The 116,012-nt window shown below is 40.4% G+C and overlaps 2 protein-coding genes and 1 pseudogene across 11 annotated transcripts; 1 reads left to right on the top strand and 2 right to left on the bottom strand.

Moving 5' to 3' along the window:
- The first annotated feature begins 19,524 nt into the window (after positions 1-19,524).
- On the top strand, positions 19,525-28,287 carry TP53INP2 (tumor protein p53 inducible nuclear protein 2). Of its 3 annotated transcripts, none has more exons than XM_019733653.3 (4): positions 19,525-19,761; positions 23,445-23,620; positions 24,147-24,315; positions 24,883-28,287. In XM_019733653.3, exons 2-4 carry the CDS (start codon positions 23,497-23,499, stop codon positions 25,133-25,135), a joined length of 546 nt encoding a protein of 181 aa, XP_019589212.1. In that variant the 5' UTR covers positions 19,525-19,761; positions 23,445-23,496; the 3' UTR covers positions 25,136-28,287. The 3 variants fall into 3 exon arrangements, with proteins under 3 accessions (XP_019589212.1, XP_074174115.1, XP_074174116.1); XM_074318014.2 differs by having other exon boundaries at positions 24,027-24,315; XM_074318015.2 differs by lacking the exon at positions 19,525-19,761 and adding an exon at positions 19,992-20,161 and having other exon boundaries at positions 24,027-24,315.
- A 1,260-nt stretch (positions 28,288-29,547) lies between these two features.
- Positions 29,548-115,208, bottom strand: NCOA6 (nuclear receptor coactivator 6). Of its 8 annotated transcripts, XM_019733598.3 has the most exons (17): positions 114,975-115,165; positions 100,861-100,938; positions 84,985-85,090; positions 78,168-78,449; positions 75,110-75,265; positions 69,293-69,415; positions 62,679-62,807; positions 61,345-61,769; positions 60,912-61,044; positions 58,706-58,852; positions 55,151-56,267; positions 52,520-52,641; positions 46,420-49,440; positions 43,420-43,488; positions 40,701-40,737; positions 37,335-37,483; positions 29,548-30,096 (listed from the first exon to the last, which is right to left on the bottom strand). In XM_019733598.3, the coding sequence occupies exons 4-17, from the start codon at positions 78,400-78,402 to the stop codon at positions 30,053-30,055; spliced, it is 5,907 nt and encodes a 1,968-aa protein (XP_019589157.3). In that variant the 5' UTR covers positions 78,403-78,449; positions 84,985-85,090; positions 100,861-100,938; positions 114,975-115,165; the 3' UTR covers positions 29,548-30,052. The 8 variants fall into 8 exon arrangements, with proteins under 8 accessions (XP_019589157.3, XP_019589097.3, XP_019589126.3 ...); XM_019733538.3 differs by having other exon boundaries at positions 60,912-61,769; XM_019733567.3 differs by having other exon boundaries at positions 37,335-37,480; positions 60,912-61,769.
- Positions 104,677-104,763, bottom strand: LOC141568416 (U2 spliceosomal RNA; annotated as a pseudogene).
- Positions 115,209-116,012: the final 804 nt, after the last annotated feature.

The raw sequence follows: 116,012 nt of genomic DNA, 5'->3' as shown, positions 1-116,012 counted from the left end.
AATCCTTTGAGCCCTGCTCTGCCAAACATTGTGCCATACTTTTAACACACGTGAGCTTATTTAGTCTGCACAACGTTCCTTCCTACAGATGTAAGTATGTAGTGTAAACCCTGACATTTGGGTTTTTTTTGGGGGGGTTTGTAGTGCAAGTACCTGACTTAAGCTTTGATTTCTGAGGCATCTACTTCAAAGATGGTTATTTCAAATAAACACATAGCCACACAACTAGATACAGGGCCAGACTGACTCCCCTCACTGAGTCTCTTTTGTTTTAGAGCTCTTGGTTGATTTCAGTAACTTACCATTTGGGCTACTTGTTTTTTTTTTCTCTTCCCATGCTTTAAATTCCTGCTGTTTTGTTTTGAATTCACCAATAAAGACTGACTCCTCGAAACCCTAGGCCCCCACCCTTGACCCCAATAAAAGCAGAACCTAAGGTCTGTGTACTCGCTTTCTCTCTCTCTATATATATATATGCCCTCAACCTTGCTGTGTGGCCCCAGGTATGCCATGTAATTTCCCCGTCTTATAAGTAATAGACCTGTATCTTTTCAAAGTTTCCTGATGGCTATTGCTGAAGGGCGTCTTATGTTCATAATAAGAACCACAAGGGCTAGTCCAGCCATACTATTAATTATTGATAGGCTGAGACCAGCACAAAGCAAAGTGTTGGTATCCCTTTTTACATAAAAGGAAGAGATTTATGTATTACATTATCTTAGAATGAAATATATTACATCATGAAAAGTGGAGGTGATTATAACACAAACCTCATAGTGAGGGTTGTACATAATTACATAATGTTAAATGCTTAGCACATACGAAGTACTCAATATACATTGTTAGCTGTTTTATTATTATTTGCATCATCCTAACAAATGACTTAAAAATTCTTAGGGTGAGGATTCTCTTTGGGAAAAACAGTGATTAGCCATTATAGGTAGAAGATGTAATCCAAACCGGTGGTTCTTAAGTATGAGTGTACATGGATAATAGACCTAAATATAAGAGCTAAAACTATGAAACTCCTAGAAGAAAACAGGAGTAAATCTCCATGACCTTGAGTTAGGCATGGTTTCTTAGTTATAACACCAAAAGCACAGGCAGCAAAAGAAGAAATAAATAAATTGGACTTCATCAAAATTAAAAACTTGTTCTTCAAGGACAACGTCAAGAAATGAAAACACAAATCACAATGGGAGAATATATCTGATTAGGGACTTTTATCCAGAATACATAAATAACTTACAACTCAATAATAAAATGACAACGCAATTAAAAAATGTGCAAAGAATTTGAATAGACATATCTCCAAAGGAGACACACAAATGGCCAATAAACATATGAAAAGATGCACAACACCATTAGTTATTAGGGAAATATAATCAAAACTACAATGAGATATCACTTCACACCCACTAGGATAGCTATAGTAAAAGACATACAATAATAGGTATTGACAAGGAAGGGGAGAAATTGGAACCCTCATACATTGCTGGTGGGAATGTAAAATGCTGTAGCCAATTTGGGAAACAGTTTAATAGTTCGTCAAAATATTAAACAGAGTTGCCATATGACCCAGCAATTCAAGTCCTAGCTATATATTCAAGAGAAATGAAACATGTCCACACAAAAACTTGTACACTAAAAAAAAAAAAAAAAAAAAAAAAAAAAAAAAACTTGTACACTAATATTCACAGCCTATTCATAGCTATTCATAATACACTTGTACACTAATATTCATAGCTTATTCATCGCTAGCCAAAAAGTGGAAACGACGCAAATATCCATTTTATTTGCCAAGGATGGATCAACAAAATATGGTATATCTATACAATGGGCTATAACTGGGCAATAAAAAAGAATGAAGTATTGATACATGCTACAATATGGATAAACCTTGAACACATGCTAAGTGAAATAAGCCAGTCACAAAAGACGACATATTGTATATTTCCATTTATATAAAATATCCTGAACAGGCAAATCTATAGAGACAGAAAGTAGATTAGTGATTGGCTAGGGCTAGGTGTGTGTGTGGGGGGAGGGCAGTGTATGGGATGGGAAATGACCACTACAGGATTTTTTTTGTATGTGATTTTTTTGGGGGGATGATGAAAATGTTCTAAAATTAGATTGTGGTGATGGTTGTACAACTCTATGAATATACCAAAACCACTGAACTATACACTTTAAATAGATGAAATTTATGGTATGTGTATTATGTCTCAATATCTTTTAAAAAAGACTGAACATCAGAAACACTTGGGAGATGTATTTTTAAATGTAAATTCATAGCTCTGCCTGACAGACTGTGGTTCACTGGGTCTGGGATGGAGCCTAGGAACCTGCATTCTTAATTTCTTTGATTTATTCAGATGCTGGTGGTTCAGGGGCCATAATTTGGAAAATATTACCTTGAAGGCATAACTATCCAGTAGCTTATGCAACAAAAAGATGAAAATATTCACAATAGCTAGCAAGTACTGAGTGCTTACTGTGTGCTAAGAATTATTTTAAGCATTTTTACATGTTTTATCTCATTTACTATATATATTATTACAGGTACTATAATTAATTTCCCCATCACCACCTGTACATGAGGAAACTGAGGCACAAAGAGATTTAGGAATTTGTCTAAAGTCACCTAGCTCATAAATGGCATAACCAGGCTCTGAATGCTGCCAGACGTGGTTAAGCTGCTCTGCCTGAGAAAATGAGGGGACCTGGGGTTGTGTTGAGTTGAGTTGGGTTGGGTGGTTTGTTGTTGTAGCTGAGAAGGAAGGGTAGAGAACTGAAAGGAGTGAGATAATAAAGGAGTAAGCAAGGAGATTTCTCTCCTGAGAAACCAGAGATCCCAGGTGATATGTGGGTTACCCAGGAGGAAGAAATTGAGTCTAAATCACACACCTGGGTAGTTTTTCCTTTGGCAGTTACTGAACACCTATCATTGCCAGGTCCTGTGCCAGGCTGTGGACATACAGTCCATCTAGTACATTTCTTTTATTCCAAATAGCAAACTGATTATGGCCACAAAAATTAACTAGGAAGCTATGAGGGAGTTCACAGGGCCAAAGAGAAGATTGAGAACCAGACTTGGAATAGTCAGGACCCAGGGAGGCAGCACCACAGGGCTGGGTAGCAGGGATCATCTGTTGGGCCCATCAGGTACCACCACTGGAATGAATGAACTCCAACCAGTTTTTAATGGTCTTCCATCATGCCATTCAAGAGTCAAATTCCTTGGAAAGAACATGAGATCAATTGAGATTAGGTCCTATATATCTGCCATATCTGCTGTGTGGAGGGCAGAAAGAAAAAAGGATCTGTGAGAAGTCAGATGATGAATTTACTATTCTTAGGACAACACACCCTGTAGTCAATTGGGAACCAGACTTTTGAGTGAAGGCAAAGGGTGATTGGATGCTGGATGGAGGGCGGGGAAAGGGAAATAACCACTAATGATGGGGAGAAAGATAGACATAGTCCCTCCCATATTGGAGTTTATAGTATAGCAGGGAGTCATACAGAATAGAAATAATCAGACAAATGAAATAGTTGCAGGTTGTGATTAGACCCATGAGGGCAATAGATCAGGAGCAATGATAATGAATAATGGAGGACCTATTATAGACTGGATTGGGTGGTCAAGGAAAGCCCACCTGAGGTGGTGATATTTAAGCTGAGACCTAAAGGACGAGAAGGAGCCACTGATGTAAAGAACTGGCAGTGGTGAATGGTGTGCGTGGGGAGAAGCACTTGCAATGAGGGAGGCCAGTGTGGAGTGAAGTGAGCAAGAGATGAGACTGGAGAAGTAGGCAAGGGTCAAATGGCCGTTGAGGACCATCATGCTGAGTTGTACTCTTATTCTAAGCGGAATGGGAAGGCCACTAAAGGGTTTCAAGTAGAGTTGGAATGTGATCACAATTTAGATTTTTAAAATATCCCTCTGGCTACCGAACGAACAACGAATCGGAAGAAGCATGGGTGGCAGCAGGGAAACCAGTGAGGAAACTACTGCAGTCAACCAGGTAAAAGATGATGGTGGCTGGGACCAGCATGGCAGAGAGAAGTGGGAAGACTCAAGAGATATTTTGCCAGTAGCATTGATCAGCTGTTTCCCAAATCTCCCCATATTGTATCCCCAGCATTCAGACCTTGACTCCTCTACAGGTCTGAGGAACAGTTCTCTGAGACTCTCATTAACAAAAATTTGAGAGGCAGAAAGTTAGAGCAACAATCTCAGATTGATCAGTATACAAAATCTTTAAACACAACTGAAGGCTTTTTTCCTCCCTGGCTGCCTGATGACCAGCTACCATTATGAGTGACGTAAGTAACAAGCCAGGCGAGAAAGTTCATGACATATTAATTTTTTCCACAGAAGCAAATGGTCATAGAGGTCCTTTACCCTGAGAAGGCAATAGTACCTAAACTAGAAATTCAAGAAAAACTAACCAAAATGTATGAGAACACACCAGATAATTATCTTTGTCTTCAAATTTGAACCCATTTTGGCAAAACAACAGACTTTGATCAACTTTACAATTTCTTGCATTATGCAAGTCAACCCACACATAGATTTGCAGGATACGGCCTGGATAAGAAAAGAACTCAAAATAATCAGCAAAAGAATCCTAACAGCAGAGTGAAAAAAGTCAGGGGTTGCTATGAAAGCAAAAGGAAGGATTAAAGAGGCTGTATTGGCTTAATCTGTGATGGTATTTTTTATTTTTTTTTTACCAGAAGAAATAAACTATACAAAAACTTAAAAACAATAACAACCAATGGGAGTGAGTAGATGGCAGTGGCACGTAGGGAAAAATAATGAAAGGCAACCTTAAGATTGAAAAAGGAAGAAAGGCCTGATCTAGTTCATTGTACAGACTGGGAAACTAAGGCCTAAAGAGGAGCAGTGTGGGGCCTAGGATTACACAGCAGGTCAGTGGTGGCACTGGGCCTGGAAACCAGAGTTCTCACCATCTGACTCCTACCCTAGCTGCCTCTTGTTCCTGGGCTAGGTCTCTGGTGAGGCCCACTGGGAGACCCAAACCAGTTCCCTCCTCAAAGCCTTGGGCCCAAGTATTGTAAGGGCCCAAAAGGAACCAGAGACCTGGCTTTACATAATACCCTGAGGACAGGTGCCTTGGCAGAGCCATTCCCATGTGATCACAAAGAAAGGGCCTGTCAAGAATTAGGCCAATTCCTAGGAAGTGTTTTGGAGAAATTAGAAAAGACTAGATCTTCGTTCCATTATTTGCACCACTGAATCAAGCCTTGCCTGAAGACATTATTGATGAACCTTTCAACCAAATTCCTTTTCTAGTTTAATCCAGTTTGAGTTGGGTCTTTGGTTGCTTGCAACCAAAAGTTCTTAATCAGGCTCCCAAAGGACTCACATACTTCCCTGGCTTCACTTAGCATTTGTATGTTGATGACTCTCAGTTCTTTGCTTCCAGCCCAGATTTCTCTTGTTGAGATTCAGACACGTGTATCAAAGTCCCTCTTAGAATTGCAACCTGGATATCCCAAAGTCACTTTAAATTCCAAATATCTAAAACGAAGCTCATGATCTTCCTTCCAGCAACTCACTCACTCTTCCTCCTTAATTCCTTATCTCTGGGAAGGGCACCATCAGTCAAATCCACCTACTCCTTTCCATCTTTACTGCCACCACCTTGGTCTAAGGAACCAGCATTTCTCACCTAGGTGTCGACTATACTCTCCTGACTGGTCTGTTGCTACTTTCCATTCTCCAACCCATTCTCCATGCCCGACATCCATTGTTGAATGAATGAACAAATGAATATCACTGACCCCTCACTTAAAATCCTTCACAGGCTTTCCTTTGCATTTAGTTTAAGAACCAAAGTCCTGGAGTGGCTTGTTGGCTCAGTTGGTTAGAGCGCAGTGCTCATAACACCAGGGTCGCTGGTTCGATTCCCACATGGGCCAGTGAGCTGCGCCCTCCACGAATAGATTGAAAAAAACAACCACTTGACTTGGAGCTGATGGGTCCTGGAAAAACACACTGTTCCCTGTTCCCCAATATTCCCCAATAAAAATTAAAAAAGAACCGGAGTCCTTAAGACGACTTGCAAGGGCCAACATGATCTATCCCTCTACCTATTTCCCTCTCCTCTCCCCCAACTTTTCTGCCCTATTTACACCCAAGAAAATAAACTATTAATAGTCATTCCCTCAGTACATTCTACTTTGCACACTCCACTGCCTACTCTCAAGAGCACCCGTCATCACTCGGCAAAGTCCTACTTATCCTTTAAGACCCATTCTTAAAGTTTCCTTCTCTGTGAAGACTTTGATTCCATCGAGGAGTCAGTTCTCTTATGCCCCCAAAGCACTTAGCAGCTGTCTCTTACCTGCACTTCATGATCACGCTCCAGTAATACTGTTATCGGAAGTTCTTGGGAGTCTGATTCTTCTGTTTGTTATGTCTACTGAATGTTACTCATGGTGGATTATTTCCTTGTGTATTTCATCAGTTGGCTCCTTGTGGATTAGCTCATGTTTGGATGGGCCTCATGTGGGGGAACTCTGTATAGCCTGCAATGGTGAGATGGGTGGGGATCAACAGGATTTGCATTTGTTTCTGCTAAACATCTAACAGATAGTTTTGGAGTAGGTCTCCTTTCATGTTGATTTCTCAGCCTCAGGGATTCCCAGCCATGCAGGTGATGTAAATATGAACCCCAGACTCAAGGAGGGCAGGCGTGGGGTTTCATATTCTCAGGAAATAGTTTCTTTCCCCCACCTAAAGACCAGGTCAAAGAGAAACATAGGACATAAGGCTTTGTCTCCTTTCTAGTAGTCAGATTTTTTGTTGTTGTTTTTTTTCCCCTAGCCTACTCTTTCACTGTGGGTGTAGCCCCTCAAGGGTCCTTGATTTATCAAGGGTCTCACTTCCCACCCCAAACTTCATGTAAGCCCAAGACTTCAACTCCCCAATTGTCTGATAAAAGCCAAACTATTGCAGGTTCCACTGTGCATTTAAAAAGATGTTTGTTGTTTTCATTTCTAGCATTTCCATGTGTTATATAGCAGGAAGTTCCAGATATTTTTAGAAAAGGAAGTCAAACTCAATACTTACTAGACACAATTGTCCTTGTCTATTTACTTACCTATTTTCTCCATGAATATTAGCACTAGAAGGGCAGGGACTGGGTCTGACTCATCTCTGGGTCGAAACACCCAGCCCAAGACCTGGCACAGAGTAAATGCTCAGTGCATTTGTTGATACCAAACCTCCCCTCAGACACCTCTAGTGATGGAGAGCTCACTTTCTCCCAAAGTAGACTTTCCTTTGGAGAGGGTTGGCTACCTGGGTGACCACCTGGCTAATGGGGGATACCTGCCCCTCCCAACATTCAACTTGTCCACTCAAATTCTACAGAAGGGGCACTCAGGGCCTGGATGATTCTAGTGCTACCTGAGACTTTGAGCTTTGATTCAGGATGAATCACATGGGCCAGTTCTAAATGTAAATCTAAAGCTCTCACGCACCATTGGTAGATGTCTAAACTGGCACAACATTTTTGGAGAGCAATTCAACAACATCTATGGAAATTTGAAATACGTATACCTATCAACCTTGTAATTCACTTTTTTGAATCTATTCTATTAATATAAGAATAGTCACGGTAGCATTGTTTGTAGCAGGAAAAAAATTGAAAACCACCCAAATGTCCCTCAATAAGTGATCAACTAAATAAGCTATCTACAGTGATACAATGGGAAACTATAAGACAGTGGGTTCTTGGTTGTTTTTTTTTTTAAATTGGGGAATATTGGGGAACAGTGTATTTCTCCAGAGCCCATTAGCTCCAAGTTGTTCTTCAATCTAGTTGTGGAGGGTGCAGCTCAGCTCCAAATCCAGTTGTTTTCAATCTTTAGTTGCAGGGGGCGCAGCCCACCATTCCATGGGGGAATTGAACCAGCAACCTTGTTGTTGAGAGTTCACGCTCTAACCAACTGAGCCATCCGACCGCTCCCCCCTTTTTTGAGTGAGTTAGATTTATATGTGTTAACATAGATTGAACTCCAAGTCATATTGCTGAGTGAAAAATGTGAGGCCACAGGACACTCTGAGTATACCAGGTCTGACAATTAAGTTTGCGAACTTGTTGCAACAATATTGCTAACCTTTTCTGATATCAGAGGGATTATTCATTATGAATTTGTACAAAATGGACAGTTAACCAAGTTTACTGTTTGGAAGTACTGAAAAGGCTGCATGAAAAAGACAACCTGAACTTTTCGCCAGCAATTCATGTCTCTTGCATCAGGACAATGCACCAGCTCACACGGCACTGTCTGTGAGGGAGTTTTTAGCCAGTAAACAAATAAACACCCTCCATACTCACCTGATCTGGCCCCCAATGACTTCTTTCTTTACCTGAAGATAAAGGAAACATTGAAAAGAAGACATTTTTGATGTAATACAGAATTGTACACCTGAAATCTATGTAATTTTGCTGGCAATTGTCACCCCAATAAATTTAATGAAAAAAAAAAAAAATCCAGTAAGACAAAAATGATATAAAGAAGTAAGGGAAATATGCCTCCACTATAGTCTGACTCAGAACCTCCATTTCAGAAGAGCACTGAACCTGACTGACATTAAGGTGGTTAAAGAGCATTAATAGTTCTCAGAGTAACAAAAACTCTTATGATTTTGCAATACTTACATTATTAGGCTTTTTCAATGCTTACTGAATAGTTCCAAATTCATCTTTCACCCGAGAACTGTAATTAAAAAAAAAATCAGTTGTTCAGTTTCTCAAAAATTGAGCTTATATACTTACAATATGGGTACTGCATTATTTTTCCATATGTATATTATACTTCAAAAGTTGTTTTTTTAAAAAAGTCAACTACTCCACTCATAGAATACACAGAGATTAAGTATTTTAAAGCTTCATAATTTTTGCATTTCAACACAAATTTCCATTGCACCCTTCCAGTTGCACAAGGAAACATTCCAGAACATGTATGTTGCATCTCAACAAACAGCATAGATTTGCTACTACAACATAGCTCAAACTTGAGATATTTGGAGCTGTTTTCTAAGATAGTCTAGAGAATTCTCAGGAATTCTATGCATCTGAAACCAGAATGTGTATGTATGTGTGTATTTATATATAAAATCTTTCAAATAGAAATGTGATCAAAATTACCTTATTATGTCTCTGGGACTGTTTCTGGTTAGTTCATTCATTTATTCTTTTCTTTAGATTCCACATATAAGTGAGATCATATGGTATTTGTCTTTCTCTGACTTATTTCACTTAGCAATGTACACCTGAAGCTGAAGCTGAACAATAATGAATGTCAACTATAATTTTATATAAATATATATATATATGAAGTGGAGTATAGCATTAGGAATAGAGTGGAAATGTAATGGCTGTATGCGATGTCAGAGGGGTAGTAGATGGGGAGAAGGGGGTTATCATTGTGTGAGGGATATAAATGATAAACGTTTAACTATTACATTGTTTTGTACACCTGAAACTAATAAAAAAATCATAAAAAAGAGGAGATAATAAAGGTAAAAAAATGTTTTAATTACCTTATTATAGAGTCAAAGGTTTGCTTTTCAACGTTTACTGATATTAAAATCTTCCTTTAACATTTCTAGGGTTAAAAACACAAAAGCATGAAGAAAAATCAGAAGGACATTGGTATGCACAAAAATGGAAATACAATTCAGAATGGTCAAAAAAGATTGCTAATTCCAGAATACCAGGAATTCAATGTTAAGTTTAGACTCTCCAATGTTCAGTAAATTTTTCTATGATGATTATCTCATACATCAATATATATTTTTGTAACCATTTCAATATAATCAACTATTTAATTCTCATTTATGATATTTTCACGTGGGGGGCCCTGGAATGTTTTATAACTGATTTTTTTGTTTTTAATAGGTTTATTAAAGTATAGTTTACATGCCATAAAACCACTTATGTGTATAAGTTAATGACTTTTCTAAGTTTACAGAGTTATGCAACCATCACATAATCTGATTCCAGAGCATTGCAACATCCCCCCAAAATTCCTCACGCTCACTTACAGTCACTCCGTTTCCACATCCAGTATTCTATTTTCTGTCTCTACAGGTTTCCTTTTTTTGGACATTTCATGAGAATGAAATCAAGCAATAAATGATCATTTACATTTGAAAAAAAAAAAAAAAAAAGAAGACATTTTGATGACATTCAGGACATCAAGGGTAATAAGACGACAGCTCTGATGGCCATTCCAGAGAAAAGTTTCCAAAATTGCTTTGAAGGGTGGACTAGGTGCTGGCATCGGTGCATAGCTTCCCAAGGGGAGTACTTCGAAGGTGACCATAGTGATATTCAGCAATAAGGTATATAGCACTTTTTCTAGGATGAGTTCGCAAACTTAATTGTCCGACCCTGTATAATATGATATATTTATGTAGAAACAAACAAACAAACCTACAAGTAGCATAAATTGTTACATCCTGAAAACTATTTGGCAATATCTATCAACTTTTACATTGCTATTTAAACATTTTAGATAACTTCAACTGACTAATCCCCACTGATACATATTCATCTAACAAATAAATATGTAAAATAATGGATACAAGTATTAATTGCATTATTGTTTGTAATAATAAAATGTAGGAAACAACCTTTCTTTCCATAGAGGACTGGTAAATATCGTGCAGACATACAATAGGATACTATGCAGGTGTGAAAAAGAATGAGGCTGTTCTCCATGCTCATAAGGAAAGGTCTGTAAGATACGCTGTAAAAGTGAAACAACAAACAAACAAGGGGCAAAACAGTTTCTATGTGTGAAAAATACATATATGTATATATATGCATTGGATTTGAAATGCGTAGAATATCTCTATTGAACCTTCGGAATTTTGAACTATATCCTTGTAACTAAGTCAGTAAATAAAACATTTGAAAGCATAATTCTAAACTCAGAAGCAAAACAAGCCCCATGAAACAAAACATTTCCTATATGTATGTTGTGTAGAAAAAGGAAAGAAAGATACACCCCGGGATTGAACGAAGGGTGGTCAAAGGTGACCTTGACTTTATCTTGATTGTTTGAGTTTTCTGTTTATAATTTTTCTTAGAAATTACAAGTTTGCTTGGATTTTATACAATACTTGCGTAAATTGTTGCATTTTAGTTTTTAAAAATAGACTTCAGGTGACAACCATCCTCAGGCAAAGGAGAGAGACTGACGCTTTTCCTTCTGAGAGAAAGATTCATGTCATGCCCTTTGTCCCACCTGCCTTCTCCAAGGACACCCTGGCTCAAAGGAGGCACCTGGACCACTCCTGGCATCATTCCAAAGAGCCTCTTCGTCACCTCTCACCCACTTGGCTCCCTGTCCCCAGTGTTCTGGGCTGAGAAACAGAGCCAACTGATTGTAGGGTTGTATTTCTAGAGGTCCCCATCGACACAAGGTTGAGCAAGGCCAGCCTAGGAAAACTGGGACATGTGGCTCTGACCTCTTACCTCTCTGTTCATCCCTTTTAATGCCTGCCACCTTTTTCCCCACTTCCCAACCTGTGTTTCTCTCTCAGTCCATTCAGTGAAGAGAGGGTATCTGAAGAACTCATCTAACTAGATGTGTAGGAATTTAGTCTTCTCCCATCTTGACTGATTGTATTTTAGGAAGCATCTAGAGAGGGCAATACTTAACTGTGTAGGAGGACACAATAAAGGTGGAACTTCTGGCACCAGTAAGTTAGGGATCCTGAGGCAAAAGGGCTTTGCGGTCACTCTTAAGGCACGTTGATATGCAATGCCATATAGTGCTTAAGAGCTATACGGGCTCTGAAGCCAGGCTGACAGGATTCATAACCCAGTCTATCACTTAGTAGCCGTCAATCCTTGGGCAGTTAATCCAAACTCTCTGTGTCTCAGTTTCCAAACCCGCAAGATAGGGATAATAAGAATAGCTCTCACAGGATCATTGTGAAGCTGTAATAAGATACTACATGAAAAACCTTGAGAATACCTCCTGGAACATAGAAAGCAATCAATAGGTATTAGCCATGATTATTATTACTTGTACAAATACTTTTTTTTAAGGACAATTAAAAAGCTTTGAAGTCCCCTGCAGAAGAAAATTTAAGTCTGGCAAGTCAATATATCACCTGGATATAGAGCAAAGAGGTATTAGTCACTAGTTTTCTATTCCAACCCAAGTCAGGAACACTTACCATGACAGAGGAAGTTCTTAAATAAAAAATTTAAAGAAAATGATGTTCTGACCAACATCTGGGACAACTTTATTTCAAAGATGGAAAACAGCTGACGTGGGAGTTATGAACTACTGCACTTGTCCTTCTCAAATGAGTAGGTCGATGCTGATTTTGTACACAAAGGTCAGTGGTCATATTGTATTTCCTTAACTAAATCGAGTAAGTATATTTCAATTCTGACCCATTCTCTGGACCAAGCTACAGAGAATGGATAAGAATCTTTAAAAGATGCCATTAAGCCCAAATAAAGTCCACAACCCAGATAAATCCCAGGGTCCCACATGACTCAGGTTTAGCATCTTCAATGTCACATTCAAGAACAGCAGTGTAAGGGCAAATTGTTGAAAATTAAATGTTCAGCTACAGGGGACTGATTCAATAACGTCAATCCAACCTTATTATGACACAATGAAATACCATGTGGCTGTAGCACAGAATGAGGCAGCTCTGTATGTATTATCAGGGCTTGCTCTCCAAGTTGTATTGTTAAGTATAAAAAAAAAAAGCAAGTTTCAGAACAGAGTGCATAGTATGCTATCATTTGTGTTCAAAACAGGGAGATCATATATGCATATACATATGCATATGCATATACATATACATATGCATATATGCATGGAATATTTCTGGCAATTCACACAAGAAACTGGTAACAGTAGTTGCCCCTGGGGAGTGAAAATTGATTGGAGGGTGCTGGAGGTGGAAATGGGATGGAAACCTATATATATCCTTTGTTCTGGGATTTTGAATCATGTGCATTTTAACCTATTCAAAGATGAATAAAAGATGTATTAAATCCAAGAACAACAGTCCAACTCCCAAATGTAATTTTAAAAAGACTCTCACATTTGTTTACTCTCAAAAGACATCAAAGGGTCTCCAATCCATGTCAACACTCTTTACAATCTCCTTTGTTCTCACGAATCCTCTGATGCCTCACTGCTCCCTCTCAGTGTCCCTCACTCACCAAACCTTATCATTTTCCATCAAAACTGCCCCCTACGCCCTTTCCCACAAGTTTTGCTTTTCTCTTTCCTTTCCTCTTCCCTCTCATCTCTCCTTCCCGTTTCTGTCACCGTTCCCCCAGTTCTGTATCTCAAAAGCCTAGAAATCAGTAAGACAAGACAAAACTCTCCTTAGAAAGCCATGGGCAGAAAAAAAGTGAGCAGGCAAAGGAATTTCTCGTTAAGCTCTCATTAAATGGAGAAACAGAGGCCCATAGAGAGTCACCCAAAACTACACAGCAAGTCAGAAGCAGAACCAAGACAAGGATGCGGGGCTCCTTTAAAACTATATTCCAGGCCATTGAACCCATTTGCCCCAGGCTTCCACTCATCCTTCAAAGCCTGGCTCAGATGGCCTCTCTTCCTGGAAGGCTTCTTTGCATCCCATTTTTTTTATTCCCCTAGGACCTTGGCCTAGCCTCTGTCCTCGCCCTTATTTCCCTGTATTATAACGTCTGTGATTATGTTTCTGTTTACACTGAGTGAGATTCTAAAGGACAGAAAAGATATTTGTCTCCCAGGAAGTAACTAGGCACTCCTGAGTGTGTGGTGAACTGACAGTGTGCAGTGCTCGAAGAGACAGGCAGACAGTGTGTTCTGGATACTCGGAGGAGGGAGAGGTTAATTCCTCCCAGAGAGATCTTGGAGAGCTTCCTGGAGAAAGTGCCATTTGGCTAACAGATACCCTAGAGTCGCATACCACATATTCAAATTACTCAATTTCAACTATATGACTTTGGCAAAAGAAACTAGAAAAAATGATTTTTCTCAATTATGACACTATTATGAGTTTCACAAAAATATTGGTGCTGAGACAAAATGTACCAGATAGAATACGATTAGTAACTCAAGCTGCCTCTTAATTTTCATGCAAAAAACTTTTTCAACATATGTGTTGCCATTTTCTATTGTTGTGTAACAAAACTCCACAAACTTAGGGGCTCAAGACAACACCCATTTAATAAGGGTGATCACATTGTAAGTTATATAAATGCCTAATCACTATGTTGTACACCTGAAACTAATATAATACTGTATATCAATTGTAACTTAATAATTAATTAATTAATTAATTATTTTTTGGTATTTAGTGTCACACTAAAAAAAAAAGGACAACCCCTATTTCTTAGTTCACAGTTCTATAAGTCACAAGTCCCAGCAAGGCTCGGCTGGGTTCTCTGCTCAAGGCTGAAATCAAGATATTCACCAGCTGTGTCCTCATCTGGAGACTCAACTAGGGAAAGTTTGGCTTCCAGGTTCCCTCAGGTTGTTGACAGGATTCATTTTCTTGTGGCCCTTTCTATCCATTAGCTAGGGACCACTCTGGGCTTCTAGAGATCCCTCTGGGGTCCTTGCTATGTGGCCATCTTCACAACATGACAGTCTATCCCTTCAAGAACAACATGGGAGTATCTGCTGCTTGAGAAAATAATTTTATGTTAGGTACAAATACTGTACATTTTTCACACAAATGCTATTTGTCATTGTACACACATGCACATACAATATTTCTATAGACAGCTGAATACACAGAAACATGCACTGACACTTATTACTAGCAGGAAAGCTGGTGGTGGTTTGGAGTGTGATCATTTGTACAGGATGTGAGAGAGAGAGAGAGAGAGAGAGAGAGAGAGGCAGTGTGTGTGTGTGTGTGTGTGTGTGTGTGTGTGTGTGTGTGTGTGTGTGTGACAGGCTAAACAGAGTGGGTGGGGGCAGCTTCACTCAGCCTTCTGTCTGTACTTATTGAATGCTTACTGTGTACCAGGTACCATGAGAGGATGCCTGGCCAATAGCGCGAATTGCAGTCTGGAGGTGGCAGGGAGGCAGGGAATAGCTGTGAGCAGAAAAGAGCAGTGGTCTGAGCTTTAGGGAATCCATCTGCTCCTAAATGAGTGGCTGGTTCAGCAGGAGGGAACCCTGTTGTCCATTCTCTCCTTCCCAGTTTCAAATGTGGAGGGGTGCAACCATTTCCTGTCAAAAGGTCTAAATGTGAGAATTCCTGCAGGTCACTCCCATCAGAGCAGTTCACTCAGGTACTTGTCCACACTTACAAAGTCACCACCCCACCCTCACACCATGGGCAGATGAATTAAAACTCAGCCAAGCCGTTGGCTTCCTGCCACCTCTTCCTGAAATGAATCCTGTCCCGACCCTCACCTCATCATCATCAGGGACTTACACACAGTTCATACAAACAAACGTGGGTGCATGGAGGTTGGGGCTGGAGGACTGTTTAGAAAGCCTGGAGCCAGCCAGTTTGTGATGGGAAAACTGAGGCTCAGACAAAGAAAGTGACTCAATTTCAACTCAGGGCCCAGGGCCAGGCGGTGAACCCAGGATTGATAGAACTAGGAGTGAAACCCGGATTTACTGACAATCAGACCAAGGTCTTTTTCATGATGTACACACACACACACACACACACACACACACACACACACACACACACGCACACACCACTGTTACCCTCAATTCAGACATCTCTGGGTTGAATAACAAAGCTTTTTGAATAGGAATTCAGGGGATATGGCCCCTTGTTAAAGTATAGGCTTATCTGTTGGGGGAATTGGGGGATTATGTCTACCTTAGGTGGCTTTACCAATTAAATTTTTTCCCCTCTCTGTCTCAGTTTCTTCATCAGTAAAATGGGAAGAATAATATTACCTATGTTAGGGGACTGTTGTGAAGATTAAAGGAGTTAATCAACATAGGTAAGGACTTACCATCGTACCTGGCACATAGAAATCCCTGTAGTGTCATCATTAATATGACTTGTTTAACTCTGTAGCCCTAGTGGGAGGGAGAGGGAGGATTCTGTTTCTAAAGTGATTGGGCCTTGCCGGTTTTGACTCAGATTCCAAGCTATCCACTGGGCTTCATCTCAGCCTTACCCTCTATCTGAAAGGGGGAAGTGGGGAGGAGGGAGTGATGAGCCAGTTCTTCAGCGGGCTCATCATACCTTTGAGTAAATACGCTCAAGGTCCTGTGAGGACACTCCCAGGCTGACACATCTCTGCCCTTTGAAGTGGGGGGCCCTAGGCCATCAAGGAGTCCTCAGGGTTTGGTGAGGGCAAGCCAAAGCCCCAGACAGGAAAAGAAGGGTGGCCTTGTGACCTCCAATCCTGGGGCCCATAAAAGTGGGCAAGTGCTTAGATCTACACAGGGATTGGATGGGCATGTATTAACCCTGAGGGGGTGAGCTCATGTGTACCTGTATGTTTGCACATGGATACCTTCATTGTGTAGGCATAGGTGCCCATGTCTATTCATGTGTGTACACAGGAGTGGCATCCTACATCAGATTGGAAGTGAGACTCCAGGTCTACCCCAAGCATGGCGCTTACTGCCTCTTTTTACAGCCCCCAAGCCCAGGCCAGGATCCCAGAATACTAAGCCCACTCCCCGGGCCCAGGGTCTGTAGATGGCTCTGCTGTTCTATTATTCTAAGCGAGTAACTTAACCTCTCTGTGCCTCGGTTTCTCCACCTATCAAATGAGGTGTTTGATTGAATTGAGGTCTGAGATAATAAATCTCTGCAGTGGAGATGGATGGATCCCTGGAGTTTCAGGATGGGATGCCACTAGGCTCCAGCCCCCTACTTCCATAGGTGCCCCTGATTCTACAGAGAAACAGAAGACTGGAGTCGGCCCTCGTAGCCCGTACATGGGGTTCAGCTAAGACTAGGAGCAGAATCCAGGTCATTTAGAATACCAGAGTGTTCCACCATTTAGAACACCAGGAGACCCCTTTCCTGGGCTTGGGGAACCAGAACTGTGCCCAACAGAATGTTTCCTGTACTCGGGTAGAGGGTTCAGGTATAGACTCCTGTATCAGCCACTCTTCTTGAGCTGTAAGTGCTGACCTTTTGATTAGAGTCTACTCTGCCCAGCCCAGCACAGGCCAGGTCGGGGGAGTATATGGACAGAGATTTTTGCCCTTGGGATGCCAACCATCCACTTGGGAAAGCGCGCGCGCGCGCGCACACACACACACACACACACACACACACACACACACTTAGTCATCATTATTTACTGTTGTTTTTTTTTTAATTAAAGTTTATTGGGGTGACAATGGTTAGTAAAGTTACATAGGTTTTAGGTATATAATTCTGTAATACATCATCTATATATCACATTGTGTGTTCATCGCCCAGAGTCAGTTCTCTTTCCATAACCATATATTTGATCCCTTTTACCCTGATCTACCATCCCCTCCATCCCTTATAATCATTTACTGTTTAATGAAAAAAATACATACCCATCAAGGTAGCTCTGGACACATGGGTAAGGACAGGGAAGGCTACTTAGGGGAAGAAGGGGTAAGTAGAATCTTGAAGCCAAGAAAGATCTGAATTCGTAAAGGCCTAAAAAAGGTATTCCAGGAAGGGGGAAGAACTTGAGCCAAAGTGTGGTTGTTGAAGAGTGTTGAAGGGACAGTGAGGAGTTCAACCTTAGGGGGATGAAGCTGGAGCAAACTGGGGCTGGATCACAGAAGGCCACACACGTTGTGTTAAGGAGTGTGGTACTTTGGGAGCCACAGGTTTTAGAACAGGCAAGTGGTGTGACAGGAGAGCCCCATTAGGGCTCATTTAGTTTAAGTCAATAAGGAGGTCAAGAGAGGATATGAAGTTAACAGGAAGTAGATGTGATGGGCAGTGGCTCAGCGTTGCACAGAACGAGGACACTTTGGGAACAATAGACCAGGGGCCAAACAACTGCTTTCTCCTCCCCAAAGAAACCTCTGGGTAGTATTTCCTGGCTCCTTCTCCTAGTTGCTAAGGGCTGAGAAGTCCCTATGGGGTTTCAGACTAGGCTGGGACAGGATTTTCTCATCAGAGCATGAAGCTCTGAACTAGTTCATCCTCATGCCTCAGACCCACCCCACCAGCCCTGCTTTACTGAGAGAGGACCCAGAGCCTCTGGCCCTGGAAATTCTGAGGATGTATATTTGTGGTCTCTCCCCAGGCATTTCCCAGGCCATTGGGGGCCTAAATAATGGGATTGGCAGAATCCTGAGAGTGGGGAGTTTGAAAGACTCACTAGAGGGAAGCATAGACATGTTAGGCTTGACAGAAAAAAACTGAAGCCCAGAGAGTTAACATGACTTGCGTGAGTCACACAGCAAGTTTGGGGCAGTCAGGACTGGGCCCAGATCTCCCTGGGGAGGCTGAAGCACTCTGGGGTTTAGCTAATTTGGTGCATATATAGAGAGGAAAGGGTTGGGGCCAGGAACTGTGGGTTCAAATCCTAGCTCTGCTATTTACATTAGCTTTGTGACCTCGGGAAGTCACTTGGGCTGAGTCTGTTTCCTCAACTGGAAAATGGGGGTAACAATGAAGTTGTTGTGAAGATCAAAACACATTTTAAAGTGCAATAGCACAGTGCCTGGCACTCGGTGAGTGTTCATAAATGTCAGCTAATAGTCTGGCAGTGGTAATAGTAGGTATTCAATTAATGTTTTGAAAGCATTATTGAATATGAATTCACATACTAACAGCGAGATTTGTGAACTTTGGTTTTCTTTCGGTGTTGTAAATCGGGACTAATAATAATAAATCCCTGTCCTGTCACTTTTCGTCCAGCCCCAGTAGCAACGTAGATTAAATAAGGTGTGGTGTGTAAACTTCCATAACAGAGTAGTCTCTAGGTCAACGTTTATTAGCCCAGAGCAGTTCTTTTCCAAGTCCTACTCTTTAAAATTTCCCTTCAGTGGAACCAACTCCTCTACATTCCTTGGTGCTGTCCCGGAACCAGGGAAGGGGGAAGTCCCCTACCTCTCAAACATGCCCTGCTGAGGAAATGTGGGGTGGAAAAGCAGAGAATATGTAGGGGTGAGGAGGTAAGACAGAAAAGTGAAGGAGAGCAGGGAGAAGAGTGGTGGGGAGAATGGACGTCGTGTGGAGTTGAGAAAAGGGTACAGATTGGGGGACTTGGATATAGGATGCAGGTGAAAAGGGTGAAGGCGCTGGGATATGTGGAGGGAGTGCCGGAAGACAGGGATCCCGTAGGAAGGAGTGGAATCTTTTTCATCGAGAGGTCTGCGGGTCACCCTGGTAGGGATCCAAGCTTCCAGCAGTCGCCTCGCTGGACGGCAGCCCGCGGCTCGGAGTGGGGCTTCCAGGCAGGAGCCACTAGCCACAAAACCCTGGAGGCGGGGAGGGGGGATCCGCAGCCTGGGATTGGTCACCGCTCCGCCTGCCGTGACGCGAGGCGGGCGGGCCCCTTTGTGACGTCACAATCAGCTGTTTGAACGTTCCAATTTGTGCTGCGAGCCCAAGAGCAGCGGCGGCACAGACTCAAAGCCCCGCGGGCCAGCGCAGCAGCCACGAGCGTCCCACGCGTAGCCCGGCTGCCTCTCCACCCAACCCCCGCGATGAGGCCCAGCCTGTGATCAGCCGCAGACCCTCGGCCGTCCCGCCGCACAACTACCTCAGCGCCACCCCGCCCGCCGCACCACTCCGGCTCCCAGGTGAGTTCCGACCAGCTTTAGCCAGGGGGCTCCGGGCGCCCGGGGACACGCCCCGCGCCCCCCGCTCCGGGTCTTTGTCTATCTCCGCCGGCGGCGGCCGGGGCTGTATTCGCGTCTCCCGATTGGCTGCCTCACGCCCGGTAGACCATGACGTCTCTCTATTTGCATTTGACATTGAGACGTCACCAAGGCCGGCACCGCCTCCCGTCCTCCTCCCCACCCCCCACTCTGGTCGGTTGTCCTCCCATGACCTGGTGGGAGCTTGGTCAGGGGCTGGGCCCATAGGTGAGGGATGCTGAAAGGCAGCGGGGACCGAAGGGGCCTTGGCAGTTTCCTGGGTTAATCCAGGAGCTGGGATCAGGCCTGTGATCTCCTGCTTTCTCCCTGCGACTTGAGAGAGGTTCGGACTGCACTGCTGGGTCTAGGTTGGGGGCTGGGGGTGGTCTTCAGGAGTTGAGGGGAGGCCTAGAGCTCCAGCTCCAGATCATTGGGACAGCGCCAGATGGTGGTGGAACCCCCTCCCTTCAGCTCCAGGCTCTGCACCCCTGGGACTAACATAATAATATCCTCCTAATCCCTGACATGTGTGCGGCGCCTTAGCTGAAGTCACTCCCAGGCCCATAACTAGGAGTCTTAGATCCCATTTCACAGAGGGGAAACTGAGGTCCAGTGAGGGGAAGTGGCTTACTCCTGGTCATGTAGCCAATTAGAGTCATGCCTACTAAGTGAGTGACAGATGCATTAGCCATGGGCACATGCCTACTAGGAACTCAATACAAGTAACAAGTTACACACCTTCCTGCTACTGAGGACTCTCCTTGGGCTCAGCACCATCCAAATTTGATAGGGCTCCTAGGTCGCCTCACTGCTGGATCATTTTCCAGGAGGTCTTTGGAGATTGGGTCCCCTTTTGTGGCCCTGACCCTCACTCTGTACCTTGGGGTCCTAGAGGCCAATAAAATTGCTGCCTCTCAGGTGTTTTGACCACAGAAAGGTGAGTCACTGGCTCCATCAGGGTGTCTCCAGGGCTCATGTTGGGGTGGGGTGGGGAGTGAGAGTTCCCTTTGTTTGGCCCTTCATCCCCTCCTCAGAGTTGTCAGTTAGAAGGACATGACCTGGCCTAGTGCTGGTGATTACAAGACTTGTGCTGCCCTTCTCTCTGGTCACAGAGAGGCAGGAGAAGGGATAGGACAAGAGAGCGCCTGACTTTCCAAGTGGATGGGCCTTAAGGCTGGATGGGCTTTGCTCAAGGATGGGCTGGAGCAGAGGTGGCTTGGGGCTCAAGTGCTATTCTGGGCACAGCTGCTGCAGTTATTAAAGGGAATGGTTCTCCCTGGAGCAGGGCTGGGAATGTGAGAACCAGGAAGCTGGCAAGTCTGGGAAAGAAAATCCGGGAGACTCCCTGGTGGTCATGACAGGGGCGGGCACTGGCTGGCTGTTGCTGCTGTTACTCTTGGCTCTGTCACTGACTTGCTGTGTGACCTCAGGCAGGCAGCTCTGCCTTCACCCCCAGTCTCCCTTACCTCAGTCTGTCTAAAGTTTGAGGAGGCCCAGAGCAGGCCCTGGTACACAGTGGGGGCTCTGGTCAATACCTGATGAATGAATCTGGTGTCCAGAACCCCAGACCCTTTTATAGCCGGGCAGAGGGGCTCTGCGGAGAGCAGTGACTCCATCAGTGTCTGACTCCTAGCTGACCCCCCTGTCTCCCCTGCATCATTATATTTTGGGGGATTGTTTGCTGAGGCTTTTGTGACTGGATGCTCAGTGACCTGGGGCTAGGCCTGCCCCACCACCATCTAGCTATGTTTTTTTTGGATAGACTTCTACCCTCTATTCTCTGGTTGTAACATGGACTGGGTGAATATGATGGTCCTTAAAACAGCTCTTAATTTCTTTATCTCCTCAATGAAGTAAAAGGTCCTTGGAAGGAGGGTGCTCCTCATCAATGCCCCAATCTTCCCTTCCTTCAGGAGGGGCCAAACTTTCTGGATTTTTGGTAACTGAGTCACTAACTCCTCCCTAGGGCTACGTTGAGACATGTGGCTTGTGCTGGGCAGGCACTAATTGGGGTGGCCCAACCTTTCATAATCCCTGTAGATCTCCCACCAGGGAAGCCAGCATCTAGGGAGCACTTCTGGAGACCACTTTGGGTCTGCAAATGTGGCAATATTCTCAGGGTTTGGAGGTTAGCGGATTCTGGGGCAAGTGTGAAAACAGTCCCAGGGAATGGAAGAGGTAGCTACAAGCATAGAAATACCCCAGGTGGGTTAGCATTAAGAGTAGAATGCCTCTAGGGAATGGAAGTATGGACATGCTGCCAGGGAGTTTTATAGTTAGTGTGGAAACCACCCTTCGAGGAAAGTGACAGATGGCTCAATAACAAACTGTTGACCATCTTCAGGAGACATATATGGAGTGTCAAACTTTAGGGACATCCAGGGAGCCCCTAGCCTAGGTCTAGTCCTGAGGTAAGCTGAGGTGGGGAGAGGAGCAGATCTATAGCCACTCCTTGGTGTCTGCATTCCTGGAGCAAGGGGTCTCCTTCCTTATCTTCACCTAGGGAAGGGCTGATTGAGGCCTTGAGTCCTGGTCCAACACTCGGTGCTTAGCCTTAAGGGCTCCTGGGGTCTGATTGCTCTCTCCCTCCATCACCTCCTACTGACCTGTTGTCTCCCTGGGGCCAGACAACCTGATCTTCCTCCTAGCCAGGGATGCTGTCCTTGAGCAGGAGCTTGGGAACAGGGGATAAATGGGGGAGGGACTGTGGGAATAGGATCTTCCAAGTTCATCTGACATACACAAGTGAGGCCTGTGCTGAGATGGTAGCTGTTCTGTGGGATTTTTGCTAGTGAACACTTTTCAAGACACACAGACTCGAGTAGTGGTTCTTAATCTCTGGACCCAAGAAGTGCTGTTTGGGAAATCATGATGAAAACCAAGGTCCTTCTTCCCAGAAAACAACACATGGACCATGGCCCCTGGACACCAAGTTGAAAATGCCTAATCCAGATAGACACCCAGCAAAGGCAGTGGAGTATAGTGATTATGGGTGCCGCCTCTGGCATCTGACTGCATGGGTTCAAATCCTACCTCTATATTTTACAAGCTGTGAAACTTTGGGCAAGTTACCTTCCTTCTCTGAGCCTCAATTTCTTCATCTTTAAAAGAGGGATAATAATTATACACACTTCCTAGAGTTGTATTACATGAGGTGCTTCGTATAGTACCTGACACATGGATGTTAGCAATATGATGATGGTAAATAATCACAACATTGGGCAATTTCTTCTTTGCTTGGAGAACTCCTATTTACCCTTCAAGGTCCAGCTTGGAGGTCTAATCCTCTGGAGACCTTCTTTGAATGTTTACTCTGTGCCCAGATACTGTTCTAAGCTTTTTGTGTAGCTCATTTAAATCTTAAAAGGGCCCAGAGGAGGGTCCTATTATCATTGCCATTTGACAGATGAGAAAACTAAAGCACAGAAAGTTAAATAACTTTCTAAAGTCACACAGAAAATAGAAAAGCCTGAAGACAGGTTGACCTACCAGAAAGCACACACACGGCAAAGCTTCCCTGTTGTACTCTTACCTGGTCTCGGGGCTGGGGTTGCTATCCCCAGCCAGGAGTTGGGGTAGACTTAATTCAGTCAGTGGTGGCTCTGACTCCTCTCTACTCCTCCCAGGTTTTTTGCACTGCAATAGGGCGCCCCACTGAGGCCACTTCACTCCCCCACCATGTTCCAACGCCTCACCAGCTTATTCTTCAGCACACCCCCGCCCCCCGAGGACCCTGACTGCCCCCGAGCCTTCGTCTCCGAAGAGGATGAAGTGGACGGCTGGCTCATCATTGACCTGCCGGGTGAGGCCTAAATCGGGGGCCAGGACTCTGACTCCGGGGCCTGTGAAGGTCAGGTGGCCAAGTAGCGGAGGGGAAGGGAGCTGCCAGGGGACCGGGGAGTCACCCCAGGCCTACTGGGCAAACTGGGACTGAGGCAGTGACACTGGAGGTGGGGTAACAGGGCCCCATCCCATGCAAGCCCGGGACATCTCCTGGCGGTGCAGTGTTGGGGCCCACACCTCACGTGCCCTAGGGCAGCGGGTCGAGCGAGACTCCTGCCCCTTGGGTGCCCCGTGGACGCGGCGGGCGGGGCTGCGGGTCTGACTAACGATGCCCTTTCTCTCCCCGCCCCCCTGTGTCTGGTATGCGTGTGTCCCTTCCCGCTGCGCCCCCTCCCCCGCATGGCTCCCCCTACCGCGCCCCGTAGACAGCTACGCGGCTCCACCCAGCCCCGGGGCTCCCCCCGCCCCCGCAGGCCGCCCTCCGCCCGCGCCCTCCTTGATGGACGAGAGCTGGTTTGTTACCCCTCCCGCCTGTTTTACTGCAGAGGGGCCCGGACTCGGGCCCGCCCGCCTCCAGAGCAGTCCCCTGGAGGACCTCCTCATCGAGCACCCCAGCATGTCCGTTTACGTCACCGGCAGCACCATAGTGCTGGAGCCGGGGCCCCCTTCCCCGAACCCCGACGCTGACCTGCCTGACGGCGACCTTAGCGATGGGTGAGCAGGCCAGGGCGGGGCGTGGAATCCTAGAGGGACTTATCTTGGAGGCAAGGGTCCCCTCCTGGAGGTTGGGGCACAGAGCTCGGGTGCCCGCCGGGCACTGATGGGGCGGGGCCTTTAGAGGCGTGTCTTCGAGGCAAAGGGCAGGGCCTGTGGGCGGGGGATAAGGCTTAGGAACCGGCCTGAGGGTAAAGGGCCGGGGCTTTGAGATAGGAGAGGCGTGGCTAAGTCTTGCGGTGGGTTTAGAGGCTGGAGGCGCAAGGCCAGAACGCCGAGCGGGTGGGGCTTATAGAGGCTTGTGAGAAGGGCAAGACTGAATAAGAGGTTGGAGCCTAACCTTCCCAAGGGTCCGGTTTACGTGTCACATGGGCTGAAACCGAGGAGGTATCTCCAGGTTGGCTTGGTAGAAGGGCTTGTACCCCCAAGAAGGGCGTTGGGTGCCCCCAGTGAGTAGAGAAAGCACTGCGCGAGGGCGATGATGCCGGGACACGGTGGGAGGTGCCAGCGCCGCCCTTCGCCCCCCGACTCGTTCGGCCCTGACCGAGCCCTGATCTGTCCTCGCAGAGAGCTGGCGCCCGTCCGCCGCGAGCCCCAGGCCCTGCACCACGCCGCCGCCCCTCTGCAGGGGCGGGCAGCACTGATGGAGAAGGCGGGCCAGGTGCGGCGGCTGCAGCGGTCCCGGCAGCGGGCGGAGCGCCACGCGCTGAGCGCCAAGGGGCTGCAACGGCAGAACCGCGCCCGCGAGACCTGTACGCGCCGGCCCAAGCACCAGGGCAACTTCATCTACCAGCCGTGCCAGCGCCAGTTCAACTACTGAGCGTCAGCCGGCCGCACCACCAACCCCTCACCGACCCCCGCGACCCCTGTCGGAGGCCCTCCGGCGCAGCCAGTGTGCTGTTCGAGGGGCGCCCGCAGCCTGCCCGGGGCTGGACACCACAACCACCCTCATGTGTCTGAGGTGGGGTAATAGCCCCCTCTTCCACCCACTCAATTTCCTTATTTCTGATCCTCTAATCCACCTCTGAACCCCTTCCCTCCCTTCACCTTCCCTCCTTCTGGCCCCCATGCCCTGCATCTAGCCCTCCATCTCCCCTACCTGACACTCCACCCTTCCTTCTCTTGTCCCTGTCCCATCACTACCCTTACATTCCCCTTCACCCTTGCCCTCCAGTCCTCTACCTCTGGCCCACTCCTATTTCCGAGAGTCTCCTCTTCCAGTCCGAGATCTGGCTCTTTCCTCACCTTACAAGCCTCACCCTATCTCATGTTTGGCACTACACTTGCTCCTGCTCCCTTATTATTCATTCCCAACAATTCCCTCCCAAATGGATGGGGGTGGGACTGAGACTTAAAGTTTCTGTCTTTAGTCTGGCCCTTCCCTTTCCCCCAGGGGCTGGGCTCCTTTAGTTGCCTAGGCCTGGAAAGGTAAAGTATGTGGAAGAGGACTGTGAGATGTGAGTTAGAGGGAGAAGGTGGAGGGAATCATGGGAAAGAGGCAGCCTATTAGAAATGTAGACAGGACAGACTGGTTAGGAAGCTGTAGGAAGCAGGGCATCATGGGAGCTGGTACTGTGTTTGCTCAGAGGCCAAGCCCTGCTCAGGCTGAAGCCTGGAGTCGGCCCCCACTTCCCTTTCCTATAATCCTACCTCCCAAATCTCTTCCTGAAACCTACCCCTCTGCAGCCCCTAAGTCTGAAGGGCTTAGTTAGTACCTTGCTGCCCTACCCCCAACATGTCACTCCAGGAGTAGAGGCTGGGCAAGGCCCTGCCATCCTGGCCATCTGTTCACATGCCCAAGGTGCTAGAACTAGCTTAGAAGAGATACAGGACAGAGGGTTTCTAGGCAGGGAAAGTGCACACCCCAGTGTAAGAATGTAAGGGAATGATGCTGGGGAAGACAAGCTGTGGGGTGAAGCCATCTCAAGAATGACAGCTCAGCCTTCATCTTGCCTCTGGCTTTGTATTTCACACCCTGCCCAGGATGCCTACTAAACACTCCTGGGTAGGAGGCCAGGAACTTCACTGTTCCAATCCCCAAATAGTCCCTATCCAGGTTCAGGGCTTTCAAGGGGACTCTCCTCATTTTCTGCCCCAGTGCTCTTCATTTCTAGGCTGCTGGGGAGAAACAGGTGCCCTATGGTTGGTTCCCCCGCTTCTCCTCTAGTAAGTACCTGGAGGAGGGAACCTGAATCTCTGGGTGAGACAGAGGGGACGGGGGTAGCCAGTTTTCCCCTTCTCTTGGTGGGACTGAATTTTGGGCTCAGACACCAGCAACAGCCTCTTGGGATACCCCGAGTTGCTTCCCTTTTCCTCTTTCTAACTATCCGTTTCTAGTGCGTGCTCTTTCTTCCTTGAAACTTTTAAGATTTCCTGTTATATTCTAACATAGGTCTTCCCCCTCACCCCAATTCCAGGTTTCCAGGCCTCACAGCCAAGCTGAGGCTTGGAGAAAACTCTGCAATCCCATGAGGGCAAGGCAGCTGCCCTCCCTGACCCTGTCACCCCAAGCCTCATGTGGGATGTGTGGGTAAGGGAGGGGGTAGCCCCATGGATGCTGGGATGGGGACAGAGGAATCCCTGTTGGGGTCTCTTATCCAAGGGAGTAAGCCAAATCTACACTAAAAACAGATCAAAGTCCTGCTGTCCACTAGGGCCTCAGTAGTTGACAACCTTGCTCCTCTCCCCAAAGTTCTCCTTCAGTTATGACCTAGTGACTTTTATTCTTCCAGCTACCCCGTGGTCGGTCACTTCACAGCCAGCTTAGGGTCTTCAGCACTTGCAAGGGCTGAAACTCCCTCCAACTCTTCTGGCCTACTCCTTTGATGCCAGCTGGGGCCTAGGCTCAGTCCTGGGCATGACCATTCTGGTGAGGGAAGAGTGAGTAACAGGGCATTTGGCTCAAATTTCAAAAGGCCCCTCCCTTACCCATAGTTCTAGAGCTCCTATAGTTCTAGAACCCTCCACTCTCATCACCTGGCTGGTTGTAAGGCTCATAGGTTTTTGTACTTTCCTATAGACTCTGTAGCATTTGAGTGTGGCAATATTTTGTGTATAGATTTCTAAGAACCAACACTACTCAGTCTCCTGCTAGTCTCACTCCTGAAGCATCAGACCTCGTCATACTGTATTGACTGTGTATGTGCCTTTCACCTTGAGCATGCTTCAGGATTTTTTTTTTTAAACCACAGAACTTGAATACATGAGGGAACCAGAATTCATAAAGTCCTATGCAACCTTAAGACAGGAGGGGGTTAGAGAGTCTGTCTTGACTGATGTTTTCAGAGACCCTGGAGAAGTTTGTTCCAGTTTGTATTACTTAATGTCAATACTACCAGCACTTTGCCAAAACTGAGTATGTCAGAGGGACCCGTTTCTAGAGAGAGTCCCAACTACATCAAAGGGCGACTCACAGTAATTCCCCGATATGTCTGAGTGCTCTCTTCAAGCTGGGTGTCCCTTTCCAGCCTTTGCCAGTCTGGCCCCAGCAGGGTATCACATGTGTATGAATGCAGTTTGCTGTTTTGGAGTATGCCTGCTCCCCGGCCCCTGCCTGGAACCCTGATCAATTTGCTCTTACCTGTAATATCTTAGGTGCAATAAGGACCCCACTAGAGCTCTTGGATGCCTCCTCAGATCCATGTGGCTTTATGTGAGGGGACCGAATGCAGACACACTATAACCCCTTCTACCTTCCCAAATTTGCCCTGCCACCCAGTTCCAAATGGAGCCAAGTTGAGTGCATCCCTCTTGGGTGTTTTGTGTTTAGACTGGCTGAAATGAGGAGACTCTGGTTGACCATGTTGTGACATGTCGACAGACTCAAGGACACAACCACCTCAACCCGGTCATGTGGCATGCCTGTGTACGTGTGTAACAGGATTCTGATTGTTAGACTGTAATGTTATTCCTCTATGGGAGAGAAAAAAAATTAATATAAAGAAAAACAAATAAAAATCTATTTAAAGCACATTATGCTTTCTGCCTGAGTACAGCTGAAGTAGGAGAGAAGCATTTTACAACCTCTAGCACAGTACTGGCAGGGGGTATTATTATTAGGCTGGCTTTGATTCTGGTTGTGTATGTCAAAAGGGAAGGAAGAGCATAGATTAGCTTGCTGGAAACAGAGCCAGACAATGTAGCGTCTGACTCATAAATAACTACTTTTAGGGGATCCTTACAACATAAGACATATATAGTAGTAAGACAGTTGAAATAGAGATGAGAATGATAGAGAATCACAGACTCCTTTTGGTCTCAGCCTTGGGTTATGGCAAGGGGAAGGAGCTCCTGCAGGGGACGGTACGGAGTATACTCCTATGTCTAGCTATAGGAGACACAGCGGAAGGCTGAGGCCCAGATCAAGACAAGGACAGGGCCCCAAGTATTTGAGTCCCCTGAAGGTAGATAGGTGGGTAGGGTGGGAGCAGAAGCAGCTGGTTTTGGAGACTACAAATTTTTAGGTAAGAACTGAGCAGGAAAGGGAAACACCTGAGCATGTTGATACTAAGTCATGCCTGAGCCTGATGCCGATGAGGAACAGGGCAGCCAGAGTGGAATGCAGTGGACGTGTGACATAACACAAAATGACTGCTTTAATACGGGACTGCCCCATCTAACCACAGAACTGGACTGAAGGTGGAAAGCTGACTTAAACTGGGCTGGATTCTTGATGCTGTTACAAAGAATCTTACTGGTCAGTCTGGGCTTATCTCTTGAATGGAAGAGGTATAAACCCAGTTGTTGTGGAGCAATCCATCATGTGCACGGAAAACCAGATGTTCTGAGGTAGAGAAAAAGTGCCATTTGGGTTGCTGATGACGTCCTGTCCCTAGTAAATCCTGGGTGGCCTTTGATCCTAAGTTGATTCAGTTATTTGCAATCAAAGAAATTTGACCAACATATATAAAAGTACCTGGTACAGTGCGACGCTACAAGCAAATGAGTAAATTGTGCCAAAGTGCAAGAAAACCAGCCTCTGGATTCCTTCTGGAGCCCAGCCATTATTGTGCAGTAAGGAATTCTTTTTGCCAAAGGGCTAGTTTCTTCAAAGACAAGAATGAGTTGAGTGGGCAAGAAGGTGCATTTTCCTCAACTTGCCAGGTGCATCTCAGATGCAATGAAGACAAGATGGGATTCTAATTCACAAAGAAGGCTGTTCCTATTCTTTTATGGTCCAAAGAAGAGCTTGCTCATCCAACAGTTCCTTACCAATAACATACATTTATGTTCTAGGACAATGACATTTATTTAACACATTCAGTATTTCACATTGTACAAACCCTTAGATTCTCTTTATTCACTGGTCCATTTCTACAACAAATACATCCAAAACACTATATAATAAAATTATTTACAACATTTCCAAATGAGATTTCTTTTGCCCCCACTACTGCTATTCACACAGTACTTCCACAGCACAATACATCATTAGAAGATCTAAAAATGCTCACCCTGTACTCTAGGCTGCTTAGGAAATGTGAAAACTAATAACATAATCGCATTAGTTCCTCTCAATACATGGCATAGAAACCTTGAACTTCATCAACACCAAAAGGGTTCAACAACTCTGCTTTCCCCATTGCACTTTACAAAACAGGTTGCAGGGACTAGGAAAAGGGCCACGTTATTAAAATGACTAGCTGTACAGAAATGGATTTTAAAAAGTCACAGCTCAAAATTGCTTTTTTATAAAATTCACATACATTTACAAGTATTAAGTCGCCGTCCAGCTTGTTTACTTGGATTTTCTTCGCTTGGATTGCACCACACTGGTTATGTCTGTGGGGGAGAAAGGACAGACATGTTCAGTGGAGGCAATTCTTTATAGCAGTGACTTTTAGGCAGTCCACAAGAACCAGGACTGACCTAAGTGGAGCTCTATTGGCTCTGAACCAGTTTAAGGGCTTCAAAAGGGGCACTCGGTGTGAAGAGGGTCTCAGGCTTCTGTGGGAGGAAGGTATGGTGCTATGTACTAGAGCGTGTCAATTGGGGAAATGTGATGGGAGATGGTGCACACGTATCTGGTTGGAAAAAACGGCAGGGTGGAAAGATCTTTAGCTGGTCAATAACCCACAATCTCTATCACCAGTTCCCATCACCCAAAGAAATGATGGATAGAATGACAATGCTTTTGATAAGAAATCAATGAGTGATGCTACAAGCAAATGAGTAAATTGTGCCAAAGTGCAAAAAAACAAGCCTCTGGATTCCTTTTGGAGCCAAGCCATTGTTGTGCAGTAAGGAACTCTTTTTGCCATGCTATAGTCAAAGTCTCTAAATAACATGACCATGACCCTTGGTCAGCAAGTGTCTACTGTGGCCTAGCCCGGTATATCAAGGAAGCAATTCAGAGCAAGCCACAACCTACTTTCTGCGCCTAGGTGAGCCTGAGGGCTTCATGGAAGAGGTGGGAACTGAGTGATTTATACACAGGATAACAGTGACATAAAGGGGAATGAGTGTATTTTAATTCCTTTAATTCCTCTTGCATTGTCATAGTGTCTTAACTCAATCTTTTCCTATATTTAAACCATGTTTCTAAAGAACTTTTCCACACACAAGATTTTTTACAGCAATGAATAGAGTACAATGAATAGTTTACAGCAATGAATAGTTTGAAGCTCTCCAAATGTAGACGTTTAAAATCTCATATTGATCTTAACAAAAATTCACCCTCATTCTTAATGCTGCTCCATAATAGATATTTTAGTTTTAATATGAAAACAGTGTTTCAAAATTACTTCCTATCAAGGAGAAAAAAGTTTTCTTTCTAACACATTAATATATAAAATGAATCCGATTTATACCTTCCTGGAAACTAGGCTGAATTTTCTGATCTTGCATGTTAGATTCAGTGTTTTAAGCAATTTTTCTTCTCTCTTTTAGATCATATTTTGATAATCCAGACTTAAAAAGTAGGTGCAAAAACCAAAAATTTTACTGTTCTGTTAGCCATAGTAATTGCTAAGAAGTGATGACTTTCCAAGAAGTGACCTGGGCAATATTTTCAGGCTTCTGTTGGAAATTTCAATGTCACATATTATTTTCTTGCTGGGATGTCATATTGCTTGTGCCATGGCATAGAATCGGTCTCTCATTAGTCTTCTGCTAATCAGAAGACAGTTAATCTGACAGGGTATTGCTAATGGTGTCATTTTAATTCCATGTAAATAAACTAAGAGTCGCTCACACAATCCACAACTTCCCATAATCAACACTTTACATCCAATCCAACTCTCAAGCTTCATTTTCACTGTAGCACATTTGTCATTTATAGTAAAAATATCGTTTTGTCTTGACTGAGTGTTCATCCTTAGAAAACTATCTGTTTATGAGGCCAACTTTGGGAGCTTCTCCTTTGTTGTGCTATTTAGGATCAAGTGTGTCTGAGAAACACACATGTGGCTGGAAAGGGGTGAGGAATTAGGGGCGATAAACAACCTCAGGCTCTCCCTCCCCCCCACTTCCATCTGTTTCTGCTCCAGTGTACCCAAAGATCTGGCAGGCTGCCTGTGCTTCTGAGGACGAATCAATGAGCAGGGCCCTGAGTAAACAAGTGATTTGTGCTAGAAGCTACCAAAAAAAAACCAAAAAAACAAAACAACCTTTTAGATATTAGGCTGGGGGATGGGAGTGGTGGTGTATGGTATACTTTTATACTTCCATGATATAAAAAAAAACCCATATCAACCTGATTTTGAAGTCTCTTATCACCTTCTCTGGATAAATCTAGCCAATCTGGGTCATAGCAGAAAGTCACTTTTAATTAATCTCTTTATAAATCTCTCTGAAAAGATGAGTTTTTTTATGATTCAATTTTATACTCCCTCCAAAATGTTGTACTTTACTACCCTACTGAACACAATTCAGAGAATCTCGAGGCAAACTCTTTAAGAAGGAGTGCTAGGGAAGTAATATGGTGGCTGATGGTACCTTCAGGGTGTGATAAGGCCTGTTCCTCAGGCTGCCCAGCTCATCTGACTGTGCATAATCCCATTCCCAAGCCCCCACAATCAGTACCATTCTGGCAAAAACCCCCATCACATATATTGTTGAAAATTCTCAGTTTTTTAAACCACCAAGGATTTTACAAATGCATGTCTTTACATATATCAAACAGTTCAAGAGTAAGTGGAGTTATATCATTTATATATTCATATTTTAGAACCAACTATATGGTAAAAAAATTGGGTCAATAACAGTCTTTCAGATGGTTGTCCACCATATGTTCCTTTGGGAACATTTAAATTTATAATTTGATAAAGGAATTCAGCCTAGTAGCCCTGTTTTTTGACCTTAAGCAAATGTGGTACAAGGCTCTATTAAATCTTCTAGTTTATGGGCTTTACCTTCCGAGGAGTTTTAGAAATTAACGTTGACCTTGCTCACTTCATTGTGCTTTATATTGTATGATTTTGAGCCAAAATTTCTATTTAATTGTAAAAAAAAAATTCTGGAAATGTACTTTCAAAATTTGCATGGCTGGTTTCTAAATGATGCTACAAGGCGTGCAGTTTCAGGCAGTTATTGCTCAGGGTTTTCTCCCCTAGGATGTACCTAATTATGTTTGTCATTTGCCATTTCCACAATAATAACAAACACTTCTGTTTGAAGTATCGCTGTATACCCTGTGATTTTAGATCATTGCTTCTCAAGTCACTGACTGTGGGTAGGGTAGGGCTTTCACCCTACTTTGTTGTGAGAGGCATCTTAGGGTCCCCCAGGCATACTCACAGCTGCTGCTGATTACAGGTTGCTCTGAACTTCCCTCCTATCAGCCTGTTTCCCCTGGTTTCTAACTTATGCATTGAACTTCATGTTTTTAACTACTGATCCTTTTCCCCAGTTGAAAATATAACACAAAATCATACACAAAAGAGTAAATAAAGAATGTTAGGGGAAACTAAAAAAATCATTTCTGTGTTAATGGGGAACGCATCATGCCAGGAAGCAGAACTACCCATTTGCATATTTGTAAACAACACTTCTGATTAAGCACAATTTTAAAAAGAAGTTCACTCATTCGTGGGAGCTAATTTCTGTGTTTGTAATTAAAAGTGTGCATGTTTCAGCAACCCAACCAACCAAAACCAAAACAGATTGGAGCATGTCCTATCAACCATGTGGCCCTCCCTGGACCTGCCCAGAAATTATCCACCCCACCTGCTCCAACCTGGCAGTCTAGGAGGCCTTGGCCAGCGTGACATAAGCAACAGCGTGACGTAAACAAACTCCAGTCTCACAGCAGGAGCATGATTAATGTCACTGGTTCCCTGACAATCAAAAGTTCTCATTATAAGCTACTCATAATATTTCTTAGCTTTCAAGATTCTCATGAAAAACACACACAATTTCTAATTTTCTTTGTGTATATAAAACCAAAATCTTAGGAGTGCACAAAGACAAAACCCTTTTTTCCTTCAAAACTTTAAGAAGTACTGATGCTACAGGAAGATGTTTCAGGTTCCTAGCACTACATATGTCTCCAAATTTGAGGTGCATACATTTTAGAAACCAGCTTGATATTTTATGATCACTCCCTGGGTATGGGTTCAAATACAATCACAGAAAAGTTGTTTTATGGCTTTGGTTCACATTTTTAGATACATAGTAGGCCAATAATATATTTTTTCCTTTAATTTGGATCCAAGAGCTCTAACATTTAAAAACCAAAAGATCTACAGCACTGATTTCTGACTTAAATGGTAACTTACCCTAGGACAGTTAAGGATTTATAGCCTGAGGGCTTGAGGCTGATGAGAAGATCTACACAGGACTGTGATTCCTGGGGTCTGGCCAGAGCTCAGCCATCCTCTAGGGAGACACTTACACAGCACCCCTCTGTGCAAGATCACAAAGCCTGTGAGTCATTATGGCCTCTCCCAAGCCAGTTGCTAAACCTCACATCATGGACGGGGCAGGCATTCCAACATGACTATCACCACTTTGGGATAATGTCCAGTTTAAGTGTACACCGGCCTATTCCCCACCCCCTTTCTGAAACAGGTTCTGACTTTCCATCTTTTCCTGGCTGGCAGTTCTCTAGAGTGGCTCTAATTTGGGCATCTCCTAACTGTCCCAGCTGCTCCTTAACTTTTCCTGGTGTACTGTAAATGACACCTTTAGTATCTTGTGGCTCTGGGCTCAGATCAAGTCTCCAAAAATGTGGTATGTGTCATCTCTAAAGGCCAACACTTTTTTCCTACTTTAAAGCTAATTATATACCATACTCTACAGCCTACAAGACCTTGATCCTTTGGGAAAGTGAGGAGCTAAAAGAATACACAGAATGGAGGGGAAGATGATTTTCCCACAGAACTCCAGGACTCTTCCATTTAGTGCTCTAACTTTAGTACTTACATACTCTAAGATGTGCTTCCTTCTGAACAAGTTTCTGCTGAGCAGATGATTCCCAGGGAGGAGGAAGATAGTTGTTGGTTGCATTTCTATATCTAAAGTGGGGATACGTAGAGTACCTGCCTCTGGTGTATGTGATATTCCTGGAGAGGAAAGAAGGCCCCTCCCCACTTCTCCCCTGGCTTTCTGGCAGGCTGAGGTGAAGTGACTTCTATGCCTCTGCTTTACATGTATATGATCTGTAGACCCGTGGCCTATTCCTGGGAGCTCTTGTGAGGCATCATGAAATTCTTGCCCAGAAACCTGACCTGTAATGACAGTTGAGCTCTCAGGTCAGCGCCTGGTGTGGGTGCACCACAACCTGTGCTGGTCTTCAGGCTGGCATCCCAATGGTACTTGACTGTTTCTCAGCAGCCCTGCTGATATCAGGCACTTGGCCAGGATCCCAACCTGAGCTACTCAAGCTCAGTGCATTTCCAGAGAGGGGCAAGTATCATTCCCTCCCTCAGATCTGGGCATTTGCACACATTGTACCTTTGGCCTAGAATACTCCATTGAACCCTCATAGCTTGGATAATGCCTCCTCATTCTTCAGATCTCAGCTTAAACATCATTTTCTCCAGAAAGCCTTCTCTGACTTGGCAGAGGAGCAAAGCATCCCAGCTATGTGCTCCTACAGTACCATGCAATTTTGCTATCACAGCATTTAACGTTTAACACACTGTATCAGAGCCTATCTTTCTGGCTAGCATATATAGTTGACCCTCGAACAACATGAGGGTTAGGACGGCCAACCCCCACACAGTGAAAAATCATATAACTTAAGTTGGCCCTCTGCATCTGCGGATTCCTAGCTGCACATCAAAAATACTGTTTTTAATCCTCAGTTGGCTGAACCCACAGATGTGAAACCGGGAGTACAGAGGGCCAACTGTATAAAAAAATCCGTGTATAGTGGTACCCACGTAGTTCAAACCCGTGTTGCTCAAGGGCCAATTGTAATTAATATGATGAAGACAGAGATTCTGTCTTTTCAATATTATATCCCCAGAGCCTGGCATGTAGTAAGTACTTGATGTATATTTGATAGATGGTTATTCATTTAATAATTACTGATTGTATACCTCTGTGTATTAGGCACCATGCTAGGCAGCAGAGATACAGTGGTGAGCAAAACCAGACTTCTGCCCTAGCAGAGAGAGAGAGAGAGAGTGTGTGTGTGTGTGTGTAAATTACCTATCACATAAACAGACATAAAGTTACAACTGTGGTGTTATGAAGGAGAACATGGTGCTGATTCCTTATAGCAGTGACAACTGAGCTAAGGTAAGTGGGAAGAGTAGGATGTTAATGAGGAAAAGAGAAGAAGAACACTCCGTGCAATAGGTGTAACAATACGCATAGGCTTGTGAAGACAGGGATGAGGAGGGTATGTCTGAGTTGCTGAGGGAAGTCAGATGAGGCTGAGAGAGGCGGACGGGTCTGACCACATAGGAACCTGTGGTCCATGCTGACACTTTTAGACTCTGATCCTAATTATAAGGGTAAATCATTGAAAGGTTTTAAGCTAGGAGAACAGTGAAGACGGGGGAAATAGAATTGGGCTACTTAAGATAAAATGAGCAGCTTTTTGTGATGGATGTGAGGGTGACTGGAGAGAGGTGCCCAGGAAGACTTGCCTAATGGACAGATGGTGGTGCCATTCACTGAGATGGGGAACAATGGCAGAGGACCTGCGCTTGGAGGTAACAATCACAAGTCTAGTTTCAGACATATTGAGTTTGAGGTCCTGTTAAGGATGTACATGCAGTTGTCTAAGATCTATAGAGATCTGTAATAGAAATACAAATTCATGAGTCATCTGTGAAAGGCTGTAACTAAAGAAGTGGGGCATGAATGAGATCAATTGGGGGAAAATATAAGTTGAAGAAAAAAGTCAACTCAGGATTGAAGTTTGAGAAAATCCAATATCTAATGTCTGGGCACAGAGATTGAGAAGGAGCAGCCAAAATGAGTAGACAGAAAACTATTGATCTGGGTCACAGAAGTCAAGGGCAGAGTCAAAAAGGAGAGAGCAGTCAACAGAGAAGAGAAAACTGGTAGTGACCTTGAGAAAGTCAGAGAAGATGGGATCAAAGGCACAAGTGGAAAAATTGGCCTTACACTCAAAGAGGGACAGATGCTCTATTATAGGAGGAGCAAAGGCGACAGGCACTGGTAGATTTATGTCTTTGTAGTGAGAGTTGAGGGAATTCTATTTTCTCTGTGAAGAAGTGAGTCTCTGCTGAGAGAGAGGGGAGAAAGTAGGGGCCAGATTTTTCTAAACAGTAGAGAGTGGGAAAAGAGAGTTGACTACTGAAACATAGAAAAATGACTGGGACATATTATTGAGGACCTATCTGAAGGGGTGAAAATGAATCAAACTGCCCTGTTATGTTCTTTTTTCTAACAGTGCTTGCTGCTCTTGTGTACATACACAGAAAGCGCATAGTTAAGTGAACTAACAAATTAAGGAAGGACCAAACAAGCAGCAGAAGTCAGGGTAACTTGACAAAGTTAAGGAACAGAAACAAAGATAAAGGACAAAGTCCTCTGCTGCTGTGATACTGACTCTGTTCTTCTATTTGACCTACAAGTAGCACCCACAGCCCACTGCTAACCTTTAGTAGAGCTGGAGGCTGAAGCAGGCCGAGAGGATCGCTTCCGATGTCCGTTTTCCACACTTTCAGAAGCCACAGCTGGCTCTTCAGTTCGGGAGTTTCTCCGGCTTGGAGTTTTGGACTTTTCAATGATCTCTTTGGGCTCACTGCTGACAGATGGAAGCACAAAGTTTCCAAGGAGGTGAGGGAATCAACTCACACAAAAAGGGGCTCTTCAGATAGAGTTTCATTCATAAGGCAGGAGAACTACATAGGCATTCTGGAGAAAAAATATTCCATTCTGGGACAATGAGCAAAATTACCTTTTGTATTACTGACAATTTAAAAGTGAGTCTAGCTTGTTACATTAGTAAAAATAAAGTACTAAGGCATAAAGCTAGTGAATTTGTGGAAAAACAGGTAAAAGACATTAAGAATTTCACATAAAAAAACCCCCCAACTTCCTCATCAATTTTCCTAACATAACAATATTCCCCTTCAAAATTTAATAGTACCTAAAATCTAAGAAATTACTAACATACTGGCATTTACTATGAACCTGGTGTAGTCAGATAATGGCTTATTACAAGTCACATTACAGAAGAATATACACGGGAATATCACAATACACTGATGGTATATTGATTGCCCCTACTTCAATCCCCTTTTTTAGTACACAAAGATTTAAAATTGATAATATCCAGTATTACTGAGAGTATATGGACAAAAACGGATGGAGTGTAAACTGTAACCCAGTGGTTCTCAACAGGGGACAGTTTTACCTCCTAGGGGACGTTTAGCAACGTCTGGAGACATTTTTAATTTGTCATGACTTGGGGGAAAAGGGGGAATGGGGAGATGCTACTAGCGTCTTTTAGTGCCACCAACCAAGGATGCCATTAAACATCCTATAATGCATAAGACACCCCCCCCCCAAAATTTATCTCATCTAAACTGTCAATAATGCTGAGGCTGAGAAACCCTGGTATAATCCTCTGACTCAGCAATTGCATTTCTAGGTGCCCAAGGAAATAAATCTTTTTACAGAGCTCTAATTACACAAGGATGTCAAAGCATTTTATTCATACTAATGAAAAGAGAAGACCTAAATGCTTAACAATAGACTAAATCATAGCACATCATATGCAGTCAAAAAATTCATGTTATAAAGGTCATTTAATAATACAAACTGTTCATATCACGGTGAGAAAAAAATGTTACCACCATTATGAATAGTATAATCCCATTTTCATTATAATTATATTGAGTATATATGCAACCACATATGAATGAATGGGTGTGAGATATACGTGTTGTGTGTGTGTGTGTACAATATATAGCATTTATATGTAAACATTATATATTAGATGTAACACAATATGTTAGTTCTACATAAACAGTGTTTATATAATATATGAAACACTATCTGTACATATGTTCTGTGAAGAGGACTAGAAGAAGATGAACTAAAATACGCAACGAATATTGTTCAGTTGTAGGAATACTGGTTTACTGGTGAGTAATTTTCTTCTTCGTAATTCTCTGATCTGATTTGAATTTCAAGTTTTCTTTAATAAACTTTTTACTTTCATGGTATAAAAAAATGCATGTTAAAAGCATGAGAAAAGAAGCTGATTAAATTTGCTTGTAAGACATAGAACTAAAACAAAAGTAATGCAACAACAACAAAAACTGGTCAAAGAGATGCCTCCTCTGGGAAGTCTTCTGTGTTTTGGGTTCACAGTCCGTATTTGGCATTCGAGAGTAGCCATCAGACTAACTTGTTTTATTTTAATGTCTTCTGCCTTCCACCAGCTTATGAGCTCCTTAAAGGCATAAATTATGGCCTGTCAACTATGGCTACCCCTCTGCTGCTCACTCCTGCCAGAGGACCCTTCACTGGCAGCACTATGGCTCAGAATTTGGCTACACTGTTCACTACCCTAGTTTTATATGTAACAACTGCCCCACAAGCCAAGGCAAGTCAAGGAGAGGTGAGGCTGGAGCTGGTGTGGAATTACAAGTCAGGGGGATTTACACATTCTTTTAGAGGTGGTGAGGATGGCTTTCTGGCTGGGAGCCCAGAAAATGGTCAAAGCCTCTGAGGAAGGAAGATTCCTAATGGAGGTGCCTCTTTTTCCTGGCAAAACAAATGTCACAGCAACACTGTCCTGGTGTTTATATAATGTTATGAACATTATGTAGTCAATGTGCAGGGAGCTCTAGAAACAAACACCCACAGGGTCTTTTTGGTCTGATTACCTTCTTTCGCTAGCCACATAGTTGGTGTATGCTTGAGAAATGCAAATGAATTCCATTATTAGCCCAATCCAAATAAAACTAGACAGGCAGAGTGGTGTAGTAGAAATAGCAAAGAATTTGGAGTCAGAAGGACAGGGGTCAAGTTTTAGTTTGCATTTATTGGCGATATTTAATTCTCTCTAAGCTTCAGATTCTTGATCTATAACAGAAATCCCCATCTTGCCTGCTGCAATACGTTAGTGAAGTGTGAGGGCTCTGGAGTCTGAAGGTCTGGGTTTGAATTTCAGCTTCACTATTTACTAAAACTGTGACCTTGGGCAATTTAGTTAACCTCTCTGAGTTTTAGGTTCCTTATCTCCAAGGGAGAATTTACTTTCCTAATACATACCGTGAAAATTAAATGGATAATACATCCAGGGAGCTTGTAGCCCAGTGCATGGCATGGAACAGTATTCAAATAAATGCTGGCTATTATTACTACCTCACAGGGTTAATATGAGGATTAAACGAAAAAATGATTGTGAATGTGTTTTACAAGCTAAGATGATGTACAAATAGGAGAAATTCTTTAAAATGTTATCTACTACATTCCTACACTAAAAAAGGAGTGACTGTTGGAAAACAATACTCCTCTCCAGGGGGCAGAGGTTGAAGCCACAGTTATATTTTATGTTGTTAGGTTATGTGGGGCAGCATCGTACAACAGAAAAAACACGGGTTTTGGGGTCAGGCCCCACCTGGCTTTCTCCTTCTTCCACCTTGAGGATCAAACAGCTCTACTTCAGGGGTTGCAAGGACTTTTTTAATGAGAATGATGGCAATAGCTCAGACATAGTGAACATTTACTATGTACTCACCACCCTGAGTGCTGAACATGTTACCTCAGTTAGTATTTAAAACAATCATGAAAGGTAGACACTTAGCCACCAAGTTTTATTAAGAGAAATACAATCTCTGAGGGTTTAGGACTCATGACAACTCCTTACTTTAGCAGGAAGAAGAGACTGGTGCAAAGAGGGAGGGAACAGGACAAGGTGACGAGAGGTTTAAAAGCTGAGAAAGCGGATACCCTTCAAAGAGGCTTATGCCATATTCATGCTAAGTCTGCAGAAATGATCATCTTACCTTTGCCCAGAGACTATGGCAGCATTTGCCTCGAGTTCTGTAAAAAATACAAAGGACAGAAATGAGATGTGGAAGTGTCTGGCATATACGTGCCCAGGGAGAAGCTAGATGTCTAAGAGAATTCTGAATGCCCTGTTTAGGCTGACATGTCTCTGCCCAGTAGTAGCCTCATCCTACATGGTACAGAGACAGAGCTGGCAGAGACACAACTCGGATGTCTGGGGCATACGACACTTACTTGGTCTATTTTTATTTCTACTCCACAACACAATCCTATTTGGATCAACAGAACTAAATTCACACTGCGTGGTTCGTATTTCACCCTGCTATAACTAGGTTAGTAAAATAAGCCTCTTTTCTCTCATGTAGAAGAGATTGTTTTCATTCTTAAAATATCCCCACCCTCCTGACACTGTTTTTTTTTTTTAAAGACAGTAATCTTCCAATATGTCTTACACATCTATGAAGAACGCACTCCTCCAAAGAACTTGCTTATTGAGTTTTAGAGGGCAGACCACTTTGAGGTATCACCTACAGACCCCATTATGTTCCTCTCTTCCTCAACCTCCCAGCAAATACCCTCCAAGAAAAGAAAAGCTCAGTAATTTGTCTAGCAGGTTTTGCTTAAATGAGCCTCCTATAGGTTTGCCAGGCACTTCTTTCTTAGCACCAGCAGACAAACATCTTCTTCCTCCATTTTATGCCTTTAGGAAAGTTCCATCTTTACTAAAAGACTTCCCTGATGCACTTGATAGCAATGAACTTTCCTGCCTCTGGTCTACCACAGCTCTGTACCTATACCTGGCCCTGCTTTTCGGGACCTCAGCACCTCAGGCTTAGTACCATACCCTACTGATTACCTGGTAACCTCCTTGAAGGCAATGAAGCTCGAGTCCCTGGGTTGGATTCTGACATCATGGCTTACTAGCCATGTGACCGTGAGCACATTACTTGACCTCTCTGTGCTCAATGCTTCATCTGATAACCACTTTACCCACTTCAAAGTTAAGATTAAATAACACATATAAAAGTTTAGTACAGCACCTGGTGCGTAGTAGTAACTCAATATTAGCTATTATTATTGTTGCTATGGTGCTCATGTTGACGCAGCCTTCATGTGAGGAGGCTGGAGAACTCTGCCTTTAATGCACAATGCTGGCAGAAGAGAATCCTTGCTTCTCATCTGCTGTTAAGCTCCCCATATCTAAACCATAAAACCCCTCTCCAAGAAATAGACACCAACTCAGAGAATCTCTGCTGCCTTGCTGGCTCTGGTGGAGCAAAGAAACTCAGGTAATGTGTACTCAGAAATGAAAACGGCTAAGTCAAAGAAGGTGATTACAAAGAAATCTTGATTAGCTTGCTCTTTTGGAGTAAAATTCAAAGCTTTTGAGACTTAACACTATCACAGTTAATTCATGTAAGTCGAGATCAGAGGGGTTTGGTGAAAGCAATGAGTGGCTTTGGGGTATTTTAAGATTCATTTAAGTCAAACTTTTAAAAGGAACAGGATTCTTCGGCCAACAGTCTGAGGAAGACATATGACATGATATGGTTAAGGCCCGTTTTCTGGAGTAAAGAGCTGGGACAGGAAATGGAATTCCCTTCCCCTTTCTAGTTGCTCCTTTTCTCACCAAAAAGGAATTTTATTATCTACCCCTTCTCTGAATAACCTGCTCCATCTCTCCCAATGTCAGATATCATGTAGGCAGTTCACAGCTAAGGAAGAATCTGGGTGGCTGAATGCTTTTTGCTCGTTCATTCTTTTCAAAGGCCTGATTTTACCCAAAGAGTGTGCAGTAGAAAGTCCTATCCATCATCACACAGGACACAACATCCCGAAGCAGGTTTAAACATAATCACAAGTTATACCTTACTTTTACTGGCTTAGACCGACTCACAGTATTAAACATGGCTGTATTGTTTTCTGCTTACAAATTTTGTCAAGTGTGTGAACTGTACTGTAAATGAGATTCTAACATCCTTGTGGAAAGCAGTCATACTTCATTTTTTTGTGCTCCTCCAATGACCTATAGTGACAATGACCCCGGCAAGAAGCAACTGTAACATACATGACATTTAGGTGCTTTGGCAGTCCAATCTATTGCTGTTATGGCCATCAAGACCCTCATGTGCTCAGAGCTGACCCAGCAACCCACAGAAATTATCTGTCAGATTACCGTGGACTCCACCTTCCACCTTCCAGAAACACCACCCCTAGTGCTATTTACAATATCTTGGTCATGGAAAGAAACCCAATGCCATCCAGAGATGACTGAAATGACTGTCTCTCTGGAGGAATGGCTACCTCACCATAGCAGAGGTTCTCGGAACAAGCCTCCACTCCTGTCACAATCATGCAATCACTATCTTAGTGCAGTAACACTTGCTACTCCAGTGAGTTACTATATACCAGTCAGTCATCTGCCAGGGTTATGGAACAGGGCAAACTCTGCAATGGAAACCACCCACAGACAACGGGTACTGAGATGCCCTTCTTGAATTCCCTGGCTGACACCAGGAATGCGTAAGAGAGCAAGCTGGTCAGGGGGGAAAATAACCTCAAAGAGTACTGCACAAGCTCTGCCATTCAATCGAAGTCTGTTCTGAAGCAAACAGATAAGAAAGTTTCAGGTACTTCCTGGCACTCTGAGTACAGCAGTGGTGCCTTCACATGTAACTCATTCCATTCCAAGAGTTTTTCCAAAGTGTGCCTTACCTGGTCTGGTAACAGACCCCTGCAGTGCCGTGGCTGGAGTTTCCTTTGGGACTAAACTCTGTGAAGGAGCTAAGGCAAGACAAAAAACATACAGGCCTTTTACTTTCTTTTCTAAACAAAACAGAAGGCATCGACTGAATCAAGGGCTAAGTAACTGTTGAAGTACACATTCTCTTAGAGGGCAGTACTAGAAGTTGGCTTTGAAAGTACATTTCAAAACTTACTTAAAAAATTAACTACTATAACACTCAGTAATAAAGACTACCTCTAATGGTATTTGGCTTTCCTTTCTTGTGTGTACAAAGATCAAGGACGGAGGTGGCCATGAGGGTAATAGCACTCATAGTTTTTACTTCTTGGGGTCAAGTTCTGTCCAGTTTCTAAAAAACCCCAGAGCATACTTTAGTCAGCCCTCCAAACCACTTTCAGGGGCACAATTACCCGATTCACCTTACCATTTAAAAAATTCTGTCTCATTCCTCTAAAGACTACCCTCCTTAATACCCAAAATGAATCATACAATTTGTTTTGTACTTTTCTACAGCACCTGGTAAGAGCGATGCGCATAAAGCAGGTATTCAATTCATACTTAATACATCAATTTGATATGTCATTTACTTATCTAATAGGTACGAAGAACTTACTAGGGGCAAGGCCAAGCACCCTTAGAGACCAAATTACATCCTCCCTGTTCATCAGGAACTCAATCTAGTATTGAAGGTAAGGTACACACATGAGGTACGTTGAACTGCACTGTGATGTTATATAAAGGAGGTTCATAAGTATAAAGTGCTATAGGTGTCCAAAGCATGGGAGATTGATTCTAGATTGAAAAATGTGCAAGTACTTTAAAGGGAGAAACGTACATGTGTGAAAGTACATTAAAGGCTTTGAAGGACAGAGAGAACCTAGGTGCTTGCAGAGAAATGAAATAGAATATACAATATACCCTAGAATGGAAACTTCTTGGATCATAAAGATTAAGGGCATAGATATGCCAGTCATTCAAGAGTATGTCCTCCCATCTTGACACTTAAGTCTTACATTATAGAGAAATTTGGCAACAGTAAGTTTTATGCTCTTCTGGAAATTATGAATTTTGCAGCTCTCTCTTCCTACTAGTAAAGAGTCAATACTGTATTTGTGGTAAGAACTGATTTTGGATGCTTATCTGATAAAGCTTAAATCTATACCTTAACTCCTACTTTTAACTCCAGTATTGATTTCTCGCATTTTCAAGGTAAAAGCACAGTAGCCCCTTGAAAAAGAATGGAAACAATCTTAACTAAAATTGAGAATTTTTCCCAACTGCTGGTTTATCTCCCCAAGGCTCACATATTTCTCTAGGATTATATATGATCCAGATAAAAATATTTTCTAATCACTTCATCATTATTCTCTTGGTACCTGAGGGGAAAGTGCCCTGAAAGAAAATGGGAACATTTAATAGCAGAGAATGTATTCGTCACACCAAATTATTTTTAATTCTTAGGGCTGACCTCCATGAACAGAACTAGGACCAGAAACCGACAGAGCCAGCTCTGTGAACTCTGTCTCCTGCAAGGGCAGTGAACTCCTTCAAGCCCTTCTCCTTCCCTGTATCTCTGGCACTGAAGAGGCAGAAAGAAGGTTAAGTAACCTTTCCAGAGCTCTGTGTGAGGCAATGTGCTGGCCACTTTGTGCTAAGTTCTCTCATTCGATTTTTGTATAAATTCTGGGAGGTAGCAATTACAATCTACGTTTTATAGGTGAAGTACATGGCTTATAAGAGGTTAAGGAATTTCTCCAACTGCAATTGGTAACCAGTGGAGCTAGAATTTGAACTCTGATCTTACCCTGAAGCTCGTGTTCTTTCTGCCCCTTCTCATGGGTGCTTACCACTCAGGAGTAGGCACTCGAAGCATTTTAACTGCATAAACAAGACAGGGACTATTAGCTGGCCTAGGATATAGCAAAGGTCCTTCCTAGCTTTGGCAGCGTGTGACTGATTCCGCTCGGAAACAGAGCTTCTGCACCACTTAAGCCTCAAAGGAGGAGGAATGTGTGCATGTGGGAGGAAGGGTGCAAAGAGAAGGAGGGGAGAAGTACACCTATGCATCCAGCATTAGGCCACTTTAACCGTACATGGTAAATAATCTGAACTAGATATACATGAATGGAATGGTCTAACTGACAAAGAGAGTGAATCAAAAAGAAACTGGTATTTTTTTTTAATTTTTTTTTTACCATTTATTACTATATTCTAGTCTTGTGCTAAACATGTTATACACGCTATCTCCTTGAATTCTTGTAACTACTATTGTCTCTATACCACAAAGGAAGAAACTGAAGTTTGGAGTGGTCACGTAACTTGCCTCAGCCCACACAGCTGGTAAATACTGGTGTTGATATACCAACCTAAGCCTACCTGTCTCTCAACCACTTTGCTCCTTCCATGACTATTATCATGAAACCTGATTTTCTGGCAAGCCCTCCTCTGGAGCAGTCAATCAGGAGGAAATAGGCCCTGGGACAGAGGACAGTGAGGAAGGGGCTATGACAACCACCACTGACCTGTTGCGAGCAAGTCTTTATTACGGTAAGGGGAGCTTGCTGAAGCTGCGGTTCACATTTAAGGGACAATGTCAAGCCGGAGGTTCACCGTACAACTTTGAACAAATACTGCACTTCTCTGAGCTTCAACCTACTCACCCACAGAAGGGGGTTAGGGCTACCTAACATGGTTTCGTATGAAGATGAGATAACACATGTAAAAAGGCTTCCTTGTAAAACGAAAAACTACATAAATGAAAGGTATATTTCATTTCAGCACCATGTTAATCAATGTAAACTTCACATGGGATTTTAAAAGTCTATTTCCCAAAGTACTTCCAATAAACGAAATACCACTACTGCCATGTAGCCCATTCTTCTTCCTCCAAGTAGAAAAGGAGTCATGCTCTCTCGTGGGATAGGCCATCAAAAAACAGACAGGAGATGATGCCAGGCCCGAGTACATACCTATGCTGGGCAGAAGCTCTGGGTGGGATCCCACCTTCTCCTCCATTAGGCCACCTGCAAGGGGCTCAGATGCTAGGCCGACATGATTGTTTTTTGTGGTCGGCGCCGTGGAGATGAGCTCAGAGGGTACCAGAGTGGTTACAATCGAGCGTACACTGGTGGGGAGAGTACCGCCAGGTAAGTTGGGTCCAGCTGAGGCGGAGCCCGAGCCCACGGGGCTAGAGGTCATTTTTAGCAGAGTGGGTGCTGGGGGAGTTGGGGTTTTACTGTCCAGCTCTGTGGGTAACTGCTCTGTTCCCACGAGCCCTGGAGCTGTGGTCTCCAGCCCGTGGCCTTCAGTCTCTCCATCTGCACCATATTGCTCTTCCCCTTTCTCGAGAGAGCCTGTAACCTTCTTACAAGCCTTGGTCAGTAAAATCTGGCCGATTTTGTCCACTTTTCCTTTGCCCTTACTAGATGAAACTGGGCTTCGCCGGTTGACAGAGGAGCCTGGACTGTTGGTCAAAAGGGGAGAAACCATTGCAGTTGACTGTGAAGAGGGCAGAGTGTTTTGATCTGCTGAGGTGCTCATCTGAGGACTAGCCTCATCTGGATTTAATTCTTTTACTTGCTGGACAGGGGGATGGGGAGGGACAACTGGAGAAGTTGTACAAGGCGGGGAAGGCAGCTGAACAGGGGTGGCCCGTGAGTTAAGGACCAAGGGTCGACCTGTCTGTATGTTTGGAGAAGGACTACTGGAGGGGGCATTAGGTGGTACAGGAGCAGAGAATTTTATGTTCTGAGGTATGTGTAAAGGGCCAACGACTGCAACAGAGGGGGGCATCAAGCCCGAGTTGGTTGTCAGTGGGGCTGCAGGAATTGTGCTTGGCTGCGAGCCTTTCATAACCTGAATGATTGAGGATGAATTGATAAAGACAGGTGTAATGAACTGAGGCCGGGCATTCGACTGCGCAGCTGACTGGCCCTCAGACACCATAACCTTGCTTCCCACATTGGGCATTGTGACGACTGTTGACATTAAGGCAGACTGCAGGTGAGTTGGCAGAGCTGCTGATGTGTTAGCTGAAGTTGTGATGGGATTGGAAGTTACAAAAACAGTTATCTGATTTGGGGGCAAGGGAGTGGAAATGGAGGAAGAGCTGACAGGTCTTGAGATTACTGGAGGGATGCTTGGTGCAACATTAGAACTGACCTCACTCAATTCTGGATGCACAAGGGTTGAACACGGCTCATTACTGTGAGGTAAATTTAGAGAGTTAGAGGGTTCTTTAGAAGAAGACGGATCCTGCAGTGTGGGAATGACAGATGCTTTTTTCAGGTCCTCCCCAGAAACTACTGGAGGTGTTACTTCCACATCTGTAAGCCCAGGGGGTTTAATGGTCACATTAGGAGCTCCAGAATTGTCGAGAAGTTGACTTAACGATGTTGGTGCTTCCCTCATAGCAGGAGACACCAAACTTTTGTTCTCTTCAACACTGGGAAGTTTGTTAGGATCCAAAGGTTGCCCGTCTTTTTTGGATTGATCTTCAGAGACAACCATTTTAACTTCTTGGGCAGGTCCTGCTTTTAACTCAACATTAGCCTGCTCCTTCCTACCCTGGGAGTTCTGGCAGTCGCTGTCTTGAGGCACATTCAAGCTCTCCTTGTTATCCTCAAGAACGCCCCCCACAGCACCAACAGGCATGGCTGGAGTCTGAGGATTCAACCCGCTGTTGTTAGGAAAGCTCCCGGGTACAGGGGGATTGGCCAAAGGAGTGGGACTAACCAATACATTTCTTGGCAACTCCACGTTCTGCAACAGGGCTGCATTTGGTTGAGAGGCCAGAGTAAGTTTAGGGGCTTTTGCATTTTGCCTCCCAGGACTTGGGGTGGTTTTCCTACTGGACCCAGGACTAGACCTGCGACTGTTGCTTGGACTTGCCCGTTTTGTTGTTCCAGCATTAGATTGCTTTCCAGAATTCACCACCACAGAGTCTAATTTGTGAGTTTGTGGGGCAGCAAAATTGGAAGGATTATTCATGGTCAGATTTGAAGGTGCTTGCCCGATGGCCTTCAGAGTTGTTGGATTTAGGCCCTGTTGATCAAAGCCCCTGTTTAAATTTGGCCTAGGAGGTAAAGGAATATTAATCTGTGGGGGGAAGAGTCCTGCTATGGAGGCATTGAGTCTTTCTGGTGATAGACTGATTTCTGAAGGTTCTGTGCTGGGAGGGCGGTTGTTGGGTGTCTGCGGATAATAGGGTCTGGGGCTGGCTCTGTTTGGTGTTTTAGGCCTAGATGTTTGGGTTGGAGCAGCCACATTCGGAAAATGGTGGCCATGAGAGCTGGGCAGGGAATTTATAGGGGGCTGCTGAGGAGCTGCACCTTGAGTTACTGAAAGGGGTGATGGTCCAGGTTTGGGCCCTGTCATCATCAACTGATTCTGGGAAACTACTAAATGTGAAGGCATGTTATTTGGGCCTCCCGAGACAGATGGTACTTCACCGCTACTCGCTTCAGGGAGTGAGGACATCTCTCCCAGTGGTGAGCTGGAAGGATTTTGTGGGTTTTCTTGGTATACCACTTTCCTTGAATTGCTTCCCAAAGGCGTATTCACAGGCATTGGCATTCTCTGTTTATCAGGTGACGGTGGCACAGAGGCAGGTCCTTGCAAACTGACCATGACAGGCATACTGCCACTCTGTTGCATGGGCATTCTCTGGGAATCCGGGTTGAGGGGGCCTCTTGGGGGATGGACATTTTGGGAGACTGGGAGCCTAACTGATTTGGGGTCCTGCTGCATCATGAGCATCATCATCATTTGTTGCTGCTGTTGCTGCTGCTGCTGCTGCTGCTGCTGCTGCTGCTGCTGCTGTTGCTGCGACTGTGGCTGAGTGGGAGGTGGCGGCTGCTGCTGCTGTGGTGGCGGTGGCAATTGTGGCTGTGGCTGCTGCTGTGGTGGCTGTGGTGGGGGTGCCACATGCTGCATGAGCTGAGGAGGCATCTGCTGAAGTGGCCTCTGTTCAACTGGTTGAGAAGGATAACCTAAAACAAGCCCCCAAAATCAGGGAAGTTAGATTTTCAGCAAGAAAAGCATTGCTACTTCTAGAGTATAGCCAAGCAATACTCATCAAGTGGCACAGATTGTGCCAACAGCTCAGGCATGCCTGCTCCCAGGCGGGCAGGGGCAGCCCCTCATTATTTGACATAAGCAAAGGGTACGCTGCTTAAGGAAGCAAAAAGCAAAGCATCATGAACCTGGAGCTCCTCAGTCTTCAGCGTCTGAATGAAGCAGTACTGTACTAAGACTCTCTGATACACAGACACTCCATGCTATGCCATGCAAGTGGCCCAGTCTATACCAGGCGAACATTCAGATGAAATGAGAAACACTCCACCAACAGCAAGGAGCTGACCACCCCACTCTGAGGTCTCATGCAGGCATAAGTATTTCACTGTACTTGTGAATGAAGTAAAGCATTTAGGATTAATTTTTTTTTTTTAGCACAGATTAATTTTTTTAAGACTTGATTTTGGTGAAAACGCCAGCACTGAAGAGAGCCTTTTTATTCTTCCAACAGAAGTAAAATATAAAATTAGAATTCAATTCCTTAAGAAAGAGGGATATAAAATTACTCCAATCCATTGGCTCCACACACCATGCTGCATCCCTCAGTATCAATCCTTTGGGGAAACTTGACTGAATTAAACCACCCTTCCAACGTAAATCAGTTTAGCAAACAGTAGGAGCTAACAGAAGCTGATATACACACTGAAAATAATATGAAGGCACTGAAGTTTTTTTATGGGTATACAGATTTTAATTTCCATTTACTTTCTTTCATGTAAAACTCTGTTTGGAGCAACATTTTCTATGAATCCACAATTGGAAAATAAGTAAGCCAGAAGCACAGCCCTCAGGAATAAGAAATAATTTCAAGAAAAGAACTCTGAGGGACAATGCCTTATAGATTTGCGGAAGGCAACATCTCAAATGATTCTTTTTTTTGTGAAGATTTTACTCGGCATTTAGAACCCAAACCTTACACAATTAGAAGAAGGGATGAAAAGATCAATAGCCAAGAATTAAGGTGGTTCAGTGGGAAAAAATGGGCATGTAGCTGGGATACAATTTCAACACAAATTATGTTCCATTGTTGCGTGAAAAATATATTAGTTTTAAGAAGCTGCAGGGTAAGAACGGTTGGCTCCAGCAGTTGGAGGAAATGCTGCTCAAGATTCTCACAGAGCAGTGACCAAATGCTGCTGATCCACAGGGTCAGTCAGACCCTGTGCTCAAGACCGAATGAGTTAATGTCTTCTGGCCAAAGATTTCCATGGCAACAATGAGTGCAATGTGTAGAATCCAGTTCTGAAAATTTCTTTAAAAAAATCCTTTTTTGTTTTAGGCCCAAGTAACTTCTTTATATTTATAATGCCAATAACATATGGCATTTCCATAGCTTTAACTCAGGTTCCCATTTTAAGAAATTGTAATTTCTGTAGAAGCCCCTTGATGTCAGGACTGTGACATAAATGCCTTTTATTTTTAAAATTCGGCCACCAGACAGCACAGTAAATACCAAAGACTGCAGCATCTCAAAAGTAATGCTTAAGGGCATGGCTGCTAAAAAATTCCAGAAGCCAGAGGCAGCAGTCCAAAGAGACTGGGGTTGCTGTGATAGAATGGTGGGGGGAGGGAAAGCCAGGACACATGTAGTGCATATAACATAACCAAAAAATCAAATTTATTAATCAAGGGATGCAAACTCATATGCTTTTAGGGGCCAGGCTGACAGTGAAGAAGACAAGTGGGCTGGTATAAGACATAGCAGTCCTATGGACAGAGCCCAACTGTAGAGTAAAGGCTCTGTTTAAAAGCATTTAAATTCAGCAGGTTTTTGTTTGGTTTAAGACACTGCATTGACAATCGGAACACTTTACAGGCCAAATTCAGCCTGTAGGCCCCCAGTTTGCAAACTGTAGAAATGAAGCAATGATGTGTGTGAGGACCCCTGAGATTCATATAAGAATTCAGATGTGTCTGAGAGAAGAAGGTATCTTCCTGTTCCTAATGCCTTCTAGACGTATTTGCCAAAGACTGACCTCCCAGTCTCAATTGTGTTGCTGCCACTCATGGATGGAACTGTGCTATGGCCAAATAATTTGTAACAACACAAAGTATTGACATCATGATGGACTTACTTTTGTTTTTGGATTCACTTTTAAAATACATAAATTAAGGGTAAAGTTTATCCCTAAAATAACACCACTCTCACTTATATGCCAAAAAGAAAGTGAAATAACTTGTGAGGAAGAAACAAAACATAATCCTTTGTACACACAGAGAAGAGTGGCCTAAATGTAACAGGCCTATGTGTCTTTAACTGTGTCACAGGAGAATAAGGTTATATTATAAATCACCACTCAGACCAAGAGTAACCAGGTATAGAGATACCGTGGCAGCTGGCCTCGATTCTGTAATACCTAAGTAGGAATAATGAATTTTGAGGGCTTTTTCCTTTTCAACGTAATTTTTCAACATTTAGAAAGTAAATTATTTTATAATCAGAGAGGGGTACAACACGGGGACTTCAACAATATTGGTCCTATTTATTTTTAATTAAGCTAGGTGGTAGGTACACCGTGTCTTTTACTCTTTACATTTTCTTGTGTTTAAAGATTCATAATAAAACTTCTATTTAAAAAAAATCTTATTTTAAACCCTGGTAGTTCGCTGCTTTGAGAAAGCCCCAGTAGGAAAGGTTGCAGGAAAGACAGGCAAGCAGGATTAGAGTGAAAATATCTTTTCATTTAATCTTATTCCACTTTGATGCCAACTAGAACCTTGATATTGACCAGAATAAAGAGGCACTTGACATTTCAGTCTGACCTTACAAGGACTTAAAATGACAAAGACTAATTTGAGCAGAATCTATAGCCTTCAGAAGTCATATTTGAAATTTTTACTTACTATCAAAGCAAAGTTTACAAACACTAGACACATTAAATTGGTAAAGTAGCCTAGCTAGGAGACAAAATAATATACTATTGTTTCCTTGAAAAGAAGCCTTGTAAGGCTGTATAAATGATGACAAGTATACAATCTTTGATATTTGATCACCTGGTGGTCGGCTTGAAAATTCTGGCAGTTTAGGGCCTGAGTTGTCCATGTTAATTCCTTGATCTCCAGGCAGTGGCTGCTGATCGGCCTCCTCCAAACCCGCTGGACGAGTGTCTGGGGTGCTAAAAGATACATTACACATTTGAGAGTAAGTTGTACAGCTCAAACATGAAACTAGCTTAACCTTTCTCCTATTTCTAAAGAACTAAAATCTGTTTGCATTATCAGTCTTACCATATTTACATCTCTCTAGTCTGATAAAATATTCAATATTTGTCATAAAAATAATCTGGCAATTTCATTAAATTTTAAAATCAACTTAATCTAATAGCATGGCGATAAACTCAAAGTGCTTTCTACAAATTTCAGTTATAATGCTTTTCATGTAATCATCCATCTTTTAGATGTTTTAAGACTTGACTATAGTTTGGACTATCAATATTATAAAGTACTGTTCCTGTGAAACCACATTATCACTGGTGTAGCTATCAAATTCACCCAGAGTCCAGAATGTTACTTTTTTGTGGATATTACAGTGGTGGCTCCAACAACTCGTAACACCTGGCAAGAAGTTGTAGGTTGGCTGGCAAAAATGGTATTCAAAACAAAGAAAGATGGAGTATACCAGAACATAGCTAATTAATTTTGTTGCAGCATGAGTATTTGCAGACATCCCCAATTGGCTTTGAAATCCTTTCATTTTTATCTGGGTATAGCTTAGAATCTTTAGTAGGGAAGAAATGAAGAAAACATTATCTACTACCACTCATATTTCCAAAGAGCCAGAGTGCTCACATCCCTCATTTTGTTTATAATCTTACTCTTAGCTGCACCTTTCTTTCCTACCTTTAGCTTCCCTTTACCTTGATCTTGATCACCCACTTAACAGTGAGTATTTCATCTCAATGAATTCTGTGTAGTTTCAGAAACCTTACCTTTAATCCATTTTAAAAGACCCACCACATGGAAATTCAGAATCTGAAGCAGATCTCTAGTATACTCAGGTGCCTGTATCAATTTGTTCCTATGACTTCTCTCTCACTTCAAACTACAGGCCAGGATTCTATAATATTCTTCCCTTTCAAAGAATTGTAATGCTAAAAAAAACTCAGGTATCTGGTCCAGACCCCTCATGTGATGGATGAGAAAACAAAGGCCCAGAGAGGTGTAAGAGACAAGCCCAAGATTCCACAGTGAGCTAACGGAAGAGCTGGGAGCAGGTGTTCTTCCTGTTAAACCTACTGTCTTCCTTTCCTAGGAGCAATGCTGTATAAGGAAGGCCCTTTTCACAATCTGGAGCCCAGAAAGGAAGCAATCTCCTTTAGGGCTGGTGAAGACAGCAAAAACACATACTAATAGCAACTTGTAATTTTACTCCTAGACTACTGGGAGGAATAAATATCACCACACAAAAAAATGTTATTCCCATAGGTTGATAGCAATAAAGAATATAACTTAGAAAAAGCTATTGGAAAAATTAGATAATTAAAGGGCTTACTAAATCTGAATTCAGGGAAATATAGGTAGTTAATATACAATTATTGACTTTTAATTTATAAAATTCAAGCAGCAGCAAATGAGTGCGATATAATACTAGAGTACAACCAAAGAAATACTGTGGGGAGGCTGGGGAAAAGGTAGTAGCAGTTGGTCTCATTTTGAACATTTAGGCTTGTTTAACTAAAGCGCCCCTATTATTTTCTACAGTTCTAGCAATTTACTTCAATTAACCCGTTTATCATTCATTAATCACTATTCCCTGTTAATAAACGTCTCTGAATTCCAGTTTTATAATTAAGGGCAGAAAATCCAGTTCAATCAATATTCTCTCTGAAAACATTTTATCAAAGCCAAAAACTCAACTTAAATGAACACTTAGCTTCAGGAAACGAAATATAAGTTAACTGCCCTTGCTGCTGAGATCTTGCAAAAGAACTCACATGGAGAACCTTTACCAAAAGGGTAACTGATTTAAAAGGTACAATCATCTTAACATGAGGTTTTGAGCTTCCAGGGATGATAATGAGCCTTTAAAGGAAAAGCACCTGTACGAAAAACCATTTCTATTTGAGAGACAGCAGTTTCAATTCCAAAACACATTTTGGCCTCTCTGGTTCCCCAACAGCCATTATACGCCTGAAATGCTTTGAGGAGTTGTAGTGTGGTAGCACTGGTTACTTTTCAGGCTCTGAGGTGCCACAACCCTACTGAGACTATAAACATAAGAAACATTTATCAGTCAATGGCAATGTCTGAGTCTTGTTTGGACCCTTATTTGAACAAACTGTAAAAAAAAATTAATTGGGGAAATATGAACACTGTCTGGATACCTCAGAACATGAAGGAAGTGTTAGTTTTTCTAGGTGTGTTAATGGTATTTGTATGGTCTTAAAAAACTGTCCTTATTTTTCAGAGGTACACACTGAAATACTTAAACTGAATTTGCTTTAAAATAATCAAGAGGGTAATGGCGAGAGCACGGATGAAGGCAAGCTAGGCTATGAGCTGATAATTGCTGAAACGGGGATTTCATTCTACTAATTTTATGTATGTTTAAAGTTTTCCATCAAAAAAAGCTGTTTACATAGAAATAAATGAATGAAATTTGAGACAAAACTTATCACAACCTACTTTATATCTTGCTGACTATTTTTCTTCTTCCGAGGAGGTTTCTTCTTCTTCGGTTTATTTGCGTTGGTATTATTTTGCTTATTGTTTACCCCAAAATGGCCTGCTGAGATGTCACTCTGCAGTAAGTTGACCAACAACGGGCTTGTTAGCGTGACATCCTTATTGACCGGAAAGCCTGGATTCTGACCACAGGACATCTGATTTCCATTGGGTGCTCCACTGAAAGGTGCATTGAAAGGCATCCCATGGCCTGAGAAGTGGTTTCCCGCGGCACTGTTTCCCTGCATGGCCTGCACGTGGGGGGGGACCATGTTGGTTTGTTGCATGCTAACATCAGGCATCATTTGAGACAAGCTGACATCGTTATTTGCTGTAGTAGCAGGATCACCATGCTGCTGGGCCATGTGTGGGCTGGGCCCTGGTGTCCGCAAGACCTGCCCCTGAATCCCCATAACTTGAGAAGGACTATTGTTCACAGGCCCTTGCTGGGGTAGCATCTGTCCTGACATCTGTCCCGTAAACTGCACCATGTTTCCTTGCATGTTTGGAGTTGGTCCCCTCATTATCTGTGCTGGTCCCGGCATGACACTGGATTGGTTCTGAGTGTTAAACTGTTGCTTATTCCCCTGCATCTGATTGGTCATGATTTGCTCTATCATTGGGTTCTGCTGGAGCAAAACTTGCCCCTGAGGCCCCATCATCTGGTTATGCGGCGCCATCATTTGTGGGCCCTGCTGGGGAAGCATTTGCTTGGGTGGGGTCATCCTTTGGGGCGAGGGCCCAAGATTTTGGCTCTGAGGATTCACCATCATCTGGCCCTGTGGCATAAGTGGGGCCCTTGAAAGGATCATAGGGTTCTGAGGGTTCAAGCTTCCTTGTTGCTGGACCATCTGACCCTGGGAGGGCACGATCTGCTGGTGCATGCTCATCAGCTGAGACGGCGGGCCCTGCTGGGGCTGGCCTTGCATGTTGCCCAGGTTCACCTGAGGAACCCCAGAACTACCAGCCTGCTGGTTGTTCATGTTGCCATGAATTCCCATGAGGCTGGTCTGCATCATATTTGGTGGCCCGTGGGACACCTGCATCTGGTTTTGAGGAGGACCAGCTCCTTGACCACCTTAAAGAAAAAAGAACACAGCTTCAGAAAGTAACACTATTATCTTATTGGTATTAAGATACTCAAATTACCTTAATTAGAAAAACACCCATCACCCATGTGTCCACTGACCAACATAAACACATGTATGGTGCTTGACATACATTCTGTGGGTTTTCTAAAATACGGAGATTTGACTGTGGGATAATTGTTACATTCTCAATAACCATACAATAGAGAAGGAGAACCTGTTTCTTTACTCATTGGTAACTTAAAATAACATTTCAAAGATCAATAAGGTTTACTTTCTTTCAGATTAAATAAAGAGCAAGGCAGCATCTCACTGTTTAAAAATGACTTGTAGCTACCTTAAAATGAAGAAAATTAATGAAAAGCACTGTAGGCTAGTGAAATAAATTCTGCTTTAGATGAGTCAAGGAAACAAAGAACATGATGCATCCTGTTAGGAAAACCTCAACAGTGCTGAGAAGATATTCAAAAATGCTTCTTGGGCAACTAATAAAGACTCTCCAAGGTTATATGTGTAATATCTGGATGCTGCACTTTAAAGAACACCGAATACTTCCTAAGGACAGGTCTCCTCTGCCTCAATGTGGTAAAAATTATTTAATCCTTAGCTGAAAGCTGAGCCTCTGGCAGGAGTCAACTGACTGATGACCTAGAAGCTGCAGATAGAGGATAGTTAACAAGGGATATTAAAACTTCAGTGACCCTCCTCATGGGACATGTTCTATTCTTCTCAGTTATTTCTAATGTAGACAAAGGACACTGCCTGGCTTGCGACAGTGTTTACTTATTTTGGGTCTTTGGGATTTTCCTATAGCTACTTTCATTCTCTCTCCCTTTTTACTGAATAACCTTCTAGCTTATTTTACCTCCCTTTTATTTTTCACTTTTAAATGGGAACTAGAAAGTGGCAGCCACAACAAAATTATGAGGCCAGTCCATGCTCCAGCCAGGGAGGCAGGGGACAAACTGTCCCTTGTTCACACTATCCAGAGTTTTCTTGAAACTCAAGGAAGATTTGCTAAACCAGTCTTACACACTCTTAACTTGAACTCCATGCTCACTGTACATACTGATATACATTGAATATGCCAGTGTATATTCATTCAATTAACAATTATTTATTGAGTACCTATATGTATGAGGCACTTTTGATGCTGAGGTATTATCAATAAACAAGATAGATCAAATCCTTGACCTCTTGGACCTCTAGTTGGCAAGAGACAATAACAAATAGGCAAGTAAGTATTTTTACAGGAAGAAGAAAAAGCTAACAAGAGAAATAAAGTACGTAAGAGAATAGAAAATAACAGGAAGAGTAGGCATATCTTAGATGGGACAAATGAAGAAATGAAAACAACATATGCATGTGGAAGCCACCATATAAAAATACAAAATAGCAGTGTTTGGGTGGAGGAATTATGAATGATTTTACCACTGTTTTAAAACATAAATTTACATAGCTCAGGAATGCAATTTTGCACTAGCAGATAGAGAAAGGCAAACAATTTGCCCTACCCTTCTTTCACCCTTTAAGAGGTAGTATGAACTATGTAAGTTAGGACTTTTCTCATTCTCAGTGATTTACAATTAAAACTAGAATCACAGAACTAAATTAACTCCAAGTAGGGATGGGAGTTCAGAAAATACTTGGCCTACCTCAGTCCTAACTGCCTGAATGAGAAAAGGTAACGGGATTAGTCATGTGGTACCCAAGCCACCAGAAACACGAAGTCTGGGCTTATACAATACTGCTTTACAAATACTTTTCAGCCATTCTACTCCACCCTATTTCTCCTCCGAAAGTTCTTATGTATAATACACTGTACAATCTGTACTGACTGAAGTCTGGTCTTCAAACACCACAGTGTAAACCAGAATTCAGACACTCAGCATAAACAAAGCTATACGTACTATTTTTAAAGTTGCAGTTGTCCAAAATGCCATGTGCCTCCATGCTTTTGTACCTACAGTTTTCTCTGCCACAAACACCTTTTACTAACTCAGGGACAGGCGAACAATGGCCCATGGGCCCAGCCAGGACCACTGCCAGTTTGTAAGTAAACAATGTTTGCAAAACTGCCATGCTCATTCATTTATATATTGTCTCTGCTACTTTTGCACTACAGCAGAATTAAAGTAGTTGCAAAGCCTGAAATATTTACTATCTGGTTCTCTTCAGGAAAAAAAAAATTGCTGACCCTGCTCTAACTCAAGTTTCATCTCCTTGCCTTAGGTATTTCCAGGTTCTTAAGACATTTTACCTATTTTCGATATACTCATATCTATTACGGCCTTGAAAGAATAGTTCGTATTTATGGGTTTGAAATTAAGGGGAGGAACCAGGATTTATGTTTATCCTTGTTGCTTATCACAGTATCTACCACACAATACTCATTAAATGTTTGCTGAATAAATCACAGAAAACAAACCTGCATGCTGGACATTTTGATTTGCCTGCAGCTGAGGGGCTCCTGAATTCCCAGGGGTGGCGGTTGTGGTCGAAGGCACCTGACCTTGCATAAAGTTCGGATTGGCCTGTCCTGCTGAGAAGCCAGGTGGGAGGCGTTTAGGCATTCCTTAATAGAAAACAACGAGTAAGGCAGTTACCTAGCAAATTTATACTCTTGCTTAGATGTGGAATGAATAAGGAAGGATGAGCTGCATGAAGCCTCCACTGGCTTAGCTCTCTGTCACACTGGTAGGATCTTTAATAAGGTTGGGAAAGATGGTTAAAAAAATCAACACAATCTCTTACATGAGCATTGTCAAAATGAAAAATAAATACTGAAAAATTTACACTTAGAACATGCCAAGGAGAAGATGGCAATCTGCTCCCTAAGTGTGATCTGAGGCCACGTCACAGCAGGGTGTAGAGCTCACTTTCCTCTGTAATACAGCGGACCCCAAATTTTACATACTTTAACACAGGTACCAATGGAATGCACTAAATTCCCTCATATTACGGACAAATTGGTAAGAAATACTATAAAACAAAAAGCTGGTTGGGTCCTGATATTAAGCATAGATAGGTGGGTTTTTTTTTTTTCCATTGAGAGAAATGGATGACAATCTCCTTTGCAGAAAATTTTCCCCCAATATCGTGCTTGTCTCCTTGGAAGACAGTAGATTAGAAACAATTTATAGGAGCTTCAAAGTGAGGCTATATAAAATTTATCATTACGCCTTCCCCTCACAAAGTTTGCTGCAATTCTGACAGCTATGGTACCAAAAGCCATCCTCTAATGGAATCTCACTAAAGTATTACTTCCTTTTATAGGAAGGTTTAATTTCAGAAAACAAATCTGTAATAAGGAGACTCTCAGGACCCACTCATTGTTTATAACGTAGGCCTGGATGTGGCCAGATCACCTAGGTGAGCACATCATCTGCTCTATGAAAGCATCAAGACCTAAAGCTCACTTAAAATTTTTTGCATTAGTCCATTTTTTTTTAAGGGCCAAATTTTCAATGTCCTGAAAAACACTTTGTAGACAAATATGCATTTGTCCTTTCTTTAGCAGCGACAAGTCCCCATTTGCATGCTTCCGTTGTAATTAAATCAGTAATCACATTTGCAGGAGGGACTACTCAGCTTCCACTGATCAGGACTAGAGGCCCAGAACAGGGAAGTTTGGAGCTGAAACATTCTTGCATTTCTAAAAACTTCTTAGGATTCAAATATTAGAGCCTGCATGTCAGTAAAATTAATTACAAGAGAGTGAAAAGACTGATGAGCAACTTAATTTCACCAGAAACCATGGGAACATGCCTTTGCTATGTTGCACTAAAGATGCAAGGGTTTTTTTCTGGGTAGGCAATGGGTGTCTTTTGGTGGGGGGGGTGTTTATCAGATGACAGCATTACTGACACTCTTTACACCTGACTGAAAAGCTCCAAGCACATTCATGTGCACTAGATCAATGATTAATAAGAATAAATAATAAACATGGAGATGAATAAGTTTTACTGTAATCGTTTTACCTCTCACACATTAAGCTCCATTGCTTTTTCTTCATACAAGAGGCACCTTACAAAATAAATAAATAAATCTCCTTTAGGTATAACTGGTGGAATTCCCTCTCTAAGGAGCAGGCATTGGCATTATAAAACTATAAAAGTCAATGATTTCTGAACTTATTCCCCTTTAATACTTTAATAAAATTTAACAAATACCATGCTATTTTACTAGGATTATCAAAACTGAAAACTCGAAGGGCCTTTTCCCCAATAAAACCCTGTACTTATCTTTTCATTTTTGCTCTATTGCGTAAGCTTTTTCCAACAGCTGAGCAGTTTAGGTTGTTAATAAAATGCATGTTTCTTCTGGACATTTTAATTTACTAGTACAAGATCAGGCAGAAATAATTTGAAAAACAAAATGAGCATCTCTATATTGAATTTTACCTGCGTTTTTATCCAGAGGGCTAGCTTAAATGTAACCAGTAAGATACTGTATAATGTATCAAGTTAATAATTTATCAAGTTTACTAATTTATATCAAATGTCACCACTATATCCACAAAACCAAATAATTACATCCTTATTTCACTCCCTCCATTAAGTTTAAAAATTGAAGTTCTACTAAGATCTATCTCCAGTAAATTTACCAACACAAATAGCTTCAGTGTTCCTCACCTCCTAGGCCTGGATGTAAACTCTGTGGCCCCTGGTTTGGTGGTTGCTGCTGCATCACCATGAAGTTAGGTGGCCCGTTTCCCTGTTGAACCATAGGATTCCGACCTGGAGAGCTGACGGGCTGCTGAAATCCCTGGGGAAGTGGGTTATTTTGAGGTGGCCTTGGTCCCATCTGCTGCTGAGTTTGGTTAACCGTTGGGGAAGATGCAGGGGATCCCTGCTGGAAGGAGGAGGGTGAGGAGGCAGGAGACTTGTTGGTGAGGTGGGGCTGCTGCAGGGGGGTTGGAACCCTGGAGGGCCCTCCCTGCAAGCTCTTCATCTGAGGAGCTGTGAACTGGCCTGGGTTGCTCATCTGAGGAAAGTTTGTATGGGCTTGTGAGGCTTGCTGGCTGCCAAAGGGATATGGAGGGGGAGGGTGGGAAGGTGTCTGTACCGTGGCTAAGGATGGTCTTGCCTGGAGTTGCTGTTGCATTGGGCCAGGCAAGGGAGCCTTCTTCCACCCTTGGTTTGCAGTCATTGTGCCCAGAGAAGCCTGGGCTGGAGGAGGCTGAAGGGCTCCGGAAGGCAGCTGGTTCCAGCCTGGAGGAACAGGCACCTGAGTTGGGGCAGTAAACTGGGGTCGAATTCCCTGTGGCTGTTGCTGCTGATGTTGCTGTGGGGGTCTTGCCTGCAACTGTTGCTGCTGCTGCTGCTGCTGCTGCTGCTGTTGATGCTGCTGCTGCAGCTGGGGAAAATTAGCGGGGTTCATTTGTCTGTTCACAGGGACAGGCTGCATTGGGTGGTGCGGGGGAGCTAAAGATCCTGAGGGATGACTTTGTTGCTGTATATGGAGCCCAGAGAGGAGTGGATCCATTGCATCTGTTTAAAGACAGTAAACAAGGCCATGATTTACTTATTGCAACCTAGATCCTAGAGCAGTAGTACTCTTGGTGATTCTGCAAATATGGAGTAAAATCCACTGGTACCATTCAATGAAATGTTTATGAGCATCTTCTATATGCAAAGCAATGTACCAAGATGACAGAAAGATAAATCTCGTCTAAAAAGAGTCTATGATTCAAAACTGGATATAAGAGCCAAAAAAAATGTGGACAGTGGTATTTTTGAAAAACTCACAGACATAGACAATAGTTTAGGGGTTACCAGAGGGCATGGGGAGAGGGGGGCTCTAGAAGAGGGTAAACAGGGTCTAATATATGGTGATGGAAAGAGAACTGACTCTGGGTGGTGAACATACAATGTGAGACATACATAATGTATTGAAGAACTGTACACCTGAAATCTATGTAACTTTACTAACAATTGTCACCCCAATAAACTTTAATTAAAAAAAAAAAAAGAAAGAAAGCAACAACATAAAACAGAGTCAGTTAGGTTTGGGAAACACTGGACCTAACGACTTTAGACAGGTTTCTTCACCATAAAACTTCTCCAATATGTTAATTTTGAATCTCCAGGAGGGAGGGTAAAGTATGATGCATCTACCAAATTTACTTCACCATTTAGAATTCCGTCATGGAGTATCTTGCAAGATTTAGCAGACCAAGGAATGCATTTTTAGGAATGCTGGGATATAACTGGTAAGAGAATAATGAGAAATTCTGAGAAGGAAACAATGACTTTTAGCTTGAAGAAATTAGGGCAGATTTTAAAGAAGGTAGCATTTAAGTTGGGCAGTTAGGAATTGCATCAGAGGCAGCTAAATTTTGTAATAATCTGTGCAGGGAGTTCCAGCCTCTTTGATTCTAAAAAACTGGAAGTCTTTACCTGACTGAGAAGCAGGACGAGGAGTTCTGGGCTGTAGCTCTGAATTGGGGCCTGGTGCCATCATGGAAGATGACACATTTCCACCCTCGGGTATCATAACGGTGGCAGGGCTGGTCATTCTTATTAATCCTAGAGGGGAAAAAAAAAATCCCTAGAATAGAGTACTGAAATTGGCACAATGTTTGTTTTTAATGAAATATTTCAAGAATATAAAAAAGTATGGAAAATTTCTGTACTGTATCTATCTTGTATATACCCAAGCATCTGCCCTATCTCCGTCAGATACTTATGTATATACATCAGAAGCCCCCTACTCCTTCCCAGTCTCATTCCATTCCCTTCTTAGAATTGGGGTTAACAGGTCCATCCATGTTTTAGTTATCTTTTCCACATATGTAGGTAAACTACATAGCATTTTCTAAATGCTTTTACTCTTTATAAAAGTGGCACCACACTGTATGTATTCTTCAGTTTCCTTTCTCACTATTTTGGGGGATTTATCCATCTTGACTGCTGTAACAGTGCTCCATTTTATGGAACCCACATCATTCTCCTGTTGATGAATACTACGTCCCTCCATCCCTGCCCCACCATAACTTTTCATTCTTAGAATTTTGCAATGTCATGTGTTCTTTTGGACATGTGACAGTGTCTTTAGACTACATAACTGCTAGGTGTTAAAGTACAAACATCTTCAGTTTTACTGGATATTGGTAAACTGCTCTCAAAAATGGTTATACCAATTTATACTCCAACGAGCAGTTTCAGAACTCTTCTTGCTAGATAACTTTCTAATTTCTGATACTGTCAGACTTTTTAGGATTTTAGCATCTATGTTCATAAGTAAAAATTGCCTATAATTATCCCCTCTTTCTGTCCCACTTTAATTTTGGCATCAAGATTAAAATAACTTCAAAATAAGCTGGAAAGCATCTTTTCCTCTTTTTCTATGCTCTGGAAGAATATGTACATCTGTTCTTTAAATATTTAGTAAAACTCACCTGTAAAATCAGCTGGGCCTATGGGTTGTACTGATTTATAGGGAGGTAGATTTTTAATTATTTTAATTTCTCAAGTAGTTATACATTTTCAAGTTTTCTGTCTTATTAAGTCAGTTTTAGCTAAATTATATTTTAACCAAAGAAAACTGTTAATTTGTCAATACTTTAAAATTTATTAGCATAAAGTTATTTATGGGATACCCTTTTTTCCATTCTTTCTAAAAATTAAAATATAATTCACTTACTTTAAAATACACTCTTTTAAAGTGTACATTTTTTCCCCATTCTTTACATTGCCTGTGTGCTTCTCTTGTTTGTCTTTGTTTTCACCAGGTTCATCAATTTTAGTTATCTTTTCAAAGAAACAGCTTTTGTTTTTTGTTTTTAATTCATTGGGGAAGTGTGTTTTTCCAGGACCCATCAGCTCCATATCAAGTCATTGTTTTCAATTTAGTTGTGGAGGGCGCAGCTCACTGGCCCATGTGGGAATCGAACCGGCAACGTTGGTGTTATGAGCACTGCTCTCTGACCAACTGGGCAAACTGGCTGCCCCTCAAAGAAACATCTTTTGGTTTTGCTGCTTCATTCTACTGGCTTTTAAAAATTCATACTTAACTTATCTTTGCTCTTATCTTTATTATTTCCTTCCGCCTAAATTATTACTCTGTTCTTTTTCTCTTGTTTTCTGAAGTCTTCCTTTAAGTCTTTCCTCTTAATTCTTAAGTCAGACATATAGTTTGTTAATTTTCAGTTGATGTTCTGCTTTAATATAAGTATCTGAGGGCTTCAATTTTCTTCTAACTGCTGTATTGGCCATAAATTTTGCTATGTGCTAGTCTCATTCCATTCTAAATATTTTTTATCCCTCATGATTGATTTTTTAAAAATCATTGGGTATTTAGCATGTAATTTTTAATTTCTAAAAATGTGGAATATCTTAGCTTTTTTTTTTTGGTCACTGACGACTTATTACATTATGGGTCAAAGAACATGATTTATGTGATATCAATATTTGGTATTTACTGAAACTTGCTTTTGGAATAACACATGGTCAATTTATATAAATGTTTCATTTATGCTTGAAAAGATTAAGAATCCTTGAATTATTAGTGCAGCTCTATATAATTTTGTCCATTTTGCCTCATATATTTTGAGGCTAAGTTATTAAGAACATAAAAGTTTAATTATTCTTCCTGGTGAATTATTCCTTTGACATCATACAGTGTGGCCCTATTTATCCTCTGTAAAGCCTCTTATCTTAAAGTCTGTTTTATCTGATAAAAAGTTATAACCCCTTTTCTTGGTTAATATTCACTTGGATTATTTTTTTTTCTATTCTTTAACTATGAACTGAGTCCTTGTAGTTTATGTTTCCTGTAAGTGCACACAGCTAAATCTGATTTTATTACTGAATTTAATTACTTTCTTTTTATCAGTGCTCATTTGCCTTTATTGTTAATTACTGGTATATTTTGGTTTATCATTTTATGATACCACTAGTTTTTACCCATTTTTTTCTATGCTGTTTTCCTAGTTTTCCTGAATTTTATTGGATTGATTTTTTTCATTATGCCCTTCCCTATTACCCCTCCACTACTAGTTTGGAAGTTACACATTCTATTTCTATTATTTTAGTGATATCTTTAAAATGTCAACAGACATCTGATTTTAAGTCTAAAGATAATATATATCATCATTATACTAAATAAGTCAATGCTTATTTAGAAATATTTACCCATGTTTGCCAATTATTTAGCTCACCATTCCTTCTTAGCTCTTATTTCTTCCATCTTAGGTTCAATTTCCTTCTTCCTGAAGTACATCCTTGAGTAGTTCAATTAGCAAGGGTCTGTTAATGGTAAATTCTCTTAGTGTCTTTGAAAAGGTCTTTATTTCATACTATTCGATAGTACAGCTAGGTTTAAAATTCTAGGCTGTCAAAAATTTTCTCATCACTTTGAAAATATTATTCTAATGTTTCCTGGCTTCCTTCCAGTGCTGCTGTTGAGATATTAGCTAAGGGTCTGATAGTCTTTCCTTTGCAAATAACTGGTCGTTTATGTTGAATTGCTTTTAATATTCTCTTTGTTTTTCATGTTCTGCAGCTTTACAGTTTTGTGTCCAGATGTTGATGTATTTTTATTTGTAGTGCTCAGGATTACTGGGCTTCTGAATTTGAGGACTCATTTCTTTCAGCAATTCTGGAAAAATTTCAGCTATTCTCTTTGACTACTGACCCTCCTCAATTTCTTTATCTTCTTCTGGAGCTCTTTTCAGACTTATGTTAAACTTTTCATTTTATCCTTCACATTTCTTATTTCCACCTCATTTTTTCTCTGCTGCATTCTGGGTACTTTCTTTAAGTTTACCTTCCATTTCAGCTACATCTAATTTGCTGAGTAAGTTATTTGCTTCAATAAGTTTTAAATTTCTGTAAGTTGTGTTCCTCCCCCACTCCTGCAAATTCTCTTTATGTTTTGACAGTGTCTTGTTCACTTCTTAGGATTTTCATAATTTTAAACACCTTGGTATTCCTATTATCTAGAGTCCCAAATTTTATAAGTTTGGAGTATAAGCTCATTTTATAGTAGGCTTTCATTATGAGAAATCTGCAATGGCTTGGGTTGAGAATGTGCCCCTCCAGAACTTCAATAATTATTACCAGTCTAGGACCACTTATTGACTTCACTTGGCTGTTCCTGAGTCATTTCAATAATATATTAAATGTCCAACATGCATGAGTAGAGAAGACAATTCCCCAACCCACCATTCCCCCTGCCTCGCCCCATCCAACTGAGAACCCAGGCCAAGAGACAAGTTTTATACTTGTTTCCCTGTGCCAGAGAGTAAAAATTTTCTAATCTTTCACTGAAAATTCTGGCTGCATGAGTGATTCTGAATTATAATTTCCTTCTTTATGTGGACCCAAGGCAAGGCTTCATATTTTATCCCTACCTGGCCATTAAAACTCAAATCCCATGGCCCCTGCAGAACCTCCTCATTTGGTTACTGCTATCTAAATGTTCTTGACCTCTCTCTTGCCCCAGAGAATTCCCTTACTTTCTTACAAGCTCAGCTGTATATTAAACGTAAAACTTTTATTCAGCATTTTTAGGTATTTTGTAGCTGAAGGGGGCAGTTAGGTAAATGTTTTTATCTGTTTAAAACTGGATTTGTTTTTCAAAGATGGTAATTTTTCAAAATGGTAATCAAACAGTTAAGTTCTTAGGAGGTAAGAAGAAGCAGGTTTTCTTAGTCTACAATCAGCTGCCTATCCTCAGAAATGTTCAAACACATGCCTACTACAAGCTCAGTAGTGATACTATAAAATACATTCCAACAGTAGGTGAGAATCTGGACTAGATCCATGGTTCACAACTTTGTGGGGGACAGAATTTTGTCCCCCAGGGGACATTTGGTAATTTCTGGAGACAGTTTTTGTTGGTACAACTGAGGGTTCGGGGTGATGGTGCTACTGGCATCTGGTAGGTTGAGGCCAGGGATGCTGCTAAACATCCCACAATGCACTGGACAGCTCCCCACAGAAAAGAATTACCGACCCAAGGCATCAATAGTGATGAGGCTGAGAAACCATAACTAAATGCCTACTACAGCATCTTCACTGATCTTGGGATTCTAAAAGGCTATGAAAAAAACAGGCTATGGATTCGGTTTTAATTACAGAAGACTTCTGCTTATCTATCAGTCAACTTTCTGTTGTCAACATTGAAAAGAAAGTAGTGCTAAGAAATATTTATAATCTAAGACATTCTAGATACACAATTCCAGTCACTTATTGTTGTTCTGGAGGGTAGCTAAGGTCTCTTTCCCCAGAAAGAGTTCTCTGGTTAGTTTAACCTAATACTAAATTTATCTGCATCCACCTCCTCCATGGACAACAGAGAAAAACATTCCTAAATTATGCTGGGCAGTAAAGAAAGACACCTAGGAATTAAAATGTTTCTGTGACTACAGATCATTACTAACTGATTATACCTGAAACTTTATACTGTATATATTATCACAATCAGTGACTCTTCATTAAATACCAATCTAACCTAATTTCAACCTAAAGCTTCTAAGTTTCCTAGGTTGATAACGAACTACATGTATTGCTATAATTTACACTCACTTCCGAGAGATGCTTGGTAAATATGTCTGCTATTTGTCAGATACAAGGAGAGCTTGCAATTAGTGTACTGATATCATTTTAATGGAGTTTTCACATTTTAAGGCTGGAAGGGATCTATAGCACTGTTTCTAGGACATAAATGTGTTTATAGGTGACAAAGGCCAGTAAATATGAAGTCATTTGGCCAGGAATTGAGACCAGAACCCAGATTTTTCTGAGTCTCATCCTAGGTCAATTCATTCTTTCACTAACTATATGCAACTTGGCTAGGCTCTTCCCACTTTTCTTGTGGCCCTGGCTCATCATCTCTCATCAAGCTGCCTTAACACCAAATGCTCAGACTTCTGTGGAGAACTACATCGACTGACTCCCTAATACCAGTCTGGGTATTTTACATCTACTATATGGTACTCCACAGTAGCCCACCAGCACAGGTCCTGACATATAACAGGAACTCAGTAAATGTTTGCTACACGGCTCAGAGCTTATTCACCTTTAAGCACGAATGCAAAAGATTACAGGCACTATTATCTCATTTTATAGGTGAACAAACTGTTGCTTGGAGAGGTACAGTGACTAGCGTGAGGTAACCACTAAATGGTAGTGCCAGGATAAAAACCTAGTTCCTATTCTACGTGGCCAAGTCTTTGGCTACTACTGTTCAGAACAATGGCTTTAGAAATTGAGCTTCTCCATTCTGCTGCATTTCTTCAAGAGCTACTGTGGTAGGTGGAGGTGAATGATCGGGTATAGTTTCAGGTGCTTACCCTGCTTCAACCACAGCAGCTGTGCTTTTCTGGTTTATGTGAATAAAAGATCCTGCAGCAGAAAAAGTTTGAAAGCCACAAGAGTACTGAAAAGAACACTAAACTGGGAATTAGATCTGCAATATTAGCCCACTGCTACTTGACCCTGGGCAAATCGCTTCCTTTCTGTGAGCTCCACAGCTTCCTCAGCTTTAAATCAACTCCAATATTCTGTGATTCACAGAATGTTGAATTCAATCTCTAAAGAAGAAATTTCGGGATTACTAGAAAAGGTAGCAAATAATTTATAACTCTCTCAAGTTTTAAATACATAAAAACACATTCTCCTACATACTTCTACAGATCCCATACAAGCATGCAAGAACTCTTAGCTCATAGATTCTCAGCCTTGGGGAAAGCAGGAGTTAAAAAGCTACATTCCCCATTATGCGATAAACATCCTGAGTGTAGGAAATATTTTATTCATTCCTATTTCCAACACTTAGCATATATAGGTCCTGTCATATAGCAAGAACTTAAGATTGTAAAGACGATATGCTTCATGCTCTGTGACTCCAGCCTCGTAAGAGTGATTCATGTCTTGATTTCCTGAACTAGTAAACAGATATGCCAGGAACCCCTGACTATGCTGCAGGACCCAAATGATCATACATTAGCAAACAAAGCCAAAAAAGGAAACTAGTAAAATGTCATACAATTGATGGGAAATCTCACCTGGACCACCTGCCATGGGAAATCCCGTCTCCATCCTAACTGAATTTCCAGCTCCCATGGGTCCATTCAGTCTCACATCTTGGCTTCGGTTCTGAGCCAAAGCCAGGTTGATAGCACCTTCCCCTGGAAATGACATTCAGGTTATAAAAAAGGAAATCATTGGAATAAAATGCAAATTTTGTTTAAAAATAGGTATACATGAATTGTAGTTTTCTGTGTGTTTGAAGAATTATGGTAAGTTTACCATCACAAAAAGGGTGGCTACAATATTATACGGTCTTTCTTCAACCTCATCTGATCAGGTTTACTAACATAAAGCATGAGAACATAACCAATTTTCACAACACAGCAGATGGGCAATCATTAATGATGTGTCATATTAGCAGAGAGCTTGGAACACTGAACATTTGTTTTCAACCAGCTCACCAAGAGTGCGCGTGCGTGCGTGCGTGCGCGTGTGCGTGTGCGTGTGTGTAGGAAGAAAATGGTACAGGGACACTGTAACGTTTGTAAGCAAAATACCATTTCCCTTTCAAAAATTGCAATATAAACAGATATCCAGCAGAGAAATTCATGCAACGAAGAGTAGCTAGGTTGTTAAGTGTCCACTGATAGATGAATAAAGAAGATATGTACACATATACAATGAAATGTTACTCAGCCATAAAAATGAATGAAATCTTGCCATTTGCAACAACATGGATTGACCTAGAGGGTACTATGTTAAGTGAAATAAGTCAGACAGAGAAAGGCAAATACTATATGATTTCACTTATATGTGGAATCTAAAAAACAAAATAAATGAACAAACAAACAGAAACAAATTTATAGATACAAGCTAATTATTAGAGAACAAATTGATGGCTGCCAGATCGTAGGGGGGTTGGGAGGACGGGGAAAAGGTGAAGGAATTCAGAAATACAAATTGGCAGTTATAAAAATAGTCATGGGGATGCAAAGTATAGCATAGGTAATATAGTCAATAATATTGTAATAACTATGTATGGTGTCAGATGGGTACTAGTATATCAGGTGATCACTTTTTAAGTTAAATGTCTAATCACTATGTTGCACACCTGAAACTAATATTGTATGTCAACTGTAACAGAAAAAAAAAGACTAGATAGGTTGCTACTAATCTACCTCTGACATCTGATGATTAGACCAACATTTGTATAGGATTTATAATGCTTATAAAATTTTATCTCATTTAAACCTCACAATAGCCTGGTAGGTAATGTCACCAGAAGTGTTCCAATTGAGTAGATCCTAAACTTACAAGCAACTTAAATCTTATTTGGTCTAATGATTCAAAAAAAGTCTTTGAAACAAGTTTTGGAATAGTGCCTGCCTTTGATTCAAAATTTTGACTAGTTACTCTGGAGGACAGCACCACCTTGTGGAAAAATAAAAGAATAGCTAGCCTGTGGCTGAGGAGTTGAAAGGCTGCATGGCACCGGTGTGCTGCTTCCTTACCATGGGGTCATGGTTTACAGAGCCAGATGGTAAAGAGGGAAGCTAATGAGGGCACAACAGTTTCCTCTGTCTTTTCATTGATGTATATCAGCTTTCTGTTTTAACCAGGCAGGTAGGTTGGTCATAGGGAACAAATATCCTACCAATAAGGGACCAATCAGCAGGGGCTACAAGATGCTCTAAGTTGCCTATGAAAGTCAGGAGTAAAAGAGAAAAAACAGATCTTGAAGGTTTCCACCAAAGGGAAAGAACTATCAACACACCAAACTTGCTAAGATATTCTAAGCAGAAAGAATATTGTGTCAGATCATGTCACTTCTCTGCTTAAAACTACTCTATTGCTTCCCACTGCTTCAGAAATAAAAGCCAAACTCCCTAGTGGGGTATATAAGGCCTCTGTTAAATTATCTATCTAGGCTAGTGCTGTTCAAAAGAAAGACACATGTAATTTCAAATTTTCTAGAAGCTGCAGTAAAAAGCTAAAAAGAAACTGGTGAAATTAATTGTAATATATTTTATTAACCCAATACATCCAAATGTATTATTTCAACATAGAATTAATATAAAAATTATTAATGAGACACTTTACATCCTTTTTGGGGGGAGCTAGGGCTTCGGACTCCAGTAAGGATTCTGCACTTAGAGCAGAGGTCAATTTGTACTAGCCACATTCCCGGTACTCAGCATGCACACATGGCTTGTGCAGCCCAGATGCGGCTCTTGCCTACCTCTCTAACCTCAACTCCCACCATTTTCTTCTTACATAAAATGGATTCCGCCTTAGTGGCCTTTTTTTAGTTTCTTAGGCACACAAATCTGCTTCTCACCTCAAGACCTTTGCACACGTTGTTCCCTCTGCCTAGAACAGTTCTCCTGCACTCTTCTCAATTTTCATGTAATCTTAAGTGTCACATGCCCAGCAAGGCCTCCTCCAACCATCATATCCAAGGTTAGGTTACTCTTATCAGAACATCTTGTTATTTCTTCAGCGCACATCCCATGTAATTATTTGTTCATTCACTTGTTTTCTTGTCTGCATCCCCCATTACTATACTTGTACGAGGGTACGTAACCATGAGTCTGCCCTAGTTCCTTTGTATCTGTTGTCCCAGGATAGTTATTAATAGCACCCTCTTTTACTCTCAAGTATCCTAACGTAGACGGTAAATAAATTATATGGCCACCCCAATTATATCCTTTATACATAGAACAGTGCCTGGTACATGGGAGGCACTCATTAGCTATTTACTGAATATATGATGAATTGTCATCTTATCACAACCTTCCAAAGAATTATAGGCATTTTTCTAATATGACAAATGCATTCCTAGAAAACCTCAAGTTCTGTAAAATCTCACATTGAATAGGTTTTATGGGAAAAACACTGTTGGGGCAAACTCAAAACCCATGCAGCTCAGTGACCAGAGCTCTAATAAAAACAAAAATTGGTGGAGGCAACATACCCCAAAAGACTAGAGTGGAAATGTTTGGTTAAAGGTGCAGTGGTGCTCTGAGCCACTGGACTGACATTAAGGTGGGCACAAGAAGAAGTGCAACTTGTCACAGCCGAGAGCCATGCAATGCTGAGGGTGCACTTCTGGGGAAGTTGACTGTAAGCTCTCATTCTTAATTTTCTTAAAATAAAGCTGTAGGAACTCCCACAGAGGCAGCAGCTGAACTAAAGGCTTTTTTCCTTTATAATTACATTCTATTCCTACTATCCCAGGTTCCCCTGCGCAGGAACAATCATACAAATAAACACAATTTCTGCATTATATTGCTATTCACCCATTTGCCGACTGCATATAAGCTGTTGTCAAAAAAACATGTGGAGAGCACTACTGGCTCCCAAATTTGCCAGTTAGGGGTCAACTACAGCCTGCAGGCCAAATCTAGCCTGCTGCCTGTTTATTTAAATAAAGTGTTATTGGAACACAGCCATATTCATTCATCTACACATTGCCTATGGCTGTTTCTGTGCTACAACAGTCAAGTTGAGTTATTGTGACAAAGTCAAAAAAATTTATTCTCTGACCCTTTACAGAAAAAATTTTGTAGACTGCTTTAAATCACCATGAATTTATAAAGGGGTCACAAAATGCCTTAAAAAAAGATGTCTCCCCAACTCCATGGCCAAAACTCAAAAAAGGGAGGGTATCGGGAGTATAGGGAGAACAGACTGTTGGAGAAACAACCTGTCCCTCCACCCCTGTAGCAAACACCACGACAGTGGCAACACCTCCTCTTACAACTTACAAAGGCAACAACCCATCACCAGTTCCATAAAAGCAACAGCTGCTGCCACCACTTTCATTCCTGCCTCAATTTCCAGGGAGTGTGGAGAGAGAAAAGGAGATCACTTAGGACACTGAAAGTTAGATAATGTGAAAATCATTTCTGTAATGTGATAATCATTGCCATATTATGCGAATTTCATAATTTCTTGAAATATGTTACCTATTTTGTCTCTTTGCTGGTACTTATGTTTTAATTTACGCTATAACAATAAATTGGAGCCAGTATACCCTTTTAAGAACTAATAGAAAGTATGTCTGACTAACAGAAGAAACTGGTATTTCCTTTCTCCCATGGAAAACACTACCACGTACGGTTCCAAAGCCCTTTAAACTTAGGTAAATAGGTAACAGAAACTACAAAATGTTTGGGGTTTTTAAGAAACTGCATATGTGTTTACTTATAAAGAACAAATGTGCTTATGTGCTTATAAAGTACAAATACAGTGTTATTATATCCAATAGTTGTTAGACTTCCACTCTTCCCAAAAGTTCATACTACATCCAACAGATTACTGTGAATTAATTTTACTTTTCTGAATCCTTTTGAACAATCAAACATTTTTCAAAATACACTATTATTTAAGCCACTATTCCCTTGTTTATAGAATAATGGAATTTACCCCATTTCTCAATCTACTTATAACCCTCTCTAAATAATCTTTGTTTGTTGGTATTGCCCCTTCTGGGGCACAGCAACCTACAGTCCTAACTGTACAAAATATGTCTCACTCCTATACACAAATGTTGACCTCAGCTGCTGAGGTTCTGTGGAACATTTAGATTCTAAGCAAGCACAGGGTCAGAAGGGCTTGTCCTACCAGTGGAAGGGAAGGCTTACATTAACACAGGAGGGGAAGAGAGGCTTTTAATTCACTGGGCACCCCAAGATAGAACCTTCTTTGTGCTCCCCCACACTTGGTACTTATATCTCTCACAAGTTTGTCTCTCTCAACAAGATTGTTAACTCCTTTTGAGTTCATAACAGCAAGGACCATATTTTATTTATCAGTTATTTCCAAGTGCTGAAGCAAAGTAATACTATTATATATGTGTTTCCCTTGCTTTCATTCAACATGTTTATTAAAGAACCTAACATATACAGGCCAAGCAGAAATACAACAGTGAGCAAAACAAAACGTGGTCCTTGCCCTACTGGAGCTTGCACTGTAAGGGGGAACAAAGCAATAATCAAATAATTGCTCTAATGAAAGTGTGAGGAAAATAATCTGAGGGGAAAAACCCAGACTTTTGTGAGCACACATAATAAAGGACTCTGACTTAGTCAAGGAGTTCAGAAAATACATCCTCAAGAAGATTTAAGCTGATACTTGAAGGCTGAGCAGGTGTTAACGAAGGGAGGGAAAATGGTAAGGGACAATATCCCATATAGAGAAGACATCAATGCAAAGGACCTGTGGCAGGAGGAAGAAATGCATATTCAAGGAACCAAAAGAAGGCTGGACACAGACAGCAAGGAGGAGAGTTGTACAAGATTAGGCTGAATGAAAAAGGTAGAGGTCAGAACATGCAAAGCCTGAGGTCATGATAAAGAGTTTGGTCTTTATTCTGTGACAATAGCAAGCCACAGCAAGGTTTTAAACTGTGTGTGTGTGTGTGTGTGTGTGTAGCATATTTTCATTTTGAGAGGATCACTCTGGCCAACTATTTGAAAAATGAATACTGCTATAAAAGAATCGTTCAGGGCCTCCTAATCTGTTAGATGAATATAGAAATAAAAACTAAGGCTTATTTGGTGGAGAAGCAATTGAAATTAGATAGTCTTTAAAAGACAAATCAGTTCCTGGTGAAGGTGCCAAAGTCTGACAGACTAACAGCCAAAATCAGCCAAGGGAATGGAGTCTGAGGCTACAGATGCTGAAGCATCAGGACTCAACCAGAGCCTCAATCCTTCTTTATCCTAAGATGCCACAATGGTTACATAATTACTAGGCATTCTGAAACGTAAAAGGAGAGGAACAGACAAAACAGCACAGAAAATCATGCTACATTCTACTGTTGTTATGATTTGGGTCCAGATGGGCACCTTCAATCTGAACGGAGAGAATCCCCAGATCCCGAAGCTGCTGGTTGTTGCTCTGAGCCAGGATCCGTAGCCGCTCCGCTGCTTCCCGGGGGATGTTGAATGTCACACGCACGCTGTTCCAGGGCTCCACCTTCTGTACCTTTAGCTTGCTGGATTCTTGGTTGTGAAACAAAGAGAATAATATTAGTAATCTTTTAGCCACTAGAAGACATGAAACAAACAACACTATCAATAAAGTAAAAGCACAAGGCAGAGCACCAGTTTGGAATAGCTGAGAAGCTTAGGCTTTGGCGCTAGAAAGACTTCAAATTGAATCCCACCTTTCCCACTTAGCACCTGGGTGGCCACGAACAAGTTATTTACCTTTCAGAAACTCACCTTTCTCTTTTCTAAAACCATGAAAAAACTACTTCATGAGATTGTGGGTGCTAAATGAGATAATATATGCCAAAACCGAGCACAGGCCGTGATACATTGTAGGCACTGAATAAATGGAAAGTAGTAAGATGGAGTAAGGAATATAAGAGAGAAGAGGGAGAGGTAAATTTAAATCGATAGAATAGCATCTACTTCTGGACTCAGTTCAATGTATGTGAACTGAGAAGCTGAGAATATTTAAGTCTCAAATTTCAAGTAAAATTCTATAAAAATATAATTAGCATATATGCCAAATGTAGGGAATCTGCAGCTTATTTAAGGAAAGAGCACTGAAAAGGAAAATAGATTTACTTATAAAAGGTTAAGCAATTTTACCTCTTCAAATAAAATATTTGAAATTTTAATACTCATATGTAAATATTCACTGAGTAGCCCTCTGGAAGGTAATTATAGAGGCCGGGAGCACACATTTCTTCCAACGTCCTCTAAATGCTTCAGTTTAAGGAGGGCTTAAGTCTTAATTATTTGTGTCTTTGATTTTTAAATATTTACCTACTTTAAACAAAAGCTGAATTTCCACTGAAGCACATCAAATGAGGGACAACAAACTTGACAACTAAGCCTTGGCTAGGATAATGTTTTTAAAAGAGGATATAAAAGTTAACTAATTGAGGAGGTGATGTTGTTTGTAATTATACTTTACAGATGGAAAGCAAATCCCAGGTCCAGTTAGCTGATAAAAAAAACCTTTTTTTCCCAGCAGCCCCAGACAAAATAATTTCCCTTTTTGTTAAAACTCAGCTAAATTAAATCTTTTGTATCCTCTATTCAGTTATACATTCCAATATTAAGAAAAGGGTCATTTAAACATAGCTGTTCTCTTAATATTTCTTATTTTTCTCAAAATAAGAAATATTCATAGATAGGGGAAAGTGTCTACATGTTGTCTAAAGCCCCTTCCAACTCCAATACCCTTATACATTGAAAGTTAACTTGTCCAGACATGGGAGTTCACTTATTCTAAGGTGGGGAAAAGAAACCATTTGCTAAGAGCAGTGAGATAATACAATCACAGAAATTTTGAAAGGATTAGGCAATATTTAGTCCAAGTCTATTTCACAGGTGAGTAAACTGAAGCCCCAGTAAGGCTAGGTGACTGGCGCAGAATCCTGTGGCTACCTAGCGGCATCAGAGATGGTATTAAAATCCAGCTCTGATTCACAGGCTCATTTCCTTTCCATGACACTTACATCTCCACACAGGAAAGAGAGGAAGCTTGGGATCCAGGCACTACAGGGTTCCTAACCAATCTGAAGAGTACGGGAATCCTGTACAGGATCTAGACAGGCATCAGCTATGCTTATGGTATTAGCTACTTGTGATACCATTGCAGAAAAATCCTTGTCTACAACATAGTTGCATTTTATCAAGTGTTTTAAACTTCCATCACATGTGAGAAGATTTGACTTAAAATACTTTTGGACCAAGAATATAATCTGATAACACCATAAGTCTGGGTTTGGTAATTTATTTAAAAGCAATAAATAAACAGATTTAGCACTTTTGAACCATGAAAAATGTGGATAATTAAGAGCAATGAACAATTCAGGCCCTCATGATATGATATACTGTGGCTGATTGCAGTGACCATGAGGGTGATAACTGCAACTCTAACACGTAAAACTCGCTAGTATTATGCGAAATAATCCATAACTATAAAGAAGTTTTACAAAACACAGTAAAAATGCCCTTGAAAAAAATGACAGCTTCCCTCCTGACACCAAATCTCAAAGAGAAAAACCCCAAACCTAAAAGAGCTACTAATCAGTACCTGATCAGATCAAGATTTTACAGGAGGATAAAATCTAGGCTTTGCACTATGCCTGAAGGGATTAGATAACTGTGCTAAGGAAAAAAGATGGAGAACATCTACACCAAGGTACAAAAACACAAATGCCCACAAGACCAAGACAGGTAATCTAACTGTGTGAAGGTCAGATAGAAGCTGTAGTGAGGTGAGGGCCTGCTTCAGTGGCAGCTTATACTCAGCACCATCTGGGACAGAGAGAGAGATCGGTGTTATCAGATCTCCCCATTTTTAAAGACAAATCCAAAATCTGGGTTTTCAGGTAAAATATCTCAATTTTTAAAGCACTGACAATGAAATTCAAACATTAAAACAAAACAAAAAAGACGAAAGTGGGCTATAACATATGGTTGCAGGCTAGATTCAGCAGGCTGTTGGTTAGTAAAATATGATCTAAACTTTAAGAGAACAAATTTCAAGCAAGTTTTAAGTAGAACCATAAAGTAAAAAGATTTTTGTAAGCTTCAAGAGACCTTAAAGATCCAGTTTAACCTCTTCATTTTACAGGTAAGGGAACACAAGACCAGAGAGTTAAAAACAATAAATATATTTGGGTCTTCAGAAGTATTCCTCTCCACTAGAGAGGATTAAGGATTATTATGTTAAACAATATTTTATTATACTCAGTTCCATGTACTTCAAAGAAACACAACAGCATTTCTATTAAAATAAAAATCCTAAAATTCCAAATCTGCAATTAAAATCAGTCTTTCAACCCAGTATAGCAAAGTTTTACTGTGTAAAACTCAAGATAACCATAGAAGGGCAAAAACTTCAAAAAGTTAACAAGAATAAAAAAATAAAGCAAATTACCCATGTGTAACAAATTGGGCACATTCTCCAATATTGTGTCCAATTTCCATTTGAAGTCTTTATCATCTATATTTCCTTTGAAGGCCACAAAGATTGTGGAATCCTCCAAAATACTATCACTTTTTGTGTCATCATCTTCTAGTCCAGAGTCAAAATCCATCTCTGAGTCTTCCACTGTTGATGAACACAAGGAAGTATAGATGTCTTCTAAGTTTGGAAGGTCATCCAAAACCATGGTGAATATTATTCCAGAAGCATATGCCAAGTGGACAATAAGAAAACCTGTGAAAAGAGAAGACAGAAAAAGCATCACAAAGCATAACTATACAATCAATAATGTATAATCCATAGTTTTGTGAAAACTGATTTATCTGCCAAGTAATAAGGAAGTACCACAAAAATTAAGAAATTAGAGAGGATAAACCATTTTCATTAAAATATTCTATAATAATTAGTTCTTAAAGGTACTAGAAATAAAAATACACCAGTTTAAAAACTCCTTTTATTATGTTATAATGTTTATTTCTATTATGTTAATATGCTACCTTTTTGTAAGCCTAGAATATGGGGAGGAAGTTAAAACAAGAGATTACAAGAAAATAAAACAGGTATTTTCTGAGAATTTATATAAGCCTTTGGTTGACCCCACAGAGCAAGGGGCTCCCTGAGGCTCCCCTTACTCCAATCCTGACAAAAGTTTCACATGAGCCAAAACCTCTAAAGCTCTTCTTTTTCTCTAATCTGCAAAGCACAACTTGACCCAATTAAAGGCATCTGGAGGACTAACTAAAATCCTAGTGTTTTTTTTTTTAATTGGGGAATACTGGGGAACATCAGTTCCAACTCAAGTTGTTGTCCTTCAGTCTAGTTGTGGAGGGTGCAGGCTCAGTTCCAAGTCCAGTGGCCGTTTTCAATCTTTAGTTGCAGGGGGCACAGCCCACCATCCCATGTGGGAACTGAACTGGCAACCTTGTTGTTGAGAGCTCACGCTCTAACTAACTGAGCCATCTGGCCGCCCCTACGGAAGCTCAGCGGCAGCTCGTTACCTTCCATCTAGTTGTGGAGGGTGCAGCTCACTGGCCCATGTGGGAATTGAATCAGCAACCCTGTTGTTCAGAGCTAGTGCTCTAACCAAGCCATCCGGCCACGCCCTAAAATCCTAGTCTTTGATGAGTACCATTTAAACAACCTTTAAAGGGTTATTAAAATAGTAGTATGGCTGAAAATAATGATTCAGAAACAAAACAAAAAAATTTTTTTAATAATTTTATGAACGGAAAATAAATGGTTAACACGTGTTTATAGTGGCAAAGAACTGTGTCTAGGACAGAACTAAATTACTTTTTAACTTTTAAATCTAAAGAAGTCACATTTTCTGCTTTTTTCAGTTATGTTGCCTACTGAAGAGTGCACATATTAAAGATCACACCATATGTCCATTTCCTCCATTAGCTCTGAGATTGAAGATCACATCCTTAACCCAAAGACAAATGAATAAACATTAATTTTCAGCATTTGTGTTAAGAATGGCATAGAAACATAAGAACTGCATACAAATCTTCTAATTAAAAAATATTCCTTATATAGGAGGTGAGATTAAAAAATAAGGTAAATGTTTAATTTAAAAAAAAACGTATTACAGTGAAAGACTCATTGCCATTAATCCCTTTCAAAATATTTCCCCCTCACTCCAAACACACTTATCCCATCATTCTTGCCACTTTCTGAAGCAGTTCTAGAAGTCCTCTTTCATGAGTGTCTTTAGTTACACTGTCATGGCTGCCTCGATGTCCTGAATCCATACAAAACATTTTCCCTTCATGGTCATTTTGACTTTGTGGAAGAGTCAAAAGTTGCAGGATGACAGATCCGGTGAATAAGGTAGATGAGGACACACGTACTTTTTTTTTTCCCCCCCTTCTTCCACCTCCCCGCCCCGCCCCACCACTCCGGTTTAAGCTGTTGTTTCTCAATCTAGTTGTGTAGGACACAGCTCCCTGGCCCATGCTGGTATTATAAGCCTTGCGCTACCCTGGCTAAGGCAGTCAGTCACCAGTTGTCGGTCAGCAGATCACAGCAGCTCACAGCAGCTCTTGCCGGCTGCCGGCGCTCAGGCTGGCTGCCAGCCACTCATGGGGGCCACCGGCAGCTCATGGCAGCACATGGCAGCCTATAGTAGTTCACGCCAACCTCTGGCGCTGTTCACGGTAGCCCAGCTCCAGGGAAAGCCATTGTTCACAATCTTAGCTGCAGAGGGTGCAGCTCACTGGACCATGTGAGAATCAACCAGCGACGTCGGCATTAGGAACATGGCGCTCCAACCACCTGAGCCACCAGGCAGGCCCAACATATTGTTTTTAATTGACAGAAACTGCTGTAGCAGAAGCAATGTGTGACATGGAGTGTTTTCATGATGGAGGATGAAGTAAAGACATTCACAAAAGAGGACTTCCAGAACTGCTTCAGAAAGTGGCAAGAATGATGGGGAGAGTGCGTTTGAAGTGAGGGGGAGTATTCTGAGGGGGATTAATGGCAATGTGTCTTTTACTGTAATTAATTTTTTTATGTAAACATTCACTATATTTTTTAATCATACCTCGTAAACTATAATTACAACTAAGTTTTGCTTTTTAAAAAATATGGATAAGAAAAAAGGACTGAAAATAAAGCCACTAAAATGCAAACAGAAATTGTGCTAGGTTGGTAAGATCGTTGGTGAATTTTCTTTTCCTATTTTCCAAATGTGCTATAAGTCAGTAGGGAAACAAAATCAAATACGCTGTAATATGGTAATATTACTTGAATAAATGGAAAAAAATGTATCAAATTTTAAAAACTGTTTAATTTTTCTTTTTTTAAATAGCCACTAAACTCCAAGAATAAAGGCTTTCCAAAAACAAATCTAAGGGGAAAAAACTCCTCTGTTATAAATAATAAATATAGGAAAAAAAACAAATGTTTACATTTGAACACAACATTTTATAGTCTGGTTCTGTGACTGTTACAAAGGAACAGTGTGATTTGGAAAGTTAAGAAACAACAGCATTCAGAAAATCCTTTAGAGACACTACTGCCCTTAGTCATTTGCCATCAGCATTTTACAGATTTTAAAGAATTTTAGAGGTAAATAAACAAAACTTAAAAAGGTTTTTAGGGCTTAAAGCTGTTGCTCATTAGGAAAAAGTGATTGGTAAAACTGCATGAAAAGCTATAGTTATTGAGCAGCTATTCCAAAGTTGGAACAACTGTAAGAAAAGAATTTAAAATTTAAGAAACATTTTCCAAAAGAATCTTTCACTGGAAAGAAGGAAACCAGCTGAAAAACTTGGACTTTGATAGTCTTCTAAAGAGGTCATTGGTCATGCCACAAAGACTGTGTATACAGATTTGGAAAACTCTCTACTGGCTGACACTACAAGTCAGCTAATTCAAATTCAGGAATTACCAGTTTAACAGTACTATGGGCACTATACAAGTGCTATAAAAACAAGAAATTGAAAAGCAGTCTATGAAAAAAATTGCTGGCCTTCCTTCCAAAAAAACTTTCAAAAGAAACTTCTAATTTCATCGAGACAATGTCCGTTTAAAATCTGTTAATAAAGAATTTACATAAAAATAATTGACCAATCTTTGAGTGAAATGCAGTTCAATGACCTACTCTTGGTGAGAGAAAACAGATTATAGTTGACGATCTTGAAATTCATTTGCTCATTTATGGTTATCTCAAAAGAGCATGTGCTATCTCTCTGGTTTTGCTAAAATTAACCACTAGTTATCTTGCTGAACCACATAATAAATTCCAGATTACCTACGGATTTCACTTCTTGGGGCTCTTTTGATCTTTTATAAAGAATATACAAACAAATGCGATATCCAGGAGAAACTGAAAAAGCAAGCATATTATTTATTCTGCCATTTGAAGGTAGAGTAAAACTAGATTTCCAAATTAAATCAGTTCAGTGTAAATATTTCAGGGTAGCCAAATATCGCCAGTTGAAGGAAAGCTCTTTACTACAGAATGACAACTTAAATGTAAAAAACAGATATCATTAGAAAAATCACAACTTTGCAATCCCTAATAAAATAATTCAGGCAAGGATGAAAAGATAAATGTGAAAAATTGACAGAGAACTGGATATTCACATGATGTCAAATTATCATCCCAGATTTACTGCTTGGAAGGGAAAAACTGTAACTTCACAATGGAAGGACCTGACTGTCACCACCTGGACACAATGATCAACCTTAGTTAGGTTAGCAACCAGAAATTATGTACAATATTAAGTGTCCAGAATTACCTATAAAATAGTCTTGCCAAAACTGTTTAATCTGAATCTAACAAGTTTTTAACAGGAGACAAAGGAAAAACTTAAACAACACCATGAGGAAATAATTAAACAAATCAAGAGTGTGGGATTTCTGCAGCACAATTGGCTTGACTTCTTCAATAAGTCAGTGGTCATGGGGAAGAAAAAGGTGGGTAAAATTATTTTACATTAAAAGAGATTTAAGAGACTTAAAAATGAAATGCAGTGTATGGTCTTTGTTTGAAAAAAAAAGATATAAAGCACATTTTTAGAATGACTAGGGAATTACTGCTAATTTTGTTAGGTGTGATGATAATGGTGTTGAAAGAAACAATGTTCTTATTGTTTCTTTCCTTTTTTTTTTTTTTTTGTGTGAAAAACTTCTATACTTATAATTAGGCAGCTGGACTCAGTTTAGATGATTCCAATTTCTGGCAACATCTAAAGCATCGTCGTCAGGAGCCAGTGGAACCTGTGCCTTCTTCTCTCCATCAGGCCAATCAGGGTGCTGACCTTGGCCCCATCAATGTCATGGAGCTTCTTCCCAGCCTGTGTGATCTGGTGCTTGTTGGCCTTGACACCCACAAAGAACACACGTGTATTGTTGGCTTCTATCTTCCTCATGCTGACTCGGCAGTTAGGGGAACATGATGATGGCACAGTGGTCAAGCTTGTTTAAGCTGGGTGTGCTCTTCTGAGGATACTCAGGCTGCCTTCGGAGCAGCAGTGCCTTGGGCCTTCATAGGGTGGGTGACCTGCAGATCCTTTTTTTGGGGGGCTGTGGATGCCTTTCAGCTCTGCTTTCTTTCTTTGCCTCCAAAGCCTTTACTTTGGCTTTGGCTTCGGCTTTGGGAGGGGCAGGGGCTTCCTTCTTTCCTTTCAGTGCCATCTTTGTGAAAAAGCCTTATTGTTTCTCAAGAGATGCATATTGAAGCATTTAGGGGTGAAATGTCATGATGTCTGTAATTTACTTTAACATACATTAAGCAAATAAGGCAAAATGTTAATAATGGTTAAATGTAGGTGATAGGTGTATATATAGGTATTATTTGTACTATAATTTTATATATGATTGAAATTGTTCATAATAAAAACTTTTCAGAAATAAAAAAGGAAAAAACAAGCATACCAGCAACATCGTACTGCTATAAGGTAAAACTCCATCAGACATCAGGAAGACTTAGAAGATTACATATGAACATCTTCCAAATCACAGTAGGATTAAAAATAAACAAATATATTTAAATATATATTTATAAATATATAAATTTATATATCATATATATTCAGCTATCTGGACCAGTCTTTTCTTTTCAGAGTTTTGACCTGGTGCAGGAAGCTGAATAATGGGTACAATATTGTCACTGGCTAGTCAGATTATCTGAGCAAAAGACAAGACACTATTAGCTATATCAGATATCACAAACTTACATTACTATAGGGGTAAGCAGGTAAAATAAACAAGAGGAGAACATTGGATATTAAATGCATTTGCACATACTGTATGAATGGTTTGGGCAATGGGAAGCTCAAATACCTGTCTATGCTGAGCAGCCGCAACTTTGCTCTAGCTTATTATTTTCTTTTTGGAGGGATGGGAGGAGTTGTGCAGGCCCAGAAATATTCTGATTTTTAAGAAAAGATTAAAATCCACATATTTAGTGAAATCTCCAGATTTTAAAACAGATTTGCATTTTTGAGAAATAGTCTATGGGCCAAATGTAACACTCTGCAGCTGCACAGGCCCACAAGCCATTGGTTTTCAATTTCTAACTAAGTCTGACAATCCAGGTATGACTTATGTGATTGACTACCGTGTTTCCCTGAAAATAAGACATAGCCGGACCATCAGCTCTAATGTGTCTTTTGGAGCAAAACTTAACGTAAGACCAAGTTTTATTTTAACATAATATAAGACCGGGTCTAATATAATGTAGTATAGTATAGTATAGTATAGTATAGTATAGTATAATATAATATAATATACTGGTTATAATATACTGGTTATAATATACACATAATATAATGCAATGTAATGTAATGTAATATAACATAATTAATATAATACCTGGTCTTATATTAATTTTTGCTCCAAAAGACGCATTAGAGCTATGATCCAGCTAGGTCTTATTTTCAGGAAAACACGGTAGTACCGCACTAGGCCTGAGTGAATTCTGCTGGGTTTGGTGTAGTGCTGGAGGAGACCAGATATTTAAAATGCACTTAAATCTTATGATGTGCCTCTTGGGAGATATGTGGACTCCCAAGGAAAAAAGAGATCAAGCAAGGTCTTAACCCCAGAGGAACAGAAGGTACTCAAACTTAGTGAATTTTGGCTTCATTAAATATGCTGTCTCCCACAATGGGCTGAAGGAGTATCTTCTCCTTTGACAAAACACTAGATGATGAAGCAAACAGAATCTTTTACTTTACGTAACCTTGGTAGTGTCATTCCATTGCTTGGAATTAAGCTGAGCCATATCTGCTCTCTTGCATAAGGTTTCACTCACCAAAATGTCTTGCTTAATTTTTATCATTTATCCAAGTCATCTTCTACATCCAACCATGTTGGCATTTTTAGGGCCTGTATTTCAAGGTAGTAGCCAAATAAAAACTCTAAAAAAGAAAAAGAATGTTACAATATTATTATATAGCAAATACAGATGTAATCTGTTTTTGTAACAGAAGTTAATGCAAATATCACAAATTATCAAGTCAACTTAAACATCTTCAGATAATGTTAAACTAGGGTTTTGTTTAAGTCTACAAAGAGTATCGTTTTTCAGAGCTCTTAAACCACTCACCACCAGCATTCAAAGAGTGTGTAGCAGCAAAACTCAGGGACATATACCAGTTTCACTTAAGAATCTAGGACCTTGGGCGCGCCTGGTAGCTTAGGCGGTTGGAGTTCCATGATCCTAACGCCGAACGCTGCTAGTTCGATTCCCACATGGGCCAGTGGGCTCTCAACCTCAAGGATGCCAGTTTGATTCTTTGACTCCCGCAAGGGATGGTGGGCTGCACCCCCTGCAACTAACAACGGCAACTGGACCTGGAGCTGAGCTGAGCTCTCCACAGCTAAGATCGAAAGGACAACAACTTGACTTGGAAAAAGTCCTGGAAGTACAAACTGTTCCCCAATAAAGTCCTGTACCCCTTCCCCCCGCCAAAAAAAAGATACTATCATTTAAAAAAAAAAAAAAAGAAGAATCTGGGACCCTAGGCCTTAGAGCCTTCCCTATATCTTAATTTCTAAATCTGTCAAATTAGAATAAATATACATCATGCTGCACTGTTTGAAGATACTTGGCGCCAAAATCAAAATATTCTGTACATATACTAAATACAAGATGTAGTTCTTCTAACAGAATTTCAAATTCATTTTTAAACTTCATAAAGTATAGATTTTTTCCCTATCTTATCTATAATATCTATACATTTTATTCTTCCTTAAATTTTCAGTTTAAGTTCTAAGGTATTCTTTATTGTACACACATAAATTATGCATGGAAAGTGCATAATTTTGACATGCTTCAGAAAATTTTCCACTTAATAAGATAACATTCATCAGAATGTCTTTTTTAACTTGGCTGTTATGGTATTACATTATTGCCAAATATTAATTTTATAATCTCAAAATTTTGTATGTACTAGGTATTAATAAATATTTATTAGAGAAAAAAACTATCCCTTAATTATTTTTTAATTCAAGAAAAAGCCATTTTTAAGTCTCCATGGAACATTAATAAAAATTAACCTTTAAGAAAACCCATAACGATAATATCAATAAATCCAAAAAGTAACAGTAGGATAATCAAATACTCTGATGACCATGCACTGAACTAAATTTAAAATAAAATAAGCAAACAAAGGCCTTTCCACTTTAAAACAACAACAAAACCTTGGACTTGGGTTAAAAAAGAAAAATTGTAAAAGTTCTAAAAAATAATAAGGAAAATACTACATACTGGAACCTAAAGAATACAGCCTAATTGTAAAGAAGAAAATTTACACCCATAAATACCTTTATCAAAAAAAAAAAAAAAAAAAAGAAATGAGTTAAACATCTGATGAAAGAAAACTTCCCAATTCTTCTTATGAAGCAAATAGAACATGAATATCAAAAGCTGATCAGGGAGAACACTTCATAAATTACATATATTAAAAAAAACTGATACAAACTGCAAGCAGAAAGTTACAGATCAGTCTCTCCTATATTGCTCAATCTCTCTTACACTCATACAAGATTCTAAATCAAACTTTAAATAGAATGCAACAGTACATTAGAAGATTAATAATACATCATAATCAAGTAGAGTTTGTTCTAGGAATGAAAGGAAAATGCAGTATTAGGAAACTAAGGGGAAAAATCATATGATCATCATAGATATTAAAAAGTCATTTGACAAAATTCAACAACCTTCTTGATAAGGAAAAAACACACAAAACTCAAATAAATAGGAATATACAGTGCTCACTTCGGCAGCACATATACTAAAATTGGAATATACAAACACTTCCTTAACATGTCAAATCACATCTCTTCAGCCCCCAAATCAGCAAATCTAAAGTTGAGAAGATAAATATCCATGATGTATATATATACTAGTAAACAAAGTAGGGGTCTAAAGTTAGTGAAACTAAGTAAGAGTAATAAAGGTATAAAAATTGGAAGGAAGAACGTAAAACTACCACTATTTGCAGATGATACAAATGTGTTCTTGAAAATCCTAGAAAATCAACCAAGGAAACAGTAAAAATAAGAAAATTAACCAAAGTGGCATGGTATAAAATTAATATGCAGAAAACAATATCTTTTATTACATATGTAATCAATCACCAGTAGCTGAAAAAATATCTCATTTATACTACCAACAAAAAAGATTAAATATTTAAGAATGAACTAAAAAGAAATGTAAAGCTATAAGAAGAAAATTTAAAAACACTAATGAAAGAGAAATACAAAAAAGACCTGAATAAGAGAATGACACACCAAACTCTTGGACAAAAAGATTCATAAACATCAATTCTTCCTAATTTATAATTTAATAATCCCAATAAAAAATGCCCACTTCTTTTTTAAACAGACAAGTTGATGCTAAAATTCATATGGACACAAATAAGGGTCTGAATAGTCAGAGCATGAAAGGGATGAGTCCTACCAGATATCAAAACATAAAGCCTCAATAATTAAAACGGTGTAGTACTGGAATATAAATAGATGGAAGACCAATGGAACAGATTAGAAATTCCAAAAATGTATCAAAATGCATATGGAATTTTAGTATCGCAAAAAGGTAGGGAAAGATGGATTTTTCACTAAATGGGACTAGGTAACCACGTGGAAAAAAAATTAGAGCTATACCTCACATCAAGGTAACTCCAAATGGATGCAAAACTTGAATGTACCAAGTGAAACCCTAAATGTATTAGAAGAAAGTACAGAAGAAATTTTTGTAACCTTGCAGTGGGAAAGGTTTTTCTCACTACAATTCAAAATCCAAAGCTATAAAAGAAACGATTGATAAATTCAAATATATAAAAATCAAAGAATTCTGTAAGAAAAAAAACACCATGAAGTAAAAAAAAGACAAAGACATATTGGTGATCATATCATTGATAAAAGAGTAAATCTCCTATATACAAATGTATTATAGAAAAAAGCATACTGTATTTATAGGTATGGTATATATATGTATGTGATATATAGATATATAAAATAAAAACAATTTGGACAAATTATTGTGTCTAAAAATGGACACAAGATATGATCAGAAAATTTACAGAAAAATACAAATTAAACATATGAAAAGGTGTTCAACCTCATATATAAGAAAAAAACATTTTTCCCTCATCAGATTAGCAAAACTCCAAAAATTTGAGATGGATTGTCTTGGCGAGGTTATGGGAAAACAGGCACTCCCATTCATTGCTATGGTAGTGCAAACTGGTGTCACACCAGCAATTAGGTAATACCTATCAAAATTACAATTATATATAGCAGTAACTCAGCAAGCTCACTTCTGGTTAGTGATCTTTATAGACACACCTGCTCCCGTACGAGATAACATATATACAAGATTATTCACTAAAGCATTATTTGTACTAGCAAGATAGGAAATTACCCAGAAGCCCATTAACAGGGATTGATGATAGCACATCCAATAAAAGTGAAATGCAGCAAGAGTGAGGATGCTCTCTATGTACTGACATGGAAAGATCTCCAAGATACACTGTTCAGAGAAAAAAAAAAAGAGTAAAACATTGACTACGGTAGGCTACTTCTTTGTGGGAAAAGAAGAGAAAAAGTATTTTACAATGCTAGCACTATACTCTAGAAGGATATACAAGAAACCAATAAAAATGGTTATCGTCAAGGTAAATTTAAAAAATCGTGTTGTAGCAGAAGGCAAGGAAGCACTGAGACCAAGGGGGAGTCATCACAAGGATACAGGTGCCAGTTTTAAGGGGTTCCCTTAAAATTTGAAACAATTTGAGTATAAGAAAGAATAATGACTAAAATGGATTATACTATCATGAGTAAGAATCCATTAATGTACAATAATAGCTCAAAGAAAGAGAGTAAAAAAAGCCTATCATCTGCCACCATTGGAGGTGACTGTTACATCAACTCCTTACTCTGAAGGTTGATAATTAAGTAGAAATAATTCAGCAATTTGCGTTGTCCTTTTAGAAGAATTCATCCTCACTAGAAAGGGAAAGCTCTCCTTTACAGAATGCCAGTTAATAAATGTAGCAGGCAAGGATGATCAAAAGATGCTAAGTATCATTTGGTGAAATGGTTGGGGAGCAGAAGATTCCCAAGATGTCAAACGATTATTCCTCAGATTACTTCCTAATTTCATTGCAAAGGGAAAATCGAGTACCTTTATAATGGGGAGATCTGACAGCCACTAGCTTAACTAGTGATCAAACTCAGCAACAATTAGAGTGAGACCTTTCATTTATGACCCCTGATGTTATGTACCCTGAAGCACAAGGCATCATCTATGGTGTATTACCACCAAAAATGCCTAACGTAGGTCTAAATAAGTGGTTAAACCTAACTTCCCCTTTCTAGGAAATTCAGAAGATAGAGTAACAAGAAAAATCACCTACAGAAATTTTTACAAGAAAAAAATTACATGAAGAAGTAATCAATTACATAAAGAAATAATCAGATCTAGAATTTGAAACATGCTACAACAAAACTGATCTGATCTCTTCAAAACCCAAAATCTTGGGGGAATGAATAGGGGGAGGATACAGTTCTAGAATCAAAGAGACGGAAGAGACATTACAACCAAATGCAATACATGAACGCTGCTTAGACCTGCTTTGAAGAAAATAGCCATAAAATAATTTTTAGACATTTGGCGAAAACGGAATGTGAAGTGAGTAACAGAGATGTGAGGGCACTTAAAATTTTTTCTTGGGTGTGGTAATGTTATTTGTGATTATGTAGAGAATGCCCTTATTCTTAGATGCATGCCAAGGCATTCAGAGATAAAGTGTCACAATGTTTGCAACTTATTTTTAAAGTATTCAGCAAAGATAGGTAGACCGACAAATAGATGATGCAAATATAGCAAAACATGACCACTGGATTATTCAACTTTTCTGTATGTTTGAAAGTTTTCATATTAAAAAGTTGGGGGGAGGGTGTATATAAGGACCATGGGAGCTGAGGGTGGGATCAAGACTTTTCACTGTATATCTTTTTGTTTTGATTTTTGAACCATGTGATTGTATTAGCTACTGAAAACAAAAGCTAGCTATCTACCATCCTCTTAAATCCTTCGCAGCAATTGTATTTCTATTCTTACCCCCATCTATTCAGACATGCAACAACAAAAATATCCTGTTTTCTATCCCCTTGTTTTGAGAGGAGCTCCTCTGACCACATTTCCCCTGTGAGTCATTTGACAGTAAAGAACCTGGACCACATCATTACCAGGTGCTGAGCCACTGGCACTACCTCCAACAATATTCCCATTGGCCAGTTATCCCACACTTGTCCCCCAACCCTACCCCACCCCACGCCCTAACCTCCAGGCTCTGTTGTTCACACACTCTGTCCCTCCCCACCCACTGCCCTCCCATCCTACAGTTGGTTCCTTCAACAATGCCTTTATCAGTGTCCTGGCCTCCCCTGCTCACCTGTTCTTCAGCACACAAAGTCCAACAGTTGACTTCACCCCGACTGACTTGAAATTTAAGAGCTGGAAAGGAATTTACAGGTTAGTCTACCATGTTTCCCTCAAAATAACACCAGGTCTTATATTAATTTTTGCTCCAAAAGACGCATTAGGACTTATGTTCAAGGTATGTCATCCTGAAAAAAAATCATTCTAGGGCTCATTTCCTGGTTAGGTCTTATTTTGGGGGAAACACGGTAACTTCCCCACTCTCAGAGAAAAAAACAAAACGAAAAACCTAGACTTGACTGAAGTTACAGGCTAAGACTGTGGCAGCATCAGGATTAGGCCCTGGTCTCTCAACCTCGAGCTCAGTGCTGCTTCCACCACACACCAAACTTTCTTCTCATCACGGTGACTCCACAGTGCACAGTGTGTAATTATCAGAAATATCACAACCAAGGGATCCAATCTTTCTCAGGCTAATATTTACTAATCAGAACTGCCCTAACTGCTCCAAAATGGCTCAAGTCACAATACCTGAGATCAAATACATGCTTTGAAAGAACTTCAGTAGCTCTCAACCTTGGTTACACATTGTAATTATTTCGGGAAGCTTTTAAAAATAATAATGCCTGAGTCATAATAGGTCTTCACTGTGACCTGAGCTTTGGGTATTTAAACACTATCCAGGCGATTCTAATATGCAGCCCAAGTTTATAACCACACTTTATATACATTACTTCATACATTACTTCATACACTGCTCACTATAAACTTTGGTTGTTTCTTCAAAATTTTTTGTTTTTTAACATAAGACCATATTGCTTGTGACAAAATCAAACAAAACTATACAGAATCTAAAAGTGAATTATACCTCCCTGAACTCTATCTTGTTTTTTTCTGTCTGTGACCTTGGAATCTCTTGTACCTTTCTTAGCTTCCATGTTGTCATTTAGAAAACAAGGGGCTAACATACTTTCCAGATCTAGGGACACTATGACTATTTTAAACCTTGGCCATTTGACTTCAGTGTTATCATATTTCCCTCAGAAACTGGAAATCACTTGGTGCGAGATCTTCAACTCTTCCTTCTTCCACTAGTGGCTGTTTTCCACACCCTCATCTTCCTCCTTTCAAAAAGTTAACCCCAAGCTAGGAGTGCAAACAGAGGCTACCTAGCAATGTCTGGTTCACCTGTATCATGGCCTGCACCCTAACTTTTCACTGCTATACTTAAGGAAACACGGAGAGTCAGTTATTACAGCACTGGAACTAGGACGGCTATTCAAAGAACTGTTGGACTCAAAGATGACTTCTGCCAAAGAGCAGGAATGGGCCTTGAGATACAACAACTGAGCCAGGCAGGAAAGATAACAGATTTTTAACTAGCCTCCAACACGTGGTTCTATCTTCTCCAACTACATGCTCCCAAAAGCTTTCTCCAAGGCAGCAGTGGTGGGGTGCGGCGCACCACCCTCCTGTGAGAGATCCGCTTAGAATGATCAGAACACTTACATACCCACAGCCTTCCCCTATCTATCAGATTCTGTAACACACAACGTATGTTATCCTGGTGTCAGGCAGGGACTCTGGTCCCGCTCCCCACACAAGAACACAGGACATGGCGAGGCCAAAAAGGAACACCCACGGAGCCATGGATGGGGTTCATACCACTATAGTCTCGCTGGCAGCTGGGCTGGAGACACAGGAAGCAGGGGCCACATAAGGCACAATCCACCATCCGTGCTTGCTAACCCCACTTGCTAGCTGCAATCCGCCGTCCACTTCTCTGCCAACCAACCAACCCCCTGGCGTAGCCATGGCAGTTACATTAGTGGCCAATGGCTAACCGATAACAGCTGATGGCCACCCAGCCACAGCGGATGGCCATCTGATTACAGCTGATGGCCATCTAATAACCGAGCCAGCACCTTTCCGCGTGAGGCCGAGAGCCTGGAAACTGCTCTCTGGGACTCTGTCCCCACACCTGGTATCTGAAGACGGTCACAGGAGGGGCTGAAGGAACAAAAGCCCTGGGAGCATTACGCTCTGGGAAAGTTATTTGTAGCCCAGTCTTCAAATAATCAAAAACACATTTTCATGCAGGGAGTCTGTCCTCACACACATTCTCATTTCCAAAGTCAAATTACCAAGCCAGAGGAATAGATTTCCTCCCCTCAATCTAGCAGAAGGCACATAAAGGGATGCTAGACTCTAGGCAGTATCAAGAAACTACTTGTATCAATTAGTCCTTTAGCTTAACATCTGAAAGGAGAATTCATACAGCTACCAGCTAGTCAGTGAGGGGACCTACCAACCCTATTTATTTGGCAAATGCTAGACCTGTATACTCCTCTCCTTATTCAAGAAGTGAGGGATTGAAAACCATTTGGCAACATAAAAGAGAAACTTTGCACTTGTAATTCAGAAAATAAATCAACTACATTACTCTCAATAAATTTGATAAAATACACTGAAATGAGATATCAAAGTCCATAGACAGAAATGAAAAGAATGAGTTGAAATGCAGGTGGAAATAAGGGGAAAAAGAAAGGGAAAAATTATAAGAAAGGTAAATATGCCAAAGCAGAATTAAAATCTTTACTAGAAGGATAAAGAGCAGAATACTTAATCAGAAATGTGGGGATGACAAATTTGAGAAACTCTTCCAGAATGGAGGGGGAAAGGACAAAATAATGAAAACTATGAGAACTGATAAGGAGAGAAGACAGACATAAACTTCAATTAATTGTTACCCCTGAAACAAATAATCAGAAACAAAATTAAAGACTTTTAAAGGGAGAAATGAAAACTTTCCTGAGTCAAAGAATGTTCTGCATCTCTAGCTCAAAAGAACTCACAAAATACCAGGCAAAATTACTGAAAAGACAGTGACAACTAGATTTTTTTCTGGTGAAACTTTTAGATTTATTTCAAGGATAAAGAAAATGCCCTGCAATCACCCAGGAAGATAAAAACAAGTCATACACAGAGGACCAGAAATCAGATTTCTGCTTTGCAAGCTCAGAAGACAATGGCAAAACAGTAAAGAATTAGGAATGAAAAATAATGTGACCTACCAAGTCTGCCCTCTCCCCAGCCAAGTTATCATTCAATGTGAAATCAACATACTTTCAGATGAAAGTATACCAATCAAGTACTTTTTATAAAAATATTATCTGAATAATTAACCAAAAACAAAGACCTTGAGAATAGGGAGAGATGAAATCAGTTAAACATAGAGCTAAGTTTAAATAATTGTTATAAATATGATTAGTACGAAATACTATTTTAAAAAATAATTTTGAAAAGGAAGATCTATAAGGTACAAAATAAAAATGAACTATTAATCATCGTTTTCATCTGGGTTCTGTGAACAATTTTGCTAATATGTTGGCATTAATTTAATGGGTTAACCACCCCACATCCCCCTTAAAGGATAGAGCATTAGTCCACTCTAGACATACATATAATAGGAACCATACAATAAGTGGTTTTTTATGACTGGCTTCTTTCACTTAGCATAATTTTTTCAAGGTGGTGTAGCAAGTAACAGTACTTCATTTTTTTTAAATTACCAAATAATATGCTTTGTATGGAAAAACCACATTTATTTATCCATTTATTCATCAGTTGATAGATATTTGGGTTGTTTCTACTTTTCACTATTATGAATAATACTGCTAAGAATATTTGTGTACAAGTTTTTATGTGATGTTTTCATTTCTCTTGGGTATATATGCACTCATACACATACATACACCTAGGAATGAAATTGCTGGGTCATACATTATCTCTACGTTTAACCTTCTGAGGAATTGCCAGACTGTTTTCCAAATCAGTTATACCTTTTTACATTCCCACTAGTAGCGTCCAAGAGTTACAATTTTCCACATCCTCAACAGTATTTATTATTATCTTTCTGATTATAGCCATCCTAGTATGAAGTGGTATCTCACTGTGGTTTTGATTTGCATTTCCCTGATGGCTAATGGTGTTAAGCATATTTTCATGTTTCTTGGCCACTGGCATACTTCCTTTTAAGAAATACCTATTCAAATCCCTTGTCAATTTTTTAATTGGGATATCTGTCTTTATTATTGAGTTGTAAGAGTTCTTGCTATATTTGATACAAATCCCTTATCAGATACATGATTTGCAAACACTGTTCCATTTGTGGGTGGCCGTGGGTGACTTTTCTTCTTCTTTAGTTCTCTTCTGATTGTTCATTAATGAATGTTGTGTCATGTTTCTTGGGTGAGGATGATTTTGTTTTATAGTTTAGGACAAATTGGTGAGTACTTTGAAAAATTTTTATTGAATTCTCACTTCACAATTGTCTTAGTTTGTTCGAGCTGCTGTAACAAAATACCACAAACTGGGTGGCTTATAAACAACAGAAACTTATTCCTCATAGATCTGGAGGCTGACAAGTCCAAGATCATTGTGCCTGCATGGTGGGGTTCTGGTGAAGACCCTCTTCTGGGATGCAGACCGCCAATTTCTCACTGTGTCCTCCCGGGGTGGAAGGGGTTAGGGAGCGCTGTGTGGTTCCTCTTACAGTGGCACTAATCTCCGTCATGAGAGTTCCACCCTCATGAATCAGATGCCTCCAGAAAGGCCCACTTTCTACATCACACTGGGCATTAGGATCTTAATGTATGAATTTTGGGGGGACACAAACGTTCAGACCATAGCAACAGTGTATTTATACTAAAAAATTCTAGCTAAAGACTTAAATATAAAAAATGAAATCATAATACTACAATCTTACAGTGGATATATATTCAAATATACTTATCAGTTCATGGACTGAAAAGCTAAAGCAAATATAGGTTTGATTATGTAATTTTATTATTTTTAAAAATTTGCAGGTCAAAGTACTCAGGAGTAAAAAGGCAAAATGCAAGTTGGGAATTATATTTGTAAATGACAAAAGGTTAATAAACTTAATATTTAAAGCACTCTTAAAAATCCAGGAAAACATTAACATGCCAACAGAAAAACTGACCCCCACAAACGGACACTTATACAATTAGAAATAAAGATCATCAAAAAATTAAAAGATTGTTACATTTCATAAGTAATCAAAGAAAAGCAAAATGAAATATGCCTTTCTTCCAACATCAAACTGGCAAAGACTTAAAATAAAATACTCAATTGTGCCAAAGATTCAATGAAATAGATTAACATTCACAGTTTGTTTAAAAATGTTCATTCCCCTTAACATCTTTTTTTTTTTTTTTTTAAAGATTTTATTGGGGAAGGGGAACAGGATTTTATTGGGGAACAATGGTCAAATTGTTGTCCTTTCAATCTTAGTTGTGGAGGGTTCTGTTCAGCTTCAAGTTGTTGTTCTTGCAGTCTTAGTTGTGGAGGGCACAGCTCAGCTCCAAGTCCAGTTGCCATTGCTAGTTGCAGGGGGCACAGCCCACCATCCCTTGCGGGAGTCGAACCGGCAACCTTGTGGTTGAGAGGACAGGCTCCAACCAACTAAGCCATCCGGGAGCTCAGCGGCAGCTCAGCTCAAGGTGCCGTGTTCAATTTTAGTTGCAGGGGGTGCTGCCCACCATCCCTTGCGGGAGTCGAGGAATTGAACTGGCAACCTTGTGGTTGAGAGCCCACTGGCCCATGTGGGAATCGAACCGGCAGCCTTCGGAGTTAGGAGCACGGAGCTCTAACCGCCTGAGCCACCGGGCCGGCCCTCTTTAACATCTTAATATTAACATCTAGGAATCTAACATAATGAAATAAAGACTTATGTTCAAAGATGTTCATCAAAATATTATTAATAGGGGTGGCGGGTTTGGTCAGTGGTTAGAGAGCAGTGCTCAGAACACCAAGGTTGCCGGTTCGATTCCCACATGGGCCAGTGAGCTGCGCCTTCCACAACTAGATTGAAAACAACAGCTTGAGCTTGGAGCTGAGCCACCAGTGGGTGGCCGGATGCTCAGTGGTTACAGCGCAGTGCTCATAACACCAAGGTCGCTGGTTCAATTCCCACATGGCCAATGAGCTGCACCCTCCACAACTAGACTGAAAACAATGACTTAACATGGAGTTGATGGGCCCTGGAAAAACACATTGTTCCCCAATATTCCCCAATTAAAAAAAATTATTAATAGTGAAAACTGGAAGCTAGTTTAGGATTCAACAAGACGTGATTTAAACAATTTAAATGTATTCAAATATTGCTTCTCCATTAAAATTCATATTTTCAAGAATATTTAACACCATGGAAAATGTTCATATTTCAAAATATAAAAAGCATATAAAACTGCAGTCAGTATTTCAGTTTTCTTAATTGTGTGTATGTTTATATACACACAGGGAAAAAAGACAAAGGAAACTCAGTAATAAGATAAACAACCCATTAAAAAAGGGGCAAAAGATTTTTTTGGGGGAAAACATTTGACCAGACAACATCCAAATTAGAAAGGAAGAAGTAAAACTGTTATTATTTGCAGGTGACATGATACTATATAGACAGAACCCTAAAGATTCCACAAGAAAAACTATTAAAAACTAATAAATGAATTCAGTAAAGTAGCAGGATACAAAATCAGTATTTAGAAATTGGTGGCATTTTTATATACCAATAATGAACTATCAGAAAGAGAAATTAAGGAAAAATCTCATTTACAGGTGCATCAAAACAAATAAAATACCCAGGAATAAATTTAACCAAGGAGATGAAAGACCTGTACTTGGAAAACTCTAAGACACCAAAGAAAGAAATTGAAGAGGATACAAATAAATGGAAGAATATACGGTGCTCATGGATAGGAAGAATTAACATTGTTATAATAAAATGCCCATACTTTCCAAAGCAATCTACAGATTCAGTACAATCCCTATCAAAATACCAATGGCATTTTTCACAGAATTAAAACAACCCTAAAATTTATATGGAACCACAAAAGACCTTGAATAGCCAAAGCAATCTTAAGAAAAAAGAACAAATTTGGAGGTATCATGCTACCTGATTTCAAACTCTAGTAATCAAAACAGCATGGTACTGGCTGGCATAAAGACAGACATATAGATCAATGGAACAGAATAAAGAGCCTAGAAACAAACCTAGGAAACAAACCTCGGAAGCAAGTGTATACAATGAGATAAAGATAATCTCTTCAACACCATGGTGTTGAGAAAACTGGAGAGATATATGCAAAAAAAAGAAAAGAAAAAAATGAAACTAGACCACTTTCTTATACCACATACAAAAATAAACTCAAAATGGATTAAAGATAAATGTAAGAAATAAAACTATAAAACTCCTAGAAGAAAACACAGGCAATAAACTCTTTGACATCACTCTTAGCAACTGCTTTTTTTTGGATATGTCTCCTCAGACAAGGGAAACAAAAGAAAAAATAAACAAATGAGACTACATCAAACTGAAATGTTTTTAAACAGCAAAGAAAACCATTAGCAAAATGAGAAGATAACCTACTGAATGGGAGAAGATATTCGCCAATGATACATCCGGTAAGGGATTAATATCCAAAATATATAAAGAACTCATACAACTTTACACCAAAAAAACAAACAATCCAATTTAAAAATGGGCAGAGAAACTGAATAGACCATCTCTCCAGAGGACATACAGATGCCCGACAGACATATGAAAAGATGCTCAACAGCACTAATCATCAGGCAAATGCAAATTAAAACCACAATGAGATATCACCTCTCACCTGTCAGAATGGCCATCATCAATAAATCATCATCAACAAGTGGTGGTGAGGATGTGGAGAAAAGGAAACCCTCATGCCCTGCTGGTGGGATTGTAAACTGATACCGTCATTAAGGAAAACAGAACAGAGATTCCTCAAAAAATTCAAAATAGAACTACCACATGACCCAGCAATTCCACTTCTGGGTATTTATCTGAAGAAATCCAAAACATTAATTCAAAAAAATATATGCACCCCTATGTTCACTGCAGCATTATTTGCAATAATCAAGATATGGACGTAACCTAAGTGTCCATCAACAGACGAGTGGATAAAGAAGATACAGTACATATGTACAATGGAATATTTCGTAGTCATAAAAAGAATGAAATCTCGCCATTTGTGGCAACATCCCTGGCTGACACCTTGAATGCTGCCTGTAAGAGGCCCTGAAACAGATGACTCACCTAAGCTGTGGAAAATGTGCCATAATAAATGTATGTTGTATTAAGCTGCTAAATTTATGTTAATTTTTTATGCAACAATAAATAATTAATACAGTCTCCTTGGAAATCCTGCTGTATATTTACTTCCTTTAATACTCTTTGGCAGTTTCTTAAAAAGTTAGATACTGTACCATACAACTCAGTAATTCTACTGCTATGGATTTACCCCAAAATAAATGAAAACATGTCTACACAAAGACTTGTACAAAAATGCTTATAGCAACTGTATTCACAATCATCAAAACTGGAAACAATTCTAATGTTCATCACAGGTGAATGGATAAGCAAACATGTTATATACGTACCACAAAACACTACTAGGAATTAAAAAGGAATGAACTACTAATACATGCAACAACATGGATAATTATCAAAATCATTATACTGAGTAAAAGAAGCTAGACACAAAAGAGAATATAACATATGAATGCATTTATATAAAATTCTAGAAAATGCAAAGCAATATAGTATAGGTGGGGCTCTGGGAGAAACAGACTGCAAAGGAGTAGAAGAAACATTTTAGGGAGATGGAAATTTTCTGTATCTTGGTTGTGGTGGTTGTCTCATAATACATACTATAAACTAATAAATACACTGTCAAAACTTAACAAAACATGTTTCACACTAAATGGATGCATTTTATTACATGTAAATTATACCTCATTAAGTTGACAAAAAAATCACCTTCTTTGTCAAGCTTTCTTTAACTACATCTAATACAGCTGATTCCATTATTCTGCCTTAGTCCTCAAACAGTATTCTACAGATAAATTACCCAAACTGCAGAGAAGCAAGGGCTTCCTGAATTCTACAGTAGCTAAAACTTACAGAATGTTATTAAGTGTCAGGCGCTGTTCTGAGCACTTTGCATTATTACCTTAATTGGTCCCCCAACAGCCCTATGATGTAGATTATATTACCCCCATTTGAAAAACGAGGAAACTGAGGCACTGAGCAGAAACTTGCTTAAGGTCATACAGCTCACAGTAAGTGGCAGAGCCCTGATCTGAGCCCAGGCAGTGGGATTCTGCAGGCTCTTCATCACCATCCCACTCTATCTCAGACCACTTGAGTCTCAGGTAAAAGCATCCTCTCAGCTCACTAGAGACTGATAGGTTCATTCACTCATTCAACAAATATTTACACAATGTATGTCAGGTATTGTTCTAAATGCTAAAGACAGAATGGTGAAGAAAATATAGACATGGTACGTGCTTTTATGGGGCTTACATTCTAGTAAGAACTTAGGTTTAAAGTGCAGGATTCTCAAATCAAAATATTTGTCCCCTTATTAATATATTTCTGCAAAAAAAAGGTCACAAGTTGAATAATGGTCAGAATGATTTAACCAGGTAGAGCAGGAGTACCCAAACTTGTCTGCACTTTAGAATCACCTAAGAATCTTTTAAAAATTCCACAAAGCCCGGGCCATGCCTCCAGGCTAATTAAATCACAATGGGTGGGGGGAGGGGGGTGAACGGAGGGAGACAAAGGCATCAATGGTTTGCCAAGATCCATAGGTGATTTGAATGTGAAGATAAGTTTGGGAAATCACTGAGCTCAAGTTTATTCATGGTGATGAGAGAGGTATAGAGATGTACACTTGCCCTTCTCTGAATCAGAGACTTGCAAGGTAGCTTTGATTTTTCCCCCCAATGTTATGAATGCTGAAAACACCAGAAAGAGGGTCAAATAAATATTTTCTTTCTTGGATTTATCCATGCCTCTATTCTCCTCCAGAACCATGGGCAACTGAGATACTGATCTTTTCCTCTTTTCCTGGTACTTTCCATTAACCAATAAAGAATTCTTCCTTATTACATACATCCAACATAACTGATAAAGACATGACTCAACTTCTTTTCTATTAAGCAGATCTTAATTCAGTCACTTTGGGTCCAATCCAAATAAGCTTGCCAAAGCAAAATACTCTACAGACATTGAGATCAAAACTCCTTTTTTAAAAAGTAAAGTCTATTTATAATTCAATCCTTTGTTAAGTAGAAATCAAGTCTTTAAATAAATCAAACTTGCATTTGTGTTCTATAGAATCAACAGACCTGTTTAAGAACTCTTTGACCACTCTCAGAAAAGATAGTTAAAGGTTCAGTAGGACCCCTCTCCATTCCATCCAGGACCTAAACAGAAAGGAAAAAGAGCAAAGAGGAAGAAGAGAGAGATCAGAAGAAAGTCCAATAAACCTATTCAATGTAAATTTTTCTGACTGCCCAAATTCATTTCTACCACTGTTTCTGCTAATTGCACTCTGGAATGAGTTGTAAAAGGCAAGAGATTATCTACAGTCTCAAATTCAGGGTTTTTTTGTTTTTGTTTTTTTAAACAAGGAAAGCTTATCATAATCGCCACAGAAGGTTTTTCAAAATACATCAGTAGTGATTACATAAGGGTGCTCATTTTATAATTCATTACCCTTATGATCTGTGTACTTTGCATTATGTATGTCACACTTCAATTAACAAATATTAAAAAACAGATACAGTTGTCCTAAACAGAAGCCCTGAAGGATTCTAATTAAGTAGGGAGGAGAAAGTGTCCCATAGAGGTTACATGATTTGCCCCTAGATCACATATGTAGTTAGTTACAGACTTAGTCTTTCTTGTTATTTTCCTATTCTTTCTGTAAAACTGTAAATATGCTGATTATACTTTTTAATTTAACATTTACTCTCTCGCTTATACTCTGAAAAGTATTTTATTACAAATGACAACTGTAAAAACAAACAAGCAAACAAATAAATGGAAAACACAGATGTCCTGCCCCATCGCAGCTGCTGCACCATTCATATAAGGAAATTAAATTAAATAAAGCCTAATGCCCATGCAACGATTTCCTAACCTCAATACCCACTTTTTAAAATATTTTCTATAAGGCGAATGTCAAATGATTAGTAGTGAAATCAACTAGGTGATCTGGAGAATAGACTAGCATTAATTATAATAATGAAACACAGGGTAATAAACTAGAAACAGAGCTAGGCTGAGCATGGCAGGGTGTGCCCCGAGTTCTAGTCATAATCTTCCCGTAAAGTTGTACGATTTGGGGCAGGACACAATCTCTCTGGGCCTAAGATTCCTAAATTATAAAATGAATCACTAAGCTAGAGCTAAACAGAATCTCAGGTTCCTTCTAGGCTTAGAAAGACTCAAGGACTATTTATCAGTAATTTTAATTATTATTCTATATGCTTTCACTTTAACAAATGCGTATCTCTATTCAAATGTTTTAAGTAGCTTTGTAAAATAAGAATCCTTGAATTCCGAGGGTATCTGCCTTATAAACCTAAGTCTGGATATTACACTTACAGTACTTAAGAAATTAAGTTGATCTTTTTATCACATAGCCTTAAATATTTCAGGATAACTTACAAGGAATTTTAGAAGTGTCTAAATAAACAGCTAAATGTGAACTGTCAAAGACAATTTGCCATGGCACAACTAAAGCAATATCCAATCCAATCCTCCCTACAACCTCTCTTGAGGTTCTTATAGAACTAGTACTTGCTTCCTGTTCCCAAGTCCAGGATTCCAAGGGAAAATTTATGCAAACCTCCAGCAAAATCACAGAAATTTAGTTCCCTGAAAGGATCAATAAAATACCTGTCAAGGAGCCTGGCATTTCAATACTGGAACAACACTGGTTTGCTCTTGGTAGGGATAACAGACAATTTAAGAGATTAGGGAATATTAACATTAACTCTTAAACTTCAATCCTGACATTTTAGTGTAAGAAATGAAAGGTAAATTAGTGAAATATGAAATCTGAGATTCCTAAAACTAGTACTCATCCTAACACAGATATAGTTAATAATTTAATCATGTACATTACAAACCAAAAGAATAAATCAGAAGCTCAATGAGATTTTTCCCACCTTGTTCGATACCACAGTACGTGTAATAAAGTAAAATTTAGAGAAAAACTACTTTGTACATAATGTTCTAATTATGAACACCACCATGTTCTTTCGATCATAATGAAGCTACAATAAAAAAATATATGTTTGGAGTACCAGTCTTTGAATCCATGCTCTAAATATACAAATAACATCGAAAAGTTGACCAAATCCTACAATTTAGGAACTAATAAAAAATTGCCTAAAAATAATTTCCCAAGAATCTGAGCAGAGTAAGAACTAAAGAGGCCTTGGCAATAATCTGGTCCAATACCCTTATGGAACAGATGGAAAAATTGAGTCTTGAGTGAAAAATTTGTCCAAAGCTTCTTAGTAGGGAAGTCTTTAATTTCTTATGTGACACTTCTTTACAAATGAAATACTTAATTTTAAAAGAACTAGAAAGTATATATACAATGATCATGAAGGTTGTCTTGCCATATGACGATGGAAGACAACTTTATCTAAGAATAATGGCTTTCTTCCTCTATTAAATTTCTAACAATAATTAAATCATGAGACTTGGACTCTAAGAAGTCCTTAAACCATCACTCTAAGAGTCTGCAAACTTCTGCAGGATCTTAACATATTCATAATGACAGTGTTGTCAGGATTTTTTTTTTTTTTTTGCTTTATGCTCTCATAATTGTCACTTTTTAAATCAAACACTGAAGTCCTAAGATCAGCTTTCAAGTCCTATAGCTACCATTTCATCATTATTAAAGACCCAACTTGCAAAGAGCAAACTTGCAGACAGAACTGCATTAAGTGAATACAATTATCCTTATGATAATATTTTCAAACACAGGTATAGCATTCAAAATGACTTGGAACAACTAGAAAGGCATTTTCTTCAAAGTTTCAAATTATTTAAAAATTAGAAAATCTTATACTATGCTTATCCCTGAACAATGAAAAAGATAATATTTTTATCAGAAAAGGAAACTCAATGGCAAGATAAACAGGTTCATTAATATTAAAAAACAAATATCTGCCCAAGTTGCAAAAAAAAAAAAAAAAAAAAAAAGAGAAAAACAAAATTAAGGTTAAAAAAGCAATAATAATAAAACAAAAATATAGAAATAAAATTTAGAAGAATTATTAACTTCAGTGAGGTGGTGATAACCTGGAAGTCATAAAGAAAAAGATCAACAGACACGATTAAGTAAAAATTAAAATAGTCTGCCAAAAGAAACTGTGAAGTCAAAAGCCAAATGGGACTGGAGGAATACATTTTTGCACCATATGACAAAAGGGGTTCTCCCAAATACACAAAAGCACCTGCAGATTGATTAAAAAGTAAAAAAAAATTAACAATGCAAGAGAAAAATAAGGACTGGAAAAGGTGATTTGTGGAATAGGGAATGCTTATGTCTGACGAATATATGCAACTTATCAATGGTCAGGGACATTAAAATTAAATAAGAAAACACTTTTCACCCAGTTGATTGGCAAAAACTAAAAAAAATACTTGTTATCCAATGCCAGTGGGAGTAAGAACTGCAACAACCTTTATGGAAAATAACCTGACAGTTCATAGTACTGAAATAAGCTTATCCTTTAACCAATATTTGGGAATTCATCCTGCATAAGTAAAAGCTCCATTTCTTAAAAGTATATGCACAAGGATGTCTATGCTTGTGATGGGGGGAAAAAAAATCAGAAACAACCTGGATGTCTGAAACTTATATAAATGGAATATTATGCAGCCGGAAAAAGGAATTCGATATCTATCTAATGACATAGAAGAAAATACATGATATCCGATAAAGTAAAAAAGTAGAAGTTGTAGAATACATATGGCATCATGATAATCTTATGTAATAAGAGAAAATGAATCAGTACGTATATCTGTGTTTCTAAGAGCATAGAGAATAATATGGCAGAAACACTAGGCTATATACTTGGGTAGTTTGCAGGAGAGGAACTGGAGGATGGGTGGTAGGCTTTTTCTTCATGCATCTCAAGTGATGCTCAGTTGTTTCAATTAGCCTATACTGCTTTTGTGGTTTGATACTACACTTGATCTTAGCCAAAAGGCTGAGAAGCGATGCTTTTGTGGTTTGAAAAGAAAATACTATTTGAGTAAAACAAAAAAGAAATGGATAAGAAAAAAACCTTTAATAGGAATGACAGAAAAAATAATTATTTAAAAGATTGGTCTATTAAAAAACAACCAAATGCAACACTCAGAGGACAAGGAATAAAAAAAAATTCTGGGTATTTTTTGTGTAGGTACGTAAAACAACTTTTATGAGTTTAAGATCTACTTGTATTTCAAAAAGAAAAATAAGCTTTTGATTCAATAGCTTTATGTATTTTAGGTTTGTCTGCTTAGAATGTTTGTTTTTTTTCCAAAAAGCAAACATGTTTTAATAACAAGATCCTGTCAAAGAAATGCCCCATTATATATTTATAATCTGTACCATTGTTTTTGGTTAAATTATGTTTTATTTTAGCTCAATTTGAAATTTATCTGTTATAACAATGCACCATTGTTTGTTACACTGAATAAAAATTTTAAATGCATAGTACAAACTTAAAAGAAAAATACTAAATCTACACTGAAAAAATGGTCAAATGATATGAAAATTAGTTCAAAGAAAATTGAAAAAATGCTCATTCTTGATAAAAATTAAAAACATATTTGCTAGTCACAAAAGAAAGAAAGTGCAACTTCACAATGGACAGATCTAGCAATCACAACCATAACCCTGTGATCCAAGTTACCATCAATAGTGGGACAACCAGACATTTCCGTACCTTGTGATATCATTCAACATGAAGAATATTTATTATTTTTACCAAAATGTTTAACTAGAATTTAATCAAGTCTTTAACATCTAACCATTTCTTTAGAATCTAATCAAGTCTTTAAACCTTCCAATTTAGGGAAATAAAAGGAATAAAGGAACAAGATAAATGCCACAAAGAAAACAATCAGATAAATCCAGAATGTGGAACATTCAACAAGAAAACTGCTCTGGTCTCAACTAATCTAAACGCTATGAAAAAAAAAAAAAAAGGTGAGGGAGCAAACAAGAAATGGGAATTGTTGCAGTTTAAAAAAAAAACACACACAAAAAAACAAACAAAAATAGTAACAAGCAAATGCAATGCATGGCCCTTAATTTGATTTCACTTCAGACATTTTGGAGACAATTGGAGAAACTTAAATATACCACCTACTGATAATTTTGTTAGATGTAATAATGGTATTGTGATTATGTAGGAGAATCTCCTTATTTGTAAGAGATGGATGCTAAAATATTTAAGGCATAGTATCATGATGCCTTTATTTTAAAAAGATTTAACATAAGTGTATTTATTAAGCATATGGCAACAAGCTGAATATAGGAGATGGGCAAAAGGGTGTTTAGTGTGCTACTTCTGGTGGGGTTTTTTTTGGTATGTTTGAAATTTTTATAATAAAACTTTAAAGTATAGCCCCTCCCAAACGGTGAAGTACAACTATTATACTGGAAGAAAAAAAAAAATGAAACCCAATATTAACTAGTGGCTAGTGGCAATATAAACCGGTAGTTGTTCTAAAGAATACTTTGACGATATGGCTAAAAAGTGGTATCTTTAGACTTAATTGAATCATTTTAGGAAAAATACTTTAATAAAAAAACTGGGGGAAAAAAAGATGTACAAAGAGATATTAGTTACAGCAGTACAATTTAGAATTGCAAACCAAAAATAAAAACAAACTCAAAATCACCCAAATGCCAAATAACCAAAGAGTATTTAAACTTTGGTGATTACGTACCCATTAAAAAAGATAACTATATATACAAGTGGAAAAATGCATCAATATATCGCTAAATGAAAAAAGACAATAAAAACTATACGAATTAAACTTTGAAAGACTATACGCATATGATAATGACTAGGAAGTTATGTTGCTTATTTGTCTGTAATATTTAAACACAATTTTTAAAATTTCATGAGGAAACATACTCTTGAAAAAATATGTACAATGCAAATCTAGACTCAGGAAGAACTGCATAGGCACAAATAAGAAAAAGCACCTGAGGACTACTGTTAACCACAATCTAAATGAGTATTCACAATTTGAATACAGTCCTACTGCAGACAAAAAGTCAACATAACTATTAGGTTGGTGCAAAAGTAATTGCGGTTTTAGCAATTATTTTTGCACCAACCTAATATCATTAAAATGGCAAAGAAAAAGAGTGTATCATTGGCTTGTACAGTACAGAATCTTCCTCAATTCTTTCCATTAGTCAGATATTTTAAAAAGACATGGAAAAACTGAAAAGTGTTCAGAGAAAAATCAAAATGGAAAAGAGGTGATTTTAAAATATGAAAGAAAATAAAGAGCAACATGATTACTACTGAAATCCATGGAGAGGCTTTTGAATAGAGACTCTAAAAAGCTGACGTATCTCAATACCCACAGATGACTGACCAGGACGCGAATAAAACCCTCAAAGTTTGTTGTTGTGGTGTTTTTGTTGTTTTATTTTTGGTTTTGCTTTTTACGTAAGAGGGATTTCTTGAGTGTCCTGGTGAAAAGTTACTGGCATAGGCAAATGAGGGAAGCTGGGTGTGTTAAACGATCAACCATCTGCTTTTCTTTAGGGTGTCCACTTATCCATGATTACCCGATCACAAAATCTCCCTAAGGCTTGAATCAGTTATCCACCATTTCAAAATTCTGCAGTGCAATCTTGCTCCCACTCGGAAACATTCCAATGTCCTAGATCTGGCATCTAGGGCCCCAAGAAACTACTCTGGCTTTAATCTCTCCACCACTCCAACACACCAGCAAACCAGACTTCTCATTATTTCATTTCCTAAATATTCCTTATTTCTATGTCCATTATTCCCTATTTCTTCTCTCCTTAACTCAACTTGTTGCAATCTAACTCTTTCTTTTATTTAGTAAATTTTAATTTAGTACCTCTGTATCATCTCTGTATCATGTCGCCTGTCATGGGTTGAATTGTGTCCCCTATGTCTCAGAGGGAACACGGCCCTGCTGACACCTTGAATTCAGGTTCTAGCCTCAAGAACTGAGAGAGAATGATTTGGTGTTTTAAGTCACCCAGTTTGTGACTACACCTAGGAAAGGAATCCACCACCTTCTCCATGAAGCCTTCCCTGATCCTCTAAATGGAAGTGATCTCTCCTGAATTCCCACAGTATTTACTATATCATTTGAACCACCCTTTCCCTTCTTTTTTCCCCTCTTTTGATTTATGTTCACATCGCTTCCCCAGATGAATTAGTTTCCTGAAAGGCAGAAACTAATTACCCATCAACTGTATATGTCTCTCAATGCTGGTAGGCAGGCAACATATACTGACTAAACTAACCAAATTTCTCTCCACACGGGGCCGCGTGGTGGCTCAGGCAGTTAGAGCTCCATGCTCCTAACTCCGAAGGCTGCCGGATTCCGACATGGGCCAGTGGGCTCTCAACCACAAGGTTGCCGGTTCAATTCCTCGAGTCCCGCAAGGGATGGTGGGCAGCGCCCCCTGCAACTAGCAATGGCAACTGGATCTGGAGCTGAGCTGCGCCCTCCACAACTAAGATTGAAAGGACAACAACTTGACTTGGAAAAAAGTCCTGGAAGTACACACTGTTCCCCCAATAAAGTCCTGTTCCCCTTCCCCAATAAAAAAAAGATCTTAAAAAAAAAAAAAATTTCTCTCCACACTTACTTACTTATTCTAATCTCAGTGCTTCCGAGTCATCTCCACATACCACTGAAGAATTACACCTTAAAGAACTCAGTTAAAGGCTCATTTTCTTTAGGAAGCATTCCTAGATTCAACTCGACTTATATTAGTTATATCAATATATTTCACACTGATATGTGCGTGCATGTACATGCACACACTGCTGCTAACTAATATCTACAATGAGGAAGAAGAATGTTTAACAAATCCATTATTTAGGGTCTATTGATCTGAATCTGGGCAGATGCTGGTTTGCCAGCTTCTCACCTTTACTGGTATTTGGTCGTTAACCACAGTGTCTTTGAATTTCTCCAAGTGTTTGAATTTTTAAAGTCTGTATTTTATAGAAGGGCAACCTTACTTCCATACAACATTTAAAATTATGGCAAAGGACTTAACCTAATGAATAATTTCCCTCAGTAAAATCCAAAACAGGAATTTGATTCACAAATTTGCAACTATTTCTTCATATGAGAGACAGCTGCTGTCTGATTTTTAGAAAATGCACATAAATGGTACTATGGAACTAAAGCAGTTTCATATTCAATGGTTCAATATCAGTAAAGGAGCTGGTTAATGGGAACTTCCCTTGCCTGTGTGTGTGTGGAAGGGGGGATTTGCAGCTGGTTAATGCTAAATACAATCCTAAATACCTATCTGAAGTATAAATACCCTCTGAATTCGGTGATCAGTAACAGTATTAACTGACATAGCTTTTCCCCCCCAGCTTTATTGAGATATAATGAATACAACATTGTGTAAGTTTACGGTGTACAAGATGGATAATGCATATATGGAGAAATGTATAACAACAAGGTTAGTTAATACATCCATATCCATCACCTCACCAAGTACCATTGTGTGTGTGTGTGGTGAGAACATTTAAGATCTACTCTCTTAGAAACTTTCAAGTGTATAATACTTTGCTATAGTCACCATGCTGTCACCACATTAGATTCCCAGGAACGTATTCATCTTATAACTGGAAGTTTGCACGCTTTGACCAACATCTCCCCATTTCCCCCACCTTCCAGCCCCTTGCAACCACCATTCTATTCTGTTTCTGAGTTCAGCTTTTTAACTGACATAGTTAATATTAACTCATCATTAATAGTCTAACTGACATAGAATATACAGTTCTTCACAAGTCAAAGAAGATGTGGTTCTGGCCTTTTGCTTTATAGGCTTTACTCGTATATATAAAATATAGTTTATCACCAAATTCTAGGGCTGCATTACTCCCCCCAACAAAGCCATAGTACTCCATTTATGCACATATTTATATATACCTCTAGTTGTTTATTAATTAACTCAGTAAATGTTTACTGAGCTCCTAGGCAGCTGCCTTAAATCTTTTTAGAATAAGGTGACTTAGAAAAAGATTAAATTTTTAAAAATAAACAAATGTGCCAGACAACACACTAGATAGACATTGGGGCCAGAGGGAAAGAGGAACAGACACAGGCCCAGCCTTCAAGGAGCACCCAACCTAGTGAAGAGGGAGAGGGTAAACTCGTTCACATCTCTCCTTTCTCTCCACGCCGTTCCTACACTTCACGACCAGGCTTACTTTCTGAATATACAGTTTTAATTATGTCACCATATGACCAAACATTTTCACGGACTCCCCATTACTTAGTTGATTAAGTCCTAACTTCCCAATTTGAAGAAGGATTCCAAGCCTTCCATGATTCGGTTGTATAGTACGCAGAGACTAAGAACACAAGCTTTGGAATCGGACTGCCTGGACTCAAGCTCTTTCTCCATCGATTGTTAGGTCTGTTCCTCGGTTTCTTTATCTATAAAAAGGGATAAAAAACAGTGCTTATCTCAAAGGGTTGTTGTGAGGTTTAAATGAAATATGTATAAAATGCTTGGCACATTATCTGGCAAATAGTGCACAAAATGTGAGCTACTACTATTATTGTTGTTGTGGTTGTTCAATCTCCATTTCCAGCCTTAACTCCAACAACAACCCTATTACAATGTTATTCTTCAGCCAAACTGGACTCTTTACTATCTCCTAAACACCCATTTCTACAATCTTGCTTTCACTCAGTGTGCAAAAAACTGTCTCATCTCCAAGTATTACGATCCTAACCATTCTCGGCAGCCCCACTCAAAGGCCACCTTTCAGGTAGCATTCTCGATTATCCCAGCTCTATCACACATTACATACATTCCACACGACCCTTACACCTTGGCTAGATTCATCTTTGTATCCTACAGGTTCTAGACCAATGTACATGGTAGGACTCAATAAATGTGTGACAAATTAATCAATTCCTAAATTTTCTCTCTGTCATCCAATTGCTTTCTTGGAAAACAGCTCTACATCACAAGTAAAAAGAGCTCTTCTCTACTATTTCATAAAACTGGCCAACTAATTTTCTTTTCTATCACCAATGTGGCAATTTCTAATGTAGTACCCAGCATATAGTAGATGCCTAAATAGCCAGTGCTTTGAACTGAATTTCACCTCATCTTTTAATTTCAATTATTTTATTCATTATGATCAAGTATGAGTCAGCCTTAGAAACAGATTTATTTTTTACCTGCCCACAAACTCATAGATGTCAATTTCTGGCAATTTTGACCCTATCCCAATCATTTATTGCTTTAGGAGAGATAATATTTAAAACCTCAATAAAGTGAAAACCAGAAAATTAAATGCCTACAGAATGATAAAAGTAAATGAGCAAAGCAAGTGAGTAGTGAGGACTGCATAGAAAACCAGGAAACACACATCCCACTTAAAAGCTTTGGCTTTTAATGTAGTCCTATGAGAGAATATGGGCTTGGTGTTGACAAATCTGAAATTTGTATACATTTTTAAGACATTAAGAAGATTGTAGGAACCAAACAAAAGGTGTCTGCAGGTCAAATTCAACCACAGGCTGCATCTTGTGCTACAGAAGTTCTCTGTAAAAGAAGTGCTGAGGTAGAAGTTCCATCCCAGCAGACAGGCTAAGGCAACAGCTACTAAAACTAATCGACTACCTGGAAGCATCTCCTGCAGTACTTAGCCTCGTCTCAACCACTGTTTTGACCTGAAAACCAAATTAATTCTACGACTGTGTTCAGTATATTGACTCCCAGCTTAGTGCTGGGAATCGAAATGAACAATGTACTAAATAACAGCTAACATTATCAAGTATTTTCTAGGTGCCACACTGTTCTACATGTTACATGAATTAACTCAATCCTCACAACGATCCTATGAGATAAATACTATTATCCTATTTTAAAGATCAGGAAACTGAGGCAACTTGTCCAAGGTCACACAATTAGCAAGCAGTGGAGCTGGAATTAGGACCTCAGAATCCACTAAAAGAGCTCACAATTTGAAAACAGAGACCATTCAATAAATGGTGCTGGGATAACTAATTATACATAAGGGGAAAAAAATGAAAATTGGCGCTAACTCACACCATACACAAGAGCCAATTTGATCTAAATCAAAAACAAATCAGTAGAGACTCAAGAACATAAAGAATAACTTCAAAATCTTGGGAGAGGAAAAGATTGATAAATTCGACTTTATTAAAATTCAGGACTTTTTAACAAGAGAACTTAGAGATTAAAAAGATCAGCAACAAACTGGGAAATGACACCTGTAATACATGTAACCAACAAAGGATTAATAATCAGAAAATACAATCTTTTGAAAAAGACAACCCAATAGAAAATTGGCGAAACAAGTCCCAGCATAGTCTAAGCTCTGAAAACCTGGCACTATCACAGCTGCCACACAGCAGACCCCAAAACAGACCTTGGCATCACTGACAATATAAAATATTCAGGGGTCTATGTCATGCCTCAGGTACACAGAGTATGGGGGACCCAGGCAGAAAGACAGAGCCCAGATGGTTTTTCTCTATCGTATAGGAACTGGATGGCAAACCAGAAGTTGAACATCCACATGCAGACACATAGATCAGGGACTGGCAAACGTCTTTGTTAAGGGTCAGATAGTAAATATTTTAGCTTTGTTAGCTATATATTTTCTGTCACAACCACTCAACTCATCCATTGGTAGTGTCAAAGCAGCCAAAGACAATATGTTAGAATGTGCCAGTGTTCCAATAAAACTTTATTTACATAAACAGGTAGTAGGCCAGATTTGACCTATGGGCCATAGTTTGAGGACCCCTAATATAGACAGCTGTGATTTCCCTACACTCTAGGAATATTTTCTCTGTCCTTCCCTGCCTTTTATGTCTGCTAACACTTACCTCTAATTTCCTTAAGCAAAAACTACACCGCATTTGACAGCTTTGCAATGGTTTCCAAAAGTCTTTATTACTCTACCAAAAAACATCTTCCTTATTGTCTGTGAGAGTTCTCACCTCATTTTCCTTTTATATTTTTTTAACCTCTTTGACAGCCACTATCCCACACTAAAAATCTGAGGAATTCCCTTTCTCATCACTCACAATGTCAATGATCAACACCTGAAAATTCTGATGCTGTTCAATGTTCAAAGCCTCTGCCTTTGTTCAAGCCCTCATTACTTCTTCCCTGCTCTCCAGTCCACCCTCCTGAAGAATATCCATTTATCTCCTAAAAATTAAACCTCATCATCCAGTCCCCTCCTTGAAGACCTCCAATGCCTATCAGCTAAAGATCCAGTTCAAACTCCTTAGCAAGGTCCTTCACAACCAGATTCCGACCAACCTTCTCAGTCTCACCTTTGACACCCCTCTCCCTCTCCTCCCTCCATCCCCCCATGGTACCATTAGGCCTTCCTGCATTAGAAAGACCCAGAACAAATGGATCATGTTGCTTTATATATGGATGGTATATACATATTGAATATACACTGAAAATCTTATTGCTATGAATGTCCTCACATCTTTTGTTGAAAGTCCTTTTTGATTATATGGGAGCCCTATAATGTCTCATGACTGATTTGCATAGCTTCCCTCAGAGCTCTCCCACAACCCATGTGAACTTTGAACTCTTCTCTATTGTTATTCAACTTTAATTAGCTTGATCATGATAGAGATCCTGGATCTCTACCACTGTTCACTGTTTTGTTTTGTTTTTAGTTTTGTGTGTGTGTGTGGCCCTTTGCTGTACATACAGTAAACACCTAGAAGAGAAGGAGCATCTCTTAAAACTCGAGAAAGTTAGAAGTCAAAAGGGCCCTGAAGATAACTTCTTCGCACAAATGGAGGTGGGCTATAGTAGAAATTATCAAATAGCTGGTTACCTATACATTTTTTTTGTATCCCTCTGAGTCTTTGAAGTGACAAATTCATTACAGAAACTAAATTAAGAGTTCTTTGATATAAACTGCCATGCTTGACTTTTTAACATTTTTCTCCCAGCTAGCAAATTCCTCTAAGGCAGGAGTATGTTGAATGAGGCAGCGACCTGAGTTCCAGTAACCCCCTCTGCTACTAACTTTTAAGATCTTGAGAAGTCAACTTTACCTTTCCATGTCTCAGCTAAAATCACTACATCATCTGAAATCATAACATGATCTCTAAGGCCTCTGTCGTTTTTACACATTCATTCCTTCTTCACCATTCTTACTGGCTTCAATAACTTCTTTCTGATGACCTCCCCAGGTGACCCAGCTCTTAAAACAGTGGGCTGTCCCCTTCCAGGGAAGACACCTTGGGTCACCGCCCACAAACAGCCCGGTCCCTCCTTTTAAAGATACACACAAACTCTTCAAGTTGATGGAGGCTTTCTCTTTTAGCCAACCAGTTCCACTCTCTGCACCCCTTTTGCTGGCCAGCTCCTGCACACAACCGCAGTCTCCCTTTTTTCTCTTCCTTATCAAACTCTTCCCTTTTTGTTGCACCGTCCCCCCCCCCCCATAGAGAGTGGATAATCCTGGGGGCATCTATGTCCTCAGGCCCGTAGGAATTATACGGTCTTGTAATTCAGCCCCGCGACTCCAAGGACTGCCCCAATCTGATACCTGCGTCTGTACCCAAAGAGCCCCCATTCCTAATCAACCCCTTCCTCTTCACCCAAAGAAGTGCCACAGCCCTGACAGCTTGAACTCGGACCCCACGCCCCTCCTGGGTCCTACCTGCCCTGGGGTCCTGAACACCACCCACAGCCTAACCCAGTTCCAGGTCCTGCTCACTCAAGTCCCACAGACCCCGACCCCGGTTCCGTTTGGACCTAGTATCCCTAGTCCACGACCCCGGCCACGACCCCACGTCCGGCTCCCGCCAGTTCCTCGGACCTGGAACGCCACCCCATGCAGACCCCGGCCGGCCCTGCACTCCCTCAACGCCCCAGACCCGGCGTCCGACACCCTCTTCACCCCGGCCGGGCCTCCGCTCCCTCCAGCGCCCCCGCCCGCAGGCCCGGGGCCCGCTCCCCAACATGGCGACGAGGACACGAGCACGGCGGGCGGGCGGGGCGGCTCCCGGCCAGGCCCGCACAGAAGCCGTGCCGCACGGCCAGCCGGCGCCATTTTCCCGCGCCAGGCCCGGGCGGCGTCTCCTTCCAGCGTCGCCAGCCGGGCCGGGACCGTGGACGCCCGGGGGGCCCACCCCTTACGGGCCAGCGTCGCCGTCACCTCACCTGAGCGCGGCCCCAGCCCTCCCGGGCGGGCCTCGGAGCACCGGCCCGGGCCGTCCGTGCCCGCGGCCCTCCGTGAGTGCGTCCGTCAGTCCTCGCGTGCGCCCGTCTATCCGGCCGTCGGCGCCCGGCCGCCAGCAGCCCGACCCGGCAGGGCCTCAGGGAGCCGGCGGGGAGGGGGATGGGCCGGACCGGGCCGGGGAGGGAGGGGGAGGGAGGGAGAGAGGGAGGGAGTGCGGGAGGGGGCGGGGCGGGGCGGACTAGGGGTGGGTGGGGCTGGTCACGTGACCAAACGTCCCCGAGCGCGCGAGGCGGAGCGCGCACCGGCTCACTTGGGTGCAGACCTTAGGGCCCGGACCGGGTCTGTCTCTCTGTCTCCTGGCGCTGCACTATCGCAAGTGGCACCTGCCCCCACTTCAGAGTCCCTGTGCAGCCCTATAGGAAGCCTCTGGCTGAGTGTTCTTGGGCAAGTCAGTTCTCCAAGCCTCAGTTGACCCATCTGAAATATGGGGATAATAATGCCAAAGAGGAAATGAGGAAGGCATGGAAAGCACTTGGTACAATGCCTGACACATAGTGTCGTAAGGTGATAAAGATAACCTTTAGTCTTTATTATTATTTGCCTATAAGTCCTTCTCTTTCTTTTCCCATCACCATCACCCCAGCAAGCTCAGTAGGTGCCCTCCCTGCTCCTCAAATGTAGTGGGGCCTCTCCAGCACCGGACCTGATGCCTGTCATACAGGCCTGGATTCAGATGTGGCTTTCATTCTTGGTAGCTGTGTGATTTTCTTTGTCTCTGAACCTCAGCTTCATCAGCTGTAAAATGGGAATTAAGGGTCTGTTATCACAGAAGACAGAAGATGAGCAGATGGATTGTAAACTGATTGCAAAGCTCAAGAATACTGGTCTCATCTAAGAAAAGGAGTCTTTCATTCCACAAATATTGAGCACACACTGTGTGCTTGGCTCCCCTCCAATCTATTCTCCACCCTGCTGTCAGAGTATGTCAGTAAGTCAGAAATCTGATCATGTCCCTCCCG

The sequence above is a fragment of the Rhinolophus sinicus genome, chromosome 13 (assembly GCF_057876585.1).
Source record: "Rhinolophus sinicus isolate RSI-liver-muscle chromosome 13, RSI-T2T, whole genome shotgun sequence".
Classification (NCBI taxonomy): Eukaryota; Metazoa; Chordata; class Mammalia; order Chiroptera; family Rhinolophidae; genus Rhinolophus; species Rhinolophus sinicus.
This window is presented reverse-complemented; position numbering and strand designations above follow the sequence as displayed.

Excerpts from the sequence above, each read along its gene's own strand:
- NCOA6 (XM_019733554.3), bottom strand. The coding sequence starts at position 78,402 with ATGGTTTTGGATGACCTTCCAAACTTAGAAGACATCTATACTTCCTTG. Across the intron at positions 62,808-69,292 it reads TCCCATGGCAGGTGGTCCAG|GATTAATAAGAATGACCAGC; the intron begins GTGAGATTTCCC and ends TTTCCCCTCTAG. Across the intron at positions 37,484-40,700 it reads GCCATAGTCTCTGGGCAAAG|CAGTGAGCCCAAAGAGATCA; the intron begins GTAAGATGATCA and ends TCCATCTGTCAG.
- TP53INP2 (XM_074318014.2), top strand. The coding sequence starts at position 23,497 with ATGTTCCAACGCCTCACCAGCTTATTCTTCAGCACACCCCCGCCCCCC. Across the intron at positions 23,621-24,026 it reads GCTCATCATTGACCTGCCGG|ACAGCTACGCGGCTCCACCC; the intron begins GTGAGGCCTAAA and ends CGCGCCCCGTAG. Across the intron at positions 24,316-24,882 it reads GACGGCGACCTTAGCGATGG|AGAGCTGGCGCCCGTCCGCC; the intron begins GTGAGCAGGCCA and ends CTGTCCTCGCAG.